The sequence below is a fragment of the Cyrtonyx montezumae genome, unplaced genomic scaffold (assembly GCF_038088225.1).
Source record: "Cyrtonyx montezumae isolate F1298 unplaced genomic scaffold, pur_monq_1.0 scaffold_12, whole genome shotgun sequence".
NCBI classification, from domain to species: domain Eukaryota; kingdom Metazoa; phylum Chordata; class Aves; order Galliformes; family Odontophoridae; genus Cyrtonyx; species Cyrtonyx montezumae.
Window position 1 is genome coordinate 18,215,059 of NW_027071848.1, and position 144,179 is coordinate 18,359,237.

General features: G+C 42.1%; 4 protein-coding genes, 2 long non-coding RNA genes and 2 other non-coding genes across 14 annotated transcripts in view; 2 read left to right on the forward strand and 6 right to left on the reverse strand.

Annotated features, from left to right (window-relative positions):
• Positions 1–847: 847 nt before the first annotated feature.
• On the reverse strand, positions 848–7,179 carry HMGB1 (high mobility group box 1). Its single transcript, XM_065730187.1, has 5 exons — positions 7,014–7,179; positions 4,910–5,072; positions 4,530–4,675; positions 3,398–3,572; positions 848–1,429 (listed from the first exon to the last, which is right to left on the reverse strand). Exons 2-5 carry the CDS (start codon positions 5,057–5,059, stop codon positions 1,253–1,255), a joined length of 648 nt encoding a protein of 215 aa, XP_065586259.1. The 5' UTR covers positions 5,060–5,072; positions 7,014–7,179; the 3' UTR covers positions 848–1,252.
• A 589-nt stretch (positions 7,180–7,768) lies between these two features.
• Positions 7,769–36,791, reverse strand: LOC136044726 (uncharacterized). 4 transcript variants are annotated; one of them, XR_010621847.1, is made up of 7 exons: positions 36,634–36,791; positions 34,028–34,156; positions 31,638–31,771; positions 24,498–24,579; positions 15,246–15,343; positions 9,861–9,934; positions 7,769–8,162 (listed from the first exon to the last, which is right to left on the reverse strand). It is a non-coding gene; the product is annotated as an uncharacterized LOC136044726 (long non-coding RNA). The 4 variants fall into 4 exon arrangements; XR_010621844.1 differs by lacking the exon at positions 7,769–8,162 and having other exon boundaries at positions 8,961–9,934; XR_010621845.1 differs by lacking the exons at positions 7,769–8,162; positions 34,028–34,156 and having other exon boundaries at positions 8,961–9,934.
• A 1,315-nt stretch (positions 36,792–38,106) lies between these two features.
• On the reverse strand, positions 38,107–50,039 carry LOC136044728 (uncharacterized). Its single transcript, XR_010621848.1, has 4 exons — positions 49,922–50,039; positions 44,153–44,261; positions 39,919–40,028; positions 38,107–38,177 (listed from the first exon to the last, which is right to left on the reverse strand). It is a non-coding gene; the product is annotated as an uncharacterized LOC136044728 (long non-coding RNA).
• Positions 50,040–50,176: 137 nt separating this feature from the next.
• USPL1 (ubiquitin specific peptidase like 1) lies at positions 50,177–64,889 on the forward strand. 3 transcript variants are annotated; one of them, XM_065730194.1, is made up of 9 exons: positions 50,212–50,254; positions 54,076–54,242; positions 54,790–54,918; positions 56,062–56,710; positions 58,864–58,950; positions 59,338–59,467; positions 60,792–60,917; positions 61,557–61,717; positions 62,901–64,889. In XM_065730194.1, exons 2-9 carry the CDS (start codon positions 54,147–54,149, stop codon positions 64,808–64,810), a joined length of 3,288 nt encoding a protein of 1,095 aa, XP_065586266.1. In that variant the 5' UTR covers positions 50,212–50,254; positions 54,076–54,146; the 3' UTR covers positions 64,811–64,889. The 3 variants fall into 3 exon arrangements, with proteins under 3 accessions (XP_065586267.1, XP_065586266.1, XP_065586265.1); XM_065730195.1 differs by lacking the exon at positions 54,076–54,242 and having other exon boundaries at positions 50,177–50,254; XM_065730193.1 differs by lacking the exon at positions 50,212–50,254 and having other exon boundaries at positions 53,686–54,242.
• A 2,901-nt stretch (positions 64,890–67,790) lies between these two features.
• TRNAV-AAC (transfer RNA valine (anticodon AAC)) lies at positions 67,791–67,863 on the reverse strand. The gene has a single exon. It is a non-coding gene; the product is annotated as a tRNA-Val (tRNA).
• A 193-nt stretch (positions 67,864–68,056) lies between these two features.
• TRNAN-GUU (transfer RNA asparagine (anticodon GUU)) lies at positions 68,057–68,130 on the reverse strand. Its single transcript has one exon. It is a non-coding gene; the product is annotated as a tRNA-Asn (tRNA).
• Positions 68,131–69,642: 1,512 nt separating this feature from the next.
• On the forward strand, positions 69,643–77,365 carry ALOX5AP (arachidonate 5-lipoxygenase activating protein). The gene is made up of 5 exons (XM_065730196.1): positions 69,643–69,753; positions 74,111–74,210; positions 75,294–75,364; positions 76,004–76,085; positions 76,829–77,365. The coding sequence occupies exons 1-5, from the start codon at positions 69,684–69,686 to the stop codon at positions 76,989–76,991; spliced, it is 486 nt and encodes a 161-aa protein (XP_065586268.1). The 5' UTR covers positions 69,643–69,683; the 3' UTR covers positions 76,992–77,365.
• A 52,688-nt stretch (positions 77,366–130,053) lies between these two features.
• HSPH1 (heat shock protein family H (Hsp110) member 1) overlaps positions 130,054–144,179 on the reverse strand; it is a 21,633-nt gene continuing 7,507 nt past the window's right edge. Inside the window, exons 6-18 of one of the 2 annotated variants that reach the window (XM_065730221.1) lie at positions 142,809–142,942; positions 142,092–142,336; positions 140,933–141,161; positions 139,994–140,100; positions 138,544–138,677; positions 136,254–136,459; positions 135,358–135,489; positions 134,483–134,620; positions 133,965–134,090; positions 132,883–132,990; positions 132,649–132,768; positions 131,423–131,584; positions 130,054–130,916 (exon numbers count right to left, since the gene is read on the reverse strand). In XM_065730221.1, the coding sequence (XP_065586293.1) occupies positions 130,716–130,916; positions 131,423–131,584; positions 132,649–132,768; positions 132,883–132,990; positions 133,965–134,090; positions 134,483–134,620; positions 135,358–135,489; positions 136,254–136,459; positions 138,544–138,677; positions 139,994–140,100; positions 140,933–141,161; positions 142,092–142,336; positions 142,809–142,942 (2,042 nt within the window). In that variant the 3' untranslated portion in view covers positions 130,054–130,715. The remainder of the gene's footprint in view (positions 130,917–131,422; positions 131,585–132,648; positions 132,769–132,882; positions 132,991–133,964; positions 134,091–134,482; positions 134,621–135,357; positions 135,490–136,253; positions 136,460–138,543; positions 138,678–139,993; positions 140,101–140,932; positions 141,162–142,091; positions 142,337–142,808; positions 142,943–144,179) is intronic. The other variant, XM_065730222.1, reaches the window with a different exon arrangement.

The window sequence follows — 144,179 nt, forward strand, 5'->3', positions numbered from 1 at the left end:
ACTAGAATTTCAAGAATACAAATATGAATTTACATAGATTTAACAAATAATAATGGTAACCATTTATAGAAATCTTAGAAAGAAAAATCATTTCTCGTGGGCCGTCCGCTACCAGGAGAACGTCACGGCACAGGGCCGTGGCCACCAGCACAGCACGCCCACCACAAACGACACGGCCGCCCCACGCTCCTCACTTCACACCTTTTAGGTACGTTCACCTCTCCCCGGTGCCCCGACACTCACAAATCCAACGCCCGTTACACGGTAACGGAGCCACACCTGCAAACCTCCCTACACCGGATGGACGTGCACACTCTTCCTACGGGTCCTTCCAGGACTAAATGTAACACCCCCTCCCTCCCCCCCTCCCCCCCCCCCATCCCCCAGGAGGATTTCATCTCTGTAAAGTTGAACTCTATACTTCTCAACTCTCCACGAATGGTGAACTCATGCAACTCGACATCATAGTGCACCTCACGAGCTCCTGAACAAGCAGCGGTCTGATGAGATTGGACTGGTTTGGTTCGGTTCCAGTTACGGAAGAAGATTCTTTCATCGCACGCCTATGTATTTCTTTTCTTACCCTATCATGAATACGCAGGGTATGGAGATCAAAGCTTTATCAGCTGGATATACGAAAGATGAAAACCGTAATATTCACGTGATCCCAAACGGGCATTCAATAAAGCAAAAGATGAGTTCCCCTCAAAAACAAAAACAAAACAAAAAGAAAAAGAACAGAAAAAGTATGACTTCCAAGGGCACCTAGTAAAAGGACAACAATACTAATAAAAAAAAAATTGTATTTACTTAGAAGCATTCAGAATGTCAACAAAACAGCCGCAACTTTCTTTTTCCTTTTTGCAATTACAGAGTGGTATTCAATTAACAGAACGACAATTACTTTTAGGATGCATCAGAGACAACCGAAGATGAGAAATGAACTACATCCCCGAATAGAACTAATTTGTGCTGTGCACCAACAAGAACCTGCTTTAAAACTCCCATGCCAATTTACAACCCCCACACTGTACCAGGCAAGGTTAGTGGCCATTGAAATACCACTGAGGACAGGGCTATCTAAAGACACATTCGGTAGTGTGTTAACTATACAAAAAAAGAGACACTGTACAGTTTAAAAACAAATCTTACACAGCCTTACATTTCTTTTTTTTTTTCTTTAAAAGGAGTGAGTTGTGTACAGGGGGGTTAAATGCTTTATAGACAAGAAAGAAATTGCTCTAAAAGAGACTTATTCATCGTCATCATCATCTTCCTCCTCCTCTTCTTCCTCTTCTTCATCCTCTTCGTCCTCCTCGTCTTCGTCCTCGTCTTCCTCTTCTTCCTTCTTCTTCTTGCTCTTCTCAGCCTTGGCAACTACTTTTTTGCCTGCGTCGACCTTTCCTTTGGCCCGGTACGCAGCGATATCCTTCGGAGGAGAAAAGCAGGAAGAATCTCTTAAAGTTTAACCACTCAAGAGCTCCGAGCAACTTCCAAATGACATTCCTGAAACCGGAGCTCGCGGGGCGCCTGCAGCGGGCAGGGCCAAGAGCTGCAGCTTCGGTTACAACAAGGTGAAGCGAGGCCCACGGCTACGAAAGCAAGGCACTGGGAACTGCTAGCACACAGACCTGTGTGCTGCCACTCACTGCTTAGCGCTGCGGGGGAATCGCTGCTGTCGGGCTGTTAATAAGGGGTCGGGAGAGCTGCTGCCTCGGAGCTGAGAGGCACAGCTGAACCTGTTTCCCTGTAAGGAAATGAAGCAGGGAGACCTCTGAAGGTCCCCCTCCAGCCCTATCTCCTATGTGGGCCAACAAAACGCACACACAAGCACTTACCTGAGGCACACAACGGTCCTTAGCCACCCAAAAAATGACAGGGTGTAGGTATTTGCACTGTTATGCCTCAGCAAAGGGCAACCACACTGACTTCTGCTCAACTGAAGTTTACAAAATAAAAGGTATAGGAACTTTGATTAAAGGGTAGACAGTGCCACCTTCTGCATGCAATAAATTTATTCCAGCGGTTTATAAAGCACAAAATTCAGTTCCTGTTATAGGAAGTCAAAACCGTACGTGGAAGACAAAGACAGAAAAGCAGTCAGACTCCCCAGCCTTAAGCCAAAATCCTAAGAAACCTAACAGAATTGGCCTATGGGACTCTCAAATCTATCAGCTGAAGGCAAACATGAGCGACACGGTGCAGACAGTCCAGTCTTCCACCATCCCCATCCCACCAACGTTACACTGCTGATCTCACACTCTTAAAACTCAGTACTGAATCTGTCAAAGGGACCACATCCACTCAGCAAAAGGCAATCTGTGAATACTGACAACCCTGCACCTTCAAAACCCATTTGTAAACATAAGAAACGAAGATACTGCTACAAAAGTAAAGGTGTCCTGGACTGAAGAGTCATGACTGCGTATCAAGTTTCTTTGGTGTTGTCACTGCTGGTGTAAAAAACACTCAGCATGCTGAGAGCTTGAAGCTGCATCAGAAGGACAGCACAGGAGGATTTTACACCTACAGCTCCTCTTCAGCAGGTGCCTGATGAGCTCTCACAGCACTCCCTTGTTCACTATCGTGCTACAATTCCAAAGAGGTTTTGCTGGCCAGCAGGAGATGCACCCAGCCTAAGGCCACGGCACACACATGGGCACATCCCTGTGTGATGCTGTATGTGACACACAGCAGCTTTCAGTGGGTGCTGACCCACCAGAAAACATCAGCACAGATGCTGGCAGCACGTCCCTTCCCACTTGGTTTCCTCACCTTTAGGATGGGGATCTGCCTCATGAATAAAGAACACACACAGCACTGCTGTGCACGTGCAACCGCTGCTCCCATGATTAGGGCAGGCTTTAGCTTGAATTATTCACTAAATTGTATGATATACTGCTTCATATGTATCATTAACTCTGATAATTACTAGAAAAGAGATGAACGCAATGTAGATAGAGGAAAAAAGACACCTGGCATCTTACAGGTGTCCTGACATCACCCCAAAAATTAACTAATAGCAGCTACGTATCTCTATCATTTTAACAGTCAGCAAAATAATATTCTCTAAAGCAAGAGAAAGGTTTAATTCTTTGCTGGTGTTACTTAATACTACAATCTTAACTCAGATGCTGCTGTGACCTATTGTTTTAATAACAATACAGACACAATGGTATCTATTAAACCATCACTGGTGGCCCTGAATTACAGATGAATGAGAAACATTCACCACAGTTCTGTGTAATAACAGTGTGCGATATGCCCCTCTGCGTGGCACTGTCCTACAAGTGTGACATCTGTCAGCAGGAGACCTGCAACACCAAATATCAGGGCACATGAGAGTGGAAACTGAGCTGTGTTCTCCCCAGAGCACCTCCATGAGTGTCAGCATTACCTTCTCATACTTCTCCTTCAGCTTAGCAGCCTTTTTTTCATAAGGCTGTTTATCATCTGCAGCGGTGTTGTTCCACATCTCTCCCAGTTTCTTTGCGACGTCCCCAATGGACAGGCCAGGATGTTCTCCTTTGATTTTTGGGCGAAACTCAGAGCAAAACAAGAAAAAAGCCGAACTGCAGACACACACGGGGAAGAAAAAAAAAAAGGTATTTTAATTTTAGACTTTAACCTAGTGTAATAAAAAGTTTCTTGACCTTATTTACTTTGGAACATCACCTAAAAGTGAAGCAAAGATTAATTGCAGCAGAAGGTATTAGAACTGCAACTACCTTGAAAAGTTAACACATACTTGTCTCCAATAGCGCTGCACATCTGGTCTCATTTTTGGTAGGACCCCCATAGGAGCCAATTTTATACACCATATGCAGAGTACGCTCTTAAGAGAACGACTGAATGGTAATGGGACAGCAAATGTTGTGTCAGAACTGTTCAAGGCATGAAAACAGCAGTGATTTGCTGTGAGAATTAGGATTTCTGGATGACAGCATCAGCCCCAGTAAAGACCTCCACACATCTTTCAGCATAAATGTGTTGGAAGTGGAGACACACACACACACAATGTATTCCTACAAAGCACTGGTGACTAGCACTAAGTTAATCTGAACTCAGCAGCCTTTATGTTCTGGCTGAAATTTTAACTCCCCAGGCTGGATTTGTGCACGATCATCCCTCTAACTTGTTTTGTGCACAGGGCTCTATGTTCAGATGGACTGCCAACTAAAATTCCTGCTCGAGCCAACAGGTGGTGAGAATGGCTAGAAGTATTTAACCACTGTTTTCCACCAGAATTATCCCTTTTTACAGATGTTGGAAGCATCAGTCGGAGCTGTGTTGTACATTTATGCATCTGCCTTCAGAGGCTGAGATCATTCCAACTTGAAGGGAACCAACCTGAAAACAAAAGCCTAATATTTGTCATTAAGTTTTCAGCCCATCTTAACACCACTGGCCAGGAAAATGAAGTTATCTTGCAATTCTGAAACTCCCCAACTTGGATAAAATGATCGTTTTATAGATTCTCTCCAGTGCAATAGCCCCGAACAATACAGCCTAAGCAGAAAACCACTTACGGAGGCCTCTTCGGTGCATTTGGATCCTTGAACTTCTTTTTTGTTTCCCCCTTGGGTGGTACATAATTTTTCATTTCTTTTTCATAACGAAGCTTGTCAGCCTTTGCCATATCTTCAAACTTCCCTTTCTCCTTAGAAGACATAGTCTGTAAGGCAATTAAAACAACACTAAGATCTGAAAGCACATGCGGGTCCATTCTAAAAATCTCAGCTGGGAGAGCTTAAGGTAAGGCAGGAACAAGACTGTTATTTGCCTCACAAGTCTATTTCCTATGTATCTATAAGCTGAACTTTCACAGAAGTAATTGCCAACTTTGAGTAGCACTTCACGCAAGGCAGCTGCTTAAGGCTTTGGGCTGTCTGTAAGCCATTATTCCTACCTTCCATCGTTCTGAGCACTTTTTTGAGAACTCTGAGAAGTTCACTGAAGCATCTGGATGTTTCTTCTTGTGCTCCTCCCGGCAGGTTTGCACAAAGAAGGCGTACGAAGACATTTTACCTCTCGGCTTCTTAGGATCACCTTTGCCCATTTTTGAGGATTTTCTGCAGCAAGGCAAGAAAGACACCTTTAAAACTTTTCCTTTCTACAAGCCAAGGCAGGAAGCCATGCCTTAGCATGATGAGCAAATGCACTGAATGAGACTTGTCAGAGCAGCGCTCCAAAGCTGTACAATGGGAAGAAGTTTCTCTTCAGGACTATCTACTGAGGGTTTGTACCAGTGAGGCAACTTGGCAAATATGACCAATCTCAAAATGCGCAGTTCTGGCCTCTGACAAACAAATACACCCCTTGCAAGCAGCCTGTAGTAAACGCTAGCGTCAGGGTAATGGGGACCGTGCTCCTGCTGATAGTTTATCAACCACTGGCATTCAGAGGAATGCCTTAGACTTAGAAGGGAGAGGGAAAAAGTATGAGAGCGTCCCGTCCTCTGGGTTACTACATCCTTCCTTCACACTGCCGCTGCCCTGTGCACCTTGGGGGCTTATTTGTGCGAGACAGGCGTTGTTTCACTGCGCCGCGCGTTACTGCTTTCCCATAGGCTCACACCCAGAAACACAGGCACGAAGCACACACCGCTGTCACCGAGGAAGGGACGTGAGTGAGGAGCGTGACACTTCCAGCAGCAGGGCCGGAGGGCACGAGAAACCTCGGGTGTGGGGAGTGCTTCTCCAGCGCGGCCTGCAGAAAGCTCACCAGCACGAACGGGCAAACCAAACCAAACCAAGCCACGCCAAGCCAAACCAAACCATAGCCACCCCACCGCGGGCCGCCCGTCCTGCCATGGAAGCGGCCGCGCTTCCTAACGCTGTGGCGGACAGACAGAAACAGACCGCCGTTGTGCGACTGCACACGTCCGGTGTGAAGTTCCTATCGCTAAACAAGAGGGCCGCGGCGCTCGGGCCCGGGCCGCGTTTAAAAGGCGCCTTCCCGCCATTTTGGCGGGGCCCGAGGGGCGTCCTCGGAGCGCGGCCGGGGCGGGGGGGGGGGGGGGGCGGGGAGAGGGCGCACAAAAAGAGATCCATTGCTTCCATTTTGTGCCGGGCGCCGCCGCGATGCGCACCCGCCCCCCCCCCACATACACACACGCGGGCCCTGCGCTATGGCCGCGGGAGCCCCGCGGAGCAGCGGCGGGGCCGGGCGGGAGGAGGAGGCGCGGAATGGCCGCTCCGCCGCCGCGCGCACAGAACATGGCTCCTTCCTCCCTTCCTTCCCTTTGTGTGAGCGCGCCCGTACCCTGGCGCACACGCTCAGCCATTGCAGCCGGGGGAAGACGAGCGCGGGGGGGGAAGGGGGGGAGGGAGGCGGATGGGTGCGGGAGGGGGAGGAGAAGGGGGGGGGGGGGGGGGGCGAGAGGCCGGCTGGCTTCCAGCTCCCGAGCCCCGGCAGAGCGAGCAGAGCCCCGCGGAGGACCCCCGCGGTCAGAGGGCCGAGTTTAAACCCCCCCGGGCCGCGGCTCCTCCCGGCGGGGCGAGCGGCGGCGGATGGAAAAAAAAAGTTCCCCCGAAGTGCGCCCCCGCCCGCCCGAGCTCCTCGCTGCTCCGCCGCCGCTCGCCTTGTTTTCTCGCTCGCGGCCGCCGTCAGCCATGTTACAGCCAGGCGGCTCCGGGGCGAGCTGCTCGCGGCCCGGCTGACGGCGCGGCACGGCACGGCACCCGCCTGCCCGCAGCAGCGATGGCTCCGGCGCGGCGCCTTAAGCCGCTTACGGCGGGCACGGCTCAGCACGGCACGGCGCGGCTTGGCGCAGCCCGCCCGCTCTCAGCCCGTGTCGTTCCGGCCCCCCGCCCGTTCTCCCCGCCGCCCCCGCCCCGGTCGAGGCTCGGCCGCCGGGAAGGGTCCCCCGGGCGCAGCCCCTCGCCTTTGTGTGCCGGCTCTCCCGGCCGCCGCTGCCCCGCGGCTCTGCGGCCCCTCGGCCGGGCGGCGGCGGCTGCGTGCCCGGCTGCGAGCGCGCCCGGCCGGCCCGGCGGCCCTCGGCGCTTACTCACCCGCGTCTGAGTCGGCACGCAGCCCTCGCTCGGCCCCCAGCCCCAGAGACGCCCGCCCGGCCGCTCGCCCCGGCCCCAGCGCTGCCTGGGTCCCTGTGTAGCCCAATGCACCGCAATGGCTGTGAGAGCGGGATCGATACGCAGCCTCCTCACACTCTCGGCGCTGGTAACATTACTCTCAACGCAGCCCCGTGCCCATTGGCTGCCGCCAAGCCAGCCGCCAAGCCGATTGGCCCGGGCGCTTCCATTGTCCTGACCAGAGAGCTCCGCCGATTGGGCGCGGCGCGGGACACGTCACTGAGGATTGAAAGGGCGCGCAAATATAAAAGTGAGTGGAGGGAGCCGGGCGGCGGCGGGATGTGCAGTTCTGAGGCGGCTGCTCGGCGCCAAGCCGCCGATCGGCAGCGCCGCGTTCTGCCGCCCGCCGCCACCGCCGGCCCCGCGCCCTCGGGACCGCCCCGCGGCCGCTCCGGGGGACCCCCGCACGCGGCCCCCGGGGGAGCGCGGAGCGGGACGCGGCCCCGCAGCAGGAGCACCTGCTGGCATCATTGCACGGCGCGAAACGCCCCGCGGCGGGAGCGGAGACCTTTCCCTAGCGCCGTGAGCAGTCCTGGCCGCAGTAACGGAACGAAATGAGCTGCACCGCCGAGGCCACGCTTCTTACCTCGCCGCCGCTGCTGCTGCTGCAGCCGGCAGCACAAGTTCAGCAGCACTGCTCCAGGGTCCACGCAGCCCTGTGAGTTTTGCAGCGTTCTGAATGCGAAAATACGACCGAGCCTTGCATCCCAGAGCCAACGCCTTGCACAGTTTGATGAACGGAAGGCCTTCAGAGAACGCTCAATTAACTGCTGCACATCAGCGTGACCAGTAACAAAGTTTAGGTATTAAACCGTATTAACCTGTGACAAAATAAACTAATTGATAAAGCCATTACCTCGTCCTCGGTCAGACTGCGACTAATGGCACTTGCTAGCAGGAATTAGGCACGGTGAAAGGGGACTCCTCTGAGGACGTATCTGAAGTTCCCAACAAAACCAACTCCTCAAATCCAAGAGTGACAGTGCAGTGCAAGCTTATCCGTTAGCACGCACTGCTTAATTCTTAGTGAGAGGGAGGCTTGGAGAAGAGCAGCCCGCTACTGTTAGGTTTCTGCAAATGGAAAGTGTACAAATACTGAGAAACTTTTAAAAAGCCCCAAACCCACATCTTAAAGTCATAATCGTAGTGGTTACCAGTGCAGCCAGGTCTGAAATCAACAAACTGGCATCCTCTGCTTCCTCTATTTCTGGATACAAATGTGATTAAAAAGGTTCCAACTCTGCTGCTATGAGCTCACTGCAGACACTTTTGTACTGGGATGGCTCAATTCTCTACTTGTTTGCATCTGCCAGGTGGACTGAAGCATTTTCATAGAATCATTTAGGTTGGGAAGATCATTCAGTCCAACTGCCCACCACCAGTATTGCCCACCGACCATGTCTCTCAGTGCCATATACCCACACTGCTTGAACACCTCCAGGGATGGTGACTCCACCACCTCCCTGAGCAGCCCGTTCACAGCCTCGCCACTCTTCCTGATAACTTTTTCCTAATATCCGACCTGAATGTAATTGTATCAGTAGAAGAACCTCGTTACAATTTACCTGAAGGGTCACCTGGCACAGCGGTCTCAAAGAATTAAGTCACACAAGAGGCTGTGGGAGGCTGACTTGGTTTTTCTACACACTTACAGTTTGATGATCCTCGGACAAACCTTAGTGCTCACTCTTCTTTAAGTGGGACACCGCAATAAACAACAAACTCCTAAAGTGAGCAGATCCCATAAGTGAGGCCTCAGATGCTGCTCTGTTAGGAGTTACTGGATCGGATGGAGTATAGCAACACTCTAAGCTTTGATCCACAGTGCTACACACCAGTTACTGGTCTCAGCATCACAATGACCTTTGCATTATATTAGATAACATGAAACTACAACTGCAGTTGTTTTCTCCACCATCTTACTTCTTTCAATATACTTTTACACACAGTGCTATTAAGTCCCACGGAAGCAATATAATGGCTCTGTGGAGGCCAAAATAGGTTCTTGTTTCGGAGGCTGGCAACACATGACATAAAATGCAGTAAGCTAAAGCTGTTCAGCCTCATACGATGTAAGCCATCTCCCAGTAAGCATTTGAACACATAGCAGGGCAACTTCATTGTCCAAGAAATACACACCAGGGCTTCTTCTAAGTGCTACCCAAACTTCTTACGCTTTTCCTCTGATAATTCTTCCACCCAAGAAAACTCAGATCTCTCCTCAGAGTCTTCCTAAGCAGGCGGGCCATCCGTGGCTGGGGAACAGGCTCCGCAGATGGCACACGCTTTTACGTGTCTTCTGACAGAACCTTTTAATTATTTTTCACCTTATCTCCTTAGTTAATCAGGAGTCCACAAACTTCTGTTCTGGAACCTGTGCCCGAGTCAGGTGATTCTGATTATTGCATCGCAGCTTCTTTCCTTCTGCAGCTGATGCTTCTTCTAGTGCACTGCTGGTGAGAAGGCAACAAGTTCCAAATCTTCTATCACAGTTATCAACTGTTTGTCAAGGAAGGGTGGTGCTTTATGGAAGTCAAAGATCCTTCCAAACAATTACCCTAATTCAAAAACTCGTTTGCAAATAAATGCTGATGGGCACATGAAGATAGCAGTCCTGATATCTGAAATCACATGTAAACACATCATCAGCAAGGAACACTCATGATTTTGTGTCCAAGGTTGTTTTCATTTTTGGCTAGTTTTTGTCTTTAAGCATAAAACTTTACACACAATACAGTGCAAAGAACTGTAAAAAGCGTAAACATTTACTTGGTCTGCTGTGCAATTGCTGCTAACTTTGCACATCCTGAACTTCTTTAAGGTTTCTTCTGTGCAAACATGACCTGCAGGGAAGGAATTAGAAGCATTTATTCTCAGCTGTTGTCTAAAACCAACAATATTTTACAGAGGTGAGCAATGAGGGGATTCTGCTAATGTGACGTGTTCCAATAAAGGTTTTTCTTCATCTCCACTATTCATATCCCAAGGCCTGTGCATGTTTCTGTATTCCAGTGGGCTTCTTCTGCTGCCCTTGACTATAGAAATATGAAGAATTTACTCATCAACTGCACTCCAGGTTTAAAAAAACAAAAAAAAACAAAAAAACCAGAAGTAGAACAAGTTTCTTCTCTTGTCCATGCTGTGCTGCTCCTCTTCCAGTACTTTATGAAGCACTCTTATGCCAACTCTTTTTAAATCAAAACCTGTTCTAAATTACATTCTACATAACAGATCACTTGGATAGCACGAGCCATCTCAGACTTCACGCAGAGAGGCCTTCACGTTCTAACATCACAACACAAACTCTCTGGAAAAAAAAGTAAGTCGCTGCACAGGAAGTTTCAAAATCCTTATTTAGTAATTTGGATGTTTTGCAAACTAGGGTGTACTTCAGGAAAAGTCACATGGATTGGAATAAGACCATGTTTTTATATTATATATCAATTTTCAAGTATTTTATTTCTTCACAATATCCCTTGTAGCTAGTTACTCGACAGCTAGTAGAAATATTTGCAAGGAGCCTACTGGTTCAACTGCTTCTCCATGCAAGGCAGGCTGAACTTGGATGGAAATATCAGCTATATACTCTTCACTGTTTTTCAAAACATCCTTTTTTTTTCCCTTTTCTTTAGAGTTAAGAGTGAGAATCGAGAGAAAGTCTTCTCCAAAAGCAGAATTATTCTTCCAAAGTGTGTTTCTAATTAATAACAGAAAAGTTCCTATCAAATGAAGGTGAAACAGATCTTTTATTTAGAGATACGCTCCCACTAAAAAATATCGTCCATGCAGATCATAACTTAAGACTTCTATCAAAGCCAAGCAATGATAAAGAATCCCAAGGAAAGGAACAGAGACCACAGAGACCTTGTGATTAACAGTAATCAAGAGACAGGTGCAGAGTGGGTATCTGCTTCCTCCCCAGCTCCCCACATGATTCTGTGAGACACTCTGATGAGACTCTTCCCAACAGAATGTTCAAGGAAGTCAAACTATGGAACAGGCCAGGCCTGAGAAAACTGCCCATCTGAGCTCTGTGGTTGGTGACAGAGGTGAGAAAAGGAACTTGCATCATCACCACGAGACAAAGGAACAGCACAGGATGGGGCAGCACGCTTCTCATGAGGTAAGAAGGTTACTGTGCTATGTCACCAGCTTCTCTGAGTTTTTGCATTCTGTGAGGAGCACTACCCCCCTACTGTGTTTCTGGCTCGAAGGCAAATGGATGCTTTGACAATAAGCAGATTCAGAATAATCAGTGGAACTTCTTGGATTGACAAAATGGAAGATTTTGTCTCTCTGTCCTTCCCACTAAGTAAGCAGATTCCACTTTCTTCAGCGTATATTACATTTACAATGGCATGACGACAACTAACGTGTTAGACAGATCCAAAGCCACAACTAGGCTATTTTTAATGAGATCTCAAAGCCTTTCTTGACAAAAATGCTACGTTATCAGCTCAAAATCAGAGCAGAACCTCTGCAAAGACAGGGCACTGAGCCACATGTACTTAACAATAGAGCTGCTGGGGTTTTAGACTCATTTTAGAGCACTTCTGGTCACACAGGAGAACTGGTTGTTAAGAATATGCTCAGAAAAAAGTACTACTCATATTTACCCTCTTCCTGAGGCTGCAGTGCCAGCTCCTATGCAACCTGTCTGAACATAATTCTCAGCTGCCTATTAAATGCAGACTTTATAACCATACTTTTTTTTTTTCTCCAGTGACTTATTTTAAATCTTCAAGAGAAACTTATTCCTTTAGCATTACTTCTGGAAGAGATTTCCATTCAAAGAAACGAGCCAATAGCATGTCTGTAAGTAGTAGTAATGCACGGAATGTGCTTCGATTTACCTTTCTGGCTGGATTTGTTCAGATTGCACAAAGTAATCTGCCTATGTTGCTGACTCTATTTTATTAGTGAGCATTATCTAGAGAACAGGGTTTCAGAAGGCCTTGTGTCCTTTCAACGTGGGTGAGTGGCTGGCTATTCTAGATGTGTGAGTAAGTGGTAACTGAGGAGAAGCAGCAGCCAAACAAAGTAACCTCAAAAGACGAAAGGAAAATGGTCTGGGAGAAGCAGCCAGGAAGCAGGGATGGGACTGGTACTGCTGCAGTGACTTCCCTAGCAGGCTTCATTTGAGGAAACAGCTGATTTTTGTTGACATGTGAGCCCTGCAGACAATGCCATCATTCCTAAAGCCGATCTTAAATCAGGGTCACTACTTACACAGCGTTCTCATCCATAGAATGGATAACATTTAAGCTCTGTAAGCTGTTTGAGGAATTAACAGATGCCAAGTATTTAAGAAAATATATTTCATAGCACAGCTCTATGCCTGCACTGTTCGCCTCACGGAGTAGGCAAAATGGATGAAGATTAGTTATAGACTTTTCTTCTGATAATTGTTATGCCACAGTGAAAAAACACATAGATAGCAATCATTTCACAATGACAATAACAGGAATTATAATGTGAATCCTTTAGCATCTTACTCCTTATGTATAAGCATTCAACTTCTTCAAGCACTTCTCTATGAAGCTTGCAGAGCAGTTTCAGATAGGTGGGGAACTGTATACAGCTCCTGCAGCAAAAGGAGTTCAAGAAATGTTCTTCCAGGACTGCACTATGTCTGAAATTGCTGACATGTTAAGATGTTTGCTTTTCTGAGAGCACAACATGCAATGCAACATCCACTTCTCTCTTCAACTCTCTGGAACCATTATATCAAATGTTCAGTTCCTTTCCAAAATCTCCAGGCCATTCGTGTGATTGCATACTCAAGTACGCAGACAAGGTAAAAGTTATCAGCTGCAGTGTTTGCTTCTGCTGAACCTAAGATGCTGCTGTCCACCATTACAGTCTCCTCTAAAGGTATCAGTACTCAGTCACCCTCAGTCCTGTTAAGAGGCACAGAAGCCTCTGATGCTGCCACTGCCACGGCACATCTACACCAGAACAGGTAGAATTCAACCAAGCCTATGGTGATGAAAAATAGTGGAAACCTCTTTCCTTCCTGTTTCATCTAGTCCAGAACACTCAAAAAGATACGTACCATTGCATCTGGGAATCTTTCAGACACCCTCAATACTACAAGCTAAATTGGAAAGGCTCCTTGAACCAGGGATAGCACTGGGACAGAGGTACTATTATCTCTTGTGTATGTTTTCTTAAAATGCACAACAAGCAAATGTAACTCTGACCTGTACTCTGGTCCTTTATACAGAACTCTATCCAGTATCTAAAACACAGGCTAAATCATCTATTCCTGAATATGCAGCAGGCACCTTAACACCAGCGCAGGCCCTGGGATCAGAAATCCTAGCAGTATTATCTGCCACAAGGCAGGAGAATAACGTGAATTTATGGGATGCTGATATCCAAATAAGACATGCAGTACATACAGGATCCAGCAATGTATATACACACACTGTGTACAAGTGGTTACAGGAACTGCCAGGGGAAACAAATATTAGCTTACAGCTTTAAAAAAAGGAAATTGCATAGTTTGGCAGGACAGTCTTGACCTTTGGCTGAATACAGCCAAATATATATGATTGTCACTGAGAAGTATCCATCTCTCCCTTGACAACACAATGCTCAAAAATGCAGTTTCTCATCTGTACAGAGAACTTTCCACGCCTCCAGCAACTTGCTACCTTCCTAATGAGGTATGGTGCTCAAGAGAGATTACAAGTACTACAAAATATCAAAAGAAGTCCTTACAGACAGAAAACCCTGGTGTTTGGTTACTGTTTTACTGGTGCTCTAAGGATTTAGAGTGACCAAACACCTATGGCACGCTCTGTTATATGGTGCATTACAGCTCTGCAGCACTACTCATTTTAGCATTTACTGAGTGAACATAAGCAAGCAGTCACGGATTACTAAAATCTTTCCTGGACTAACACTCACGAGTAGCACCTTTCTCTGGATACAACTACTAGGAGCATTAGGACAGTAAACTGTAGGTTCCACTTTGGGAATAACACTTCCTAAACTTTTTTTTCTTCCCGCAACTTTTCTCAAGTTGAGACTGTTTTAATAGAGAAAGGTGTATTTAAATGTGACAAAACTTACAGAATGAAAAAAGTACCACACAGATTCTCCTACTCACATGATAAGATTTTTGGAACAAAGTCTTTCAGGAGGTGTAACCATCCACCAACCTGGGCTGCTATACGCATTGTGGAGACTGTGCTGGATGCAGCCGAAAGACCCCTCCAAGCCCCACACAGCACCAGGGCTCAGCAGGGGACAACTTCTGCTCCAAGTTGTCTTGTGCTGCCAAAAGCCTTAGCATTGATTTTTTGGTGAACACAGAATTGTAGCATCTATTTAGATTACTACTTTCCTAGACCATTTGTCTTTCTACTCCTACTCATCTTTAATCCCTTTTCAGGAGTTCTACGGGCTTTTAAGTCTTCTGCATTATTAATATTTTCATTATTTACTGTGTTTCCACAAATTTTAGTTTCCTTGAAACAAATAAAATCCTTTATTAAATACACCTCAAATTTCACTGAGCGAATGCTGCCACAAATGAGAGGAACGCTCTTCTAGAAGTCAAAAAAAAAAAAAAAGCAAGACAGTTCTAAGACAAGATCAACACGGTGACCTCAAATTTGTGTGAGACACAACAGAGACAAACTTGCATTAAACTGCTCTACAGCACCATTTCAACATTCTTTGGTTCAACTTCATGCAAATCCAATGGTTTTCATGAGCGATAAGTGAGGATCTGGCAGCGTGGGTTCTCCCAGACACTGATACGTATACAAGGAAGGTCAAGGTGCTTTGACCACACAGGTATTAGACTAGGCTCCTTTAAGATAAATTTAACTCAACATTTTACTGAAGTATGAATAAAAATAAAAAAAGAAGAGCAATAGTAAAATGTTCGAGAACTTCTTTGAAGCTGAGGATTTTAATTGTTTGAAGTTTTATATGGCATAGTGGTGATTGCTTTTATAACAAAATTCTTGATGCTATCTTATTTCTTCTATTACAGCATAACATTTAGATTCATAGATTCATAGATACATTTGGTTGGAAGGGACCTACAACCATCCTCCTATCACCATCCCTACTCACTAAGCTACTAAATCATGTAACTGTTCCAGGGTTTCCAAATATAAGCACGTGACTACTCACAGAACTAAATGGGTGTAAGGGATACATATATTCACATCCGCTCATTTATTTCCAGTAGCCCAGGCAGTCTGTTACTCACAAAAGGTCTGCATTTGATCCTACAAAATTTTGAGAAAAAAAAACAACAAAAAACATGTTATCACGTTATCCACAGTACTTAAGGTTTGAGCTGTTATCCTTTTTTAAGATGTTTTTACTTTTCTTTATCTCCTTAAAATCCTCACCACAAACACTTTTGCAGCCTCTTTCGCACACTCTCTGAATCAACAGACCTCATGAAGTTTATGAAGCATTTCTATTTTTAATAAAACAATCCATCCTCTTCTGTTCAATAATGATACAACCAGATGTGCTGAAGTCATTAAAAGGGTATTTTCCTTGACCTTGAAAAATCATAGATTTCTGACCATACCAAATAGGAATAACTAGTGCAGTAACTGCTTCTATGTGACTACTGACCAGTAAAATACAATTTTATGTCTCTTCTTTTTAATAAAAAAATTAGAGCAGGAATGGAAAAGAGACACAAAAAAATAATCCAGAGATACGGAAAAAAAAATAATGAAAACCATACAAATGCTTTGCTTTAAGGAAAAAAAAAGTTTGAAAAATAATCTGATTACAGTGTAAAAGCACCTTCCTGGGGAGAAAATAGTGAGTGCTAAAGAGCTCTTTAATCTATCAGAGAAAGGCATAACAAGAATCAATGACTGGAAGCTGAAGGCAAACAAATGCAAATGGAAATAAGGTATGAAACGTTTTGCAGCAGGCGTGATTACCACTTGTATTATCCCAGTACCTGGTAGCTAAGTCATGGATCAGGGCTCCTTCACACTGGGTGCTTAAAAAAAAAAAAGAGAAAAAAAGAGAAAAGAAATCTAGAAAAGGAAAACAACCCCTGCCCATGAGATGAACTAACGTAATAAAATCAATCACAATATTATCCAATAGGATAGATAACGTTTTCAGAGCATGGTTTGAAGATACAATGTGCCAGGCCGAGATACCAGCTTAAGGTGTTCTGCCTTGCCAACTGATTTCCCACAACTTCACTACAGCAGAGAGAAAAAAATGATTCATTAAAAAGAGGTGTTAAAAGCAGGCCTTCCATTTTACCTTTACAACAAAATGCCAGTGGAACTGAGATAATTTTGCAAGTGTTCTGATTTTTAATGAATTTCAATGAATACCTTGACCAAAGTTTTCCTACCTATGTATCTCAGTATCAACTACAGTGCTGTTTACAGGACATTTGAATTTGCTGCTTTGCTTGTGGATTAAAGATTTATAAACCAGAGAAAAATATGCAAAAGCAAAGCATGAGGTTGCTTCATTCTGCTCACAGATAACCACTAGCCCAGTCATCAAATCTTTATGGATAAGGCAGAATATCAACTAAAATTAAAACCTTGCTCATGGCCCAGAAAAAAAATCACGCGCACACACACACACAAAATCAACCTTATCATCCTTATCAATTGTAGCCTAAAAGAAAAAGAGATTAACTTGTGTTTTCTGATACCACTTCTCTGCCAGCAGGGCCTACACACCAGCTGGGGTCGTTTACAAACACAGGAGGCCACTGTTGTTTGACTGGTTAGATTAAAGGGGAAAGCTGAGAGCAATACTTTTTCTATTATAAAAGTTATTTTCCACATATTTTTGAGATCAAGAATCACATGGATTGCCCTGAAACTCATCAGGGAGAAAACTGGGAAATTTGAGCAGTTCCTTCTCTTATTTTCTGTCAAAAGTAGCAGAAAACACCTTAGATTTCCACATATATATTTATATTTTAAATTGATGCTATTAGTAGTTTACAGCAACACACCAAACACTCCCAACATATACTGCACCATGAAGCCCCTAACGAGCTCATTTCTTGGGTTGGGAATGCTGAAGAGCAAACAAAAGCAAAGGGAAGCTCTCCACAGACAGCAGTCCCTAAGACTCACAGGCAAAGGTGTTTACTACCTGCAACTCTTTCTTCCCTTCCTCCCTGGCAGATCAGCCTCCTCCTCCTCCTCCTGGTTGATGCTCTGAATTTCACCGAGCTGAATATTCATGTTCAAATCCCAGACAGAGAAACAGTTACGACTATAAATAAAAGCATTCATTTTTTTCTCCTTCCTTTTTGAAAACATTCTTATGCAGCTCATTATAGCTGTAATTCGAAATAGCATTTCATGACAAAGTTCAAATACTTAATAGCTTTAATATTTGCCCTCATCTGCTCTGTTCAAGTTTTCCACAGGACCGTGGCTGCCCTGTGTGTGCAGGACACACGCTGCTCAGGAAATGAATCAGGGTTGTGCATCAAATTAGATTATTTATAGGTTCCTATATGTGTTTGCTCTACAACTTGTGCAGAGAAGACAGACAACTGCAGGAAGAGAGCAGCGGGTGTGTGGTTAAGGCAGTTGAATGCCACACAGGAACATTCAGTTCTCTCTGCCATAGGCTTCTGCAAAGAAGGAGCAACTCAGACCAAGCACCTTGGCTGACGGCCACCAACACCACGTTCCTCATTTTCTGAGAGTCCAAACTGAAACACCTTAGGCTTTGTATGTGGAAATAGGAAGGAATAGACTAGAATGGCAACTTTGGCGTTTGTGGAAGAAATGGAGCTGGAGGCATGAGGTTAAAGGGCAGGAGGACTCCAGTGATAACCCTCACTTTACTACTGATTGAATGGTTGTATTCTCCTTCATAAAGCAAGACAACAGTGCTTTTCTATTGATCTGGGAATATGCAAAACATTAAAGTTCTTAGACATAATTTTAATATGTCTACAAAAATAATTAAAGAGGAGGTATTCCTGATTCTCTATATACAGAGACAGAATTGGATATTTTCATCCACTAATTTTCCTACGTTGTTATACATCTGCTTTAAAAAGTCTATATGATATAAATACTAACGTGGGTAGAGACAGAGCATATCCATTTTAACCCCTCCAACTCCATTTGTGAAGTCCTTTCTAGTTTGTTCTGGGGCTATCTAAGTATCCTTAGTACTCAATGAGACTGACACAGTCATACGGACTAGGACAGGAACAGCAACCCATGTAGTTAGAAGACATTATCCAGTTCACATAAATAAATAAGTTTTCGCTCTCAACATTAGAGTATGACAAGTAACTGCATTCACAAAAATAGAAAAGCAACAGGACAGCTAGTAAAAGTTACTGCCTTTTCCTGCTTATTTTATTGGTCTGCATCACAGTGTATCATCATACTGAAAGCTTTTAGCAGTAGTAAGCTACTAAGAAAATAGCACATTGCAAAGTAAAATGAATGTATTTTACACCCAAAGAACAAAAAACAAATCTACCAACATCTTTAAATTGCCCTGAAGCAGTTAACTTCAGAATCTAAGCTCAAAGAAACACAGCTACTGAAAACACAGGTGATTATCTCCTCTATTTTAAGCAGGGATCCATTACATGTAAAAATGTAACACTAATCAGATCAATTAGCAGTTTTTGGTACATAACACAACAGAATATTGTAACCATGTCTGACAGTATCCAAATAATACTGTATATGAATGGTACTAAAGTAGATGTGCGTAAGTCTCAAAGACAATACCACTTTAAAGGCCAATTATAATGAATTAGAAGCAAGTAGACATGGAAATGAAACAAAAATTTACATTCAGGCCTAAAGTCAGTTCTTCAGAGCAGAAAGTTCCATGTTGCATTAACACAAGCAGGCCCCGTGGCTCTCAAGGCCCATTTGACCAGTGGCAGAATTAGGGCCTAAAAACACAAAAAAGAAAAAGGATGAATCAGGTGTCATGGCCCACAGCTATAATCAAAGAGACACCAAACTAGTCCAGGAATCTAATACACAATTTACATTTTTGCCACAACACGCTGCATTCAGCTACAGAACGTACACCAGGAGGTTTATATAGCATTACCTGAGAGCAGTTAATTTCCCTTCAGGCAAATATGAGTACTTGCAGTGCGTGTGCTCACCTCCTGTGTGCTGCTGATATTTTTATTAATATATAATTTATTTTATTATTTTAAATAAATGACTGTGCCATACAATCAATAACGGGGATATTTTTATATTAATCATCAACACCTCATTTCTAGGCATGCAGATTTTTAGCCCCTTAGTAATGTGGTGGCAAAAACCAAAATGAGGTAATCTTACCGTATTTTAAAACACCGTAAAACTGACAGAAAGTAATATTACTGCTATAAAAACACTCACTTTTGTGCCCATCTGAAGGCTGTGAGAAGTTCTAGCTTGGCAGTGAGTTAGATGAAGTCACTTTTCGTTCTGCCTAACGTACTAATAATAGCTTACATATAATATAATAATAGCATACGTCTAGTAGAGTATACAACTGACAATGAGAAAAGGTACTATCTCAGAAAAATACCTACTCTGTCATGTTTTCTCACACAAACATAATAGGAATAAGTAACAGCAGCAGTAAAGACACCATAGAAGTATCAGTTTTAGGATGGAACACCAGCACAGAACCATGGTCTATATTCTTGAATACCACATTGTCCTGAATTCAGTAACAGCACTCATCATCCAGCAGACAGGGAAAAGGTTCATGCATCCTCTCTACCTGTGACCATCTCATATGTGTCTGACAGCTCAAGTGGGTGTTGTGGTCTTTAGTCTGATTTGCACATTAATCAAGCCCATCAATATAATCATACCTTCACTGTTACCAACTCTATCTGATAGCCAGATTGACAGTATGGTTGTCCAGGAATATAATACTATTCTTTCCTTTAGTATAATAGAGTTATGCCTATAGAGATCTGCATGTAACTAGGCAAATTCAACATAAACATACCTTCTGTCCAAATAAAACATTCAGGAGAATCAGCTACTTCTGGTTATTTCTACATCTCCTAACAAGCTTAAGACAGAGCAAGACCCTCTCTATGAAATAAATTACAAAGTAAAAAAAATAAATAAATTCCAAGGTACATGAAGGTATAGAACTGAAATCAATTGAAAGAGGTGTTGATTTGTCTGTATCAGTGATGGAGAGATAAGGACTCATTCTTCCTATTAGGAAAAAATCTAAAAAAAAATACATTCACTACACATGTCAACATTACAACACCCATTTTGCTGACACCCAGTACTGACTTTGCTTGGACTGCTTACAGATGAGGAAACTGACACACACACAAGAGAGATGTGATTTCTGAAATCTGTGGGAAAGGCAATGTTTTTGTACCCTTTGTGTTAGCTCAGGATAGACATAAAAAAGCCTTTATTTCCATTTTAATGTTGAATTGATACTCGTATGTCACATACCTGTCACAAGTCTGTGTGTTATAAAGAACCTATAATGCCATATTTAGAATAGTGTCAAGATTACAGTTATTTTATTTCAAGACAGTTATCTATCTGGCTGGCCCTCAATAAGCACATGGGGGTACGGGGACATGGAGTTCTGCAGAAGGAAGCCTAACCTCCAGCCCTGTCTCTCCCCACACAGCTTCAGCATCCCACAGCTGGCACCCAGGCAGCACACACTGACTGTGCTGTTTGCCAGCTGATTTCTGGAAGACCAAGATGTGCACTCGCTCAAGAATTTGCACGTGACAGCCTTACCTGCCCACCACTGCTCCCTCTCTTAGTAACCCAAAATTACTGAAGGGCTATTAATATCAAATTCCTCTGCAAAGGGTCACAATTCTGAGTTAAGCAATTTTTCAGTTTAACTTCCTAGAGTATACTACATATTTTAATAGTTCAATCTGGACATCTGACAACTAGACACTTAAGACACTATTTCTTCTTGCTCTTGCAAAAACGTATTATCAGTTTGTATTTCCAAAGCTAGCAATCTGAAATGTAGTATCTATTCTAGAACAAAATACAACAACAAAAAGTAATCTCTATTTTGAGACAGGACTAGAAATGATTCTAATTCACATCCATATGCTACCAAACCCACTAGCTGAAAACTAGACAACTGCAGATGTTAATTCCTCTGCCCTCTCTCTGCTGTGCCATTTATCTGTGAGTTTAGGACATGTTGGAGGGGAACAAAAAAGATCATTGCAGTTGGTATAGGACCTGGCTATAAAGGCCTGAAGCAAACTGACAGCTTCCTCCTGCTGGGGAGAATTCTTGCATGATCAGGCAGGAGCAGAATAAGGAACTGAATCAATGAATTTCTGAAGCCTTACTGAACTCCTACTGAAGTGCTAGATATAGTTATTAGAGGACTTGACATAATAATTCAAATGTAAAGAAATTTCTGTACGTAGTGTTCATTATTACAATCAGACAAATTAAAAAGATCCAAGCCTCCACAGCAAATGCATGATACACCTTCTTATGCTGTTCATCCAATCGTGACATTGCAAAGAAACTACACAACTCAAGCACTGTTCTTGCTGGCAGGTGGACAATATTCTGAGCTACGTTATTTGGGAAGCAATCAGATGAGTGATGGACTCCAATCAATTAAAAATACAGTGATATCAGATAATAGCTCTTTAAGATTTTCATATGAATGGCTAGTGACATATATGCAGCTGCAGAGCTACTATATATATCACCCTGACATACAATGTCTCTTATGCATCATCTCAGGCCCCAAATTTTATCCACACCCCAAGATTCATACTCATAATTTGCAGATACTTTCAGCATAACATTTACGGGACAATACTTTTGTTAATTCTTTTAATCATCTAACATACTCAAACGGGTTATCATCATCACCACCATGTCTTGATTCGGCAGCATCTCTCTGTGCTTTTCAGAAATGCAGCTAGATCTCACCTGCATTCACACACAATGCTGCTACAAAGTCCCCGTTCTAAGTCAGTCACTTGGAGAAGTGCCTCCACAGCTCTCCTCAGCTTCTCTGTTATTTGTCTTCATTTTCAAGACCCTTCCTGGCTTATCACTACTGGACCTATCGCTCCTTAATCATCATCAGGAAGTCTGCTGTGGTATGTTTGTGTTTGAAGGTAGGCCAATTTTCATAAAACATAAAGCTGAAAAGATCATTAGATTACAGTGTTTAAATTGCTTATGTTGTGTTTGTCTACAACACTTTCCAAAACCATCCCATCTTTATTGGAAAAAAGACTTGGAGATGGTTCTTGTATCTCTTCCCTTCATATCTCCTATTTGCCAGCCAGTATCATGAGTCTAGATTCCAGCTCCTCTATTACCCACTTTATATTTTCAAACTTTTACGCTTTTTCCCATTTTACTTCAGGGAAACTCCCTTAAATTTCTGAAAATGTACTAGATAGCTTTTCTCCACTGCCTTCCCTGAGCAGTTGTTTGCAAGAAGGGAAGTTGTTTGCAATATACACCCCGCCTAATTTTAAGCATCTCGACAAATATCAGATGCAGGAGACAGATCTTCCCATCCAGTAAATGGAAAGACTTCTGTTAAGATCGATTTTGATGAAGGAATGTCTCATGTGTTCCAAACTGTCCTCCAAAGAAGTCTTTTTACAGCCTCTTTAAATAAACTGGGAAAAGCCTGCGGAGATCAACCTCTTGAGTTACGTACACTAAGAGGATGCCCTCAATTTCTAACATTTCCTTTCTCTTCTGTGTATATCTTGTTTTCAAGTGTATTATGTTTACACTACAAACTTTTAGGAATGTAGATATTCTTTTCAACCCAAGTTGGTGCGCTGCCTAGCACCACAAGAACTTCCACGCCCAATTAACATTCATTTATTTCACAATAATACAAAAGCAATCTTATAATACTATACAATATTGTATTAGTTATATGATCAGGTACTGTTTATCATATAGGTAGGCCATGTAGGAAATGCACAGCCATGCATCAACATAGTGATTTTCTAAATTCCTTAATGCTATCACAAAGAGCTGGAATGTGTTCACAGCTGACACCAGTTGACTTTCTCCCCACCCAGAATGACGGGCAAATCCCCAATACAAATCAAAGCAGTGAAAAAGAAGAGAGAATGAAATATGGGAGATGGGAAAAGATGGGAAGGTATATATGGATCTAGGATGCGTGCAGAACTTTTGGCAGAGAAATGGGGGTCGCTGGAACAGAGCATGGAAACTCTTGTCATGTGAGACACAGATGTTGTAAGCAATCTTCTGAAACAATTGATGAGAGAATGGTAAAATGTAGGTCTCAAAGACAAGAAATATAAGGAGACCCTTTGCGTATGCAGAGTTCATGTCTCACAATACATGCTTTTCCCTCTTAAACTTACTGCATTTTAAATATACCCTCCTAAAAATGAGATTTCAGTTACATAAAGAAGGTACTAAAGACCAAAATAAGGAAGCAAAACCTCTAGACACATCTTAAATGCTCTCATACTCCAAAAAGCATGTTTATTACTGGGAAAAAATAGAAACACTATGAAGAAGCAATGTGCTTCAGTAAGTTATAAGAGCAAAATAGGAGTCTTCCAGACAAACTTGGAAATCTAATCCCAGTGCAAACAATTAGCAAAAATCATACCAAGCATCATGTAAAAAAAAAATTGAACAGAACAATTAATATTGCTGATCTAGTTCTTGCTCTGTTCACCCAGATTACAGAAAAGTTCTTCTAAAGCCCAAAGTAGGTAAAGTATTCTCTCTAAGTGAGGAAGCAAGCAAACAAACAAAAAAATCCCCCCAGACACTGATAGTAACAGATCATTTTCATTACAACAATTTTTACTAATGGCAAAGAGTTAACTGTGAAATGCCTCAAAATAATGGTTTTGTTCTTCTGTTACAGCATCAATCATCTGGAAAGTGGCATGCGTGAGTAGTATGGTAATTAAGTTGCAGTTATTTAGGCTACTCAGAATCAAGGAAAACAATCTAACTAAAATGAACAAAAGGACCACAAAAATGCCAAATCAAATTGGAATGATGACAGATAACAAACACATACTAAAACAGAAAAAAAAAGAGAAAATCTGTTTTTATGGGGCTTCAAATTAAAATTGCAAGTGAAGGAAACTTTGTGATATGAAACTCAATTCAACATATTAGGCTAGAGAAATGCAACAGTTACCTACAAAATCCCCAGGTAAGTTGAGTTAACTCACAGTCTCACACTCTCTTATCAGGATGTGTGTTCAAACCGTCTGGCCAGGACAACTTGGGTGCAAAAAAATTCTGTCAGCTACTGAGGCTTAAGTACATGTCAGGAGTTGTTCTTTGTTAGCAGTAACAAGCGAGATTTTTCAGCAGATCCTTTAGGAGTCATCAACTGTGACAGGATAGTTTTGCCTCAGTATCTCACCACAAATCCGAGGCCAGGTTGCTCCCCACTGTTTTTCTTGTTTGGAATACAGGTCTGAAATGCATGTCTGCAGCCCTTCTTCCTATCGGGAAAAAAGAACAGCATATGAGTTACACTGCAACCCTGTTACCATCCTCCTGATGTTAGGGACACAAGCTCTTCTGCTGGCAAATGATCTGTGCTGTGGCACACAGATACTGCTGAGAATGGTGTCCTGGAAACCATGTCCTTCATTATCAGTATATACCATTTCTTTAACCCTATATTTTGGTTTTTCCTTATGGTTACATTTCCATCCATACTGCATTCACACCAATCTTAACAATTCTGTTACAAACCTCTGTATAATTTTCTTCTCATTAAACTGATCTGATGCAGCCCACTGCACAAAAGGCATGTCCCATACTTCTATCTCCTCCTTCCTTTGTTATGTGCTCCTCTGTTTTTCCTGCAACAACAACAGCAACCATCACTGGTAAGCCTGCCCAGAAAGCAAAACCAATAGAAAAATCAACCCTTTTTTGGTGAGACTGTTTTTTTTTTAACAGCATAGTTCCATGAACTGGATCAAGAGTAGAAGTGAGCGTCAGCTGCAAGGGAGGTAGTACGACTGCCTCCTTTTAATGCATGTTGTTCATTAGATCAATTAAGTTGTACTGTGAAAGAACATCAGATGCCTTGGCCTCAGGAAGGAACTAGGGCACCACTTCAGCAGGTTAGTGAAAATTTCTGCTCAATCAAACTAAAAATAACAAAAGAGGCTGCTTAGGCAATGGAAGGGAACAAGTAGAAAAGGTGTGATAGGAGTACAGAAATCAATCCTGTGACCTTACTAGAAAAAAACACACGAAGTACATGTCTTCCCTTCTCTGAAAGGATACGTGGAAAGTGGAATGAATTCAAAGGCGAACATTGGTAAGCACTGGGAACACATGAAAACACACTGGCAAGCTTAAGCTGAAAAGTGTTATGAGCAGCCATCATCAAGTAGCAAAACCTCCAGAGAGGTCCCATCAGATGCTGCCACGCTTGCTATCTTACAGTACAGGAAACATCCCAAGACGCTTCTGAGGTGTGGAAAATTCAGAGCTGACCAGAAGTGGTTTCCACATATGTAATTTATCCATGTTAATTATCACAGAGATTGATAGTTTATTAATACAAATGAAGTGTCCCTAACAGCAACAGTCAGCCTAAACAAGTTACTACACTAAGAAATCTGGACAAAAGGTATTTGGAGTTAACATCAACTGGCTCAATGGGATTTAGTTACTAAGAAATGGGAAACTGTATTATGGCTTACAGCAACGTGACAATTCCTGCATTAAGGAAATCAATTTTTAAAGAAAGGAATAGCAAGTTCATTCCATTCTTAACTTTTTATTCACAATATCAAAGTTTTCTATAGTTTACCTGTTATTAATAGCACTGTGAGATTTCTTCCACACTGGGAACATGAAGGGAAGACGTATTAAAAAAGTGGCCAGGGGTGGAATACGCAGGGGAATATGAAGAAGAGACTTACAGCAAAGTCAAAGCAGAGATGAGACTCTGTCATTTAATAAGTGGTTGAGTCAGGTAAATAGGGCAATAATAAATGGCTGAAGCAATCCACAGTGCAATAAAGGGAACAAATGAAGATTTAAGAAGACAATAATATAGATAGAAAGGAGAACCAGAAAGACAGCCTGGGAACTCTTTTTTGGAGGGAGAATGAAGCCAGTACGTGGATGACAGAAACTGAGAAATGTGAACAGATGCATGGACTTCGTGTAGTGAAGCTGTGGGTTCGAGATGACCTTACTGTCCACATAGACAGGAAAGCTGCCAGGCATAAAAGAAAGCCATCAGGTTGCAGAAAAGCAGTATATAATTTGCAAATCCAAAAGGCAACATACTTTTCATCTGTGTTTCGAAAGCAGACCATTCAACAGCAGGAAATCAGCATGTAACACTTAACCCCCCTTAACTTGCTCTGTTTTGCAAACCATGCAGGCTGTGAACTTCTCAGTAAAAGAATGGTTGCCAAATTAACAGCTTTTGCCTGTGATTATTTTAATGATGCACCCCATTGTCAAATAGCAGCCTCTTTCCAAAATGTAAGGGACATTTTGCTTTTCTAGCTAAAGCTATTACATGCTTGGAAGTATGTACTAAATACATGTAATTCAAAATACACCCCATTGAACATTTACCTGCAAAGCTGTTCCATGCCCTTTTCCCCTTTTAAAGAGAAGGAAGACAATTACAACAAAATAAACTCATTGGAAAAGAGGCATAAACTAACTTCACTTGGACTTGAAGGAATTTTTTGTTTAACATGTATATTTGCTCATTCCAGTATTACAAAAGCTATTTACGTGATAATAAAAGTTTTTGGATGGAATGAGGCATTTCTGAACTGAACTTCAGAACTAATGCAGTTTAAGGAGCCGTCAATTTGAGACAGGCACTACAGAAGGCAAGTGTCAGGTTATAAATCAGCTCCCACTCCATGTTAATTCCAGTTTAATGACCAGAACTCTTTTATTCTTAACATCTTGTTTTAAATATTGAACTAAGAGGATTCCATCAGGATGCACTGCAATAGCATCAGCACAGAGCAGTGCATACAGCATGGAGGCATCAAGTAGAAGTTATTTCACCATCAGCCAAGGTGTATTTTTAAACAAGAACATCTGGAACAGTATACATCATGGGAAGATCTAACCTGCTGCAGTAACACGAGGCTACCCTATGCACAAGCACAATTCAAACTCACAGGCAGCTCTTGGTCCAACAGGTTGATGACTAGAACAGGCTACACACTCCCTTCCCTCAGCACGACAGCTGTCAGCAGCCTGATGCTGCTCTGCTGATGGCACTGCTGGCTGGCCCAGGTCAACACTGCCTCTGGCATTGATGCAAGTGAGAGGAACCTGAGGCCACCTGAACATGCCTATGTACGCTGGGTGAGTGGCAGCACAGCGTACAGCCTTAGGTGGAAGTACTGCCTGCGATAAAAGGGCTTAATGGTTCAGCACAGAAAGGAGAAGGTCAGAACATTCAGCACCTGAAATCAACCTGTCTGCATTTCCACACAGCCCACACAGAGAGCCTCACATCACAGCCCCTCAGTGTAAGCACAGAGCTCTGCATCTTCAAGATGCAGTACTAGAAAAAAAGCAGCTCTGAAACAGGTGGAAAAGAGAACAGGCTCAAAAGGGCTAGGCTGCATCAAGGCTCCAGGATCTCTGCCTGTAAAGGAGGAGAAATCTCACCAAAATACAGATCCACTAACTGAGAGCACTACAGGCAGAGCAGCCTGGGTTCATGCTTACAGTTGTGGATGAAACAACAGCGTGGACATCTCTGGCATTCTGCTGCTACTTATGGTTACTGAAAGGTGAACGGGGCCTAACATGCTGACAGCGACACTGCCCACGGTGACTCCTGAACTGCACAAGTGGCAATTTGATGTATTTTCATTTTGATAGTCACTTCCTTGCCTATGCTTAAACACAACCTGAAGATCAAACAGCAGTGTACCGTTAAAGCTTTATTCCTCCCATACTCTCCAAGTAAGACATCCTTAATTGACCCAGGATGACTTGGCTTGGGGTGTAGGAATTTGAAACAGGACTGATATTGTTGCTTTTATTGTTTCCCAGTATATTCCATGGACGTTGTGGTGGCTTTTGTTGATAGCTGTGTGCCATTTCCATTAACACATTACAGCCTTGCACCACAAACCAGAAGAGGGATGGAGATCAGATCTGATCATGCTCCATCATCCTTGCACATAGCAAGCCTAGTTGAATAGGACCAATAAGTTAAAGGTACCTCACTTCACAATGTATTTATTCCATAATCTGTCTCAGTATTATCAAATCCATTGCTCTGTCACCCAGAGAACAGGCATGGAGCTGTGTATGCATTTTCAGTACACAAAACAACGGCAGCATTTCGTTAACACTGTTGTTTAACACCTGGAGAAACAAATAACCAACACAAAAATAACAACAACAAACAGCACACCATCACTACCAGCAGCACCCAAAGATTCAAAACAAAACAAAACAAAAAGTGCATGTTTTATTTAATACTCTCTACATCTGCATTTTGCAGTGGAGATACCAGAACACAGAGTAAGAGAGGTATAAGGAACACAGGACAGGAACTTCCAACTGTTTTTAGGCCTGCTCTGTGCAGTGTTCCAGTACAAAACTTTTGTAACACAGGTGATAATGCGTGGCATGTCAAAAGATGAGTCTGCTTTGTTTTTGACATTTTTGTTAAATAAGGAAAGATTGAGTTCAAGCAATCTGCAATTCAAGGAGAGCTAAGATAACCAGAGGCTAACTGGTTCACTATAATTCGTGTTTTCATGCTATCTGCTTGACAGAAACGCTTCTGAATCTGTCTAAATCATTACAAAAACAACGTGGCAATGCAAGTACTTCTGTAGTCTCTTATCAAATAGTTCAGAAATGAATACACTGAAACCATACTGGTTTACAAAACAAAAACACAGTTTCTCAGCACTAACTTCAACTCTGAAGACAGATGTTGCCAAGATACAACTTGGTAAAGCAACTGTGTGAAAAAAGTGCACTCAGGGTAAAACACAACTTTTTGAAATAAACTACGCTGAGGAAGTATTTGATAGCACATCTGTCTAATGTGCATGTAATTTCTCAAGGACTCAAACGCACATGAGCATCCTCCTCTGATATATAATGGCATCGTGTTTCACTGTGGGCCGCAGCAGTGAGGGCACGCCTTTTGGCTGCTGTGTTCATTTAGCTATGAGTCATTCTGTGTGGAAACAACATAACAGAAACATCCACAAATTAATGAATTGTGAAAGAACTGTAACATCTTCCCCCTCAAGCCTCCACCTACTAGTGGAAGCAGAGTGTCACAAATGAAGTTATTATCACTAAAATTATTTAGGAACGGAAGTATTAAGCACTAAATGCCAGTCAGCTCTTTCACAAGTCAATCACTTGTTGTAACTGATTTGAAGCAATACCACTCAGTACAGACACCTTATAAAAAAATAAGCAGAAAGAGACAGGTTATGTTCCAACCTCCATTTGTACAACTACTGCAACTACAGATAAGATACCTCTGACATGGAAACTGCAAAGTAGGTTTTCTTGATTGATTTCATCCTTCAGAATTTGAGGGGTTTTAAAACTGAGAAGGGTGCATCCCTCCATTTCTTCTTTCCCCCCCCCCTCCCTCTAGAATCTGGTTTAAAATACAAACAGCCCAAATAAATAACCAAGCATTTGCCATCCAAGGAAACAGAGTGGAGGATTCAGCCTGGCAGAACAAACTGGTGAGCAGCCTAACTTCTTCATCCCAAATTACTGCAATAGCCCAGAGAATCACAGCAGTTTAAAAAAACTACCTGATCTAAGCAGATATATCTAAGCTTATATTCACCCATCTAGCACACACATTTGTTCATCTCAGCTGAAGGAACCTAGTATGCCCCTCATATTAAAGCTGTTGGTTTGTGCTTTGTATTTTGGCACTGGAATGAGAACACAGCACTTGGTGGGCCATGTTCCACCCACCTAGAAAGTAAAAATGAGAAGCTGAGTGCTGCAGAAAGGGATATTACATAGACAGATATTACTGTTAGTCAATCTCAAACCAAACTAATTTCAAATGGATCACATTAAAACGTTTTCTGAAGAGACTGAAGTGTTTGTACCATGTCTTTTGGAATATCATCTCTGTCCACACACCTTTCAGGAGCCCAGCTAGCAGGTATTCTCCCTACTTCTCCTCTCACTGTATCTACGTGAATATACTGTTTTAATTAATGTTGCATTGTGCATAACTGCATGTTATGCAGTACAATCGAGCTGACACTTCTACCCTACCTGTACACATTGCAGTTTTGCACCTCTCCTCAGGTGCCCATATGAGGTACCCTTGTTAGTACAATGCACCCGAGCTGGAGGCTAATGGCTCTGACAGGCACACAGCAGACCAAATGCTGTTACCTCTCTCATACATTAACACTGTCCATTCAATTAATAGCTAATCTGCTTATCTCAACTCAGGAACCATCACAGTTTTCAAAATGACATGTTCTTGAGGTCTGTAAAACCGTAATTTCACTGAAAAGCAGCATGCTGCTAAAAAGTTACCTCAGCTCTGGAACTAGTTTATTTAAAATGAGTTTGGTTCTTGTACAGCACAACGTATACATACCCAGGACCTCAAAATGTCTTGAAGAACCATGTAAGAACTGCCAGCTGTTATCAGAACAGTTCCATTACAGCAACAGCCACCAGTGAGACTCAAAGAGCAGGAAGAAAAACAGGCACAGATTCTTTCTGAATTTTAAGAATCGGTATATACATCACTAAGAACATAACTGGTTTTAGTGGAAATAAGAATTTTTTTTTTTGAGGAGTTGCTGGCCTAAGCTATTTTAAAGACTAAAGTAAAAAGAACCGCTTTTATGATACTGGACTCTGGTTACAGTAAAATTTTCACTGGTGTTTTTCTACTTCAGCTTTTTAATTGTACACATTATTTAAATTGTGTGAAGCTTCCAGCAAAGTAGTACCAGTACAGTAATGTAACAAGCTACTGTTGTACTTTTCTTTAATCTACACAAGGATTAAAAGCCTTCAGCTATGATTAATTTGTAAAAAAAAATAAAAAAAGTTTTGTGTCTTCCACAAAATTGGGTATTTCCTTACAGTGCCTGTTACAACAGTTGCACGCGTAGTGATAAAACATGCCACCAGAGGTCAATTATAACATTTAGTCTATGTATAATAATAAGTATCTGTGTCATTTGTTTGTTCAATGACACTTCAAAAATATCCAGTTGTAAATATTCAGAGAAACAAGCTCAGAAGCAGTGAGCCATAAATAGCCACTAATTCATACTTAAAAAACCTTGTTCTTCTCAAAACTTATGTTGTCACATTCAAGAAGTCGCTGCTTAGCAAAATTGTGTACATTTTCAGACTTCACAGTGCTGCACAATATACAGCAATCCTCCAACTTATCACATTGTTGAAAACACATTTTCATTGAGCAATAGGACAAGTTTTCAGACAGATATAAACACATTTTGCAGAAAACCGACACTTATTACTTCATAATGTATATGCAGATTCTTACCAAAATGCCACTGTTTCTGAAGATGCCATATCCTTAAGATGTCCACTCACATCTGTCATTAATTCTGTGCTTGCTTTGCACTGAAGCTTCAGAACAGATTTCAGACAATCAACCTACACCTACCAAAATGGTTTCTAGAAAGCAAATTTAAGAGCTGTGAAACATGGAAAGCAAACAAAAAAATTGCCAACAACTGCATGTACAATGCAAACATAGTCAACATAACATCCATTCTGAAATGTTTACCATACATAGTATGTTGGACTGTAATAAAATGAAGTTTCATAATTTTTTTTTCTGAATAAAAGAACGTATAGATGTTTCAATATCTGTTCTTTATACCTCTACTTCACCTACAGAAAATCTGTAGGACCAAAGCTTCCCTTAGCCCATTAAATCTCATACAAATCATCTCATCTCATTAAGGGTACTCATTTGCCTTCAAATGATTCCTTACAAAAAGCAGGACAAGGAAATTTTATTCTAAATCATATCTGAAGCCTTATGAAAACTGAAGTTCCATTTTGTCAGACATCACACAAACATAGGACAGTTAAAAGTCCCCAGTTAAAACAAACAAAAAAGCAAAAAAAAACCCAAACAAAACAGAACAGAAAAAACACCACACAAAAAACCCACAACCAATCAACCAACCAACCAACAAAAAAAATCAACCAAACAAAAAAGTTTAAAAATCATTAAGGACAGATAGGGGAAGAAAAGCACACAGAGTAAACAGGATTGAAGCAGAAGTAGAGGCAGAAAGAGAGTGGAACAGTCAATGAACATAGGACAGAGAACAGCTAGTTAAGCTCAGTGAATGTTCTCTGCATGGTCAAAGGTCTCTCAGGCTTTTGGCTCTTTCTGTTCCTGTCTCTGACTCACATCCATTCTTTACTGCTTCCAGTTTTAGAGCAGAAAGGTTACACACATTCTCAGACTTCTCTCCATAATGAATTTCCCCTCCTTTTAATATGGGAATCAGGATTACCCCCTCATCTACAGCTTTAAAACAGGAATCATCTGGATCAGTTCGTCATTATCTTTACAGAACATGTGCATGCAGATCATCCTTATTTGCAAGTGATCCAAGTTCAGATATTCTGACTTCAATTATCTTTCTGGGGTAATACATATTGGACAAGCTTCATTTGCACATCAGAAAAGCAAGACAAGACACTGATCTATAAAACAGCAGTGAAAGTTTGGTCAGGATACATAAAACATTTTGTTCCATACCAAACAACAGAGAGTGAAGCTAGGCTTCAGAGGGCCAGCTAATCTGGTATGCATAACCAGATGGCAAATTCTAACCATTCACATTAAACTGTACTTGTTCCAGTAAAAACTGAGTAGACTAATAGGGTCGTTTCAGAGATGAAGATGCATTGTTACTATCAAACCACTCATCATCTATGTTTTCTAGAATATAAACACATGTGCATGACAGGCAAGTTTGCCACAAAGACAAACCAAACCTATGAAACTAAAGGGTGCAACTTTTTATGGAGCTCTGTGGAACAGAGCAAAGGAACTAGAATGAAGACATCTTCTTCTGGTATAAGTTCTCACTCAAGTAGTTCATAGAGGCATAGCAACTGCAATATAATTAAAAACATTTTCTGGAATTGGGCCAGCCATCCTAGGTTGTTCTCTTCTATTTGGAAATAAGCAACCAATATATAGTTTTATATTGATACAGCTCTATTCACACAAGGTGGAGAGAAGACTGCTGATTTAATTATGCCAATACAGATAAAGTAGAAAAATATCTGATAGAGAACTCGAGCAGAGTACATTTGCCTATTGCAAGATAGCTACGATATTCCCAGTGCAGGCAAAGCTTTAGAGTACTAATTCTTAACATAAAAAATAATCCCTGCTGTGTAATTCCCAGAACATCATCAACCTTTGAAATGTTAATGGAATTACTAGATACAAAACACACTTTGAATTTCTGCCAGATTCTGTCAAGTTCAGCTGACAAGAGTGTTCTGTATGCCACTAAGGTGCCACTATTCTTTGCATAATACTTTTCTATGTTTAAGTAACTTTTTTTTTTTTTTTAAGTAAATGCTGCAATACTTTTGAATTTTGGTACAAACACTGGATCCTGACTAAGCATGCGCTCTGGTTTGAAAAATACACATAAAGCAATTGCTCCTCCTCAGCCAGACCACAGCATTGGAAATGATCACTGTTATCTCTGCCTGCCAATGACAGCAACAGGCAGCAGATAGTCAACAAAATCCATTTAGTTCAGTCACACAATACTATTCCCATAGCTGTCTAATTTTTTTGGTTGTTTTAAGCAGCATCTGCAAATTCAGGCTATGCTATGAAAACAAAGAAAGAGTCCTTTTGCTTCTAAAGGAGCAAAGTTTAGTTACTTCCAACGAGCATTTCTTAAAAGGAGAAAATAGCAGGGTCTCATTTATTTATTAGTTTTACACACACATTACCCTTAAGTCTCTAAGAATTGGATCTCCCAGATGACTGAGTTAAAAGACCAGAATCACCTGATAACAAAACACATTTTCCTGCTTATATTTGATTTGTATTACAGTAACTTCCAAAGCAGACTCAAGATAAATGTAGATATGCAGGACAGAAATTCAATGGTTTATTCAAGCTTAAGTTACAATGTCAAGTCTAAAAAATTTACCTAATATTTCCATAAACTAGGAAAACTGTATAAAGCATGAAGGGATGTTTTTGTCTCCCTGTCTCACTCACACTTAAAGAGAAACCCCCTATCTCCCAGAAATATTTTGATAAAGAGAAATACCTACAGTATAGCCTCTGCTTACCAAAGATGAGCAGTACGTGCTTAGTTAAGAGTGAGAACATCTAGCACATCTTAGCACATGGAAAGTAGTTATAGTGATAGTTATATCAGATACAAGAAAAGTTATCAAATGTTGTATTTTAATAATGTAAACTTGTTCTAACCTTAGAGATCAAACTGTTACAAACAGAAGTTCCTAAAACCTTTTGTTTGATAGCTGACCAACCTCAGCAAGAAAAACAAGTTGAAAATAAAATTAAACTCTTCTTGCAATTGTAGAAACCTATCCTAAGTACACGAGAAGTGCATCACTCCTCCAGAAAATCTTATTAAACAAGTAAGACTTTTCTATACAGACAATTAGCTCATTACAAATAGTTAACAGAGCACTTTAAAGACCTAACAGTAGTCTACTGTACATTGGGACTGCAATTTTCCAGTGCAATGAAGTTTTGGAACAGAGAAACTTCATTAAAATATTTACTTATATAAAGCATCTCAAAGGGTGTGACACTGTAAGTTACTACTTTTAAATCAGCTACACTGCTCATTTTGACATCTGAATATTTCTTCAAACTACGGGTAAAAATTTCCAACAGACTTCTGGAAAAAAATGATATATAAATATACATACTTTTCCTGTAGATGGCAAAGCTTTTTCCTCCAAAATTCCTCAGCCAAGTTTCTCTTTCCAATCCTCAGAGTTCCTTTTTCATTGTTATTTAGGTGAGATTAATCTTCAATATATACTGAATTCAATATTATAGATGATATTCTACTAAATAAAATATGACTAGGAAATTCACATTGCTACTGGCCCCATACTGTGCCCCTGTGGCTATCAGATGCTACTATTAATTGGCCTTTGTTGGTAAACAAGGTTGCTAGGTAATAAAATATATGACCAACATCTCCAGAATTAAATGGCCCAGTGAGAAGTTGGTCCACAGCAAATTGCCATAAAAGACAGTTTCTCTAAAAACAGGATGAAGGAGAAAGCAGTAGCAGAAACAGATCAGGCTCTGGAAAGAACAGTTTCACTTGACTTTTAGGAGAAATTATAGATGTTTCAAGGCAGACAAAGCTTAAAGAATCATGAATATCTTCACTGACAAACTAGAGAGTAAATAAATTCCAGCAAAAATCATGAAAAGAAGTGGCAGAACTTAGCAAAAAAGATGTTTCTAACCATGGTCATTAACAAACCAAAGCACAGGGGATTTCATCCATCTACAAAGTGAAATACATTGCCTGTGAATTTAAGAGTGTCTTCATCTGAAGAACAAGGCCTTTCAAGGCATCTGGAGTCTCAGTGCCAGGTCTCTGCTGTACCTATAGTGCTGCACAGGATAAAATCAAGTCACTGACTATCCCCTCCCTGGAGTGCTGATCAAAGTCCTCATTTGATGCTAAGTACGGTGTTTCTATCATGGAAGATGACAGAAACATTCCATAACTTGGTCTGTAACCCAAGAAAACGTATAGTCTTCCTGACCTACAGTATACTCCTCTCTAGTTCTTTCTCACTGCTGTACTTCAACCTCTACTATTTTTGAAAGAAACATGGTACTTCAGACTAACTGCATAGGGCCACAGGGTATTGTTAAACCAAGCAATCAGCCATGCTTACTGCCTAACACATACAATTAACCATTCTATAGCCGGATAATGAAGTTCTTTTTTCAAGACAATATGCAGTCTTCATACCCTCTTCTTGATGAGCACACCAGGAATGACATGTCCTCATCTGAAGATCCTGAAACTCTCATAGTCAGACTTCAGACAAGGCAGAAGTCTCCTTCTGTGAAAACTTAACCATCCAGCTCAATATGACAACATTAACATGGTGAGATCCAAGAGGAGAGTATTTAAGATGGATGCTGATGATCAGGACACCTTCCTGGGCCTGTTCTTAAAAGCATGTCATAATGCTGAGAACACAAACCTTCACAGTGTGTTGTGTGGTATCCAATATTGTTGTCATCAGGCAACTTACCTCAGGGCTTAACATCAGATCTCACAGCCAGTGACTTCTCTATCATTAGCACACTAAGTTAGAAGTATAGTATGTAAGCTATATATATGACTTGCCTGCATAACTCCTTCTGTGCCCAACAGTGATGTATAAGTACCATAGAATACCTTTGTTCCACTTCCCTTGGAAAACAATTAGCTCCCTCTCCCCTTTCTCAGAGCAACTTCTCTTACCTTGGTCTTGAGGCTCGCGATCCAAGAACATCACTCAAATTAAATATTTTTAAAAGGTAACAAATGTATTTCTTTGGTCCATTATAAATTCTTCTTCTTAAAACATTCTTCTTTTTTATTCTTGATTTCAAAAGTCATATCCTTTAAAGCATCTTTCTGTTTCTGAAGAAAGTAAGGAAGTCTATAACTGAAATTGGGTAAATCTTAAATTAACAAATCCCCAAAGCATTAATGATTTAAATGATTTAATGACTTAAAAAACACAACATGTTTAAAAAAATGTTTTCTCCAACAAGAACGTTTCTTGCTTTATTTTCTACCAATTATAGAATCATTTTCAATTTCTCCTTTGCCCAGCCCCTGCCATCCCACCCCAAAACAGAGAGCACAAGAAAACTCAGGATGATAAGCTAGGACTGATTCCTGGAGATGATGGTAACAGTTCATGTTCCCACAGCACACTCTGTTCCTCTCCAAGTTTCCTGCCTCCACTAATGCAGTAGCAGCACCTGCTTCACTACTGTACAAGAGTGGAAATAAAAGTAAAGTAGCACCAATTCCAGCTGACTTTAAAGCTCTGGTTACAAACTAGGTTGGGCTGTTGGAAATCAAACAACTGAGCTACCCGGAGAAAGCAGAGACCAGCAGGAGCAGGAAACAAATCAAGTTAATTCCATGATCTGAACAGAGCCCCTAACAGTTATTCCAATAGAGAAGCTGTTACTTCTAAATTACACATGCATTACCAAGACACCTCTGCCTTTGCAAAATGGAAATTGCAGTAGTGGAACTAGAATCTCACTCTCGGCTACGTGTTGGAAAACAAGATAAAATCACTGCAAGTGGGCCTAGAAATTCATGTTCCATGGTGGTAAAGAAGATCTCTTTAGAAACAGTACTTCTGAATCATTAAATAATTGTATAGTGCTCTGGCTAGAACTAACACACCTCTCACAGGTATAAGCAAATCTATTTTAAATGTAAGAGGAAAATCTTTATACACTCTTTGCTTCCTAATGATCATAATTTTAAAAAGAAGAAACCTTTAAGATCCTCCTCCAAAGAAGTTATTTACCTGAACTGTAGCCTGGGAGTCCACAGCAGTCAGTCTGTTCTGAGATTCTCATCCCACTGAATGTCAAAGCCCCAGTATTTCAAGGATGGGATCTCAAAATTACTTAGTGATGACTTAACTTTGTCTCACTAAAGATAAATCAACCTTTATTCCCACTCAGGTCAGCTCACTGATTTCAGGGAAAACACATTTAGAAAGCAGAGCTGTATACTTTCAGAAATTCCACCCATGTGATAAAAAGAAAAAAACAAAAAAAAAAAAACAGGCAGAAACTGATATAAACCATTTAAGACTTCATGATGCATAACAAGTCAAGTATTTTTGTATATTTGCATTCATTACAACTTATTGAAATTACTTTTAACTGCTTCCTGAAATAACACTCTGAAATGCCTTAACTTCTTACTCTTTGGGTGCAGCATTCTGTTTAGTCTTCGAAGAATAAACAGTTCTGTCCCAGTACAGGAGGCTATGCAAAGAACAGTAACAGTTCTGTTCAATGATTCAGAGGAAAGATAAACTTATTTCTCCGAATATCTGTGTTTTAGACACATAAGCATTATTACAGAATAATGCTGAACTTGGTTTAGGCTTTACTTTTGTTCCACCTTGCTTTCTGCAGTACTACGTTCAATAACAGTTTAGCTTCATGTACAGCCAGCATCTATTCTCGCCTATACAAAAACCTAGCAAGCTTAAGAATATTGTTCATTGCACATACAAAAACTAAAAGTCAGGTGCATCATTTCCCTGTTTTTTTTTTTTTTAGCATTAAAAAAAATACTTTGAAAATGATGCATAGCTCATTTCATTCATATTACAAAGCAAAATCATAAATTTCATAGTCTCCAAAGTGATTTTTTTTCTTTTTTGATTCAATCAAAATGCATTTCAACTTTTTAGAACTTCACTGAAACAGAAATCTAACTTTCACTGGTGCTGATCATATCTGGAGTACCTTACTAAGAGTTCAAAAGCTTTTCTTAATTAGATCCTGATGTTTAATTATCCATTCCATTTATTTAAAACAGTATCTTCACAGTGTAAGTATGAGACTAAAACAAAAGCTTACACTAAAAGCACTGCTCTTTTTTTACTGCACTGAAGTTCTGAGGAAGAAGCACTGTCCCACGATGACACTGATAAGTACAGTTAAATATGTGCATAAAAACATGCAGAACACAATTCTGTTTCTGGACCCAAAATATGACAGTACTAGATTTAAACAAATCAGCACTTCTTGTTCAGTGGACTTTTAGCAAGACAAATGGTATTTTAGTGCTCTCAGATAATGCGTCTATATATATATATAAAGAAACATTTTTATCTATACAAGAGATCCAGTAACTTAGTATCAAAGCAGACAAGTGTCATGAAAATGGTCTAGATTTGGTTGCACCGCTGACAAGCCTGACAAACTGCACTATGACTTTCTGATGAGCAGTGGTTTGGTTTTCTTTGCCAATTCTCTCTTGTTTGACTAATGGTTGGAAGACCAAGCCTATAGACAGCTAAACCCTGCAGGCCTGCAGTAAGAACACAGGAAAATAAATTCAAGTATGTATTTAAATATTTATTTATGATTATTTTATTATTCTACTGCTAACACCTTTTACTGGAGCTACACTGCCAGCATCTCCCATACAGAGTACAGCTGTAAAGGAGCTCTACTGTGAAGTCATTATTATGTTATTAAAATAATTGGATGTCTAGAAAAAACAAACAAACAGAAAACACCCACAATATGCAGCAATCGTTCATCTAAAATTAAATCCCAAGCCAACGTTACCATGTCAAAATTTAAGGATCCATTTTAGCTAATTATTAACACTTACATCCATAACCACAACCATGGCTCTGCAAAATAATTCAGAATATAAAGATGCGCATAAGAAAACTCTGAAAAAGAACTCATAGCAGAAAGGAATCGTGTCATTACAACCACCACAATCTCCGTCCTCACAAACTACTCCAGAGATCAGGAATTACCTCAAAATAATTTTCAAGACAAAAACTTCCCTCTACACATCTCGTAGGCATGCATGCTACAGCAGGTGCCTTTGCATTTCAGGATACCTCATGTGTCAAATGACCAATGCAAAAGGCCAATGCAAAAGGCAGACAGGCTCTGACATGGCAATGCATGGATGTTAATTTAAATGAAATGCCAGCGTGTCTCCACTTCAAAATAGCACAGAGAAAACACTTACCTGAACTTGGCAAGGCACCTCTTAGCTGCATCAACACTATAGCACAAATGAGGACTCTTCCTTGTAAATACATTAGCTTTCTTCAGATCATTACTCCGTGGCACAGGCTCCTCCAAATGGCAGAATGAATGTATTGCCCTTATTGAGCATTTAGAGATAACCCGAAAAAATACAGCAGTATTATTTTAATTATGTAAGCTGCAAAGACTTCACTTATTTGCTGAGAACTTGTTTTTTAACAACAGCATTTAAAGACACACAGAGGATATGTAAACACATTGATTGATAAAGTAAGCATCAATGGCTTTTGAAGTGAAACCAGATGGACAATTCATTTCAGCAGGGATGACACGAGGTAAGGAAATTTCCTTCAAAGCTACTAAGAAGAATCATTAAAAAAACTTTTAAAGCTGCTTCTTTCACAGTGGGCACTTCTTAAAAGATATTCTCACCTGGGAGCTTAAGTGTATTTTTGCAACATTTACTTGTAATTTAGAAATCTCTTCAAGTAGTTCAGTTATTCCTTCCACTGAGTTATTCTGTAACTGCAAATACTGAATGACATCTACCACTATTATGCTAATACATCTTTCCTTAGAAGACTGTCCTCAAGTTCCTCTCAACTTCCTCTAATTTTACCAAATGTATATACTATCTTACTTTGGATGCTCCTTTAAAGACAAAATTAATCACTTCTACTGTAAACTCTTGAGGCATAATTTGATGAACCCCAATTTTGGTTAGAAGTGCCAAACAGATGACCTTCCTGGTGCTTATCTGTTCAGACAGGTGAGGTGAATGCTTTTTAATGTGCCTACCTAGGTTCCACCTGACCCTTTGCAACTTCTAAGTCCACTACCTGATATCAGTTTTGTGAAAGAGCAAGCAAAAATGCTTTTACTGCTTTGTAAGTGTTCAGAGATGTCAGAAATCCAAGTGCTGGTCAGGTGAACAGAAAAGACAGAGACACAGACTGCCCAAACTGACTAACGGCTGTAGCATGTACCCACATTATTAGAACACCAATACAGACATAATTGAAACAGCTCATAAACACCCCAGCAGCAGCCAGTACCTCTAAGGTACATGGCTTTGTAGGAAACTAGGCTCTATTAGACAATATGCTCACAGAACTGCTTGACTCTATTCAAGTATTTCAGAATTTATATCTAATAGCTTGGCATTAAAATGTGATTCTTTGGTCTGCAAACTTCAGATCCACACAGTTTAGAAGCACAGCACATACACCAATTGACAACTCCCTGTCTTCCAGCACAGCATCACCTCCTAAGCAGTCATTCTTAGCAGCACATCCTAAAGAACCATGGGAGGAATTGCATCTGGTCCTTAGGGATCTTGAGCACTTTATTTGAGCAGTCTTTTGGTTCTCTAATTCAATAATCAGATAATGTCCCATCTATATTGCCTGAAAAGAACAGAATGTTCACAACATTCTTTGTGGCAAAGAGTAACATAAAGAAATCACTCAGCTCTTTCACAGCACCTTTTATTCTTTTTAATTGGTTTCTATAGGTCTGTTGAGTCCTTAATACACTACTTTCATCAGCTGACACTTTAGACCTTTTCTTTTTTAATAAAAACTTACAAGCAACCAAGTATATATAATATATTTGGAAGGGACAACATCTGTTTATAAAAATATTTCCAGTCACATGCATGAGCAAATGATTTGGCCTTTTGCAAGGAGTCATTTTGAGACTTCCTCACTTAATCACCAACTTTTTAGATAAAGGGTAGTAAGATGTGGCACTGAGGGATGTGCTTTGGTGGGTATGGTCAACAGTGATGGGTCAACAGTTGGACTGGATGATCTTAGTGGTCTTTTCTAATCTTGCTTCTATGATTAAAATCATTGATTTACAATACTAAATGGAAACTGATAAAGACGTATCAATACATATACATTTTATTCAAACACAGGAAGGAAATCTGTGTGAGTTCCCCATGCACCTTAATGAAAAGGATCACACTACTGTTAGTCAAAACACAATTTCTTAAATAATGGAAAAGGAACTCATTCAGCACACATTGTTTGTTCAACTCAACCAGCTGTGGCAACACCTACATATATTCAGAATGTACACACTATAATCTCATGGAGTATTGTTTGATGGTTTTTGAATATAAGAATTCCTTGTCACGTGCAGAGTCCTTGCTTTGGAAGTTTTTGGGGCCTTAAACCTTTCTCTCTGACCTGCACCGATGCCTTTGTACAACAGCAGTGCCAGCAGTACCTGAAATAGTCAGAGTCAACTTGCAGCTATTCAACACAGTTCAGCTGCAAATAAAAGCACTGCATGTGCTGGCACTATACTCTGACTAGTTCCAGAACCACAACCAAATCAATTGTATGCTAATAATATAAAACTATATACAAGGAATTCTATGATATACACAGAAAGGCATGGTGTTTTGTTTTGTTTTGTTTTTTTAAAGCTCAGGTCAAATTTCTATCTCCATGCTACAGTGTGACAGAGTAAGTTAAACCAATGGCAACAGTTAGCTAGGGCTTAGTGTATTTAATTAATACGTTGTCTTATAAATGAAATATCTATTTGCACAATACAAGTGTGATGATCATAAAATTCTCACTGCAACTGACCTCAGAGGCCATCTAGTTGAACTTCCTGCTCAAAGCAGCATTAAAATATGAATAGTCATTAATGACAGGTCGTACTCTTGACCTTACAGACCACTAATCACATGTAATCCTTAATGAAATGCATTCAACTGCCTTCGAGGGCATTACTTATCTGAAGAAGGATTTGTAAGACCAGCTATTTGCCACACTTTGTTTCTAACTGTGGTGTATTGGAATACCTCCCAGCTAAGCCTGTGAACATCAACACACTTCCATTTAACATTAAACATCTTGTAAGCAGGAACTGTTTTGAGAGCAATTTTGTAACTGAGCTTGCTGTACACATGTAGATGTTGCTTTACAAGAATAGGATCTAGTGAGGTAGGGGTGATAAACTAATAAGTGAGGCAGGAAGCATAGAACTGGGTTCTGCCTTCAGGAATTGTCACTGGTTGAGGAACACAAGATAGAAAAATTAACACCACTGGCACCAACAGTCCCCCACCATCCATACCAGCAATGAAACTCCAGTACAATAAATTTGGGAATCTCTGCTTTAGTACCATGGTTTTGGTTTTTTCCTCTATTTTTACTACAATAAGAATCTCCATTTTGGATTTGTATTCCATTTCATAACTTTTTTTTTTTATGCAAAAAGATGTGATTTCATATAACATAGCAGTGCAATTAAAAAAATAGAAAAGAAAAAACAAGAACAACAACAAAACAAACAACAACAAAGAGACAATTTAAATGTAAAAAGTTTAAATATTTTATAAAGCACGGTACTCCAACAAGAAAATTACAAAGGAAATATATTAATTCAGTAATGCTCCTCTGTTCTGAAACATGAAATACGGTAGAAGTTTATTGACATTGTACACTAATACATGGATTCTGCCAAGCTAATTAAACAGGAAAAAAAACCTTCATATTTTAAGATTTTAAGTATTTATATTAGCAGGTAATAAACAACTTCAGATATTAACACAACTTAATTAAAATTAAGTTTATATAATGGAAGAAAACTGAAGATTTTTCTTTGGTTCAGTTATTAGGATTTCATGGTAACTTTTGTTGACAGTAGACACAGCTGAAAACCATAAACATGCTCTTTAAATGGTAACAACCACAAGAAAAAGAGCAGTGGGATGCACAAAAGAGAAAGACTGGCTGCAGACTGTAGCAGCTTTGATAACCTTATTCTTGTGCCTATTTGAAAGGCATTTTTGAATGTCAGTGTTTTAAGAAATACAATGACAACCTTTTAAATTATTATAAAATGGAACTTAACACTTTTATAGCATTACTCATATGCCTTCCCAAACCTGTTGTTAATAACCACTGTTGCATGTTATATTGCATCCATCTGACCTGATCCACTAATTCTTAAAGTAGAAGGCACTCCAAGAAACCTAGTTTACTTTTACATACCCACAAAAAAAGTTAAATTCACATCTTGCCAATAAACTTTCCTGCCAGCATACCAGTGCATTAACCACACAATTAAGAAAGGGAGTTGCTTGAAAAAATGCAGGTAGGAATCTCCTACAAGACTTTAAAGCACCTGTGGCATCAAGTAAAATCTGGCAACCTTTGTACAGCAGAACACAAATCAGACTGAGCACTGACCTGGACTGGGAGTTCTGACACAGGAAAGGAGCTGCAGCACTGACTCCACACGTGAGGGGCACCGGTCACCAAACAGCAAGAGACAGGCATCAAGCAAGCAATTCTAAAGCTGAAAATGAGAGATAGGACACATCTGCCAAGTGAGAGAACATCTTCAACAGCAAAATTCCCACCTCGGATATCTTCATATTTCTGTCAAAAAAAAAAAATTTTTTTCTGATTAAGAAAGATGAACAACTGATTCTACTAAATATTGAAAGTTCCCTTTTAATGCCAAATTATATTGCTCTTCTATTTCAGAAAGTAAAAATCACTCAAGAATACCTGTTTAAACAAAAACAACTGCATCTGCATGTTGGTGGTAGTCCTGTGTATTATTAGACAGGAAGCTTGCAGCCTGAATACCACCACCAACTGTCCTGGCACCTAGAGGGGAAAAGGAACAAATGAGGAGGAGATGCTTTTGTGATATCACATGAAGACATATCTGTGCAAACATTGCTAGATGCTGCTGCCACATAAAGAGCAGATTAGTAGATGGTTGCTTCTGAGTTTTGGCCAAAATGCAAAACCACTTTCTTGACCATTTTGACTAGAGAACAAAACAATAGTTTTGAAAGTCGGTTATGTTGTATTTTACACATAGGACAACATCAGTATAAAGATGACATCAGGACACCTCAAGAACTTCCGTGTTAGCACACCATGGATTAGATGAAAATCAGCACTTTGGTTAATATCATTTCTGTTAACAGGAAGAAGCACTGTCAGGCTGAAAAGGAAAATTATAGCAACCTCCTTCTGTACTAAAGGCAAAGGTAGAAATTACACTTTATGTAGAACAGTTATTGAACATTAGTAAAGCTTTAGAACATATCATCCCTAATTTCCAAGAGTAAAGAAAAGCTGACAGATTTAGAAGGAAGAGAATCAAACTGAGAGAGTGGCGGTCATGGCTCTGTACCTGGATGGAGATCAGTGATGAGGGGTGCTCCCCAGGGATCAGTGCTGGGACCAATGCTCTTTAATATGTTGGTCAGTGACACTGACAGTGGGACTGCGTGCACCCTCAGCAAATTTGCTGATGACACCAAGCTGTGGGGTGTGGTCACGCTCAAGGGATGGGATGCCACCCAGAAGGACCTAGACAGGTTGAGCAGTGGTCCCAGGTGAACCTCATAAGGTTCAACCAATTTAAGTGTTACGTCTCACACCTGCGTTGCAGCAACCCATTATCAGTACAGGCTGCAGGATGGAAGGACAGAGCATAGCCATGCCAGAAAGGGTCTGAGGGAAACTGGTGGATGGTAAGCTGGACATGAGCCAGCAATGGAAAGCCAATCATACCCTGGGCTGCATCCAAAGCTGCGTGGCCAGCAGGAAGAGGGAGTGATCCTGCCCCTCTACTCTGTGAGGCCAGGCCTTACCTGGAGCACTGTATCCACATGTGGAGTCCTCAGTACAGGAGAGACGTGGAGCTGTTGGAGCACATCCAGAGGCCAGAGGAGGATCGCTAAAATGACCCAAGGGATGGAACACCTCCCTATGAGGACAGGCTGAGAGAGCTGGGGCTGCTCAGCCTGGAGAAGGCTCCAGGGAGACCTGAGAGCAGCCTTTCAGTATCTAAAGGGGGGTAGTAACAAAGCGGACAGGCTTTGTAGCAGGGCTTGTTGTGATAAGAAAAGGGGAAATGGTTTCAAGCTTAAAGAGGGAAGATTCGGGTTAAATAAAAGGAAAAATTATTTTAGAGTGAGAGTGGTGATGCACTGGCACAGGTTGTCCAGAGATGTGGGTGCACTGTTCCTGGAGACTTTCAAGACCAGGCTGGATCAGGCTCTTAGCAACCATCTATCTGTGGTGACCCCGTTCACTGCAGGGGAGTTGGACTAGATGACTCTTCAGAGTCCTTTCCAACTCTAAGAATTCTATGATTCTATGACATGTAATTAGACCCAATTAGGCCAGCAAGTTGCAACACATGAGATTGAGAGGGGTGATAAATACATACCATCAAAAACGAGGTGGTAACTTATAGTTACACCTGGAAGTTTAACTTCTGCTATTTCAGGCACCATGGGGAAAAAAAAAGTATTGAAAGTAACAGATTTTTTTTTCTTCTCCCTCATCTCTGTCCCACCTTCAAGCAGCAGAAGAACTAAGAGTTAAAGAAAAAAGCAACCAGTTTGGGAATTAATCTATTTATTTATTTGAGAAAGATGATGGTCCTCAGGCTTAAAGCGTTTGGGTTTTGAGGGTGAAGAACCCTATGCACTATAGCAACCAGTGTAACAAAACTCAATTAGATGTGGCCTCTAAGCACCACCACGAAACAAAAACAGATAAGTAAGTACTCTGTCCAGCACTTCATAAAGACAGACTGTTTTCAGTTTAATTAACCCCACCTAAAGGAATTCAGATTCATTAGCTGTTTCTAAATAAACACTACGCCTAGTGCTAGATTTTTAAGCTTAAACCTCAAGAAAACCTACAATCCAAAAACGAGGAGACAATTCAAACTTGGGAAAGGCTTTGCTTACAGCCAGATGTGAGTTCACACACAATTAGCCCCAGCAAGTTTAAAATAAAACTTCCAAGACACGTGCAACTCTGAGAAATCAAGAAAGCATACAGTTGTTGACAACTCAAGAAAGATGAGACAGGAAAACTATTTTTAATTCCTTGAGAATAAGCTTTCCATGCTTATTCATTGATTTCCCTTTTACCAACACAGAGAGAATAGAAGCAACAGAAACTATCATCATCCCCATTTGCCTTCAGTAAAACACCACCTTCAGATGCTATTGCTGAGAAGCACTGCTTTCAAAACTCATGAATCACCACCCTCCTGATACAACACCTTGGAATTCTGTCACAATCCAACCATTTAAAAATGCTATTACGACTAAGAGAAATGACACCTTAGAAATCTCAGACTTTTGCGCAGAAGAACAGAAAACCAATACAAAACCTGAACTCAGGGGAAATGGTGACTCAAATAAAAGCTGCCTTTAGGAGAGACATCTGTTAAACACACACACACACAAAAACAACAGTATGAGACCAGAAACCAAGACATCTTGTTTGGACAGGAAATGTTATGTATTTTTTTATTCATTTCAGAACACTTTGCTTACCTAAACTTTTTGTACTATTATTTTGAACGTCTTTAAACCAACACAACCCCAAACTTCCACACAATTTTTGGAGTCCCTGCTGTTATAAACAAGCTAACCAAGATCTTCGTGCTTAACAAAACCCAGTTTTGTTTGGACTGTTATTATATTACCTGACGTTGGTTCCAAGTCAATTCCTTACAGCAGCATTAAAACATTTTTTCTACTTAATGCTGACTAGCACTAGGAGTAGCAGTACAACCCCACTGAGCACTGTGTTCAATTTCAGACCCCTTGCCCAGAGAAGGGCAACTAAAGTGGTGAGGATTCTGGAGCACATGGGTCAGGAGCAGCTGAGGGAGCTGGGATTGTTCAATCTGGAGAAGAGGAGGCTCAGGGGAGACCTTATAGCTCTATAACTACCTGAAGGGATGCTGCAGTGAGCTGGGGGTCAGCTTCTTCTCTCATGTAACTAGGATGAGAGGAAATGGCCTCAAGTTGTGCCAGGGGAGATTCCATCTGGATGTTAGGAAATACTACTGTTCTGAAAGAGTGGTGAGGCACTGGAACAGGCTGCCCAGGGAGGTGATGGAGTCACTGACCTTACAGGTGTTCAAGGAATATTTAGACATTGTGTTGAAGAACATGATTTAATGAGAACTACTGGTGACAGGTGGATGTCTGGACGGGATGACACTGCACGTCTGTTGCAACCTTGGTGATTCTATGATTCTAAGATGTGGACACATAACCAAACTGTCCAGGTAACATCCTACAGACAGCAGTCACAATTAGAAAACATCACTGGCTTGATGATGTCAAAGCTACAATGCATCAGGGATATACTCCTGAAAGCAATTCAGTTCTGAAAATCACAAAGCTAACGAATTTTGATTATTGCTCCATATCATGTTAGAGTCTGAAACCTACAGGCCATAGGACAGGGAAATAAAGTCAAAGAGCAGAATGAAAACTAAAAAAAAAAAGTTTTAGTTTTAAAAGCTTAAGTTGTTCAATTTAAGACAGCTTCTCTCTCCGCTACAGAATGAAGATGCTCCTGTTAAGGATTAGAAAGAGCTGCAGATGGAAAAAAATAATTAAAAAACAAACAAAAGCAAACAAACAAACAAACAAAAAAAACCCAAAACACCAGTAACTCAGAGCAGCAAACAGACTTCTCCTCTTTATCAAGGTTACACACTGTAGTGGGGAAACAATATAGAATTTATTTTCTTGAAGGTCAGGGGAAAAAAAAAGTCAAAAGAATATCTTACAGGAGGTTTCCACCACAGAGAGAAGGATTTAAACAGGCCAGCATGTGACCAGATGAACCTCACGCTTTGGCTATGGACTTGATAGCAAAGACAGTTTCTCAGCTACAATACCAGAATGTACCAGGTAAGGGATGCTGCATGTACGTATCAACATCAGAAACACTAGCAGCAATGCAAGAATCTAACTTGTGAACTTGAAGTTAGTCATGAAATGCAAGGTTTACAATTGCAGTAATCTTGACTTTTTAATACACAAAAACTCAAAATTCACTCTCAAAATTGCAATCATCAGGACTGTAAAATTTCCCCACTATATATATAATAATATTAACCATGTATTTAAGCACTAAACAGGGAAAAAAGAGGTAGACATAGTTCATGAATGACTCCGTCATTCTTACATTTTCAAAAAGTCATTTCATACATTTAAATTTTATTTCTGTTTGGTTTTGGTAAAAGAAGAGAGCCACGCAAACACACCCTGAAGGATAAAACCTTTCAAGCAGTTTTCAGTTGGCACCTCCCACTCCACATCCAGTTTCTCAGGAACCATCAGCCTTGCAGTGACAATGTGGTTAGAAGCAAGCAGCTGATGGGTATGTAATTTGCATGTGAAAATATTTTTAGAGGACACACATGAACGGCACATGTTCTCAGCCTGAGTACAATCTGCTGTCTATACACCCACAGTATTATTTCCCCAACGTTCAAAGACATTTTCCAGGTAATTATTCCATTCACTCTTTTGAAATCACAACGCATATCAAACCTTAACACTCCGAATTGTATTCAGAATTTCTACTCTTCCCACGTTAACTAGAACCAGTGAAGATGGAAAGGAATGAAACCAGAAATAAGCCACGTGCTCATTGTGCATTGTTAGTTAATTAAAACTAACCCAAATTTAGTCAGACCGACACAACATAGAGACAGCATTTGAAGAAACAGCAAGTCCAACTAGATCCCAGCCATTACCAGTCCACATCTGGAACATCCAAACCAAGTCCTGCTGACTCTCAGCTTTGCATCATGCAGTAACTATTACTCCAGCACTGCTTTGTTCAGGCTGAACGAAGTTCTATTGCACTGCGAGCTGAAAACCTCTGCTCCTTTTCTCTGCCAACACATAAATTCTTCCCCACGCACATGGGAAATTCCCTCGTTGTACACAAAAACTCAGCTCTGGATGCTTTCCTCGGCCCAAGCTTGCCTTGATTTGACTTGGATGTCAGGGAGGAACAGAAATGAACACCGGAAAATTACTCTGCGGCACTTCACAGCGCGTACAAAATACCCGAGGAAGAAGTGGATTTATCAGGTATTAAATTTACCAGGGGAACAAAAACAAATGAACAACAGCAACACATGGAACAAGAGCTTACGTTCGGTGGGAGCTCAGAACAAAACAGCAGATTCCAGTCACCCTGGGCAAGTGGAAACCTCAGGTACCGCGAAAACGAGCTCACAAATTGGCACCGAAATTCACAGAGAGCATACATTAGTTTTCACGCAGCCAAAACACGCCCGCCCGCAGCGGCGCTCCGCACTCCCCCCTCCCGCCGGCCCTGCCCACCGCGAGCGGGGAGGAGCGGGAAGAAGGGAGGGGGGAGGAGTGAGTACCTCCGCCGCTCGCCGCGCTGCTCTCGCCCGCCCGTGGGCTGCCGGGAGCGGCATGGCGGCCGGAAGCTGCGCACGTCCCGGGCTGGAGGCGGGCGGTGAGTGGCGGTGCGCGGCGGGCCTGTGGGGCCGTGGGGGAGGCGGCGGTGATGCGGCGGCCTTGCGCGCTCCTAAATGCCGACTTAGTATTTCATGTCAGTAGCTGCGCGCTCGGGGCGAGTGTTTCTTTTGTTTGGGGAGCGCTGGCTGAGAGCGGGGCTGGGCGGGCGCCTGCGCCCACACGTGTGTGTGTGTGTAGGCACGTGTTCAAGCGTGTGCCCCCTGCACCGTCTTCCCGCGTTGATGTGATGATTAACGGCGTATATTCTTTCTCCTGCAGCGCTGGATGCGGACTAGCACTCGGGCGGTCGGGCCTGGCCTCCCCGAGGCAGCCGAGCACCCTTGGGTGCTGAGGAGAGGCCCCGTCCCAACCGTCTGTGCCACCCCAGGCCGTGCTGTGACCTCAGTCGCCTCCTCCTTCCCCTCGCAGGGCTCGGTGATGAGGCTCAGCCCCTCCTTGTACCCCATCAAAGCATTTGCTAGGAGTCTGGCTAGAGGAAAAACTTCAGCAATTGCACTGCAGGCTGATTTGTTTTGCAGTGTCGTCAGTTTTTGTCCTTCTGTAGTCTGAGTTAGGCTTTTCTGCAGGAAGGACGTGTCTGTGTCCCCATGCTCAGCCCTTGTGACACCAACGAGTCCTGTTGGTGCTGTGCTTACCACGCTGCTTTGTGGTCAGCATCACCTTTTATTTTTTCTAATGTTGTGATTGGAATATTCATAGTTAGCATCTCAGGTAAAGAAAACCGACTTATGTAACAAACAACTACAACTAACACCTCAGGCAATGTGTGTGACTTTTTTTCCCATGGACTTCAGTTTATTTTCCTCCTCTTTCTTCAGTGCTTTCTTGATGCAAGAGAGAAGGTGGTGGCTTGCAGGAGATTCATTTTATGTGTCCCTTTAACCTTCAAAGCACTGACATTTCCTCTGTAATATAGTCACTGTTCTGTCACCTGCAGTTTGTAACTTGATGTTTTGTTTTGTTGTACTGTTTCACCAGGTATAGCCCCTGCTTTCAAGGTCCCTTTTGTTGTAGAAATCCCTGACTTACCTTTTCCATGTTCTCTTCCTTCTGCTCTATTACCTCCACAGCTCACCAGATCTTCCCATTAGGTGAACCTAATGCATTAGAGCAGTAGGGAAAACTCGTGTTTAGCAGAATTTCTTGCTGTTTTGTGCTCAGTTGGGTCGCAGAAAGGCTGGTCAGAGTGTGAGCTGACAGAGAACATGACAGAGGGGAAAAGCTGAGGAAAGAGAGGTGTCCCTATGCGCAACACTGAGCCATTAGGCCAGCTTAGCTGTCCAAGGAGCCATAACATTACCTGATTATCACACCACAACCACAGCACATTTTGAGTTATGCTTACGAAGTACCCAGGATAAAAGTAGAGTAACAATTTTAAAGCAACCCAGCGGGCTTGAAAGAACTTTTCTGTCTTAATGCATCGCTGCAGTGGGTTGTTTCAGTGCATGGTGCTGCAGTCTGGCAATAGCTGTTTTCCATGGCAGCTGCTGATCTGATACCCAACTTTATATGGCTGTACACAGGCTGCTGGTAGCTTGCTGCAATGTTACAAATGCTGGCATACAGACAGGCTGTTTGGTACCATTCTGCACATCTAGGACCAGCAGACCACTGTTATCTCCTCTATTTTTTGTTTTTTTTTTTTTGCATGTGTCTGAAATAAAAGGCAAATTAATTATTCTGTCAGTGTTTATTCTGTTCATCAGTGCAGTCAATGGGGTAGGCTCCAGTGGCACAGTACTGCTGTGGGGTAATTATCGCTGGGGAGACATTGTACGTCTCAAAACAGTACCTACACTTTAAATAAGGGGAGCAGAAATAACAGGGAATGTAAAGAAGGAATAAACAAGGGGAAGAAAGCATGCATTCTTTTTGAGAGGGATGGCAAAAACAATGACTTGCAAAGAAACAAATACTGTTTATAAAATCAAGGCATGCTTAGAAAGGAGTGACCTTTCAGTTAGTGTTTTTGAGTGTGTGAAGATGATTTGTACTTACGTGGTGAGAAACTGCCTGAGTTCCAGGCATGGGATCTGTGTATTTTATTTAGTCTAGAGACCTGCAACTGCTTCAGGCAAAGAACTTGAACAAAAGTCTTCTGAACAAGTTAGAGATGTTTTCTTATTAGTGATGATATGGAGCATACAGTTAGCGTTTATTTTAGTGCACTTGATACCAGCACGACTTCGTTTGTTCTATAAAGAAATAGAATTCCCATCTGGACTAAATATATAATAGAGAGTTGGGAGACTGAGATAGCGCTATTGCTGCTGTGTGAGCAACAAACTGGAGTGCTTAGCTTTCATTTGTATTCCATTAAACTTGTGCACTCAGAGCCTAATCAGTTAATGTTTGCCTGCAGCAAGCTCAGGACTGCCTTGTTTTTAGACCATTAAGCCATGCCTGTAAACTAATGGTGATATCTTAAGGCATGTGTGGGTTGATGCTTCTGTCCTCACCTTTTACTGTAGCCTCTGATTTTATAAATCTTGGTACACTGTCTCTACATAGTGCTGAACACACTGGAAGTGTCAGTAGGATGTGCTGTCTTCTCATTTTGACCCCTTCAACTGGTCATAGGGGATTGATTTGAAATGAGTTACTATGTTTTGCATGCTGCATTTTTTGTTACAAATACTGTTGACTGTTAACATCCCGTCCAGTTCTGTAGAGTCTCTCCTTGCCCATTATTAAGGGTGATTTGGAATTGAACTGCTATTTACAGCTATCCAAGACTATCCTTTTCCAATGGGAACTGTAATCAGAATCAGTTCTGTAGTGTGAAAAAGAGTTGAAGGGTCATCATGCTGTCAGATAGAGTGTTGGTCAGTAGAAATAATGAAGAAGAAGTTATGGCTCAAAGGAAGATAGTAACCTTGATGATTTTGCTGTTAAACTTATCTGTCTTCCTCCTGAATTTTGAAACATTGATTGTAGTTATTCTTCCATTTGAAGTCAGCAGTGACAGGATTGGGGCCCTGTAGTTTTAAACCCATTTCTATGGATGATTCAGGTTGTGAACATCAGTGCCAGTGAGGGAACGGTCTTTAACAGGCTTAAGGAGCAGATTTCTGATGTGCACTTTGTACTTAACTCTTCCTCCACAAATGTGCATGTGTATGATAGGTGAGAAAGGCAAAAATTGGCTCTGAATTCAAGAAATCATACAAAATGGGGCCTGTGATGTCAGTTGTAAAATATGCAATAGATTCTGCAGAAGGGCTTGTATTTACTAGTGAGTCTGCATTGTTAAAATGATGGGAGAAGGTTCTGAGTGGTGACAGTAACAGCAGGATGCCCCTTTGTAGTTGGCAACGTTTACATGTACAGGTTAAACACTGATTTTACTTTTCTGAAAACTGCTGAAGTGGTGTTTGGGCTTCTAATCAGTTCTTTTTTTTTTTCCTCTATAACTGTGAGATCTCATTGTAGCCATTTTTTTTCAGGAAATTAATTTTGTCTGAGAGTTAGAATATAGTAAGTTGAGATGCTTGGGCGAGGTGTCTCTGTCTCTGCTCCAGTACAGACACTTGGCAAATAAGTGAGACCTTGAGCTTGCAGACTGTGGATAACTTTGTAAATTCATGGCCTAATAAAGCTGTTAGATCTTGGATGTGACTTGAAGTTTTGAGTTCATTATACATGCTAGAAAATAAGTATTTTGAGTCAAGAAAACACTCTTCTGATGTCATTACTGCAGTTAATATGGGCTGCGTCATTGTTGGTGTGTTTTTTTTCCCCCCAAAATTTAACTGAATTTTTCTTTAATTGTTGTATTCACTTCTTATTTTTCAGGAGTCTTTGAAAAATCCTTAGTGATCATGACTTTGTTACAAGTGAGATAAATTAGCCAGTGGCTCAGAGGGATGGATACCCAGAAGACTACAAATGGTTTGCGAGTGATTGGACAAGGGACTGGTATAGGGAAATCGACACTCCACATGGTGGGGTATTTGGGAAAAGTCAGTTGAAACTTATTTTACATCTGTGCAAAGTTCATATTTTTCTCTGTTTTGAGAGATTTTTAATTGGTCTTATTTTAACAAAAAAAAATTCCAAAATTATTTTCCACGGAAATCTATAACAATGGCGAAAGATTATTCTAAATAGATCTGTGTCTGAACTTTTTACTGGTGCTGTTTTTATGACTGTGCATTTCTATGTTAATTACTTCATATTCCAAAGGTCTGAGCATGTGTACCTTGGCAATAAGTGTCCTTTGGTTTAGCATGAGTAGAATGAAGTGTGGCATAGCTGTATTGTCAGAGATACTTTACTAGAGATTTGAATGCTTAAATCAAAAGTTAAATTTGTGTAGTTTGTTCTACACTATGACTGTATGTCTTAATTACAAGGACAAAATCCTAGTCTACTTTATTTTTAAATACCACGTTAGGTGTTACATGCTTAGAAGCTACTCATTGCTTTTTATTCTCTGTGCATATGTATGTCTTAATTTGGGTCACTATATGAAAAAAGGTAAGTTTATGCAACTTTTTCTTTTTTTAGAGCCATACTCCTGTGGAAAGAGCTTCACCTGACTATTGTCCAGTCTGCAAAGAGAAAGGCCAGGTTCAAGTTTTACGGACTTACCGCATCAATTTTCAAGAGTCCATTTATCTTTGTGAAAACCCTCAGGTATTACTCTTAATTAACAGTTTTGTTTGCTAATGTAGAGGCCTTTGCCATTAACAATTAAACATCTTTATGTTCAAGAGTTGATTGGTAGTAAGCAAACTTGAAATAGGATCCCTTTGATTTTATATTCTGAGTGATGTTTGCTTGTAGTATAGACAAAAACATAGCAAACCTCTATACAAGTGGTGGTTGGGCACAGCTAGCTATTCTAAGGAGTAAAAACAGCAGATTAAAAGGAATAAGGTAGAGTTTGTTGACATAACAACAGGACACAAGTGATACTAAATAAATCTTTGTATGAACCAGAATATGAAGCCAAAATTTGGGGATGCATTTATAAGTTCATAAGTTCATAAGTTCATAAGTTCATAAGGTTGGAAAGGACCTATAAGATGTTTTACTCACAAAACTACAAGTCTCCAATTCTCCTCTGTTAAAGTAATGCAGGTAGGTTTGTATAGTAATTACAGTTTCTTTAAATGGTTTTTCCATGTTAAGTTTGGCTTTAGCTAGATTCCTAGGCTTCTTAATATTTGAGTGGTGATCTGCTGCCTCTCCCTTCAGCTGTGTGGGGAAGGAGGGTATTGCAAAGTCGTGTATTCTACTAATTTAAGGGCACCATTCTACAAGGGATAGATGTCTTCAAGCTGCATCCCCCATCCCTCACCCTACTTTTAAATAATCATGGTTGGATTGAAAATGGGAAACAGTGTGTTTGACCATATATTCCCAGTTGCAGAACAGCATATTTGTACGTGACCCTACCAATGCACGGTGTAATGTATCAGGCTAAGTTGAATACACCCTGCAATACTTGTAATCTCACAAGCAAGAGTTAATAATACCAAATATGTACCCTACTGGAATAGATTTTACAGAATGAAAGAACTCTCTTTAGCAAAGTTTCTTTCTGAGACTGGAAGTCACTACTCATAGCTGCACTTCACAATTGTCTGTAAGGCAGTAGTTGGATAAAAATGCTCAATCTCTCTTGCGTACATTGATTTTATGTATTGATTTAATTAAAGTATCATTTTATGCAAGTCCTACATTCAATCTGAAGTTATCATTGTAGTTACTTTAGCTCTTGTTCACCTGAACTTACTTTCTAGATTTCATTGTAACTTTTCTTCTTTTCTGTAGTGCATCTACCCGCTTGGTTATAAGCCATTTAACAGCATAATTATTTCTGCTGATTCAGAAAATCTTCAAACTCCATCTAATGATAAGAAAAGGAAATTGTGTGATACCAGTGACCTTTCTCCCATCGAATCAAATCCAAAACAAGCAAGAACTAATCTTGTGGTCAGCGTTGAGCAGACTGTTAATACAGGCCCTGTTGTCAAAAACTGTGGTAATAGCTTTTGTATCCCTCAGTCAAGTGTATGTGATGTGTTACAAAATGGGCAGCAAAAATCTAATAATGAGGAATCCGTCAATCAGAAAGTGGATTTTGAAACAACCACCAACACCAATGGCCATCAAGAAAGTCCTCCTAATTTTAGCTCCAGAACACAGCTCTTGTCAAACTCTAGTCACAGCTCAACAACAGCTGAAATGTTGCTCAGAGACAATAACTGTTCCACGAATAACACAGATTTATGTCTTCAATGGAGAAACAAATATAATCTTTGTTGGTTAGATTGTGTTTTGTCTGCACTGGTACACTTAGAAGCATTAAAATTTGCTCTAGTAGAAGAAGGTGATGAAAAATGTTTACTCCAAAGGCTCTTGACAAAATATAATCAAGCAGCTGTTCTTCTGAATACCTGTAAAAGGAGTAAGGTAAAAGGTGAGTGCATTCAGCTTTTTCATATTTAGATTGATCTGGTACAAATATTTGGAATTCCATACAATGTACTTAAATATGCCTCCTTTCTATTTCAAGATCACAAACAAATCAGGTACAATTCACTACTTTGAATTTGCAGAGTTGTGTGCTTTGTCTCACAGATTCCTGGTAACCCCTGCAATTGTTTTCCTGGGATAAATGTGTGTACTTTGAAAGTAGATATCAAATACAAAGCATCTCTTGATTTTTTTTTTTGTCATAACTGAAGTAGAAAAGTTAATTATGTGATTGAGCAGTAGTTTGTTTCCTTACTCTCTGCTGGTTACAGTATTTTTCTAATCTTGAAAATTAAGATCATTTTGGATGTGGTTTATGTCATTGTATAATGAACAGTTGCCTTATCACATCAAGAAATACTCAAGCTGGGAACATATGTTCTTCTCTGGCTGCAGCTGTGTTCATTGAAGAAATGCTTCCCCTGGGGTCTGCTAGCTGTGCTTCCTAACCTGTCTCAGTCAGAATTAGTCAAAGGTTTTTACCTGGTTTATACTATCTGGAAAGATTTAGTAAGTGCTCAAATATGCAACTTAATAGATTTGAGAGTAGTAACCTCTAAGCACAGGGACAGTGGTGAGCAGCTGGGGGCAAACTTTCAGGTAGCACAGCTGCAGTTAGAGGAGGATGTGTCACTGCAGTCTGATAGTTTGTCCTTTGATCACTTTGCATACAGTGGATTCAGTTTAAGACCCTTAAACTAAGATTTATTTTTCCTAGTCCTTTGGCGTGGACCCAATGGAGTCATAAGTCTGAACTTATAAGGAATCAGCCTTCAGAGAATTACTGCAGACCTTTGGCTAGCCACTACCTTTCATGAATTTCTTTTGCAGTAGATCTTGCAGGACAAGTGCACGTTTCAATATGACAGAATATAGTACTGGGACAATGCTAGATAACTTAAAGGATATCATATCTTTACTGGAAGGTATAGTGGATATATAAAAAAGGGTTTAATCCACCCTGTGGCAGAGAAAACAGTACTTTATAGAGGCAATCAATAAATGAAATCCTAAGAAATTCTCTAGTAGTTTGTATATTCTATTTGCCAGAAAGTCTGTTTGATTTGGGGAATTGCAGATGTTACCTGGAAGCCCCCTACTGTCGCAGCACCCAAGATGTTATTCTTTCCCCTCTGTTGTGCTACTGCTGTGTTTGCAGAGGAACTCTGGTAAGGAAGAACCCTGAAGTGGGTGGTGTGCTAGCTTGCTTCCCTTAGAACAGCTGCTGGTGTTTGAAACAAATGTTTCATTTCCAGGAAATACTGCAAAAGAAATTGGCTCATTTTGGCAGGAATGGGAAGAGGATTGGATGAAGAGTGTTACTGTAGAGAACAGCTGTAGTATTTTGTTCTTCCATCTAATTTTTCAGTGTTTTTTGCATATGGCTGTGTTTTGAAACAATCAAAAGCAAGCGAGATGGAAGAAAATGGTTTTTTACCTTTCTGTATACATCAATTTTTAAAGTAAGAAACAGTCTAAGTCCTGTTCTAAGTCCTTTCCCTATAGTTGATGCAAGTTACTATCTTGATTGTGCAGTATAAACTTTCTTGTGCTTAATGTACAAATGTAGACATTTTAAGTTGCAAATACATACTTAGATATATATATGCAATTTTAAAAATAAATATTTTTAATGTTGAAAAGGCTGACTTAGGAATTCAGTATTTAGCACTTAAATGTTTTTTAAATTTAAATTATGAATTATATGATGTCATTACAGATGTGTAAGCAAATCTTTGTGCTTTTGGTCTTGGAGTTTAGATTTTAAAATCTACCCTTAATCTCTGAATCTCTATGGTTTGTAATGTTTGACTACATTAATCTCACACGTTGTTACTGTCTTGCTATGAGTACACACTCTTGGTGAGAATTTGAGTCAGATGAAGTTACTTTGGGTTATCATTTAAGTTCTATAAACCAGTCTAGTTTTCTGATCAATTAATATTGGGCAGTGACTATTGTGCTGACAGTTTTAGGCAAGTGTAGATCAGTGTGAAAGAGCTGCATGTAATGAGCACTTGTTAGGGTTACATGTGTGTGAAAGGTTTGGAGATGTTGCACATAAATACGTAAAAGCATGTGTATTTTTTTCTACAGATGTTCTTCCTAAAGCAGAATTGCTGCTCAATGAAATAAGGAACCAAATTTTTATACAGCTTCAGCCACAACTTAAGTGTGAATTGGGTAAGTAATCAGTGCAGCACCTCAGTATTTATTTTCAGGAAACTGGACATCTAAAGACTTTTAGTGTGTCAGTTCATAAAAATGCATCTGTATATATGCATGCAAGACATCCTGCAAGTCATGCATTTGTTAGCTTGTGACATACACACTTTACTGTGTGATGTTTTGTCCCTCACTGTTTTTGAGAGTATATTCATGTTTTTATAACTTCACTGCATTCCCGAAACTGTCGTTGCAAACAGTCTGGTAACATGGATCAATCCCTTTGCTGTGAGCTTGAGAGGGATGCCCTGAATTGCAATCGTTGCAGTAAACTTAACTTCCTTTTTGAAGTACTGAAATCTGATTTCAAATTCAGTGACTGTTTTTTCTGCCCTGTCTTTGAAGGTAAGGAGGAAAGTCCAGTGTTTGCACTCCCTCTGCTCTTAAAACGGGATCAACAAGCTGAGAAACTCTTCTTACATTCATTTTCATGGAAGTTTGAATGCACATGCTGTGGCTACAAATACCTGGACCGGTCAGATTTTTTATAAATGTCTTGTCTTTAGCTGTCCTACTGTAGTTCTGTATCTGCATGTGAAAAATGACTTTTCTTCACATCTCCAGGTTTTGTTCTTTGGGAACAGGTTGCCCAGAGAGGCTGTGGAAGCTCCATCCCTGGAGGCATTCAAGGCCAGGCTGGATGTGGCTCTGGGCAGCCTGCTCTGGTGGTTGGTGACCCTGTCCACAGCAGGGAGTGTAGAAACTAAATGAACTTTAAGGTTATTTTAACCTAGATCATTCTATGATTCTGAGTTTCTGGGTGAATTTTTATGTGAACTGCTTCTTCAGTTTAGCGTCTGCAAATAGTTTACTGCTGCATAATGTCTTAGGAAACCACAGTATTCTTAATTAATAAATAATAGGTAACTGCAAGTGCCTGGCCATGCTCAATCTATGTTGCTGTTCTAAAGAATATGTGCTTAGCACGCTTTTGCTATTGAATGATATCTGTCATGTTCATTTGGATTGAAAAGAATCAGAGATCTGCTCAGGTAATTAAAAGTGTTTTAAAATGGTGTTACAGGCATTTTTTGAGTATTGATGTAATTCATGTAGCTGTGGGTCACTTAGGCTTAGAGTCCAGAGAAAGGGACCTCACCTTTATGAGACCACTCATTTTATTTGAAAAACGCCTGCTGATTTCCACTATCTTGAGTTCATACAATAAGCTTCTAGGTCCACAGGTGAGATGAAATTAATTACATCTGTTAGCCAGGTAAAATGTGTAGTTCTGGTTGATAACGTGTGTCCAAGTTGCACGCTTTTTTTAAGTTGAAAAATCTGGGTGAATATGGAGGAAGTCCTTTCTGTGGTTAAAGAAGAAACTACATTATTTAACAACCCATACTTTTTATTTTAGTACAGTATAAACCTCTTTGTAATCTTTGCTCTGAATATGCTTGTTTTTTTGGTTGGTTGTCATTTTATAAAAGTATAAAAAAGTCATTGTATAATGTGCATTGTGAGACTTTGTAGCAGCTAGTGAATTAAGCAGATCCTGGTTAAGCAGTTCCTTGCCTTGAAAAGGAAACAGAGATAACATGCTAAGGGAGAAGGAACCAATAATGCTCAGCTCAAGGCTGTAGAGCTGCTGAGAGCAAATGGTGATGTTTGGCAGAACTGAATTCAGTGCTGATCCGGATAGAGTGCAGTCACAGAGGAGTTGATGCAAATGGCATGAATATGAATAAAATTCAGCTTTGTTGTAACAGTTCTGCAACCTTTTCCCCTTGTTAATTGTGAATATTTCTTGTTTTCTGGTTGTCAAATTGTCTTACTCTGTGTACATGTATGTCCAGATGCAGGAAAACACTAACAACGTTCCCAAGTGTACTCCCAGATTGGCGTCCACTTAATGCTGTTCATGTTGCTCCATGCAATAACTGCAGTGATAGATCTCAAAGAAGACAGATGATTTTGGAAAAGTAAGTTTCAATATGTAAACTTGAAAATAAAATGGATAAACTTCTGAGATTTCATGTATTGAACATAGTATCGCTTTCAAAAAAACGAACTGTTGTCCTGGGTTTACAGAGATGAAAAGCTTGAAACTCTGATAAGTACTTCTTTAGGTATTAGATAATTCTTAAGTACTGAAAGTACAAATGGTTTTTAATAAACACACTGACTAGCACGTACATTAGAGCTAGGTGGTACTTTCTACTAAGTAAATTTCAACAACTGACAGCCAGTCTCAGTGTTTCCACAGCTTTTGGTGCTGGTGAATGAAACTATTTTCACCTGTTTACTTGGTTGCCTTGAGAACAGTGTCCTTTTGTACCATGAGTATAATGCAATTGTCTTCTGTCTTTTCTCACCTTTTCCCCACACCCTGAGTCCAGTACATATTTTCTTGTTCCTTTTTCTTTCCCCTTTTCTGTACCAAAATGGAACATCCAGTTGGAGTACTCTTTTTCCTTGAGTGCAGTACAGTCATAACAGTCCTGCATAGAAGCAGAATAGTAAGGGCAGCACTCTCGAGAGGCCTTGTATGTAGATTTTCATTAGGAATTTTTGTCACTATCTTGTTGTAACAAACTGTTTCTTTATTGTCTCTTTATTAGAGTACCCTCAGTATTAATGTTACATTTCATAGAAGGCTTGCCACATAACAACCTGAAGAGTTACTCGTTTCAATTTGAGGAAGACATCTACCAAATAACATCTGTTATTCAGTACAAAATGCATAAGAAGCACTTCATAGCCTGGTCGTTGAATCCTGATGGTAAGAAACATTAGGTCTGTAACAGTACTTCGAGTTCTACATCGAACAGTGTTCCGTGGGTTATTAGATAGTCTTAACTGTCCACATACAGTAACAAGGATTTATTTTGTGTGCACCCTAAACTTGTAGGAACTTCGTCATTTAGGGTGAAGATTTAGTTTTGGTTTAGCTGACTTTTTCAGCAGTGTTCTGTCCTCAAGGGACAAAGTTATTTGTGTGGAGTCATTTTCTTTCAAAACTTCATAAAAGTTAGAAATAAAATAATAATTTTTAAAAATTATTAAAAACTAGCAGTCTAAGCATGGCTGTTGGACAGATAATATTGATTATTTTGAAGCCAGTTATTGTCCTTTCTTGACTGGAAATGGGACCTATGGAACTAATAGCATTAATAAAGTTAGTATTCATTTCTGAACTTTGCTGCTCCTGAGCAGTGGGAGGCACAAATTCATGTTGGCAACATTGCTAGTGGTATGATGGTTGTACCATTGGCAGCAGCAGAGCTTCATCTGAGAGGAACTCCATAATTACAGGCAGTGAAAAGTTGGCATTCTGATTTTTTTTGTGCTTCAGTAGAGGGAGTGGGGTGCTGTCTTATCAATTGTTTTGATGGCTTGAAAATTGTTTAAGTCATACTGACTGAGTTTAAGAAGAAAAAGAAAGAGGAAGCAGCTGGTAAGGAAGCACTTAGTAAGAAATATCCTGAGCATCATATGTATGTGGTCTGTATCTATTTTAAAATGTTTAAAGCTCTGAAGTACTTGATGAATAATTTGCAGATGATGAGGCAAATTCTTAAATTGAGCAGTTTCTCTTAAACCCCCATGCCTACCATCCAAGGAATGAAAAGTTCTACCAAGAAACTTAATTAAGAGGTGGTTCTTTGCTCAGATGTGTGCAGGTATTTCCAGCCAAGATGTCAGCCTTATTATCTGAGACAAAAAACCTCAGCTTTGTTTTTCAGTAGACCTTCTCTGACCTGTAATAATACTACTGCAAATTCTGCTTGGGGTGATCTTTTTACAGTGGAAACCTGCCAGTTTTTCTCTGATATAATAAAAAACTACGGAAAAAAATTAATTGCTGCATGTCAGATTAATAAAATTGCTTGACAAGTGTCAGAGGATAGCAACTTCAATTTTAAAAGCCTCAGTCACTGCACTGGTTGTTATTTATTTTTCAGGAACTTGGCTTGAATGTGATGATTTAAAGGGTCCGTACTGCAGGAGACATACAAGATTTGAAGTTCCTCCGACAGAGATTCATATTGTCATCTGGGAAAAGAAAATATCCCATTTGCCAGAAGAACAGAATTCACAGTGTCAGAATAAAAGTGTTGAGGATTCTACTGTTAATAATGTGCAGTTAAATTCTACGGTGTTGCACCATGGTTTTGATAATGCTGTAGTCAAAATACTTGCAGAAGATCACAAAGAAGATTCTCTGAGAATTCCAGATAAGAAACAGCAGCGGGTAGCTGAGGGTGAAAGTGTACATTGTGGTTTAGAAAATCTTGTATGTGATGATCTTGTAACTCAGATGCTTGAAGAAACTCCACTTGACTCAGAGAGTAAATCACTGGCCAGCAGAGAGATGGTGGAAAATAACCTTATTGTTGAAATGGGCTCACAGGAAAAGCAGGAATCAGCTTTTTCACCTAATGCTCTCTGTACAGGGGAGTTCACGGAGTTAACTGGAACTGATCTCACTATGAGTGATAAAGGCATGCTATCTGAAAATGCCAGCATTTGCTTATCTCTACAAGAGTTGAACCCACCAAGTATCACTCCTCCTGTACCCAAAAAACATGACCCCAGCCCGTCTGACTCGTTACTTGCTCAAAGCATGGATGATAGAGCTAACTTACTTAATGGAGAACACGGTTTAAGTTCAGGACAACAGATAACTTGTAAATTGCCACCAGTAGAGAGAACTGCACAGAAGTCGCCTGACTTGAAAGGTGCAAGCAAAATTGCAGTTCATTCTCAGCTTGCAAGTTCTTCTGCTGATAATAATTCCTCTCAGCCTTCAGACAAAGACCAGAAAAGAGGATTTGTGGGAAGCTGGGTGAAAAAACTGTTAAGCAAGAATACTTCTTTTCTGCCTTCGAGTGCCTTGGTTCCCAAGAGTGAGAGAAGCTGCAAAACTCCCTCAATGCAAAAATTAAGTGACACATGGTTGCCAGTTAAAGGAGCAAGTAACTTTGGTGGGTTTCAAGGCAGAGGTGAATGCAAAACATCTCAGACCCTCACATCAGCGCTTCCTCGGAGTAATAATGCTCATGGCTTATCAAATTTCAAAGGATTTTCTCAAGGTGCTTGTCTTCCCCAGAATCATAGTGCTGTGGAAGGCCCAACTTGGAATAAGTCAAGCAATACGCTGCGTACCTCTGCTAAAACAACTCAGGTCCATCCACCTGGCCATAATTCTGTGACAGCAGAGCAGTCGGATAGCGACAAAACAAGAAAGCTTCGCCTAAAACTGTTAAAAAAGCTTAATGCTAAGAAGAAGAAGTTGGCTTCACTGGACAGGCTAGCAGTGGAACAGGCTAAGCATGGAAAACCCATTGCTAGGGATGTAAGCCCCCCTTCACAGGCTGAATCTCGTAATGACAGTGAATTACTACAGAGCTTTTTAAGGGAGCTGCAGTATCACCTCGATGCTGCAGATAATTCGTCTGAACTGAGTGTGAGCTCAGGATGCAGATGCACTAGCTATAACAGTAATGATGAAATCCTGGCAGAATTACTGTCCCCTGCTTCAACTGTTGCTTCCTCAGAGGTTCCAAGAAGTGAAGATGAGTGTATGTATATGGAAATGGTAAATAGCAGCAGTGCTGCAGCACCAGAGCCTGCTGAGAAGACCTGTGTGTCACATGCAGATGCAACAAGTGAAGACCGCAGTTATTACAGCCCTGTAAAGGACAGTAATTATGAACATACCGTGAGCAAATCCAGTGTGAAAAGATTTGGCTTTGAGAGTCCCACAAGGGAAGATATCCTTGAAGACCTGTTCTCTGTTTCAGCACCAGCCACCATGGTGGGTGACATAGATGTACCTCATTTTGATGAAACGTTGTTTGAAACTTGGTAAATATTGGTGGTTTGGGGTTTTTTTTTCAACATTATGTATATTTTGAAACAAATGACTATTAAATTATATTTTATAACTAGTTTAATTGCACCCTGGCTGTACTTGAACGATTTCCACTGCAGTTTTAAGAAAAACTTTATTGTAGCAGACGCAGTGCTTTAATGCATTTTATTTTTCTGAGAAGCAGTTATTTTAGAAGATGTAATTGTGCATTCAAATATAGCTCCCGTGAGTCTTAATTTTTGCTGCTTTTAATATGGAAAACGTACCCATCTTCTTTTGGGTTTCAAAAATTACAGACTTCAGTATCCTGGATGTTGTAATGGTGTGAGAAGTACTTGGGTAGCACAGATCTGTTTTTCAGGATCACCCAACTCCTGAAATCATTTTGTCCAGCATTTAGGGGAAAAAAAATATATCCACTGTTATGTAATCATGGATTTTTGTCCCCTTTGTTACAACGATCGTATGCAACACTCAACTGGAAGGGTGATAACTCTGCTCTGAACTTTAGAGAATCACTGTTGTGTAAGCTCCCCTTCCCTGGATCCAGAGGAAGAGTGCTACAAAGTACTAGTTCTTCCCCTTAAAGGTAGGGCACCTGCTGAGCTTTCATCCTGGGTAACTGAAAATATAGTTGGACTGAATATTATTTGGAGCCAGGTCATTTGCTCCAAGTAAAATAACTAACATTTAGGCCAGAGTTTGCGGTGCTGAGGATACCAAATATAACTTACACATTGCTGTGAATTTGCTAATTAATTGTGAGGATGGAAGTGTAAACTAGCACTTGGTGCTGCTGTCCCTAGGGCAGCACCCCCCAGTCTGTGTACAAGAGAATGGCAAGGAGAGGCGAGGTCTATAGGAAGGAAGTAGTGGAGAACGTGGAGAGACAGCAGTGAGTATGCAGAGAGAGAACACCTGGTGGTGTTTCTGGATCTGCAGATGGCTGTCATTTTGCTAGGTGGGAGTCTCTGAAATCCTGGGTACAGAGGGGAGGGCACTATATGCTCAATTGGATTAACTGTGTGCTTTTCCAGTACCTGCAGTAGTGAGCATTTCATCAGCAAGTCTTTGTCTCAGCCACTCCTAGAGGTACCCTGCATTTTTTCCTTTAGATCCTGAATTTAAAATGCAAATCCTGTCTTATCTCCAAATAGATGTGTTTTGAACATCATTACAGAGCATAGTTACAGATGTAAATGGTCTTCGATAGCTTGAACCAGGTTCATTTCAAGAGTGATTGGGAATGTCAGTGGCACTGAATGCACCTTTACAAGTTGTTTCTGTTGTAATTCCATACGTGTTTATTGAGCTGGCACTTCAGACGAGTAAAGGTTTCATTCTTGGAGTACCACTCCTTGTAAAGAAGTGGAACTCCTTTGTTTTAGATATTGTAACTGGTACGTTGCAATAAAAAAATCAGTGGGTTCTGAATGTAAAATACTGCTGTACTGCTGGTGAAATGTTTGTTGGTCTGTTTGCTTTGTAAAAAATAATAAATTGTTGACCAAAATTAGAGCTTGACTTAGCAGTAAATAATCCTTGAGGGGTAATAGGATTTTCCTGGGGAGTTTTCCAACCCGTGGTTGTGCAAACCACTGCAGAGCAGCGTCTCACTACCACTAATTGCTTGTTGCAAAGGTTTCTCTAAGCAATGGGGAACTGCTTCCAGCATAGAGACTGTCTGCAGCTCCTTGCAGCAGTGACATGGGAGCTCCCTCCCTGCTCGCTCAGGACACGACAGCCCCGGTGAGGACTGAAGCTGTTCTGGGGTTGGCATGGTACGTAATGTGTTGCCCTACATGAAGAACAGACCCCACTTCAATGGGATTTAGGAGATGGAGGTGGTAAAAGAAGATGAGACAGCCCCGGTGTAAGGGGTGTGATGAGGTTAATAGCAAGGGAAGAGGGTATGGGGCACATCTGCTCTGCATGTGAGCCTAGGTAGAAGAAAATACGCAGTCCCCACTGCCAACATGTCTGCACACTGCTGTCTGGAGTCCTTGGTATGCTGCTGCGTGCAGTGCACTGTGGGTGCAAACACATGTAAGAGCTCCAGCAGCAAATAAATAGCACTGGAGACTGAAATATGGAACTACATGTTCACTGGTGCAAGTTTTGCTTCTCTTTTTTTTTTTTTTTTTCCCTGAAAGATGTTGCTGTGCACTTTGTTGGTTTATTTCCATAAATATTTTACTGCAGCTGATCCCATGCAAGTGAGGATTCAGCTGTGCTTAAATGAAAACTTGACCAAAGACAGGGTGTGGAATTTGGTGGTCACTTCTTGTTTGAGACTAGATCTAAAACGTGGCCTGCACGATCCGCTTTGTGTCATTAAGAAAAGCAAAATCTTAGTTTTCTGTCAGATTTTTAGCCTCTGCTCCCTTCCCCCACCCCATACGCAGAATTCCTGTGGGAGCACTGCTGTACACATTTCACTCAGTGCTGCTTACAAACCCGATTTTAGCCTTGATGTTTTTCATCGGCTGCTGTTATTAATTCTTCATCCAGCACTGTTTTTTGGCGTCAACAGTTATTCCCTCCCTGACACTGCACCGATCCTGCCTCGTCTCTTCCTTTTGCAGAGCTGGTTTACATCAGTGAATTTGCCCTTGAAGGGGAGCGCTTGCGTCCTGGGCACAGCTCCTGAGCGCCTGCAGTGCCGACATCCCCCAGGGCCCCGCTGGGGGCCGAGGAGCTTACAGTCTAAGTATAGGTGTAAGGCACCGGGACAGGCTAACGCGATTACGCGCTGCAGTGGCCGCGCAGTGCCAAGATGTGGGCTGTTTCGGTTGTGGCTCCTGCAGGCTGTCCTTTCAGTTAGAGAGGGGAAAAATAACGTTGTGTGAAAGGAACCTACTCTTAGCAGCAAAGAGCTCTGCATTCTGCTTTCACAGCCGCGGCTTTATAGAATGAAGTGGGAAAATGGACGTTGACAGCAACCAGAGGGAGGGGAGGGAAGGAGAGAAAAATATGGTGTTTCCGCCCGGTTTCGAACCGGGGACCTTTCGCGTGTTAGGCGAACGTGATAACCACTACACTACGGAAACTGCCGACGGTAGGGTTTCTCCCGGAGCTCATCTTCAGGGTAGCCCCTGAGTGACTGCCTCTAATTCTTTACAATTTCTTCTGGCTACAGAAGGGGCGAAAAGAGAGCAGCTCCCGCCGCCATAAAACTCGGGACAGACCGCAGCTGGTCCCCACACGGAGGAAAAGGATCGCAGCAATATAAAACAACGTCCCCGTCCCTGGGTGGGCTCGAACCACCAACCTTTCGGTTAACAGCCGAACGCGCTAACCGATTGCGCCACAGAGACCCGCTGTGGAACGCTTTCCGCCAGCTCCTGCTGGTCGCTGTGGTGTCCGTGTTCCCGCGCACTCGAAGTGTTTTTGTTATTGTTTCTTTTTAATCTAAAGATACTAATTTGCTTTTTTTTAATCTGAAGGATTTAGGAACATTCATTCTCCTTCACATTTTTTCCTGCTTTATCTCTACTGTTTCTGTGACCTTTTACATGCAGAGAGGGAAACAGCGGGAGTGGCGAGGTGGGGTTCAGGCTCTTCTCTCAGCAATAGGATGAGAGGGAACAGCCTTAAGTTGCACGAGGGGAGGTTCTGGTTGGATATTAGGGAAAATTTATTCTCCAAAAGAGTGGTAACGCGCTGGCACAGGCTGCCCAAGCTGGTGGCAGATTCACTGTCCCTGAAAATGTTCAAATACTGTGTAGATGTGGCACAGATGGATGTGGTAGCGGGCATGGGGAGCAGAGCAGCGAAGAAAAGCAATGAAACTAAGAGAGAAATTGGCCAGGGAGAGTGGGATGGGGCGAAAGAACAGCTAACTGCCATAGGCTTGGGCGGGATGGGTTGGAAAGCTACTAGCTCCTACTATTTTATTTCATTTTTTGCATTATGGTAATGTAAAGCTTAATGTTAAACGCCATCCTTGAGCACAAACTTACCAGGAGTAAAAATATCACCACCCCAAACTAAGTCGGATGTTGCTACTCACACAGAGGTGTCCACACTGTGCTGTCCACCAGAAACCAGTCTCTTCCTGCTCGCAGGCCTTGCTCATCACCTCCTTCCACCAACATATTTCTGTATATTTGCTGGTACCCAAGTTACCTGATATCTGTTACTGCAGGTGACAACAGATTGCATGATAGAGGCTGAGTAAAGCCACAGCTGTAGGTAAAGTTCCCATATGAATGTGGTCGAAAGGGAGCAGATGGGTTCTGCCTGGAAGGACACATGCACTTCCATGAGGCTTTTCAGCTGCCTGATAGACTCATAGTCTCATAGATGATAGAATGGTTGGAAGGGACCTTAAAGCCCATCCTGTTCCTCCCACCACCTCGGGCTGCCCAGGGCCCCACCCAGCCTGGCCTTGAGCATCTGTAGAGATGGGTACCCACAGCTCCTCTGGGCAGATTGTGCCAGGGCCTCTCTATCTTAAGAAGACACCTGCAGCCTGTGCTCCCCTGAAACCTCCTCCCTGGGATGGACGCTGGGGCAGGAGATGCCACAGTAACTCTTTTCATTTGGGCTCTAAAGTAATAAAGTAATAATCATAAGTTGCAATCTGACAGGCTGAACCTGTAAAGCTGAGTGCTGGCAGCTGCCACAGTCTTCCAGCAGAAGCCTTCTCCCATGTTTCCCTGGTCTTCACCTGTAACTAAGAGGTTGCAATGAGGGACGCCGTGTGCCGTGGCTGTGCTGTGCTGGCAGGCACCCAAGCATGGTGCTGCTGTGTTTCCACAGCATGTTATGATCTGAGATAAGACAGACCCTCACTTCCTCCTTCTGTGCTCACAGGGCTAGAGCTGCTGCTGCAGCTGCACTGTCTGCCCCACTGCCCGCTCACAAAATGGACCAGGAGACCCTGGGGAGCATTGTCCTGCTCGCCATTGTCACCTTGATCAGCGTCATCCAGAACGGTGAGGCAGAAATCTGGGTCCATGGGAGGGGAGGACAAACCAGACTCTGGCTGTGAGTGTGTGCGTGTGCAGGCATCCCTTTGGCTTTCGGAATGCTCTCAGCGCTCTGCCTGGCGTGTGGTTGTTTCTATGGCTTCTCAGCCCTGCTGTGTTAGTCATATATATGTCAGCTAATGAAAGGGGTGATGTGCTGGAGCTGATGGGGGCAATGTGCACTTAGATCCAATAGCAGGGACCGTGGCTAAAGCCACAGTGCTGCTCTTTGGCCGAATCCCTGTGGGCTGCAAGGCAGCAGCAAGGGCTTGGTGCTCTGCACAGAGCCAGGTGAAGGCAGAAACATGGCACTGACCACTCTGAGAAGTGTGTCTGGGCGATGTGGGGGCATGCAGCTGTCCAGGTCCTATAGCCTGACAAGTCCGCATTATTTGCAGTCACAAGAATGCTGAGCACTTTCTGCAATGGGGACGTTTCATTTTTTTGCTCTTATTCAGACTCCCACCCTCGGTACTATTCCTCAGAGTCTTTTAAAACTGCAAGTATCTCTTTTGCACAACTCTGTTTTTAACTTGATCATTCTTCTTCAACTGTACTTAACCATTCTAGCAGAAAATGCTTCCCAGCATTCAGACAAGGGAGTGGGTTTAGCTCTGCATGCACTGTGTTGCCTAGGCTCAAGAAACTTGGTGAGTGAGTGGCAGAAATGCTTGAAATCCCAGTGAGTGCAGAACTCATGGTTCATGCCTGAAAATGGACTGTGCTGCAGAGAGGGGAAGTGGTGAGGCTCAGCCACAGGGCAGCAAAGTGTGAAGATGGGTGAAATTCTGAGGCTGGCACGAACTGCTGCCCTATTCAGCTTGGTGCTTGCTACTGGCAAATGCAAAGCACACAATGTAGTAGGATGGAGTGGACTGGGATCAGAGCACAATAACCTCTCCCCTCCACCCTCCTCTACCTTCTCCCTTGGGTAGCACAGGGAATGAAGCTGTGGTCAGTCCACAATGCCTTTCTCTGCCACTCCGTCATGGTCACTCTCTGTTCCTGCTCCATATGGAGTCCCTCCCATAGATGCCGTCCTTCCCAAACTGATCCCACTTGAGCTTCCCTCAGGCTGCAGCTCTCCAACAGGGCTCAGTACCACACAGCCCACCCTTCAGGACCTGTTCCTACCACTGATTGCTCTCCACAGGCTGCAGCTCCATCCCAGGGCCTCATCCTGCAGCCCCCCACTACCAAATCCTAGCCATGTAAACCAAATACACTCTGAAACTCAGGCACTTGCCTTCCATCCTGACACGCACATTGATTTTGTGGACATCCCTCTGTGAAATCACTGACACCACTGCTGTGGGCCAGCTGTGTTGCAGAGGGCTCTGCGTGCCAAGCACATGCCCTCAGCTATGATTTCCAAGCTTGCATCACTTGATTTCCTTCTCCCAAGCTTTCTGTCTTGAAAGCCACGATACACATACTGTATATTATGCATACTGTATGTCACATATACAGCAATTAGGGAAGTAAAAATGCTTGTCAAAGGACAATAGTTGTACTAAACTCCTGCTCTGGCTCAGTGAGGCATCTGCTGACTGTCTTTAACTTGGAGAGAGAGTACAATGTAAATTTGGGTTTGTATGCTTGTCTGCACCTGGTGCAGGGTTATAAAGCAGTTCTGGTGAATGCTGCTGTTCCAAAGCTGGATGCAGGCTGTGCTGCTGGCTGTCCATCTGACATCACCTCACTTGCACTGGGAATCTCCACATCCTGCAGAGTGACTGAGCAGCTGGGCACTGCTTAGTCACGCACAGTTTGGTGTTATTCTTGCATCACTGCAGTGTTGCAATCAAGCAGCCTTCAGGGCAAACTGAGCAGATCAGGACAGAGGAAATGATGTGAAGTGAAAGGAAGGGGCAGCCCTACATGCCTGCCAGCACACGCTTGGCTGGAGCACACAGTTCAGTTTGTATCGACTCATGAAACAACCAGACTTCCTCCACTGTCATGGCCACACCTGGAGCCAGTTCATGGGATTGGCCCACTGAAAATAGGCCTGAAACCAGAAGTGCATTATCTCCATCTGGATCATCTCTCTATGGCCCTTGCTGCATTCTCCTGAGTGCCAGACTGCAGTGGATCAGGTTCAGAGCAGCTGAAGAAGCCCTGGAGCCGTGCAGCATTGCTCCCAGGTGCAGCTGAGCCTAGTTAAACCCTTGTCCCCCTCCCCTCCTTTGCACCTCCTTGCTCTGCTCACCCATTTACACCAGGCTGCAAAACCACATCCTTGACTCAAGGTTTGGAGGAAAAGAGTAAGAAATACCACTATGGTGTTGCAAGCTACTCATTACAGTAGTGTCTCCTTTCCCCAGTGTCATCCTAACAGAGGGTCAGCGCTGCTGTGCTGTCTGCCCAAACCCATGGCATGGGCCACCACCGGATGGCACCTGCTAGCTCTGCTCTGCTCTTTTGCAGAACTCAAGGGGACGTACCTCCTGGGCTGCCCTTTGTGGTGGCTCCTCTCGTGCTGGTAGATTGACCTCCATAGGTGCTTCTCTTCTGTTTCTCTCTGCAATCCATTATAAGGGAAGTAAAATACCTATCTCCTCAACGCTCCTCAGTGTTCCCAAAACAAGATGAGACAAAGCCTGCTCTCACCCATGGTGCAGGTGTTCATGATAAACCTCCCTTTTTCTTCAAACTAATGGTGTGTCCTTTGACCAAGGATCTAACCAGGTCACGTCAGAGATTATGAGTGCTTCAAGAACTCATGCCTGGATTTCCATGGCCAGATCCTTGCCCAGGAGACCCAGAAACCTCGGGGTCTACACAGCCATGACTCTGGAGGCTATGTGCCAGGAGTGTCACCATCAGCTCCTTCAAGTTCTTGTGCTAAATGGCCAGCACCACATTGGACACAGTTGGGTTTAACCCAGTGGCTCTGGCATCACAGAACTCTCTGCAGCAGCTCACTGGCATCTGGGAAGTGGCAGAACCTACAATAGCAGAGAGAATCATAGAATCATTAAAGGTGGAAAAGACCTCTAAGATCAAATAGTCCAACTCTCAGCTGATCCCCACCATGCCCCTCAGAGCCACATTCACACAGTTCTTGAACATCTCCAGGGACAGTGGCTCCTCCACCTCCCTGGTCAGCCTGCTCCAGTGCCTCACCACTATTTCTGAGAAGAAATTTTAGCCTGAGGGAGATATTTAAAGCTTACACTTGTCTTTCTCCAAAGGCTGTGTCATCTTTTAAGGATCTTGTGTGCATGCTAAGAGGAAAGAATGTGCTACGTATCCCAGTGAGCTCATCCAGTCCAAGGCCTGCAGGAAGTGGTTTACCATTACAGTAGCTTTACACAGGACAAAAACATGCTGTCCAACCTCTGGAGGTATGTTAACAACCCAAAGGTTGAGTTAGCACACGAGTGAGGACCCCAGCAGCTCCTGGTGACTGAGCTGCTGGATGGTGGCAGCTCTGGGCCTTCAGATTCCAGGGATGCAGCCCTGCATTTTATCAAGTTATCCTTTTGCTACAATAATATTATGTGGTTGAGTTTTTTTTTCTTTCTTTTCTTCTGATGTGTTGTCTTTGGTATACATCTTGGGCTAATATTCCAAACCATAGGGGGATTTGGGTGCGCTGAGATTGGGTGCATGATGATACAATGGCTGTAGCTTGTAGACTGTCAGAGCTCTGCCAGGTGCATTTAGACACATGATTGATGGTTTCTGTTTTAGTGTAATTAGACAAAATGTGTTTGTCAAGCACACAGTACATTATCTTGCAGTGTTGCGTTTTTGCAGCAGCTAACATCCTGACATGACACCATTGCTTAAAAGTAGGAAACAAACCATGGGTACACAGCATCAGTCATTGGTACTAGGTTTGCAATGAGCTTTTCCAGGAAATGAATACATCCTGTTGGATGTACTTGTTTTCGCAAAAGGGTGTCACTGACAGAGCAGAAAATCTCTTTTCTCCCTGCTGTCAGAGAGTCAGGACGAGTTCTAGCAACTCTGAACAGCAGGTTTTTCTCACTGGAGCACAAACATGCAGCACTGGGTTGTGCATCTGCAGCAGGGGGGGATTTAACCACGCTCAGAGGTGGATGCTGCTGACAGCGACACTTGGATGTGTGGGGATGTCAGGGTGACACCATGCCTGGCCCTTGCGTGGGGGGTTGGGTTACACCACGTTGACAGAGAGAATGTGATGGCCACCCTGCACCTCCACACATCTGCACACTCTGCTGCTGCCCAGGCATACACGTGGATGCTTGCACTTCTGAAATATCTCCAAATTACATTCCGGATCAAACAGCTTGTGGTTTGTTTGTTTGTTTGTTTCTTTCTTTCTTTACAGCTTTTTTTGCTAGCAAATTGGAGCATGAGAGTAAACACTGCAATGGCAAAGGAATCCACCGGCCAGGCTCCTCTGCCTTTGAACGCGTCTACACTGCCAAGTGAGTAGGAAGAGCTGGTGAGGCAAGCCTGGGCTCACCACCCTGTTCCTTACAGCTTAATCCAAACCCCTAAGGGATCCGAAGTTGTGCTCCAAGGCTTTGCTCTGCAATCCCATTGCTATGTGAGCTGTGGCAGAGTTTAGACCTGCAGCTCTCAAGTGCCTTTGTTGCTGAGCACAGGACGTGAAGACCTGATGTCTTTTATGTCCTGTATTTGGGATCCACCTCCCCCAGTAGCACCTGCAACTGGAAGTGTGGCATGGGCACAGCCAGCATCCCACACACACTGCAGCTCCAGGGGGAAGCGATGCTGACTTGAGAGGTGGTGGCAGAGCTCTGAACAAATCCTGTCTCTCTGCTTCCCCACCACATTCAGTGCACCTTGTCTTCGACATCCCTTCAGAGGGAGCAGAGGGGAAAATTAATTCCAACCCAGAAGAGAAAAGAACATAAAATACTTTTTATTACCCGTGAAGTACTGGCAATACACTCAAAAAGGCAGATGACAGCAAAACACTGCCCTTCACAGGTGTGTGACCTCTGCAAGAGAACTTCTCCCCCTGGAAGTGCATTCCAGGCTGAAGGAGGGAGTCAGAAATTATTCCTCTGTACGTGCAAGGAGACAGGTTAACCTTTCCAGACACTCCTTTTTGCTGTGCAGTTCTCCTTTTGCTGGCTTCATTCAGCTCACAATGCCCATTGCTTGATTAATATGACCTAAGCACAAGGATTTCCTAAGTCAACAAAGCACACAGCTCTGTTATACATGCTAGAGGAAGAAAATGCACTTCCCAGCCACTGGGCTTACTTGTGGTTTCTTTCTTAGCGGGAAGAACAAAGTGCCCATTCTCTGCACGAGGCAGCAGGTAGGCAAATCCTGGGTGAGGCAGCGATCATGCTGGGGCATGGGCACATGAGGAGTCACTTCCCTGGCTGCTGCCCACGCAGCATCCCCGTGCCTGCATGTGGCCATTGTGGAGCCTGCACAGGCCAAATCCACCCTACAGTTACTCACGGGTGAAAGAAAATGATTTTCTTTCAATTTTCCCTGTGTTCTGATTTCTCTCATATTTTCCTTCCTAGCCAAAACTGTGGGCATACATATCCTACGTTTCTCGCTGTGCTTTGGTGCGCTGGGCTTCTCTGCAGCCAAGGTAACACTTGTTTTCACTCCTCTTCATGACTTTAATCAAGGGATGGAGAGTGCTTTGGTACTTCAGGCTCTTCCCATAAAGATGTTATGGGCAAGATCCCAACTATTCCCATAAAAGAATTATGGGCAAGATCCAATTGAATGGAGACATTCAAGGTCAGGCTGGACCAGGCTCTGAGCAACCTGATCTAGCTGTAGGTGTTCCTACTCATTGCAGGGGCCTTTAAAGGTCCCTCCTAACACAAATGATTCTATGACTTTATGGAGTCAGGGAAGGCAGGTGCATGAAAGTGGTATTGCCACCCACCTGGAGCTGATGCCATACACTGAGCATCTACCTTCTCTTCTTAGTGGATCCTTGCAATACAATTGGACAAAGATAAGTCAGGAGCATGACTGCTCTTTTCCTAGGGCTTGTGTGCTCTTTCTGGAAAGGAGGAGTTTCATCACCAGGCAAAGAGATGTGGAGAAAGCTGATGTACTCCTTCCTGAGTTTCAGTGGGACCAGGTGCATGTTTTGTGTGGGTGAGGAATGAATTACACTCGAAAAGTCCTCAGAAAAAGGAGAGTGGGGTAATACATGTGAGGGTCCTAAGCATATGTTTGTAATAAGCATATGTTTCTTCTACACTTTGTGCAGCACCTGCCGCCTTCGCTGGCCTGATGTACTTGTTAGTGAGGCAGAAGTATTTTGTGGGCTACCTTGGGGAGAGGACCCAGAGGTAAGGCTTTGCAGAGCATCTTCACAGACACTGCAGTGTTTCAGAACCATAGAACAGCTGGGGTGGGATTGCACCTCTGGAGGTCACCTGGTCTGATCCCTGCTCCTGCAGGAACACCCAGAGCAGGATGCCCACAGCAACGCCCAGGCAGCTTTGGAAGATCTCCAAGGAGGAGGCTTCACAGCCTCTGGGTAGCCTGTGCCAGTGCTCTGTCATCTTCACAAAAGAGCTTCTGGTGTTCAGAAAGAACCTCCTGTGTGCCAGTTTGTGCTCGTGACCTCTGGTCCTCACTCTGAGCACCTCTTTTCCAGGCTGAGCAGTCCCAGATCTCTCAGCCTCTCCTCACAGGAGATGCACTCATCCCTCACTACCTTTGTCAATACATACATACATGTGTTTGTGTTAGCATTTGCACAACATCCTCCTCTCATCTTAATAAAGCTAGTTATGCATGTGAGGAACAAAACCATCCCACAGACGTTGATAGCTGTGAAAACATACAGGTCCCTCTGAAGAAACATCCTGCACCGAGGTCAGGAGATGAATCCAGGCCCAAGCTATTCAGAACATTTCCAGTGATATCTGAAAGCTTGCAGTGGGCCAAGCAGAAGAGAGGGAATTTCTTCCTCTGTGCCAATCCCTGGAATGCATCTGCTGGTCTCTGTCAGAGGCTAGAGATTGAGGGCTCCTCAGGTAAGGTGACCCCAATAACGAATTGCCCTCCTCTCTTCCTGTCTCCCCAGCACTCCTGGGTACTTGTTTGGGAAGCGTATCATTTTGTTCCTGTTCCTCATGTCTGTGGCCGGGATACTCAACTACTATCTCATCTACTTCTTTGGAAGTGACTTCGAAATTCACATAAAGACAATAACCAGTGCCATCTCACCGCTGCTTCTCATTCCCTAGCTCCCCGCAGTGCCCAGGGGTCAGCCTGCTTCACATATCAATATCCAGAAGCAGCTATAATTCAGCTGTTTAAGAAATAAACCTATAACCCTTTCAAATTGCTGTAAATCTAATGCTCAGTGGGCTTTGTAGTTTGATTTAACCTTGCTTTTTCCTTCAGGAAAAAAGATTTATTGTGAGCACTCAGCATGCTCAAGGAACGGTAACAACTTCCAGTTAATTCATCAGAGTTTTTTCATTAAACTGCATCTTGAAAGCCAGTTGCGTGACTGTAAGGGAGATTTTATGCTTTCATTGTAAGTATTTTCCTTAGCACTTGTGATGAAAGCCAGGAGCCTCTAAGCCTCATCCCTGAAGGATGTGCAGCCATGACCATGTCCATCACTCTGCATCCATCTGCCCAAGCAAATGCACAGGGCAGCCTTTTCTCCCACGCTTTCCCTTGCATTTGTTGGTGATTGAGTGCAGGACAGCAGGCTGGCCCCTGTCTGGTTTTCCTTGATCAATATTCATGTGTGTAATCCTCCTAGCACTGATCTCATCCATACCTTGGCCTGGCTGTCCTCCCAGAGCTGTGGAAAGGGGCCTTGCATCAATGAGGATCTGGTAAATTGACAGGAAGATTGGTTTTGTTTCGCTTTGCTTAATAAAACAGCCTGAAAGGGTGAATCCATTTGCTCCCATCTTCATTGTGCACCATTGACGTGATGCAGGCAAGTGGCACAGCCCCACCACCTGTGGGAGCTACTCTGAGGGACATGTTTTTAACATCTCTCTCCCTATTAGCAAGCTCAATTAGCAGCCTTCATCACTAACAACGCGCCTGAGCACGCCCAAGCCAAGGAGCAGCCTGCTGAGAGAAGAAAGCTACGATGGGCAGACAGCCCAGCACAACCTTTGTAAGCATTGCTACCATAAGAGTGCTTAAGCTCTTAAACCCATCCGATTACCACATGCAGGATGGGTAAAGCTGCATGCCATGACTCCTTTCAGAGGGACAGAGTCACAGCTGCATGAGAAGAGAGTTTGTAGAACTGCACTCAAAAGAGAGAAGCCTGCCTGCGTGCCATGGCTTCATGACACGTTTCTCTGCTGCCTTCTCTCTCTGGCAACCACTAGTTCTTAGTGATGGCTCACTACCCCCCCTGGCCACCATGGGGCCACCAAATGATGGCAGCTCCTCAGGAGGAGATGATGGACAGCTTCTCACGTCCTGGAGTGACAGAATTCACCTGCACTCTGGGAGTGGCAAAGGATCACATGGCACAGCTTTTACACAGTTCAGAGGAGGAGATGCTCTCAGGGCCTCCACCAGCATTGCAGGTCCTGTTTTCCCGCCAGTCTGATGTCTCTGAGCTCTGAAGCCTGGCCGTAGAATTCAGTCGTGGAATCCATGACCCAAGGTGGAAGGGACCCACAAAGACCATTGAGTCCAACCCCTGTCTCCACACAGCACCACTCAAAATCCAATCCCTATGTCTTGAAAGCACTGCCCAAATGTTCCCTCAGCTTTGGCAGCTTGGGGCCGTGCCCACTGCCCTCTTGTGCAAACCCTTTCCCTAACCTTTCCCTAAAAGCCTCTTGGCTCTGGAGGCCAACACTTGGCAACAAAACTGGTGAGGGGCCTGGAGCACAAGTCTTATGAGGAGCGGCTGAGGGAGCTGGGATTGTTTAGTCTGGAGAAGAGGAGGCTCAGAGGAGACCTTATAGCACTCTACCACTTCCTGAAGGGGGGTTGTGGTGAGGAGGGGGTAGGCCTCTTCTCCCTGATAAGTAATGACAGGACGAGAGGGAATGGCCACAAGTTGCGCCAGGGAAGATTTAGATTAGACCTCAGGAAGCATTTCTTTTCTGAAAGAGTGGTCAGGCACTGGAATGGCCTGCCTAGGGAGGTGGTTGAGGCACCATCCCTAGCGCTGTTCAAGAAGCGTTTAGATGAGGTGCTTAAGGACTTAATTTAGTAGTTGGGTAGAGATAGTGATAGGAGGATGGTTGGACTAGATGATCTTATAGGTCCTTTCCAACCTTATGAACTTATGAACTTATGAACTTATGAACTCGCTGCAGGTGGCTCTCCCAACACTGTGCAAGTGCCTTTCAGGTCTCACCAGACGTGTGAAGATCCCCTGTTCTCCTTTTTGTCCTCTGCATCAAAGAGCAGCCCACTTGAGCTCCTTCTGCCAGCTCCTGCTAGCATGGGAAGCAATTCTCCACCAGCCTTCTGATTCTTTTCACTTGCACTGAAGGGTAAAGAATTATTTGAATGACTCTTTGGGATCAGATAATCCATCCCAGCACTCTCAGGCTTCTCTGATGAGTCAAAGGCTGGTTTATACACCTGTATGAAGGTGAGATCACTCAGGCCTGGCCATCTTTGGAAAGAGCTGAGTTCAGCCCATCTTCTGCTGTGCTAATTTATGAGTATTTTGCAAGAATTTCACCTACTTAATTCCTCAAAACTTTTCTGATAACAAAAGAAATGAAAATGTAGGCAAAATCCATTTTCCATCTGCCTATAAGTGGAAATGATGATAGTCACAGACAAACAGGTGGTGCATAAACTGATCACTATGTAAATTTTCCATGAATGTCACACTCTGTTTTCCAGGCTGCAGGCAAGGCTTGTGGTTACATTTGCCTTTTTACTCTTTCTATGAAAAAGAAAAGGCAACACAAGTGTTACTTAGTTTTTCCTCACTGTGTTACACAATGCCAGTTTTTGTTTTCTGCATGTAAAACCACCCTGATCTGGGCAGTGCAGTCACCACCACTTTGCATATCAGAAAGCTGCAAGCATAGATCCCTGTGCACAAACACATACGCTACTGTAAAAGACATGCAGACACATACTAGGATCATATACACATGAACCTAAAAGGACCTTCTGAGTTGCACTGGACACAGAGACAAGGCTGTTGGCAGAGCCTTGTGATGGCTCCTGTTCAGGGCTAGCCTGCAAGCAGCTGGGCCAGCACCTGTGCTTGGTACAGGACCAGAGAAGAAACCAAGGCTCTGTGCAAACATCTGTTGCTTTCCCATCCTGCTGACTGTGCTGTTCTTCTAACTGTCCCCAGCTCCTTGTGATGGAGTGCCATGACCACACTGCCTGACCATCTATACTCCAGATAAACACATGAATGCACTTTGCATGTGTCTACATACACAAGCACAGTGTGTTTTCCTTACTGTATCTATATACAAATATATATTAGCTGCTGATTCATATGAATGCTAAGTTATCAGGAAGGCAGGGAGGGAAGCACTTGGGCACCAGCCTTCTCCCAGCTTGCAGACTGTATGCATCAGAGATAAGGAGGCTGCTGGAAGCTGGGCTATGGCAGAATGCATTTTAGCTGCTGACAAAGCTCCAGAGCGCACACACTATTCCTGCCACAGAAGCACATCTTCCATACAGCACTACAACCCTCTAGTGGAAACTTGGTCCTCTCGACATGAAGGTGCTTCTGGTGCCAGATGATCTGCTTCTTGGAGCCTGACAGTGATGAAACAGCACCCATAGCTCTCAACAGATGCCTTTCTACTACTGAATGCTATTTTTTATTATTCTGACACATCAGAGCACTGATTCTGAAGCACAACTCATCCTGTCTGTCGCAAAGCAAAAAGTCCTGTTCATTGTTGAGTGCAGAGAAGCAGATAAAATCCATGTAGGAGAAGAAATCCTTGCCTGCCACCTACAAGAATTTCCAACATTTCTCAGATTCTCAACTTCCCAGAAAGGATGCATTTGGTCTGTGTCATGTCTGTGCCAAATTTCTGAACACCTTATTGGAGGTCAAGTCATTTCAGCCAGACCAAATGGGATAAGCACGCCCATGGAGAAGCTGCAGATCCTGCAGAGTATGGTGAAGGCCCTGCAGATAATGCTCTGACACCTGTGAGGGGGGAAAGACCTTCGAGGCTATGACATTTTTGAGGGGAATGTGGGGAGCTTCACCATTCTTTTGGAGGCTTCTGTCCCAAGAATCATTGGTGAGATGCCAGACAACAAGGGACAAGCTCCCTGCACAGGAAGCTGCTTTTGCCCTTTAGCAGGGAAATAACTAACTTATTAGTTAGTTATTTGTGAGTAAACAGCCAGTAAGTATTCGTGTTGGTAGATCTGTCTGTTGAGAAAACATAAGAGCTGATCTGGCTGAAAACCACCTTTATTGGGTTATTTATAATCCAGCTCAGATCCAGTCTTTCACAGCTACAGTGCTACAGCCACGACGCCCCACTGACTGGGAAGACAGGGACCCCACAGAATACTCATAAGGTTTATCCTTCATCCACTTTAAATGACATCCTTTTTTTTTTTTTTGCCTTCAGACACTCCTGCATGTGTGAAATTTCCTTTCCCTTACTCATGCTAAAAGTCACTAAGCCCTCATCCCACTTCTCGCACCTCACCTAGTCCATAGGATTCACATAGCATCCCATTCATCACAGAAAATATGTTTGTGCCTGGTTTCTGCCAACCTTTTCCTGCTGCTGTATGAGACCTCTGACAGCACCAAACCTACACAAGGTATACAAGCAACAAGGCTAACAAGTGGAAAATAGCAGCAGGAAACTGTCTGGGCATGCTACAGGCACCAGAACCCTGTGAATCATTGCTTACCCCACCCACTGACAGTTTAATGGCTCCTGGACTGATGTATTGCAGAAAAGTACTTCTATTTCCCAAGCAGGGTCTCAACTTTGTGATTATTATTTTTTTTTCCATAGCAGCAGGATATATCCCTTCTGATGAAGCTTAGCTGGCAACAGCAAAGTCCGAGTTCCAGTTTGCAGAGGTTGCTAATGAAACATCAGATCCCTGGCAAATAGCTGAGCTCTTCCCATCCCCACACACGTCACACTGCCTTGAAAACAGTGTTTCATTGAAAGGGAGAACTGAAAAGCAGGAAGGTAGATAAACAGTGATGCCTTGTTAGCAGAAAGGGCTCGCAGTGGTGGGGAAACACCCTAAGTAAGATAAACATTTCACACATGCCCACCAAACCCTTCTCTTCACCTCTTCTTCTCAAGAGGTGTCACCAAAGTGCTTGTCCCACAGGAGTTCCCACTTCCCTGTGGGACTTTCCTGAACCTGGCCTTTCCTGGCCTTACCACAATTGCACCCCAGGGTACTCATTGCCAGTGTTTCCCTGTAAAACCTCTTTTCAAGAGACTGCCCCATCCTTTGTTGTTTTGAGGGGCTCACATCATGCCTTGCTCAGTGGTGGGCTTCTCCATCAGTCCAGACCACTGCCTGCCTCCCAAACCCCAGGTAGCAGTTCCTGGTTTCCCTAAGACATGTGTGGTCTAGCAAGCAAGCAGCCAGCCAGCCAGTGTCCTAATTGGAAACAGCACAAACTCGCCTAGGCTGCATTCCTGGCATTTACCAGGCACTGGGCACAAGGCGGGACGTGAAGATGCTCACCCATGCAGCTGTGGGCTGTCTTGACCTACTGCCACTACACAATGCGTCAATGGCCTTGGGGTATGCCAGAGGAGGCTGTGAAACCTGGTACTGGACACCAAAGAGCAGAGCCTGGTTCTAACCTCCTTGCCCATTCCATAAGGTATTTATGGATACTGAGATCTCCCTGAGCCTCCTCTTCTCCAAGCTGAGCAGAACTAGCTTTCTCGTCCTCTCCTCACAGAGGAAATGGTCCAGGCCCTTCAGCATCTTGGTGTCCCTTCACTGGGCTCTCTCCAGTTACTCCATGACTCTCTTGGACTGGGGTCCAGGTGTGGCCCCTCCCTCAAATGACAGAAGACTACCTACTTTCGTGGGTTGCAGCAACCCTCAGGGAGAGTCTGTCAGATGCCAACACTGTTGCACAACGAATTGCAGAATGTGTCCTCTCCTGTGTCTGGGAGTTGGGTTGGACTTCTTGTGGCTCAGACTACCTAGAATCACAGAGTTGCAGGGATTGGAAGAGATATCTGGAGATTACCCAGTCCAATGCCCTGCTAAAGTAGGTTCAGCAGGAAAGCATCCAGGTGAGGTTTGAACATCTCCAGAGAAGTAGACTCCACCTCACTGTTCCAAGTGCTTTGTCACTCTCAAAGTAAAACAGTTCCTTTTCATGTTCAAATGGAACTTCCTGTGTTCCAATCTGTGCTCACTGTCCTGTCACTGGGCACCACCAAAAGGAGCCTGGCCCTATCCACTTGTCTCCTGACCTTTAGATATTTATAAGCATTGATAAGACCCCCTCTCAGCCTTCCCTTCCCCAGGCTGAACAGCCCCGAGTCTCTCAGCCTATCATCATGAGGGAGGTGTTCTAGGCCCCTCATCATCTTTGTGGCCCTCAACTTGACTATTTCTAGGAGTTCCCTGTCTTGTTTGAACTGGGAGGCCCAGAACTGGACACAGTACTCTACATGTGACCTCATCAGGGCAGAGGAGACCTCCCTCGATCTGCTGGCCATGCTCTTCTTAATACACCCCAGGATTCCATTGGTCTTCTTGGCTACAACAGCACACCGCTGGCTCACAGCTAACCTGCTGTCCATTAGAATGTCCAGGTCCTTCTCCACAGAGCTCCTTTCCAACAGGTCAACTGCTAACTGGTACTGAGGCGGGTGGTGCACCTGGATGGTGTTTGGGTAGTTAAAGAGCTGGAGATGAAATTGGTGGAGTAATTCTGTGCAATTCTTTTGTCAAATGATTCAGCAAGTGACTACAATATAGCAAGTGACTACTATACTTTATCAGTATAGCATGGACAATTTCACAAAGAAAGTGCAGGAAATATTAGTCCACAGTCTCAAGACCATAGCTGGGCAGAACATGCTTGCACCCTCTGCAATCCACCACACACACACTTCAAAACAGCGGCTGTGAACAGTGGTCACCAGCTCCCAGCATTGTTCTCTCGTTGCTACATCCTTCACAACACAGAAAGTGGATCCCACACAGGTGCTCATTAACATCCCCATCCTGAAGTCCCATCTCCACTGCTACTGCATGATACTTCCAGGGCTCAGCATCCTTTGGCAGGTGTCAAGTGCTCAGGATTGTGTCTAAGTTCTGTTCCAGTCATGACAGTGTTCTTTATCATTGCTGTCTGGGTGGGACTTTCCAACCCAGATGGCAAATGTTAACTAGCTTTTTCCTATGCTTGATTACTGTACCATTTTTTATACTAACAAGGGCTCTAAAGTTCATTGCTGGTCCCAGTTCTTGGGCTTTCATTATAAATACAAGTAGAAATTTGTGAGAGGTACTCTTAACATAGCCCTACTGCAAGTTGTGGAATAGCCCTGTGGAAACCATGCAAAGGTGCACCACTCATTCATGGTATTCACTGTCAGTGTGATTAAAACTGAAATGGGACTTGATCTCTATACCAGGAGACCCTACTAATTACACTGTGGGCGTTATTGCTTCACCAGGTACAGTGGCAGCCTCAAGTACAACAGCCTTGGGGCTGAGGTAGGATAAGCTGTGACTGGCTGCCTTGCACACTCCTTTTCTGCCTCAGCACATCTTATATCACTTAGGCCAATGCTTTTCCAACAGGTCTCAGGATTTAGTGCTGTTGGTATTTGATCAGGCAGATCCCTGAGGAACCATTTGGATAGTGGAGGATATGAGTGCAGAATATGAAGGGACCACCTGGGTCATTAAACCCCGTCCCCTGTCGTCCCTGGCAACCATATAATAGACATTTAATCCAGAAAAGTTCAGCTACCTCTATTCCTCCTCCCCTGTGTGGCTGGAGCCTGTAACTTAATATTAAAGCCGTCACCGAAAGCACATTTCTTGCAGCAAAAAGGCAGCACTCCCAGAAAATGGAAATTCTCTTGTGTCTTTGGTCATAATATATCGTCAGGAATAACACCGCTTCCAGCAATAGCATTTCACACAGCCAGACTTGACATCTCCCCACTTTCTCAGCCATTTTAGAGATTTATAACTAATAATTACAAAGCTGGATAAATAATTAGACTCTGAGGCTTTGTCTTAGCTTTTTTTTTCTTATAAATAAATCCCTTATTCACAAGCTATATTAAAACACCTGTCAGCAGTATAATGTGGATTTCATATTGGTGACTTGCTTACTTCCTGCCTGGGTACATTGATTTTATTTCCATTATCCATAATATTTTATTCATGTAATTATCAGGACTGTCTTCCATCAGAAATACATCTGCTCTGCGTGTACAGGTGTTCACCAGTGTCCGTAGTGATATACTGAGGATGGTTCACATACAGAAGCACACCCACACCGTTACAGAGGCCAAGCATAAGGCAGAAACCCGCTATGAAATGGTGGGGCCATCTTGTGTTAAAGCTGATCTCCACGTGAATGCTGAGATTAGGAGGAGGTGTGGCAGAGGAAGCTGAGATGTGGCAGCCACATTGTCCCACTGCAGAAGCACTGTGAGGGAACAGCAGTGGCTCCTGGCAACAGCCTTCAACTCTGCAGAGGAACTGTTGGATAATGTCTTAAAGTACCCTTAGGAGGTCCTTGTAAGAAGAGGAAGATTAGAAAAGGCAGAGAAAGGTATTGCAGCACTGAGCTCTCATGGGATCTACTCCTATCTGGTATGCTTTTAGTATCTTTAATGCATCCACCCTTTGTATGCACAAAAGCAGGTGCCCAACCACTTAAAGCCAAGGACAGGCAAGTATGTATCAGGTTAGATTTATGGAAGAACAAGGATTTTCAGCACAGAAAAGAGATGAGCACATCATCTTGCATCAAATAAAGGGCGATTCATTAGGGGGAGGATATGGGAAGCTCTGGGGAGCTGCAGTATTAACATGCACTGCAACAACAGCAATCTATAGGAACTTATTCTCTCAGAACCATGTTCTTTCCCCACTGGGTCCAGGCCTTACAATAGGAGCCATGGGCATGTTGCAAACTCACAAGTAGCAATTCTGCATGAACACCCCCAAAAGTGGAAGGACTGAAGAGATCCCTGAGGACTTTTCAAAACTCCCACTCAATGCTGTATTTTTTAGAGGTATCTTTGCTTTTGTCTTTTGCAAGACAGCAGTGGTGAGCCATCCACTCCCCAACAGCCACAGCAGGGTAGCAATAGGTGGCAAACTGCTGAACTAGGATAGGAGTTGGATAGGATGATAGGATTGTTTCAAAAAATATGCTGGTCATTGCATTTCTCAGAAAAACCTCCAGTAACCACCAAGTGCTCTTCAAGGGGTGTTTTTATTTCCTTGACATGTTGCATTTTAGTTCCAGCTATTACCCTGTGAAAAGACCCAGAAAACTGCTGCCCTTAACAGAATAATCTGTCCCAATCTCAATTTCATTCTTTTTTTTTTTTTTTTTTTTTGTTGTTGTTGTTGTTTTGCTTTGTTTGGTTTTTCACTTCCTAAACCAAAGCCCTAGGGTAACATTGCTCTAAGAGCACCCAGACACTGCAGTCCTGTCCCTTGCACTCATCTTTCCTCCTAAAATGGCAGATTCACGGTACACCAGTAAAAAAGACAAAGTACTCTTTTACATTATTAGTTGTTCTTGTGGGTCAATCTCCCTTGGTATGTAAATGGGAATTATAAGAATAGTACTGACGTATGTTTATCATAATTTTTCACATGGTTAATTAGAAATTTCTGACTGGGATCCATGCAGTCAGATGTTGGAGGAGCATGGTGAGAGCAGACAAGCTCTTCTCTGATGATAACTGTGTGACTGAGAGACTGGAGCATACGTCACACAGGGCTGCTGGGTCTGAAATCAGGGAATTCCACTGCACAGTCTACATGGAATTAATTGCTAAGCCATGCTCTCTTCAGGATGCGATGGAACTAGAGAAAGGGCAGAAATGGACAACTAAAATGATAAAACATTTTAAGGTAAGGAAAAGCTAAAAATGCTTTGGAGAGAAGAGTTGGAGAGGAGGTTATGACCAACATTTGCAAAATCATGAAGGCGGTGGATGAAATGAATGAAGAACTGTTATTCATCATATGCCACGTATTATAGGTGGAGCATGATGGAAGTAGTAGATTGGGTTAAGGTGGATAAAAGGGCTTCTCCACACAGCAGGGTAGTGAACATCTGCCATTTTTTTAAAACAAGAAAGTTGTGAAGGAAAGAGAACACAAGGAAAAAGACACTCTCATGGGCAACATGAGTGTCTACAACATATGCTAAATGAAACACACAGGGATGCTTCACCTACCAGTCTCGATACACACTGGATGGTGTGCAAAACTGAATGAAGCCATGGCCCAAAAATTAAGCAGTGGGGCAGCTGAGAATGGTCAGGGTCCAGTATCTCCTCTTTGTCATCATATCTGATGTGTATGCCTCTATTCTATATTCATCAACAGTTTTTCAGTAAGCCTTGTAAGTGTTCATCTACTTAGCTTATTATAAGAACACATCCTCAACCTATAATTATTGCACAAAAAGTAAAATAAGAATTAAGTATGATGAGCTGTGATTTACAAGAATGAGTAAGCCAATGTTTAATCTAGCCAACTAATTTTCCTTCAAACGTCTGGTGAAAGCCATAGGCATTCTTCCAGCACGTGACTCTTTCTTCAGAATCTCCTATGATTTGAACAAGAATTCAACTGGGCTCATAAACTGCTGGGGTAATTAGCTCTTTTCCACCTGGTTTCCACCCATTCTGCAAAGATCCCAGCAAAACTGAAAAGCATTTCCTAAAATTGCAAAATGTGTTGCAGCCACAGTGGAAGCGCTTCTGCAATGACCAACCAACACGGCTGCACTGCAGGAGGAATTTGACCCTTAGATGCAGTGGGACTGGAGTACTGCGAGGAGCAGTGACTGTCGGGTCACATATGGGTATGAATTCTTCAACTTATGTCAATGGGAGCCATGAGGAAATGTCTGGAGAAATCATTTTCCATACAACCCAGGAAAGAAATCTGGAAACCACAATGCCCCGATCTCTTGAACAAATCCAAACTTTGGAAACCTTACCTGAGACATGTTTTTAACTACACATTTTATGGCTTCTCCATTTCCAGTGACAGGGCCCAGAAACATCCCAAAGTACTTCCCACACCTTTTCAATATGCTCTGTAGCTATTTCTGAACCTTGTAAGACATTTTACTGGGGGTAAGCAACCAAGCAGGCTGAATGTAGCTGTGCTCCAAAAACGGAATTTGGCAGAGCACAGGGTGAGGAAATGTGAACATGGAGTGGACCAGAGTGCATTGCAGTACAGCTGGGATGTTCAATGTTGGGGATCTGGGATGTTCAACACTGGGGCTGTTTAATGTTTGACACCTAATACCTAAATCATTTTGGACACAGGTGATAGAGGGTTCAGTTTTATTTTCCATGGAAGCCTTTCACTCTCAAAATGTTTGGAGCATGTAGATTTGCTTAAACAACCTGTGGAGAAAGCTGAAGGGAGAGATTACTCTCAGGACTGCCTAATCTGTAGGATTTAGCTGATTTGTAGCAGGGCTTCAGGCAGTAAACAGGAATTCTGAGCTCATCTAGGCTGAGAGGGCAGAGAGGAAAGAATACTGCTACTTACAGCCTTTAGGGAGACCTTGGAACAGCTGTTTTATGGGCTGCTCCAAAACTGGTGCAGGTTCAAGTTGTGGCAGCACTGACAGTCTTGATGATGCATGCAGGAGGAGGTAGCACCACAAACTGCTGGGGCTGGCCCTGCAGAAAGGGAAATATGTGTTGACCCACAGTCAGAGTTTCGGTATCCGAAGGGTGGCTGGCAAGAGCTCATGTGGGTGGCTGGTAAGGTTCTTGGAGGCCACAGAAAGATCCTCAAGGGCACCATTCTGCAGAGCCCAGGTCAGGTTTGCACATCACATGGGACCATCTCCTGTGGGGGAAAATATGTATTTAAAAACAGGGAAATGTGGATTCAGAGATGTGTGCTGAGAAGTGCTATGTTAAAGTGTCACATTTAGAGAAGCAATGGCGACAGAGTGAAGAGTCTGTAGGTGGGAACACCCACAGACATAGTCTGCAATAGGTTTTTTGAGGTCTAGATACTATGCCACATCTCATTTACATGCTTTCTGTAAGCATATCCTTGTTTACTGTGCAGTAAAGATATTGGCATTTATTATCTAACAGTTACATTCAAAGATTTACAAACATTAATCTAGAGCTTTAAATTCACATCACATTTTCTGAAAACATAGAATTTTAGCCAGCACTCCAGCAAGCAGCTTAAGCTGGTATGCAGCACGGCAACAATGCAATGTAATAATGCAGCCTTATCGTTTTGTGACCCTCTCTCCATTTTCAAAACACGATCATATCAGACTTGCATTGCAAAGTATCCTTTTTCATTAGATCTGCACCTTAGATGCCAACAGTCCTTAAAGACTCTTCCTGTTCCCCATGTGATTTTAACCAACAGATGGCAGCAGCCCTATTGCTAACGGCACAACAGCTGCGATTTTTGTTCTCATCAAGGCGCATTGCTTCCCAGATGCTTGGGATTCACCCATGAGCCTATGGTCAGAAGGGCACCAGAAGAGTCTCAATAACAGAGCAAGTGGCCACGAAACACAAAGTATCTCCATCTGAACTTGTCCAGCTGAGCTCTTCATTGCGTTCTTGGGGTCACGGTGGTTTAAAAGAGGTGACAGGTGCCCCACAAAGCAGAGACAATGCCACAGCCCCACTGGCTGGAGGCAGCTGGCATTCAGCATCACCAGCATTCTAATCATTAATTTTTGGTGCATGAATTATGTGTGTTTTATAAAACTCATTTGTTTACACACAGTGTCCATCCTGCTTGCCAAACAGCACTTGGCAACAAGTGCATGTAGGTGGTCCTCATGATGACACACCACCAGCACTGCTCACCATTCGTGGCTCCTTGCCACTTGTCCTCAAGGGGATGTGGCTATTCACAGAAAGCCACAGGCTTTTCCCTCCTCAAAACCACTTGAAACTCAGTCTCCCCACAGAAAAGCTTTCTCCTCATCCAGCACTTACATTTTACACTCATTTTATGCTTAAGCTGGCCGTGAGCATTGATGGTGTAAAATTCGTTTTTTCCTGCAGATATCCAATAGACACTTCATGCATCTCATACACCTTCTGCTGCACATGCAACGTGCAGTCCCAAGGCTAGACAGAACCAGCCAAAAACTTCTTTGGATGATCACACCACACTGGAGAAGGAAATAATACAATCTGCCTGACCTTAGCCAAACTTGGAGCTGATGGAGAGAGTTAAATATTCCTGATGCTTTGGTCAGTCACTGTTATACACAAGTTTTTGGGTGCCTCACACTGGTGATGCAAGGGGACGCAAGGGGAAGGATGAGGAAGAGGTACTTGAGAAGGGCTCACTGCCTCCTCTGCACCAAATGACTGGAACTGGTGATGAGTGGTGGCCTTGTGACTATGCATCTGTCACCCATACAGTATGGTTTCCTTAGTGTGAAGAGTGTAGCAAAAAAAAAAAATCTATAAAGAATAAGGCCAGTGTCCTGTAGGAGGGTATGTAACTGAGAAGTGCTGAATCTAACTAGCGCTAAAGTGATGGAAGATGCATCTTCTGTGCTTGATGGAATTCCTTGCCAAATCTCTGCTCCCTCTTCTTTTCTGCTGAAAGATACCTTAGGGAAAGGTTCAAATAAATCCTTGGAGGTAAGGAGAGGTGTTTGCTCTCCATTCTCAAGCACTGACTGAGCCAACTTTACTCAAATTTTGCAAATCCCTTCCTTTCTGCAGAACCTCAGCATTAATGATGGAAGTTATAGAAAATTACATTAAATAGCTGAAAGCAAAGCAGAATGGAAGCAAGTAACTTTTTAATTAAGCTACCTTGCTGTAATAGTTGCTACTCTACTGAAATAACTGAGTAAAAAATTTCTTCAAAAGTCTCATGTTTACAGGCCCTGGTCCTCATGAGAGCTTCAACCACCCCAGTGTCTGCTGGATGGGGAGCACAGCAGGGCTTCAGCAGTCCACGAAGTTTCTGGGGTACATTCTTGGTAGCCCCTGGACATAAACGATTGAGGAGGTGTGCTAGATGAGGGGAGATGTGCTGCTGGACCTCAGAATTAAAATAAGGAAGAAATAGTCAGGCACATAGAGGTCAGAGGTAGTCCTGGTTCTGTTGGCAATGATGGATCAATACTCTCCCTCCCTTCCTCCCTTCCTCCCTTCCTCCCTTCCTCCCTTCCTCCCTTCCTTACTTCCTTACTTCCTTCCTCCCACCCTCCCTTCCTCCCACTCTCCCTTCCTTTCTCTCTCTCTCTCTTTCTCTTTCTCTTTCTCTTTCTCTTTCTCTTTCTCTTTCTCTTTCTCTTTCTCTTTCTCTTTCTCTTTCTCTTTCTCTTTCTCTTTCTCTTTCTCTTTCTCTTTCTCTTTCTCTTTCTCTTTCTCTTTCTCTTTCTCTTTCTCTTTCTCTTTCTCTTTCTCTTTCTCTTTCTCTTTCTCTTTCTCTCTCTCTCTCTCTCTCTCTCTCTTTCTCTCTCTCTCTCTCACTCTCTCTCTCTCTCTCTCTCTCTCTCTTTCATCTCTAAGAGTGATAGAATTTGGAACAAGTTGCTCAGAGAAGTTGTGGGGTCTCCATCCTTGGTGGTACTCAAAACCAGTCAGCCATAGACATTGTCCTGCAGTGGCTGAGCCTGCTTTAGCAAGCACATTGAACTAGATGATTTCCAGAAGTTCCTTCCAACCAATACTCTTTAAATAACTTAAAAGCATACTTTTCCTGAAGTGAGAGTTGAGGCCAAGAAATTACACAGAAAGATGAATCAGTGAGATCTTATGATTTTAGATGGGTTTTTTTAGTAATTTGATTGTTCCTTAAGTTAATCATGTGATTAGGTCTTATTGATGACTTTATTTTTCAGAAAATGAAAGCCTGCTGAATTCCAATCCATGCAAAAATCAGCACTGCCAATATCCCAGGCACCAGACTAATAACCTTCCTCCTGCACTACCTTCCAGGCCAAACGAGATGTATTAGGCATTTTAATTGAATATAGGCAGACATTTTGGAAAGCATATAGAAAATGACCTAAGCCACAATTAGCTCAGTAGGTCTGGTTTTTGTGGGGGCTTTCTTACACTCTTGATCACACTGCATACATTACTGTGTCTCTGCACATCACTTCAGGCTGACAAGAATACAGAAGCACATGCACAGTTGCACTGTCCTTGTCCCTCTGGTCTCATCTCTGATCTGTGTCCCTGTGGTATGCCAGGAACCATGCTAGCGTGCATCCCAAGCACACTGGGGCCCTTTTGACTCTGCTGTGCATAAATACATTAACTTGCTGTCCTCCATCTCATTTATGTGATCTCCAGGGAACATTATCAATGCTTGCCCCAGGAGAGGACAGAGAAGAGGAAGCTCACCCTGCCAGCCCTCGCCCAAGGGTCAGTGCAGCTGCAAGCCCTGCTCTCAGGAGAGCAGCACTCAGTGCCCCTTGGAAGGAGGGAGGTAAGGACAGGCACGGCTGTGTTGTTCACAAATAGAAAGGAGCTGAGAGGAGGGGGCTGCAGCCACAGTGCTTAGAGAAGGCTACATGTATGCTAGAAGACGTTTCATTTGCTTCTGCTCTTTTGAGGAAAAAAAAAAAGAAATAAAGCAAAGTAAATCAAAATAAACATTCTGGCTTCTACAAGTTCACTGAAAAGCAGCCCAGCTGTAATGGCAACAAATCATACACAGTGCATTGCTCATTTTTCCTTCCGTAGGTTAACCAGAGAAGGTCATAGCAATCATGTTTAATAAAAGAAGTCTTGCCTTATTTTCTGGCTCTGGCTCTGAGCTATTGGCCTGCAAGTATTGCTTTCAAAATCATTCCCCAGTTATTCTGTGTCTTTTCTGCTCATCATTCCTTGAGGCATTTGCAGCCAAGTAGATTATTTCTCTTTTTTCTTTAAGAAAAAAAAAAAAAAAGAATTTATTAATTTAGCTCAGATTTCAACCAGCACACATTATAAGTCTCCACAGATTGTATATTATCATGGGAATTTAGAATACACAGTAATTGAAATATATTACATTCAAGTAAAATCTCAGGAGGGCAGTTTCAAATGATGGTTTAATTCTCCTGCATTTTTAAAAGTCTGTGAATGTTATGAAAATGTCACCGAGAGACTCTCCCTACACTGATGAACTGGTTTACTGTTTTCTCCTAACAGCACCTCGTATTTTTCCTTTGACAGCCACCTCCAAGTACTTGGCTTAGTTATCAGCAGATACTTCGAGCAGTCTGCGTTGTGAAGATTGTTGGTGCTTTGTGACTTGCCACATTTTGGTGACTGCTGAGCCACGCTACTTGTGGCCACATCCACAGTCTGAGGGCAGCCACACTCACCACACACTGTGCACAGCCACGTGCACTCTGCAGATCAGCTTCAGGATGTCCCACCATCACCTTCTCAGGATAGGACCAGGCTCTGATTTGTCATCCAGACGTCCCAATTTTCAGCTCCTCTTCACCAGGGCTGCCAGCAGCCCTTACAGTGAGTTAAGCAAGTGCCACCAAGCCTGCAGAGCCCTGTTAGTGTGCAGAGAAGATGACTCACACAGACACAACTGTCACTGCCACCCACCTCAGGAACGGAGAGCTGTGGTGCTGGAAAGCTTGCAACTTGTCATAGAATCAGTACCCACAGGGAGTGAGCAGTCATCCTGTGATGTGCCACCTCCATGGGACCCCCCAGAGACTACCTGCTCATCCATGAGCCCCAACTGTAAGTGAAACCCCCTTGGGGCAGCTTGGGGTAGGATGCTAGCCATCAGGATAGGGAACCACACAAATGTCCCCCAAGCCGATGCTTTTCTACAACTGCCCTGATGGGAATGCCCCCACCATGAGCTGAAGGACAGAAACCTGGAGCCCTACACCTTCTCCTTACTCCAGCTCTAATAACCAGCACAGGTTCTGCAGGGAGCCAGGGCCCTCCCACCTGTCAGCGCTCTATCAGTGCCTGTCAATGCCTTGCCTTCCTCAATATTTCTCAGTCTACAGCAACCTGAAGACTGGGGAACTTCTGCTTCTCCTCTCCCAGTCCCAATTAAATGTAAAATAAATTATTATTATTTCAAGTCGGCTGTGTGCAGCTAAGACCTGGGTGCTGTTGCTTCCTTAGAGCCTTTGGGGGTATCTTCCAGCAATAAGTAGAGAATCCTTGATGTGTCTGCTCTTGCATTTCTCCAACCAAAGTTGTCTAGATCCCATGGACATTCCCCTCACTTGGCAGGTTGCTGTGGGAACCACACAAGCAAGTCAGCAGTGCCTTTGTTCTGATCTGAAGGATCAAGTGCAAGGTACTCCACCTGGGCAGGGGCATTCCAAGGCACAAATACAGGTTGGGCAGAGAATGGCTCGAGAGCAGTCCTGAGGTGAAAGATTTGAGGGTGTCAGTTGATGAAAGACTCAGTATGATCTGTCAATGTGTGCATGCAGCCCAGAAGCACAACTGTGTCCTGGGCTGCATCAAGAGAAGTGTGACCAGCAGGCTGAGGAATGTGATTCTGCCTCTCTGCAGAATAAGACCCGACCTGGAGTACTGCACCTAGTTCTGGGGCACCCAGCACAAGAAGGACATGGAGATGTTGGAGTGGGTCCAGAGGAGGGCCACAACGATGATCAGGGGGCTGGAACACTTCCCCTACAAAGACAGGCTGAGGGAATTGGGCTTGTTCAGCCTGCAGAAGTCTGTGAAGAGACATTGCATCCTTCCAGTATTTAAAAAGGGATTATAAACAGGAGGACAATCAACTTTTTACTTGGGTAGATAGTGATAGAACAAGGGAGAATGTTTTTAAGCTCAAGGGGGGAAGGTTTAGACTGGATGTCAGGGGGAAGTTCTTCACAGAGAGAGTGCTGAGGTGCTGGAACAGGCTGTCAGAGAGGCTATGGATGCCCCATCCCTGGAGGTGTTCAAGACCAGACTGGATGGAGCCCTAGGCAACCTGGTCTAGTACAAGATCTGGAGGTTGGTGGCCCTGCCTGTGGCAGGAGGTTGGAACTTGATGATCCTTAGGGTCCCGTCCAACCCAAGGCATTCTACAATTCTATGATGATTCTATGATACTGTGAGGGTGGTGAGACACTGGAACAGACTGCCCTGAGAGGCTGTGGATGCCCCCACCCCCGAGGAGGTCAAGGTCAGGCTGAATGGGACCTTGAGAAACCCGGTCAAGAGGGAGAAACCTTGACTATAGCAGGGGGCAGGAACTAGATGATCTTACAGGTCACTTCCAACCCAAATCATTCTGTGATGTTATGATACTATTATTGCTAACACAGAAGTCAAAACTGTTTTATCTCTGAAATCCTAGCACCTTCTACAAGATGTCAAGCAAAGTGATAGAGCACGAACTGCTTCAAGTTTCTGAGAGTCTGACTATTCACACAGACAATTACACCCATATTAGAAGGTAATGGCATCTTATAGCTAATTATTTTTTGATACTATGAAGCACGGTTATTCTGCTCTGAACCGTAATAGAACAGCTGAAGTCACCATCTCCTATACCTCTGACTTCTTAGTAATAGTCTGGAGCAAAAATGCTAAAAATACTTAGGCATTTATTTTCCCAGATCTGCAAGCCATCAGAATATTTTTTTTTTACCAGACAGTGGTTTCTAAAGTAGGGAGGATAGATGGGAACAAAAAATAACTCTGAACTGATTAATCTGAATTAGAGGGGATTAATGAACATGAGGAATTTTATGAGTAATAGTTTCACTAATTCCAAAAGGACAAGTTTGGACAAAGCAAGGAATGTTACTTAACAATTTAAAGAATTAATTTGTTTGTGAAAAGGGCTGAGAATATCTGTTCTATAAAGATACAGAAAATATACTCATTAACTATGCTAATTATGTGCACTAAGCAGAGGGGGAAGGTCTTCAAGATCAACTGGACGACCATTTATCATTTAAAATAATATGAGAAACAAGGACAGAGTCTACTTAGAATGAAAGGATGATATGATCAACAGAGCACGTCATCTCTTGTTGGCTAAGTAGTATTGCCAAACATCAAACTGAATTAGAAAGTGAACTGCAAAGTAACAAAAACATGGCTAATGTCTATTAGAGCGAAGGAGGCTTTTTGCAGGGGGTACAGGGTAAAGAGCAGAGATTACCTAGGTGAAGCCCTTGCAACTAACACCTTTTACAAACCCATGCTGAGACATTATCTGGAATACAGTGTACAATTCCTTTACATCATCTTTGGGGAACAAGTGGAACAAGTAGAAAGCATAATTGTCAATGAGATAAGAGTTTTTCTAAACAGGAAGCTGGCTCCAAAATAGTCTTGGCTGGAAATGAAGGCTTCTAGCTCAGAGAAGAGTGACTCTGAATCAGGTTTTCAGAAAAGGTAGCAAAACAAGCAGGTTGAGTCATTTCAAATCTGGCCACAGCAAGATATGAAGTCCTTTTTAGTTCCCAAACCTGACAATCTCTTTGACCAGTGACACATTTGTGAGAGTTTGTTATGGATGAGATCGGGTGTATCCAGGTTGGCCAGAAGATAAAGTGCTATGTTTTCAGCACCTCCCAAATGCTCAGTATCTCATTCACTCTTTAGCTGACTTTACTAGGCACAGAATGCAGCACTGTAAGACTGTTGGATGATGCTATGCTGTGTGAGTATTTCAGGAGAAAAAGAATCATGGAATCATAGAATCCTTCAGGTTGGAAAAGGCCTCCAAGATTGTCCAGTCCAGCCATCCACTTCCCACCAATACTTCCCCAGTAAACCATGTCCCTCAGTACAACATCTAAATGTTTCTTGAGCACCTCCAGGGATGGTGACTCCACCACCTCTCCGGGCAGCCTATTCCAGCACCTGACCACTCTATTGGAGAAGAAGATTTTTCCAATATCCAACCTGAACATTCCCCTGAACCTGCAACTTGAGGCCATTCCCTCTTGTCCTGTCACTACTTAATGGGGAGAAGAAGCCAAGCCCTCACCACATCCTCCTTTCAGGCAGTTATAGAGAGCAATAAGGTCTTCTTCCCTTATCCTTCTCCAAATGAAACAATCTCAGAAGAGAAATGATGGGGTGGAACTGAAATGGCAGAGCCAAGGTATGGGTGACAGGGAACAGGCCAATCTGAGAAGACCTAAACAACCCAGTGAAAATGGCATCCCTTGTCTAAGTTCTTCATGGACATACGGTAGTTCTCTGTGCTGCTATGTATTAAGCAGCTGAGATTCATGCCTCTAAGCCTGGAGAAATTTGAAAGAACTCCGTGATCATTTATTTATTAACAGAGTTATCTTCAAACAGGATAATCACCAAATTATCAGAGAACCTGGCAAAGACCCAGTGAAGACAAGAGGACAACAGAAGACCAGTAACTACAAATATTTTCAGAATACTCGTAAAAGAGACTTTTCCATACACAACATATGTTTGTTGCCTGAAAACCTAGAGCACAGGCTGCAATAGCCCAAATGTTATCATCAACACAAATGAATATATACTAACACACTGTAAGAAGGTTCAGCACCAATAAAAGAAACAGTATATTCTCTCTTAAATGCTTTTACCTCATGTCAGGTTGAGCTACTATTTCTAGTATCATAGCTCAGTGGGTAGAACAAAAATCTTCAACTCATTAAAGAAATGCAAATGGAATCACTTACTATTCCTAGTACCACATGAATACCAACGATTATAAAGGTGGACTCTTGAAATGGCAGAAACCATTGCTTTCATCTGATGAATTTCATAGGACAGCTCTTAGCTGCACTAATTTCTGAGTTCACAGTTTTCCAACATCCATGTACCCTAAACACCAATTTTCCTCTTTTCAGCTCATATTTTCTGAATTGCTCTCAATAGAGTATTTGCAGTTCTGTGAAGCTGAAGCCATTTTGTTCACTGTTGAAGGAAATACCTGTTGTGCTTCCTTTGCATTGCTTATTACCCATGTAACTGAGGAAGAAAGGAAAAGTGGAAGCAGAGTCTTGCCTCAGCACCTAGGCTGCATCCTGGATATTCATAGTGCAAAGGTGCTGCAGAACAGCCAGTCCCACACAAAAAGTGCCTCGCATTTTCCTGTTCCCCATGAGACTGCCTAGCTCCCTGGACCATGGATCAGCTCCTGCAACCATGGACCAGCTCCTTGGGCCATGTGGGCACCAGAGCCAGGAATGCTGTTGCCTTCTCCTGGCACCAGGACTATAGTTCTCTCTGCCATCCTTGATAAATGCATCTCCATAGAGATTACAACTCCATGCCCAGGAGGACACATCTGATCCTGATTAAGAGTAAATACTAAGTTTCCCTTCCCTTAGATTAGCCTAAGCACATTAGGGTATTTATTCTGATTTTATGCTTCATCCCATCTTCTTATGCATTGTGGAAGGGCAAGAAATGCCTTTTCTGCTCTGCAATTACAATGTATGACTGCAAAACAAATCAATTGTGAGATGTGGAAGGGTGGGTGGACACCATGTCTACACTTTGTGCCGTATGGCTACAGGAGTTTCATTCATTGCTAGGCCTTCTAAAACCAGACTACAATTCTATGCTGCTATGAAGTAATGCTTCTCATTAGGAAGGGCATTTCACTGTACAAAACTATAACAGAATAGTGAAGTCCTTCATTCTTCATCTGCATGTATCGTAAACCCCTTAAAAGTCAGCCGGTTTTGGAAATAAAATTTTTAGTTGCTTTATATTAGAAAGAAAAAGCTATTAAGGAAAAGATTTTAAGCATATTTTTGCTACATGAATGGTCTGACAAAGTTGGTTGCTGCTCAGAAACTTCTTTCTAAAATGTTTAATGTGAATTCTTGATGATATTGTTTTACTTCTATCACATATGCACCATCCGTAAGATCTGAGTCATTTTCAAAGGAAACAAGAGGGTCTCCATGGTGACAAACTCCTGTGGTCTGAAAAAATGTGACATTTTCTCCATTTTCTCCATTTCCTAACATTTTTATTTGATGACTTTTTTTTTTTTTTCCAAATCTGGGTTTACAATGATAAATACCTCTTCTCACAAGTAACAGCAATAGGATGAGCGGGAATGGCCTCAAGCTGCACCAGGAGAGGTTCAGTTTGGATTTAAGAAAAAACTTCTCAGAAAGAGTAGTCAGGCACTTGCACAGACTGCCCAGGGAGGTGGTAGAGTCACTGTCCCTGGAGGTGTTCAAGAAACATTTAGATGTGGCTCTGAGGGACGTGGTTAGTGAGCAATACTGGTGGTAGGTGGATGGTTAGACCGGATGATCTTAGAGGTCTCTTCCAACCTCAAGGATTCTATGATTCTATGAAAAGCATGTTCTCTAATATTCAGCATCTGCAAAAGGTTATCATCATTTTCCCTTGTAGTGAATACTCTCTGGGATGGGACTGTTGGCACGCACTGCTGTAGACTCATCTCATGCACACAAGGACTACCATAGCTGGAGAACATGAATCTTTTATTTTTCTCTTATGAAAAAATTAACTCAGAAACATCTCTCTCACCCACACTACCAAGCTTCAGTTTGCAGCATGCTGTGTGTTTATATAGCCTTACTTTTATTGTAAAACCATCAGGTCAGAGCAGTATGAAAGTATTCACTTCTTGTCCGCTGGTGGCCCCAAAAGGCTGTTGAACAACAATTTGCTGGTTTCCTGTCCAAACAGCTTCTCCTTGCTGCTATATCAGCCATAACCACAAGGGAGTATTTATGGCTGTCCGAAACCGCTGACCCCATGTCTAATGGCATACATGTAAGCTCAGGAATAAATTCACACAGCTGAATTACTTTACTGGCTGAAAATGCCCTTCCAACAGTGAATGATGACTGTTCCCAAGTAAGGCTGCTCTGAAGGAGGGTGTTGGAAAGTCCCACAGACCCAAAAAAATGCCAGTAATGTTCAGACTGAGAGATCACCATGTAGAAGTCTGTACGACCATCAGAAGAATTGGAGCATTTCTCCCAAGGGCCACCCATTCATTTCTGGTGACGAAATACGTGCTGCTCTCCTTCATATCACTGGACATTGTAAAAGACAGAATATCCCTTCAAATTAGGAGGGAAAAATGCCCTCTCATACTTCACACAGACTTGGAAACATTCTGTCTCAAAAATACCACAGCCTGCAACAGCGCTTTTTGAACAGACTCAACTTGTATTACATAGGCTAAGTGATTCCAGCAGCCACCCTGCTGTCTGTATGTCTTAGAGTCTGTGCACATAAAGCAATTTGGGTTTTGGAGGATGATGTGATGCAAATGTTTGGCAGAGAGGCTCCAGTTGGGTTTTGTTCTTCCACTCACAGTGGTCCTGTTCAGGCTCTCCAAACAGGAGCCAACCAAACCTTCGTAACTTCTCATTGCTCCCACAAAAACCAACAGAAGACCCACTTATATTACTGCTTCTTGTAACTATTCCAGATCACGCTTTTCTCAGAAAACCGCTTTTTTTTTCCAGTGTCTGTAATTAAGATGATGCTGTACATGTTCCCTTAAGAAAATAACCTCTAATCTTACGTTCTGTTTTATAACAGAATATTTATATTTGTTCAACCAGGTAGCTCCTGTTTTATAGAGGATTTTTACTGAAAGAAAAAAAAAAGCAAGGACAAATGAATAATAGGATAATTATTTTAAACTTCAACTTCTGGAAAATAAAAGTCTGGAATGAATAAAAACTTTGCAAATGTGAAAATGAGTAACAGATAAAATGCATTTGTCAAAGACATTCTGTCGAATTTACTCACATCTCTTCTGGGCGATAGGCCTTGTAAGGAGGGGGAGAGAAACAGAAGTTATGTGTCTGGAATTTAGTGAGCTTTCAGCTGACTTGTGCGATGTTTTCTTTGGCAAAGTAGGGAAACACACAGTAAATGAACTTATAACTGCAAGGTGCAAAACTAATTAAGTTGTATACCAGACTGTAATTGCCAAAGATTAACTCATCCAATGAGTGTGTATATTGGCAGGAGTACTTCAGCCACTCATCCTTCCCTGGGCTATCATGCACTGCCATCAGCAGCCCCAAAACAGCATGAGGAAGCCACCTGGCAAACCTGCCTGGAGCAAAATCCCAGGAGCAAGAGTGGGCAGGCAGAGGCAGATGGGCAACCCAAACCAGTTCTGGAGAGCAGAGTGATGGTCTAAATGGAACTGGTGACATTTGCTGGATAACTGTGACAAGGTATAAACTGAAGCCAGAAATACCCCTTTGGGCAAAAGGAGGCTAAGGGAAAAGCTGGCTCAACAGCAGGTTTCCACGGGTTTTAATGGATCCCAAGCTCAAGGTGCAACAGCAATGGCCTCGTTTGGTGAAAACAGGCTCATTGCTTGCTGAGATTTCAGACCACAGACTACAGATATTGCAGAAAATGTCTGACAGGTGCCTGCCATGTATGGAATTACTGCTGATCCTAGCACCTCTGCAGACCTTCCCTAGGGTAGTTCAGCTCTTCTGCTTATAGTGTTTTTTTTCCTGCTTATGTATACACTAGCTTCTATTTACTCTTTTCCCCCATTATTTCTAAGCACAGACAGGGACAAGTAATCCTGCCTTTCTTCTGTCACAGAATCACAAACATCAGAACTTACATCCAAATACATGGAATATCTGTGCAAAACAGAGAACAAGACCGTGAGATTCTCAGTGTATCCACACATCAAGTCTTGCTGACTTGTGATACAGTTTAACTGCAAACTCAACTTTTTGCTGATCTAATAGGAATCTACATTAAAACTCTGGGCACCAAAAAGCAGAAGCATTAAAGAAATAAAAGATGCAGAGACAAGAAAGGTTTTAACCTTCTGCATATGTATTGAAAGCATCACTACTGTCCTGTCCTTCCCTTCAGGGATTTTAACTCTAGTAACTTCATTCACAGAATGTTTGGGATCACATAATGTGAAATGGAAAAGCCTTGGTTCTTCCTTTCCCTCTTTGTAACATCAGATCTGATCACACTGTGTCAGCGTTTTACCCCTAAAAGAGGCAGAGTGAGAAAAGAGACCAGCCTTTCTGTCATGCTTAAAGCATTTATGTTCATTATGGACCAAAGGAAAAAAAGGGAGGCATCCAGGCAAGCAGAATGCATTATAGAGTACTGAGAAATTGTAAGTCATGGGATGTATGATCCAGCATCACTCAACTCTCTCATTTCCAAGTGGCAGAGATCTAAAAATTGCCCACTTTCGTATCATTTACTGAGGATTAACAAAAAGATCCATTCTCTCTCACACAGTGTTCCCTCGAGTTTCTAATTGATGTGGTTTTGCTATTGTGGTCCTTTTCTGCTTCCAGAAATGTCCCTGAAAAATGTCAGTCTTCCCCAGAAGCTGGTTAATCATGCTCAGTTTACTATGAAATGATTGTTTTTCCCTTTTAATGGCTTATCTTGCAAATCAGAGATTGGCTCATCTATCTGAGCTCATGCTTTCTTGCACATTAAGAACAGTGCAGAAGGGAGTTAAATTTTGCCCACAGTTATTGCAGGCAGTCACAGTTTTCCAGCTTATCTGTGAATAGTGTCCCTGGAATCCCATTATCTTGAGTAGTAGAGATTAGGCTGAATTAAGCAGCTATTTGCCACCAGTGATATAGAATAGAAACAAGCTCCTCCTCAAACATTTACTGAATTTGCAGACCTAATACATAGTATTAACAACTTTCCAGCACAGCCAGGTTTCAGGGTTTCAATGAAGCATGCGTTTTCTTGACTACATTTACGGAGTACACATGCTTTCAAAAAGTGCAGTGTTGAGGGCAACAGAAGCAGACCAGTTTGTCCAAAAGCATTCTGTTTCCTCTCATCCCACCACTTTCTTTAATGGTAAATTAATTACAATGTCTACTCACTGTAAGACCCAACAGTCTGTACGGCAATCCTTCTGGTTGCACTCCAAGCCCCTGCCAGCCTGCCCAAGGCTTTCTGAAATTAGTTACTACATGCTCTGTGGCCAGACATGCTCAGTAGCTCAATTAATCTAACAGACATGTTAAACTGAAGTACGTGAGCATGAACGATTTGACTTCCCAAGAAAAGCACTTGCAAATAAGTGTAACAGTCACTTAGTTCTCCTGGACATAAAATTCTCCAATTTTTTATCATACGTGGAAAAACTCAAATGCCTTCTTAGTGTCAAATGCTACCCCTAGTTAGCAGGGCATGGGAAACCTCTGTTGCTGGGGATGTCATGTGGAAGGGAAGAAACATCCTGGAAGACCCCAAGGTAGTGGAAGATCGTAAGCTGCGAGACCCATGTCTCTGTAAGATGGTGCCTGCGAAAGCTCAGAAAGCTCCTTCCCAAATTAATTTCACTTACTTTTAAAGGCCACTAATTGTTGTGAACACTGATGTTTTCTTTGGCACTGGGAAGCAGAGGATCACACATGAGGTCTTACTGGAGCTGGCTGTGGGCCATGTGGTCTCACTGAGCAACTAAAATACCTAGATAGTGCATTCAGTGCCATGTGTACAATTACCTCATCTTCCTACCAGCTTGTAATCTTGAGACTTTCCTACAACAAAATCTCTGTTCTGTCTTCTGAACACAACCAAATAGCAGCAATTCTTTAAAAGAAGTGTTAGGCTGCCTAAGAATAGTGTTAGTGTTGTGGCATTGCTTTCATGCTGAGAAATCAACCGACACCTTTCCAAATACACATAAATCACCTTTAAATATTTCTTAATCATTTGGATTCATGCCCCGATCTGCTGAAGTCAACAGCATTAAATGGGGCTGTCTATGTAGCTGAACTCAGCAAAGAGAGAGAGAGCTGAGGGAGACTGGGAAGAAAACAAGAAACCTGAACAGTATTCACAGGCACTGCAGCACACAATGGCACACAGACACCTCCAGCAGAAAGCCTTCAGAAAAAAAAACAACAACAACAACAATAACAACAACAAAACACAGAATTCTAGACATTAAAAAAAATATCTTGAGGTTTTACCAGTAGAGGGAAACAGAGCACCTTGGCTGTGACCTGCTCAGAGATGCAAGACTTGCTGACACCTAGTTTCACTTTTGATGATGATATTGGGTTTCCCTTCTATGCCTTCTCCCAGTGGTATTTCAGTACAATCCCTTGCTTCCCACAGCATTACCAAAGGAGATGAAGTCCCAGCCCACCCCACCCTCTGCAGCTCAGGGCCCTTTCAGCATCTTGCTGCCCTGCTTGCCTCTTCCCAAAAATGAGACAGTGTTTGCCTTTGGCATACAAACGAAACCCAGAGTCTGTGAAGTTAAGTTGCTAAATCTCCACTGAAGCTTTTAAATACAAGTATCTCAGTCTTCAGAGCTGTTGCATACCTGTGACAATGAAATAATCAGGCCCGTAAAGATGCCCATCTGCACTTGCATTTGGCATCGGGATCCTGTCTGGCTGGCTGGAGTTGGTTTTGGGATTGATTTGTATTCCTCACTGCATTAAGAAATATCTAAGCACTCTAATAGGAAAATTTTAAATGCAGCATTTGCTCACTTTTCAGACTCCTTTCTCAGAGTAATGACTGTGGTATACACATACACACACATACACACACAAAAAAAGCCTGCATTTTGTATGGTACAAACAGAATGACAACCCCTTGAAAGCAATAAGATCACAATGTTTCTAAGCAAAAATGAAATCCTTGATATCCCAGGACAGAGCATACATCTGGATGGAAAATTATGTGATTAGAGAGATTTTCTACTCATGCAATTTTCTACCCTGTGCACAGCCTCCACATAGAATCCCAGATTTTTCCTGTCTGTCCCAAGTCCTGCAGTGCTGCTTTGATTTTCCAGAAATGATGCATTAACAGTGGTAAAGGTGGGAAGTTGGCAAGCTCCTTTAAGTCTACCTTCATTAGTCCAGCTGATGTATAGGATGACACCAGGCCCATGGCCAACAACAAGTAATGATTTTTTAACAGACTTAATTTCCTAAAATTATAAAATAGGAGTGAATAATGAGCCTGTCACCCAAGTCAGGGACTTGAGGTGAGGTGCTGCTGTCGGCAAAGACTTGCTAGGATGCAACAAACAGGTACCAGTATGGAGCAAGGGGTGATAGTGATGTACCCCCAGGCCTGAAGAGCCTTCCTGGATCCCACAGCTCTGAGAACTCCTTGAACAAACCCCAAAATGTGACCCATGCTCTTCACATACAAATTCAACAGCTCATATTTTAAGTTTGGCTAACCACATGCTCGCAGCATATAGTAAGCAAAAAGTGTTAAGTTATAGGTGGTGGAGTTTTCACAGTTTCATTTTTCCCAATGAGTAGCACCGTGACCATTAGCATTATCATCTTCTCGAAGGAATCAATACTCCATTACGGTCAAAAGCTATTAAAAAAAAAAAAAAAGTACTTATTTATAAGGTTATCACTGCTTAGATTAGATCAGTAGGCAAACCTGATTTTTCTGAGAATTGAGGTTATTTGGGAGTTGACATTGAATTCTTGCAAAACGAGTCTTACAAACCACTGAAACCAGGACAGCCTGAAAGTGCTCCACAGGAAATGTGTATTTTTTCAGGTGGATTCTTCTATGCTCGTCAGTAAAACACGTACCCGTAGCAGCACATCTTTATTTTATGGGCAACAGTCTTTACTTTTCTTCTTTCATGTAAACTACACTGTTAGCCAAATAACTGCTTATCATGAAAACTTTGTATATGGTTGGAAAAATGCAGAGCAAATGATACATAACATTATCAGCATCATTTGTTTTGAAGTGAGAGCATACAAATGGTAATTTTAAAATCCATATTTCTGTAAGTTTTCTCTGTGTTTTTGTTCAGTTGGTTTTTAATACACGACTTTGCAGGTGTGATAAAAATTGTCACAAGGTTTATTCAGTGTGAACTACGCAAGTAAAATGCCACAGGTTGAATTATATTAAATTGCCTCAGGTACCAAACATTTTCTTATTATTGTTACATTAAATGGTAACAGGATTGCTTACATGACTCATTTTTGCATTTTCTTTTTTTAGAGAGAGGAGTTAAAAAATAAATTGTTCTTATGTTATAGTTATTTTCTTTCATCTCTTCTTTCCTTCCTTCCTTCTTTCTTTCTTTTCTTTTTTTCCTTACGTTTTTCCTGCCCCTCTCTCTGTGCTGGTGAGGCCTCACCTGGAGTACTGTGTCCACATGTGGTGTACTCAGTAGAGGAGAGATATGGAGCTGTTGGAGTGCATCCAGAGGAGCACCACAAAAATGATCCAAGGGATGGAACACCTCTTCTATGAGGACAGGCTGAGAGCTGGGGCTGTTCAGCCTGGACAAGAGAAGGCTCTGAGGTAATTCGGATAATTCAGAAAGAATTGTATCCTTAAGTGTTACCCTAAATGTCTCCATTTCTGTGTGACTTTTGTGTGATGGAAGATTTATAGAAGAGAAATGTAATATCAGCCAACAGCAGTACTAATGATGCTTTGTTTACTAAGGTTGCAATAATCTCCAGCCACTGGTGAGCCTGAAAACTGTGGACAAACCATCCTAAGTAGATCACTGGCATTCTCTACAAACATCAAAATGAAAAATGATGGAATAAATAGTTAGTATTTTCTGTTCTGCCAATTTTCTACTTGTATTTCAAACTCTTTTGAGCAAAAATAAAGAGCTCAGTTGGTGTGAACGGCTCCTTTAAGAACATGCCATGTAGATCATTCGGGTACGGTGAAGTGTTTCCTTATAACATTATTTTTCTTAGCTGCTAAGTTGTCATAAATACTGTCTACTTGATCTGAAGTCACACTTGATCTGAGCACACTTTTTTTGCCAGATATTTTCCCCATGTTCTTAAGATTCAGGTGAACAGTAACTCAGTTCCTCGGAAATCCAAATGAATTGCAAAAATACACTTCACATTTCACTTACCTGATTTACATTCTGAGAGGCTGTTTGTTGGAGGATGTACTTTCCTAGGGAAATAGGCTTCTACACAAAGGTACCTTGCAATGGCCTAGTGAAGCCTGTCTTTCTGTCTGACATCGTTGCAAATGTTTTCATACTTTGAGTGCTTTTGCCTTGTAAATTATTCAGGTGGAAATATTATGCTGCATAAGATCACACTGAAGAGCCAGGGAATGAAGAGTACTGCACAAGGATGAAAGGAAAGTATGCATAAGAGATTCTGTATCTAGTCTTCTCTTTTTCACAAAACATCAAATCTGTATAAATTTCTGATGTCTACAGAAAAGAAATTCTTTGCTTGAAGCAGACCACTCTCCTCACCCTGCTATGCCATTGAAGCATTGTAGCAACAGGCAAATGCAGCTCCTGGCAGGTGCTTTTGTGGTTTTATGCTATTTGGTTCACTTCATGATACTAAGAAGATTAATATTGGATCAACTTTCTGCTCTCTTATTTTGATCTTAAAGTGACTTCACGAAGGTGCACAGACTGATATTTAAATCTACTCGCTGGGGTGATACTTCAGTGCCAAGGTCAGAATGATGGCATTTTTCAACCTGACAATAAATAACGATCAAGATTTTTGCACTTCCTGCCCTTGAATTTAGTTCATCCATTCTGAAGTGAACATTAACATCTCCCTTTTGGGTACTTATGAAAATATTTTCTACAATTTCTCAAGAACTAGGCTTAAAGCCATGGGTTGAACAACTGGAATCCCTCTAGAGCACTTGCATTCCTTTTCCACAAACACTGGACTTGTGGGGAAGTATCTACGGGATGTCATAACAGTGCCCCATCTCTCTTGTAAAGCTCTTTCAATGAATGTAATGAATAACAAAAATTACACTAACTCCCCAAAAATCCACTAACTCCAATGGCTGTAAACTGCTCGTTTTCTTTTGCAACTTGTTTTCCCTTGAATACATCTATGGGTTAGAGCTAGCTTTTTTTTTTTTTTGGCTGAGAGGAGTCAGGGATACAAGAGATGCATGTCCTCCATCAGCCATGTCCTGCAGCCCAGGGTCAGACATGCTGAGCCCCACACAGGATTTGCTCCATGTGGGGCTGTGCCATACCCACCTGCCTGCATGGGAAATGTGCATATCCATGCTTTTGTTGACAAGAAACCAAGTTGTGACAGGCTTGTAGCACAGTGCATGGATTGGAGAGAATGCTGCATTGACCAGACCATAGCAGCCATAAAAGTGACACAAAAAGGCTTTCTTGAAGGGCAGCTGTGTAGATAAGAACTGAGGACCTCTTGGAGGTACCATCAACAAGGAAAAATTCAGGATACTAACAGCAACTTGTCACCTGAACAGATAAAAATAGTTTGGAAAACAGAAAATATCCTCAGAAAATAGGAGTTATCAACTCCTATTGGATGTTCTACCTGTAATAGAGGAAAACAGTGATGGGAAGTTAAAATTTTCTCTGAGAGAACAGGAAGCATCTTCTATAGGTTACCTCAGGAGGAAAATAGATATTATCAGCATTTCTTTGCTACTATAAAAATGACTCATATTCCATCCAAAATTGAGCCTTTTTCTCTGAGAACTTCCTGTACTGCACAATTTTTTCCCCTAGTGAGGACAGCCATCTGGCCCTGAGCTCCATCTTCAAGATAAGACTTTGTTATCCGATTGGTCCCACTCTTGGGCTCATTTCTGTGGTCAGACCCCATTGACCCTTTTCTGAGGTCCGTCAGACATCACTCCTGGGACTTTTTGATAGCACTTGGTACCTGCAGCATTTTTGGAAATAAATAATAAAATAATATATATATATAAATTATATATCTAATATATTTAAATATATATACACATGAATATAAGTAAACATTCTTGAGTATATTTGCTACTTTACTACTGCTAAGACGGTAATAACCTATAATAATGAGAGAGAGGAAAGGGAGAATGAGATTTGCATTCCTGGTAGTAATTCATGTCAGCTTGATGCTTACTTGATGCTTACTTGCTTTATTAATCTTAGATATATTTGGTAGTTGGAATTCATAATAATCTGTGATAGAGAAATCTGAGAAATAGAGCCTAGGTGTCCTTGCGCAGCTTACAAGCTCCCTGTTGTAATCTGTACGGAAGCTGAGTAATTCTTTAGGTCATGACACCCCAAGATGTCCACACCTGGATGAGAATCTGTCTCTTCTTCCCCTTCATGTGGTTGACTGCCTTAGCAAGTGGCAGCAGCCAGACCCGGTGGCCAACATGTTCAGCTGCTGACAGCAGACACTTCTCCTTTTCCCTTTGCTGTCTGTAACTTCATCCTCCATGGTAATAAAGAAGCAGAGCAAGGCATGCATCCCTGCTTTCCTGCCCTGTTTTATCTTGTGAGCTCTTTGTGCCACTTAAGACAACACAGTAAAGCACTCTATTATTGCAGATAAAATACGACCGCCTGATACCACTCCATCTCAGTCACAGCAGTCCCTGGTAACTTTCTGTGGATGTGACACAAATTAAAGTCCTGAAAAGAGCTTAGGACTAAAGGATTTTTGGCCTGCTTGCAGCTTTGTGAATGTATTTCATGCTACCAGCTCAACATGGCAGTCATGTGCAGCATTCCCTACTCCCTCCCCCACTGCTGGGGTGTTAGGAGAAATAATTCTCTCTCTGTGGCTGCGAAAGATAACACAAAAATCTCAGGAACACATGAACCAGACACTCCCCCACTATCTCCAGCCCACATTCACTGACACTGTGCTGCCAGCAACCTGCAGTACACCTGCCATATGGATCACCACCCCATTGCTCCATTTCCTAAGGATGTTCACAGGCATGATTTACAAGAGGCAGGGATTGTTAGTGTTCTGCCCATTGTCACCTATGCCCAAGCATGTACCGGTGACGTTTTCATTTTTTTCTGCATGCTGGGCCCTGGAAGAAACAAGCTGTTTTCTGATTATAGGGATCTGAGCTACATGCATATTATTCTCTGTTACAAAATCAGTTTGATTACTAACATTCTGGAAATCGCAGACTCCTCTTCTGGCAAAACCAATTCTTTTCTGTAATCTCACAGCATGAGCATGGCTGTCAACTGACTATGACTTTCCCAGGATTGCATTTTATCATTTCGTACTACAGTTTTCTTCCTCCCCTAAATCAGCTTTTATCTGTCTTTCTCACAGATGTAGCCGGGGTGCATGCTGGAAAGCCCCAGCAAGGGCATCAGTCTGTTGCTCACAGTATTAATTATGTTCATGTTAGCAACGACTGCTGTGACATGCAGGGGCCCTGACTCTGGACCAAGTTCCCACTGAGCTTGCTATTCCACATGCCCAGAAAGTGATAAGCTACACTGTAGGAGCTTACAGCTAAAGTGCATGTGATAGGTATATGGGAAACACATGAATATAAGGATTATATGTAATATGGTAACGGTGGAAATACAAATAAGACAACTCTAGTGAAAATGGCAGTGTGCTCTTGACATGTGAGCAGCCTAACATTTTAGGTTAAGCTTTTTCAAGTGGTCAGGATTGTAGGTGGAGAGATAATATTGCTTTGTAGAGGTGTGCAATGTGATACATTTGGATTTATTGACCTTTATTTATTTTTATGTGTGTGCCTGTACTGTGTGCTGTGCTAAAGAGTGAAAAGAAGAGCATGAAAGGATCTCCACAGGTGGTACAGGGAATTTGAAACCCTATGGGAAGGACAGCAAAGAGGAGGTAGTCAGTTGAAGAGAGCTGGTATCTAAGTAAAAGCTGCAGGATAATATTTAATAAAATCTAATCTGAAGGTTCAAAAGACCCGTGGAGCATTCACAGATGGTCCAGCAGAGGGTTGCCAAGGTAGTCAGGGTGTACAGTATGCAGCCTAGGAGGAGAGTTGGGTTACTGGAGAAGAGGAGGCTAAGGGCCAAGCTACCAGTGCCTAAGGCGGCCTACCACAGCCTGAAGGGCTGCTGTAAAGACCTTAGAACCAAACTCTTCTTGGTAATGGCAGGTAACAAAAGCAGAGACAACAACCAGGAGTTGTGGCCTGTGACTCTGGGTGGAACATAAAAAGTTCACTGGGAGAGCAGTGCAACACCAGTGCAGCTCTCCAGAGAGGGGAATCCCCATCCAGGAGTGCTTGGTAACCCTCCTGCTTTGAGCAAGAGGTTGGCCCAGAGGTCTCTACCAGCCAGTGTGTCTAAAACTGCAGTCATGTCCTAGTTTTCTATCTCTCATATCTCTAGTACTGAATAAATGAAGTGTAGGGACTGGTTGCACGGACAAGGGACACAGTCTCCTACCTCCCCCACTTTGGACTTGTTTCTTCTGGAGCAGGCTGGATGCTTATCTGCCACATAGCACTGGGCCCCATGTGTCACCTGGGCCCCATACAATGCCTCTAAATCATAAGATGTGGTTACTGTTTGTGGAAGATTTTTGCAGTTCAAACTGTATGCAGAAACATGAAGGCAGTATTACAGCACATAGTGCTGTAGATTGGCAAAGGGGTATGTGAGGCTACATGAGAGCCTGCTAAGATGGTGCTGAAGGATTGTATAGGAAAATAGGAGATAAAGTTCTGTCATGTCCATGGTCCCTTTTGGAAATGGTCTTCCTTTGGTCTATCCATTAAGCCATCTCCAGGCATCTCCAGGAAAAGATCTGGTTGCAGTTGTACAGACCAGAGCCAGGAAGGAGCTGGTGGTAGAGCAGAGGGGGTCATCTGAGAGTTTTTATGCTGGAGCTCCCTCTGCCCTTCTGGAAAGGCATAGTATTTTAAACATGCCCTAAGTATCTTTCCTTACCCATCTGAAGGGCTCTGGCACCACCAGTGACATCTCTTCTGGTTGGTGAAGGAGGCAGGACACCTTCTTAGGGCATAGGAGGAGGCAAGATGGCTCTCCATTACTTTCTGGAGAGGCACTGGAGGAGAGGAGTATGAGCCAGGCAAAAACATATCTGAGTGTCTATGAAATTCAAACTTCAAACAGCCCTAGCTCCTGGCTCTGCAACAGGCAGATCTGCCCTGGCAGAGAACCCAAACCTTCCACCTTCATTCTGTCATGAACCAAAGTCTGCTGCTCAGAAGAGTTGTTTCCAGACACCTGCCTGTGCCAGCTAGGCCACGAGCCAACAGTGAACCTATGGAGCTGAGAGAAAACTCTTTCTTCTGACTGAGATTTGCCTCCGAGGAATGGAGGAGAAAATACAAGTGTGTGTGGGTGGCAGGTAACACTTTTAGATGGAGAACTGGGATGCTAAAGTCTACAGGATTGCCTGAAGAAAAGCTTACAGGATGAGCAAGCTCTGGCAGCAGCTACAGACAGACAGGTGTAGGATAAACACTGGATTGAATTAACCAGTGGAAATCTCTATCCATGAATGTGGGCTGATTTGTCTTCTGAGCAGAGCTAGGACTGTGTGAGGACACAAGAAGAATAGAGGGGAATGACAATACTTAGGGCTGTGAGGCACCTGAGCATGCATGGTGCAAGTAACAGATTTCTGTGTCTGATTGCTCTGAATAAAGAAATAACTCTCCTATCAACCAGGTGCTTCTTATTCCCTTTCAGGAAAGCAGGGTGAGAGAGGAAGGAGAGAGATAGCAGATATTGGTATTCAGGAACACAGTGAGAATTTTAATGTGTGCCTGCAAGTCAGGTGGCAAAACTCAATATAAATGCTAAGCATTGCACGCTCTTATGATGATGATTGCATAAATATGCATTGTGGCTGCTGGCGTGTGGAGTCTGTCTGATCATCCCTGTGCTTTGCCACAGTCTGGATGTACAAGAAAGAGCTGTCAGGAGCCAGACAGAGACTCCCTCAGCAAGAGAAGCGGCCAAGGCTGGGATGGCTGGAATATGACATTTCAACAGAACTAAAGTCACATGGCTGAGATATCTCAGTGCAGGGGAGATTCCTCTCCCTCCTCATGCAGTGGGAAATGAGAACCTGTAGAATCCTCTTCCTTCCCCATGGTGGAGGGGAAGAAGGACTGGGCAGGACTGGGCAGGACTGGGAAAGTCAGCTGGAGGTTCCACCTACAGAAGGTGTGGCTGGAGCTGATGGAGATGGGCTCTTCAGAGATGTCTGTACAGCTCTACTGGGGCTGCTCCTCAGAGTAGAAAGGTTCAAAACAGACTTGCATCTGTTTCTTCCACTTTCCTCAACAGCCTTCCCAAAGCCTTCCTTTGCTCAACACAAGTGTGTGGCCAGTCCATTGGCTGCCCACACAGCTCTTGTAGGACCTGCCCAGAATCCAGGTCACCCAGTCAGCCCTGGCTCTGTGCTGGTTGTACTGTGCCAATAGTATGACAACACTGATCTGAATTCATCCTTGGACAATACTATCCAGAATAAGTACTGATAAGAAAGTGCTGCTTTTTCCTTTGCTTACCAGCACAGCCTGTTCTTGATCATTACTGCTCAAGGAGCATTATCAATGCAGTAAATTACTGACGAATGCAGCTCTGTGGAAATGCAAAACTGTCATTCTGCTGAATAAATAATGGTACTTGGAGCAATTGCAGCAAACACCACATCTCCCTGAGCCGAACAAAGGGAGGGGAAAAACAGTCAGATGCACTTCCCCTGGATGACTGCAGAGGCACAGAAATACCTTGCTTCTCAAGGACCATATTAGATTTTACTGGGGACCGCATACAATTTAAGGAACGCAGAAAGTTCCCATCAGATATTGGAATCCTCAGCTTGCAATGTGAAGACAGGTGGGTTAGAAAGAGGATGCTCCCTTCAAGATTAGTGTTGAATCCTCATCATCCTCAGTAGGCACATGAAAGATTTTCATTCAGGCGGCAGGTATAGATGGGGCCTCCGTTTGATTAAGAAAACAATCTGATAGGAAAAGGCGAGAAGTGTCTGCTAATTGATGCAAAACTCCCCCTTCTAGAAGCTTGCAGACCGGGCACCTAAATAATTCATTGCACAGCATTACTGCCCGTGTGACTGAATAGTGCTGTGGGTGATGCTTTTTATTTTTTAACACCTGCTTTCTTTGCAAAGCTGAGCAACAAAAGACTCTGGAACACCTTCAGAGACTGAATTCTGCATTCCAGGTACGACTTTGTCAGGGACATTTATTTTTTTTCTCACTGTGGCACTGATCAGAAAGATGTATGCTTGTATCACACATAAAAATGGACAGAATCACATGTTGATTGGAGAGAAACACTGGAGCAGGAATAACTTTTTGCATGCGTTATGCATTGTGTTTCTATTTAATAGTTCTATTTGGCATATTCTTCTCAGTGAGCATTGTATCTGGTCAGCTTGGAGTGCAATTTAAGGTTTATTTAAGGCTTATATGATACCAGTACTTTACTGACTCTGCAATGTGCATGTTTTGTTGATGCCTTGGACTGGCGGGCTCTAACAGCATCCTCAGAGCACGTTCTGAGCACAGGCAGCTCAGGCAAAACAGGAGGGTTGTTCTGGAGTCCTCAGACTCAGTCATGGAAACAAACGTCCAAAGAGAGCCAACCCCAACATTCCCAGTGACTGGGTGCATTAGGCAGGACTGGCTTAAGCAGCGCAAGAGGCTCCAGTCTGTGCTGCTCCAGTCTTCCTTCACCAGAGGGATGCCCGCAGCTGATCCAGGTCGAGGGGGAGGAATGGAAGCTTTCTCAAGAGTGCTTGTCCAGCCTATGGATGCTGATGCTCTTTGCTGATTATAGACTGACTCTTTATCAGTATGATTCCTGCTGTCTGGAGGAAAACAGCTTAGGAAGAGGGAAGGAAACAGGAGCTATACTCAAAGATTGGAATTTCCAGCTTCTTCAATAATGGGGAAGGAGGCAGTAGCTGTCAAAATGGAAAGATCTTTTCTGCTGGAGGAGGAAAGCTGGTGCCCACAGAGAAGGGGAGGTAGCTGTAGGCTGGGCAGCTTGTGCAGGGGGGGATGTGGCACAGCAGAACAAGCAGTGCTATTTCTTTCCTCGGCCCCCAAGGTGTTTGTAGTTAGGCAAAGTCTTCACTTGCTGCTATGGGACTGGGGGCTGGAGTCACAGTACTGGGAGCTGCTTGTTGGGGCTGTGGGTGTGGGGGAAGGAGTGATGTATCTGCTTCTATTCCTGGCTGTGCTCCAGCTTGGGATGGACCAGCACAGCCCCACAGGGCTGCTCCTGCTTCGTCTGCCTTCAGCGCTGCTGGGATGAATCCCATGTGCACCCTCAACATGTGGTGACTTTGAAAGGAGGCCAAGACTTGTGGCCTCACAGGGCTCATACTGAGAGCTCCCTGGATGGATTTGCTTAGGTTCCACTGTGCTACATTGGATCATAAAGGTGATTGCTGCCTTAGTTTCTGCACAATCCATTGCCCAGGCAGACAGCAAACAGCGCTATCCACCCTCACCCTCTGCCATCCTTCCCTGTTCAGACGTGCTCCCAAACACATTACTCCTCCTGTCTAGACCAGTAACTGGATGACAAGCACATATTAAAACGATTTGACAGCCAAAATCTTGATCCCCCTGGTCTGAGTGTTTTTCAGATACACTGTCTCTATCAGAGAGGTGTGACGGAGGTCTCCGTCCTGGACATGAATAGAGGGTCAGTTTTGGGTAGCCAAAAAAACTGTCCCACAGTTATCTTTGTACACACCAGATCCAAAATTTAACCAGATCCCTTGCATTTTTAAAGCAGTTTGCCTTCTTTGTATAGACTTCTCACCAGCTGCAAACTATGTTTGTCTCCACAATAGCTATATTTCTAAGGAGCCTGAAATTACCATAATTTGTTTCCCAGTACAGAGAAAGCCCTGGGTTTATTTCCTAGCTTTTGTTTTCCTTCATTATTTAACAGCAAAGATGCCATTGTATCCAGATGACTGAACAGTAGCCAAGCAGATTTGCATTTTATTAAGTAGTATAGTCAGGCTGCAAACAGCACTAGAGATTAAACGCAGTTGTCACAATTTCTCCAAGTCAGGTGACAGGATCTATCCCAAAGTGCCAATGCAAAGCTGAATTTCTTGACTGCTGGAATAATGAACTCAGCATGGATTTAAGAAAATCATTATAAATCTAGATAAAATTGTCCAGAACTGTAGGCTCACATTAACATACTTATTAATAAATGATCTTTATACTTATTAATAAATGATCTTTAAGCAAACCAAATGGAATCTTTTTTAGTAATGTTGTGTTTCTTCTACCATCAGGAGCTGGAAAGTAAGGGCTGTAAATCAATGGGTGTAGTGAAGCTTAAGCAGATAATGAAGAAGTACATGGATTCACATAGCGCAGTATGTGAACAGTCTTAAAATGCCTGAAAAGCAAGAGCAGAGTCTCTTAAAGCCTGGCTCTGCTCTATGGATCTAATCCTACGGGCAGGAGAGATGTTTAATGACCTCTGTGCTGTAGAAGCCAGTAAATTTCTCCAGAAATCCTGCATAATGACATTCAAAAAGATGTACAATGAAAAGGCTATAATTTAAGCATATTGTTTATGCTCATAGTGGTCACTTGCTTGTGACTGCAGAAAGATGGAGGGAAGGCTGTTTGCTTTGAGTGAATACAGTAGGATCATAGGATACTTGAAAAGAGAATTGAATAATATTTGAGCCACATTCATTTTTGCTTTGTCATGAAGGGTTTGGCACTTTTATGTAAAATGAACTCATAACTGGATTAATCTGATCTGTGTTTGATAAAAAACAAAAAGCATTATTCCTGGAAGTTCTGATTTGTGCCCAGAAACCAGTACAGAAACCAAGAGTGGTAGACATCATTATTTCCAGCCAAGTAAAAAACTGTTGTGAAAATCATATCTTCTGATGCTTTTACTCTTCATCTGTCTCAAAGTCCTTTCAGACACACTTTTCAGAGTCAAGAACAAACTGAAAGACATTTAATGAAAATAGACCATGTTGTGGCAGGAGGAAAGCAGGGAGATGGCTTTTGGGGATCTTTTAATTTCTTTTTCTCTAATCTGGAGAACTTAGTCAACCAGGAAGAGGAGTAAGAACCACAGCTTTAGAAATTCATCAGTGGGATTTAAGTATATTATACTGAGGCAGTATTAAATGAGAAAACTACATAGGTCTATGTTAATACACTTGATTCCAACAATCAGACTTTGTTGAAGGCAAGAAACAAAGGTCAGCCCCACTAGCAAGAAAAGACATTGTGGAATAATTGATTTGTCTGAGTTACATGGGATGAGCACAATGACTCTTAATTTTCCATATGTTAAATAGAATGCATTTTATACTATGCTCAGCCTATTGGAGGTCTCATAATGCTTGCCTTTAATCTTAGCAAGGTTCTGTAAACACTTGCTGAGCTCAGGCTTGGCTTCAGCACCTTGTCATTCTGTGGAGCACAGGGATGGCATCAACCTCTCTTGCTGTTTAGAAGACCATCAAGAAGTCCAGCCTCTTACTTTGATCCTGCAATGGTAAACACTGCTGAGCGTGGCTGCTCTTGTTAACTAGTCCCACTTCTGTATCAGCACACCATCCTCCCACTTTTCTGTGTCACTATTCACACCATTGCACTTCTCTGGCCTTGACAGAAATTAATAGACTTATGTCATACTTCTTTCACAATCACCCACTATAAAACTGTATCATTAAAAACTTACTCTATTTCTTTTTGTGATAATCTTGATTTTAATTAGCTGCAGATTTAGTCTGTAGAAGAGAAGGATGAATGTGGTCAAGCTTTGGAACAAGATGCTCAGGGAAATAGTAGATCCCCAATCCCTGTCAGTATTTAAGAGACATGTAGATGTGGCACAAAGGGACATGATTTAGTGATGGGATCAGTAAGCCAGATTGGCAGTTGGACTTGATGATCTTGAAGGTCTTTTCTAATGTAAACAATTCTATGATTCCATTTTATGATATGCTTAGGCGCTCATTTATTTTGAAGATGGACATAAACGGTAGTATGGGGATGCATTTGGGTGAGTGAACCTGAAAGGCAGCTAATGCTTGTTGAGAATCCATTCCAAAATATCTGGTATCCAGAAATGCTCACTGCAACTGATTGACTGCACATCTTACATCACTCATTTATCCTGTGAGTGATTATGGGAGGAAATGTGTTACATCTCCTAGAGAATGACAATTTGTTTTGATTTCAGAATAATACAGAAGCATCTTTCAACTAAGGCATACATACATATGTACACATTACACACTGTGTGGAGGTGTGTCAAACTCAAGATAAATTACTAGTCTGGTGAAGTGGTGAAGCCCCCAGTCTCTGGTGCCAGCTACACCATCCCAGGGAAAACAACTAGGGATAGGTTTAATCCTGCTCCTTTTCACCTTAAAAGTAGAGCGGGACCCATTGTGATAAAATATCCCTGTTAACCACTGAGTATCATACCAAACAGACTGCTGTTGCAACAAAATATTTATACTACTAATTTTGTTAAAACAAACATACACTTTTGTGCACCTTTTGTAATTAACAAGTCATTGTTCATGTTTCACAGTTTACTGCCGGGTACTACAAAGATATACCATAAGTACCTACAAAGGACTGTACATTTTAAGTGGTAGTATTGCAAACAAAAGCAATTAAGCTTTTCGGAAGCTTAACATTATTTATTTGTAAACAGGAATAAAGGTGATATCTTTGCAAAACAGAACGTTAGCTAAGGGGGATGATAAATCAATAGAGCTTGCAATACATGTCATTGTGGAGCTATACTGAAGGGGGTGTTTCAGCAGATACTTTAATGAGGCTGGGTTTTGTTGACAGATAGGGTCTAGCTGTACTTAATGATGCTTTTGATGACCTGAATGCTGCCATGAACATCAGAACATTGACTTGTCAATCATTGAACATCATGATCTGATGTTCAGCAATCATTGATCAACAGTCATGATCAACAGTCATTGAACTCATGATCTGAGTAAGGCCACCCCAAAGGCAGTTCAAGCCCTTCTCCTTCCAGTGTTGATGTGGGGCCACACTTGAACGGCACATGTGTAACTCCCAGCAGCCCACAGGTGTGGGCCTCACAGTAAATTGACCATGCATGGAATAGTTTGTGTATTGCTCTGAAGGCTAGGACTGGCCCTGTTGGCTGTTTGAAGACCAATGGTTCTAATGTATTTCTTTGTTTTATTGGTATTCTGGATTCTGCCTTTGCAAATTGCTGAGCAGCTCTGTGGAGCTGGTGTGTGTTACCAGCTCTCACTGCTGTAATCGCTGGTCCTTTGATAATGAGTATCTAGAACATGAATTGGCCATCTGCTAAACACTGCCCCATTATATCTGTGCCAAATCCTTGCATCGTTATTTGTCCAAACCTGCCTTTGAGGGAAAAAATGAGTTTTCCTGCAAAATACTTCTTGGCTGTTTCTTTTATTTTTATGGCTGTGTCAATATTTGGCTTACGTCCTCTGCAGGAGAACTCCCAATGTAAGCATCTGTGTTTCAAATGCAGTGCAGAAACAGGTGAAAAGGTCTTTTGTGTTGCTCAGACATAATGCTAATAACATTCTTGTGAACTAGCTTTCTTCTTTTTTTCCTGTACTGTTGGCATGCTAAGTGATGCTCATTGAACAGTCCAGCCCTGGTGAGGACTATTGTTGCATTGGTTTATTTGTGTTTGCCCTAAAACTGGAAGCATAACAGCTGCAGAGACATGCAACCATATGAAAAATTTCCCTTCTCCTCTTCACAAAGAGCCCAGCATATGGTGCTTACTGTCTGTGCATGCTTCTTCGAGAAACCCTATGGCAGCTCCTGTCCAGCTCAACTTGTTCCTTCACTACCCACTGGCTTATTTATGCTAGTCACCAGAAGGGAGCTATAACGCTCTCAGTTACTTGTCACTTTTCAGAGAGCTGAAGGAGTGGACTTTGGAGCAAAACACGTCCCACGGTGTTGAGAGCTTTAGGATTTCAAATCCCTCTGCTTTTGACTGTTTTCATGGACCGTTTTCACAAAATGCTGCTTTGCTGCTATCATAATCATTTGGGTTATTTTCTTTAAAATTGGAAGGTGGGAGGAGGAGAGGGAGTTTTATCATCTCCATGGACAAGTTTCAAAATGCAGCTTGCAGGAGCAGACTGTATGAGACAACTTATGCCTCCTGTAAGAGGTTGCCGAGGCCCAGGGGAGTCTGTACAAACTGCCGTGATTCGTGGTGTGTGCTTATGGGAGGGGTGCTTGAGACCTCTTCAGTCTGAAAGAAAAAGGTGGTAAGTGTACCAGAAAAGTACCTTGCTGAGCCTTTCTCAGCACCAGTGAAGAAGTGCTACCCATCGTAGAATCACAGAATAATCCAGGTTGGACACCTAGCTGTGCTGTACTGTCAATCAGTGCAAAATACTTTGGAGGCAGATTCTCAACAAGCTTTAGCTGTCTTTCATGTTTGCTCAGCATCAGTGGCTGGGATGCATTCCAGTACTACCATTGATATCTAAGTTCAAGTTGAATGAACACCCAAGCATATCACAGAATCATGGAATCATAGCATATTTTAGATTGGAGAAAGATCTTCGAGGTCAGGTCCAACCATCAACCTGACTAACTGAGTCCCACCTCTAAGCCATGCCTCTTAGTGCCACGTCCACACAGCTCTTAAATACCTCCAGGGATAGGAACTCCACCCCTGCCCTGCACAGCCTGCTCCAATGCTTGACCGCACCCTCCACAAAGAAATTCTTCTTGATGGTCAATACATACCTCCCATGGAGCAACTGGAGACCATTTCTTTGAGTTCTATTACTTGTCACCTGAGAAAAGAAACCAACCAACACCCCTCCTCACACCCTCCTTCTGGAAGGTTGGTGGAGAACTTCTGAAGAAGCATTTTAGGGCTCTGTTCAGATTGGTCACTGTCTCTTCAGGGACCCAGGTTTCACTTAAAGAGACAAAGAACAAAGTTTCTTGCACCACTGGGGAGATCAGTGCTCAGGCACCTCCTGCTCCCCTGGAGAGCTCAGCGGGTGCAGGTCCTCTTGAGGGACAACCTGGAAAGTGATGTCCTAGTTTGCTGCAGAACCTCATTTGCTACTCTGTTTTCCCAGAGTATGGAAACAGCTACCTAAAGCTGAAATCTGCCAAGGGGTCATCTTGAGGGCACTGCTCTCTCTTCTGTTGTGACTTTTTATAACTGGGAAGTGAGTGGAGATTGAGTTATACAGGTAAAAAATAAAAACAAAATATATTCCTGAGCTGCATGTCATTTGAGAAGCAGGAATGTGGGCAGGAGCGCTGAGGATGAAAGGCTCTGTCACACTTTTACACTATTCATGCCCATTGAAAGAGATTAACTTGTTCTTATTTATTCATCTCTGTGATTCCTTTCAACAGACACAAAAACAGAATAGAAAATAGCTCTGGAGACTGCATCTTCATGTGAGCACATCTTTTATTAAATCTCATTCTCTCATTCTTTGTAGTGGAATTATTATGACTCCATTAGAGCAGTGATTTCCACCTCCAGCCATGACTCGACAGCTTTAGTAATAGGTAACAATTTTGCTGATCTTTAAAACCAGCAGGAACTTTGTTCAAGATAATATGCATCCGATTCACTCTCCCAGTTTCCAGGCCTGCAGCCATTCCAGGTTGCTGCGGCTCCAGCAGCAGCAGTGGCAGTAGCCTGAAGTTTAACATGTCCTTTGATGGTGGGAGCAGCTGCAGTATTCATTTTGTGTGTGTGTGTGTGCTTTATTTATATATTTATTTATTTTGCTGTTTGAAGGATTACACAGTGCAAGCATGGCTAGGTTTTCTACAGGGGAGAAGGGGATTGCTGAGACACATCCATGCTGTTTTAAAAGTGGCATTTGCATTGTTGTACCAGACTGGTTTCCTGACTGCTCTGGCAGCTAACCCATGCTAGAAGGGTTGCGAGGAACTTGTGCTGCTCAGTGCCATGCTCCTGTCAGCCAGGCCTGCATCCTCGGCTGTTCTCCAGCCACTTTATTACTTTCTGACTGCATGCTGGCACTGGAAACTTAGAGAAATCACAGAAATATAGGTGCTTTTTTTCTGAGGCTGCCAACTGGTTCTTTTTATCTCACTGGAAATTATGTAAGATAAAAATCTCTGACTAATTAATAACTATATGATTTGTTCACACGTGGGTGGTGTGAATCAAATGGTTTTCTAAATGACTTAGATGTGTACATCTAGGCTTGGGCTGAGGAACCAGATAATTCCTCTAATAAACAATCTGCAAGAAAAAAACCTTGTGTATTCATTTTGCTTTCTTCGCTGGGTCTGGGGCCATGGTGCAGGCACAGCTCTCGTTGGTGACAGTGAGAAGTGCTCAGCAGCTCCATGGCCCCATTTCAGCAAAGCACAAGCAGCTGCTAAACACTGAGCTCAGTGGGAGACATGCAAATATGCTCCCTTGCTTTGAAGGATTGAAGACATAGAAAGGTTTTTAAAATCTCCTTTGCTCTCAGGGAAGTCAATGGCAGAGCTCCTATCGATTTCAAGGAGAGGAAAACCCTTCTGAGGGTAAGTAAATGAGTACAGTTCACCTCTACAGAGATCAGTGCTCTCACAAGTTTGAGATGAGAAATGCTGAGTGTCTCTATCATCACATATGAGCTCTGTGGCAATTTGCCATGGAGTGCTTTGTCAACAACCCAGACCTTCCACCTGTCTCCATCTGCCCCCAAGAGCAGAGCATGAGGAGTCACATCTCCTTCAGGTCACCTTGGGTTTCCATAGTGACTCTTTGAATACAACTGTCTTATCAATCAGAGCCTCTGTAACTTTCAGATGCAACTATAAAATCTCCTCTAGTTTCTATAGCAACCATCTTTAAACCCTTATATTTGCTTTCTCTTGTCTTAGCTGAATTGTTGGAAATAGAGCGAATTAACTGCTGGTGCAATATTTCTTACATTCTTTTCCCTTAAGCTATCCTATACTGTCAGCCAGAACAACACGATGAGGCTATAGTCCTTTTGTTTTACTTACCAAGGGATCCTCTTTGCTGCCTAAGCAGAATACCACATCTTTTAAATCATCATTTTCATAAGGAGTGTGAAAACTTGAAACCTGGAGAGTCTTTCCCTTCCAGTTCCAGCCCCCATGTCATTCTGTTCCCATGCACTCAGAACAAGTCATGCTGCTTTGTTATCCTAAATTGCTCCTCATGATGATACGGCAGAGCAGTAAGCTCAGCACAACGTACAGTCATCGCTTAACTGCAGTGCTGAGAGTTAGTCAAATATTATTATCTATATGGTATGAAGAGTGTGCACAAGGTTAATGGCCCATCTACACTGCAGACCCAATAAATGTCTAAAAGGTTATTATTTTCCAGCCTAAATGTGGTAACTGCAGACAAAGCTGCTATCACACTGTCTGTGGTTTCATCCAGCAGACAGCAGCAGACATAAAGTTATCTGAAATAGCTGACACTGGCACAAAGACACGTACCACCTTCCTTCATCGTCTGACTATAGCAATGCACCACTTTTCAGTCTCAGAAGCTTTATTTTTTCTGGGAAGATCATAAGCTTAATCCAAGGTTATACAATTAGTAATAGATGATCGCTCTGCTCTGAATCTCTGGTGCAGGGTTTCTGGAATCCTCTCAGCACCACAGATTGCAGGCACCCTTGTAACCTGTACACCTTCCAGGATACTTAAGAAGGTAGAAAAAGGAACCTGAACTCCTGTGGTGCTGGTTTCAGAAGCTGCCTGTTCACGGACCTGGACTGCCTGCTGTGGTTGTCCCTGTCTGAACAGGGGCTGCACAGGGGCATGCTGTGCACTGCACCCACCCTGTGCCATAGGTGGGAGCAGCTCATAAGCATCTGTAAGCAGGAATGGGGCTGTGCTAGGGTGGCACTTCCAGCATCCCACCGGAACATCGTTTATTCTCTCCTGTTGGTTTTTGATGCCCTCTTCTCTGTCAGATATTTATATGTCTCAAACATCTTCCAGGCAGCTCGTGCCGAGAACACAGTTTTGTTTGTGCTGCTCCCTTTCTCACTGAACTGTGCCCGCCAAGAGCCCACTGTGGGCTTTCCCTGGGGTAAATGGCTCCAGTAGCAATGAAGCTGGAGCCACAGCTCCAGCACAGTCATGGGGCAGATCCTGCAGATGAGGTGCTGGGTGTCCTCTCCTGTGACCCCCACTAGTGTTTGGGGCAACCCAAGCAGCTGTGCACCCACCCGGATGCTGGACATTCAGACCCACATTCATCTAATAGGGCTTTAAGTACAAAAGCCCACTCAAACTTGTCCTCTGGCCCCTGTAACACTGTTGAAGTATCCGAGATCTCAGTGATGGTGACTTTTCCACGTTATTCCACAGCAAGAAAAGAGCAGGAAGATGGGGACAGAAAGTTAGAGCTTCTTTCCAGACTCCTTATTTTCTACGTCTTATTTTTCTCTTTTTAAAGGCAATTAAACAGTGGGTTTTTGAAATAAGAAAAGCAGCTATCCAAGCTCACTAGTGCTCCTGGAGAGGTAGCAATCAACTGACTTTTAATAGCAGTGGAAACAGGTGCAATTCTTAGTGTATCTGTTATACCTTGGCAGGTGCTACTGCTGAAGCAAAGAGCTCAGGGTTTCAGGATGGAGACAGGAGGCTCAGATGGACACCTGAAGACATGAGCACAACAACAGGTATGCCCTAGAGGCAGGTAAGCAGTTTGCTAATGTCTGGAAGAAAGAGTAGAAAGCATCTAGATTATATAATATTGAGTCTTCCCCTGCACTGCCTGAGCCTTGTCCCAGAGTTTGATGCACCTGGTGGGAGTTCACACTGCAGGGAGCCATGCTTTCTGTGGGAAGGTTCCCTGAGACATCCCTGAAGGATTAGTCAGACTCACATGCCTCACGAATAAATGGGTACTGCAACTTCTGGAAGAAGAACAAAAGTAAAGCTGAGCAGAGCTGCAGCAGTGGCCCAGGGAGCTGCCTGCATGGCTGAGCAGGCCCAGGCCACCCATGAGGAGCACTGGCAGGAGGGGAGTGGCTGAGAAGGGTCTGCCCACCAAGTTCCCCTTGTTAATCCTCTGGACACCTGCCAAGGATGAGGTTGTAGGAGGGTCCCTGCCCCTCACTGTAATACCAAGGACAATCTGTCCTGGCTCTCACAAGGACAAGAGAAAAGGCGAACGGCCATCCTGCTCATGGTGGGGTGCTGCAACAATCTTGAGACATTGCCCAGATCTGAGCCATTGTGTTGCCTGAAAACAGATCTCACTGGATCAAAGATATCACTTGGCTGGTATCTATCTCCTTGCTTTCACACATACGTGTGTGCAAACCAGACCTGTCTCTGAAAAATCAGGTTATCTATGTCAGTGCTCGCTACATCATGGACAACACACCCATGCTGGGTGCAGGACAGCATCTCACACAGCTCAGAGCCTGTTGCACTATGTATGGGAACAAGTGATGCACTGAAACAGGCTGCTCAGGGTTGTGGTGGAACCAGAAAATTATTTCCACATCATCCTTCTGGGAAAAGTGGCCATATCTGAACATCTGAACTAAGTGTGTGTAAACACTACCTCTAAGATTGGAGAAGTATGTTGATAAATCAAATATAACCTGAGCAGTCACATGTTCCTTTAGGTATAGGGGGGCTGGTGGGTGGGACAAAATAATAAATATGCACCTTTGTGAATAGAAAGATTGCATGTAATTGGGATGATCTGCACAAAATTATACTGCTTTAAATGAAACTCTGAACTCAGTATTTTGATACCCGTGAAGAATAAAACAGAAGTAATTTTGCCACCACAGGAATGCACTGTTTGGACTTGAAACCAACAATGATTCCCAGGCTTCCCTTCTGAGCCCTGGGAAGTACCAGCAGGCATCTTCCCCACAGAAGAGGCTGTCATCATAAAGCACTCATTTGCTGAGAACAAACATATTGGCTTCAATAAACTGGAAAATGTTGGGAACGGGACTGAATTGGAAAGAAAAAGTTTATTAATGAGCTTCTGGCCACTCTGGGATGCCTCTTCAGCCTGCTTTCTTTCTAAAAGAAAATGAAAACATAGTTCATTTTATCTAAACTCGGTCATAAAAGTCAGAAGCCTATTTACTGGTTGTAAAGTTCCTTGCTCAGGAATGTTACATATGTGCAAGGACAGTGAGGACAAAGCTCCAGCCATGCCCAAACCAGCCCAGCCTCATGTCTGCCTCTCTGGTCCAGGACACACAGATGTGTTCCATCACACTCCACAAGCACTGCCCTCTTGGCAGAGCAATCCACTCAAGGCTGCATTTCAGACACATTATTTAATGAGAGGAAGTTATAGCACAACAGATAAATACTTAATGGATGAGATTTTTGAGTTGTGGTGCTAGTTGGGAAAATACCCCAGCTTTCCACAATCTTCGTGAAAGGGACATCAGAAAAATGCTGTTGGCATTGTGATTCATTTTTCAGCAGGTTTTTGCTGCCTCTGGAGCCCATGCAGCAGGGCCCAATCTGGGAGCTTGCCTTCTGGTCCTGTCATACAGTGGTACACAAGGAGAGAAGAAAAGCATTTTCTTTGCCACAGACATGCTTCCCCTCTTCAGGTTTCTCAGACATCTGTATGATGTGTATGATGCAATTTACATCCACTTCAACAGCCTGTAGATATGCTATGGGTGACTTCCCACACAAACTGAGGCACTCTGTTCATACATGCCAGAGCAAACACAGTAAGAGAAAGTAAGGATTTTAGGAGAAAATAAGGACTTAAGCACAGTTCTGCTCCTGATTTGTAGCTGTATATTAAAAAAAAAATCCAATCAAAACCCCCTCCTCCTCCCCATGTTATCTCTTCTCTCCTCTTGTACATTCTCATCAATTCATCCTTGGTCGTGCAGTAGTTTCTTGTCAGCACAACGAAGTTAGTCCCTGTGTAGCATTTCAAGTAAAACAATTTAATGGCCCATTGGCTTAATGCTGACAAACCTACCTGGGACGCAGCAGGAGGTGAGGACTGAGCGAAATCTCAGTATTATCTTGTGTCACTGGGACCCTTCCCTTTTAGGGCAGGCTACTTCTCAACATGGTAAATAGCTCAAACTCAACATGAAAACTATTTTAGTGCTTTGTGGCATTAAAATGTTCCTGATGCAGGGACGTTAAGCTTCAGTTGCTGGGTTCTGTGTCTGATCCTGCAGAAAGCGCTGCCTCTTTGCAATGGCACTAAAGGAAATAAGATTTAATCTGTGCATCAGATTAAATAATATAGATCTGTCCTCTCTATCGCTGCAGATAAGTCCTTGGCTGGCACAAAGTCATAAGCAGTCTTCCATAGTGCAATTTTTGTTGTGTGAATATCCACAAAGCACACAGGCCAACAAACAGCTGCTTTTCAAGGGAAGCATGATTAAGTTGAATTATCAGCTCTACTCACTGCTATCACCCAGGTCACACTGGAAGTGGTTACTTCTCAAATCTTAAGAGCTGCCAGTGCTGATGCCATTTTCACTCTAGAGTCATCCAGCCACATCTGGTCCTACCTGGTTCAGCTCCTCAGCATCAGTCAGATACCACACACACTCCCAGCCCCTCCATAGAGTAGGATTACTTTCCAAACATCACTTTGGAGAATCCCTCCTCCCTGTCCACCGTTTCTCTGCAGGTCAGTCCCAAGAGGAGTGTGCTTGTGTTCTGAGGCCCATATTTAAAGCCACCCACCACAGCTGGCTGTGTGGGACAGCAGGTATAAGATATAGGCAGCATAAAACCGTGGTGCTATCACAGGGTTCCCAGCAGAGCCTGGGCACCTACCCACCGCTCTGCCTCTGCCGCAGTAACATTAGAGGTGACGTGAACACAGAGGTTGCTGTTCTGCAGGATGGATTTTGTTGAATCCCAAAGGATTCCTTCTAAACTTTCTCATAAGAACCCTACTCATCTGAGAAGGAAGAATATGGTCTATCCACACTTCAAATTGACTCCCTTCACCAGAAGGACTAGACACCAGATCTTAAGGCATCTCGAAGCAAGATGTTTTCCTCCAGGGAGCTTCAGCCAGCCAGGCTGAACACTCCAGCTCTCTACAGAATGCAGAAAATAACATTTCACTGAGGAAAGACCCCCAATTAAGTGTTAAAATGCATCACTTGAACTTGTAGCCAGTCTATACATTGTTAGCTCATTAACACATGCTAGATCAAACCTTTGAGTGCATATACAATAGGTTAAAAAAAAAAGAGGCAACAGAAGGATAAGAACTAGCGAGAATAATGTTATCAAAGCTCTTAGTGGATTTGAATACTTATCCTGCCTGCAATCAGATTAACGTAGGCAATTAAGGGCATACTTATATACTTAACTAAAGTTAATAATGACCCAATAAGGCAGGCTAAGTGCTTTGAGTGTTTTTTCCCTTTCCATTCTTAAACCATTTTAGAGCAGATCTAACGTTCTTCTCTGTGTTGCACACAGATTTCTAGGGAAGAAATAGAAGTTTACGTTATTCAGACATTTCTAGCATCTCAACAAGAAGAAAATTCCCAAAAGAAGTGGCATTATCAAGCTATATTCTAGACTATCTCAAAGAATACATTGAATACCATCAGTAATGCCAGAAGAGTAAGAATAGTTAACGATTTTGTATAATAGGAAATTTTAGGGAACAGTTTTGTAAGTAAACATGACAAGGCATACACTATCCAAAACCCTTCTGTACAGAAATCAAGTTTTCTTCCTTCAGATGGAAGAAAAAAAAAAGATTCAGACCTCTATGCAATCACTGCCAGATAAGGCCAATAAATCACAGTGCCAATAAGATTAACCGGATCAGCTATATCTACTCCCTGCAAGGCTGAGTGTTGTTTTAGTACACTGCAGCATGAAGGAAATCAAACACTCTCTCCTCCCTGGTGCTGATGCTGAGATGAAAGAGGAAACAAGTGCCTTTCACATGTGTCTGGTGAAAGATAAATTAGAAAGCAAGAAATTCACTAAATTAGGGGAAGGGAAAAGAAGAATATTTGAGTCACTAATTTCTGCCTTTTTTCTCTCCTCAGACTAAAGCAGAAACAGCAAGTATTTAAATAAGCCATTTAATCATTAGGGATCAACTGCTATTAGCTGCTATGAAACATGTTCCAGAAATCTGTGAAAAAACACGTTTGTCTGTTCTCAGTACAGACTCCTTTTATGAAGGTTCATTAAAAGAAAAATAGAGCAGTACCTTCTCTAGAGGTAACAAAATGCATGATAATTCACTCCAGGGCCAGCAAAGCTGCTTTTTGTAGATCCAGGACTAGATATTCTGACAGAATTCTATTTAAAATGTCTTCACAAAGCATTTCTCTGATCAGGCTGTTTCCTGCTGTGGCATCCTACTGGTTTTGCAATGAAAGTTCTGGTATCTTAATGCTGCCAGAGCAACACTTTCCATTTCAACAAGAAATAAACTAGCAAGCAGGAGCCCGTTAACCCTTGATGCTACCATTACACTGGTATCAGCAGCACACTTCATCTTCCACACTTAAAACTGGGTTTTGAGATCTGACTACATTTTTGTTTAGTAAAAACGATGGGGAAAAACCTAAGCATTCTCAGTGCTACCTACTGTACACAATTGTCCAGTGGATCCTTGTAGTTATGGAACATGCAGCTAAGAGAAGGCTGTTAACAAGGACCTGCATTTTGATAGTGCAGTTGCTTATTACCCGTGCTGAAAATTGGTCACTACCAGCTGAAGCTGCAGTATCACACATGTCCCTGGCTGTGAGAAGTCCTAGGGTCCTGCTAACAGTCCTCACTATAAGAAAAACACTAGACATGGGCAAGATTGGTTGGCTTTAAAAAGTACCAGTCATGTCCTGTACTTGTATTCCCCCTTCAGCAGCTCCAATGGAAGAACCGGCTGCCTCCTTCCTTCCTCTTATATTTTGCAGATAAAATGCTCCAGCTTCACAAGCTTTAGTTTTAGAAAAGTCTAACTACTCTTTAGTGACACTGCTCTATGACTCTATGAGCATCCAGTGTGGAGATCTATGCTCCAATACATCAGTACAGGTAGCAGCTTTCACAAGATGATTCCAGAAATAAAACCTCTCACCTCCTAACTTCAGGTACCTGATTTCCTGGGACAGTTGTTTTCAACCCCCTGCAAAGCTGTTCCTAAAAGTCATAGAACCATTTAGGCTGGAAAAGACCTTCAAGATCATCGAGTCCAATGTCAAAATGACCTCACAAGTGCAGTCACTAAGCCATGCCCTAAGTGTTACCATCTTTTTATAATTTGTGCAGGAATAGTCACAGCCTTCATTATCTGCCACCAATAGTGGAAAGGACAACACATCACAAGCACCAAAATAACAGCTAAATCCCACAAGTCAGGAAATACCAGTAAAATGAACTTTATTTTAAAGCCCATTAAAAGGCTTCACAATTAACACTAACAGAAATAGCAATTCCTTCATTTTATGCACCCCACATGAAAAATGTATTGTTTAGCAAGAGACGAAACGTAAGCGTTTCTGCATGCTACTAACACATTCCACCATCTTATCTGATAAATGCTTTGGACTGCAATAATCAAAAACCTTAGAACAGAAAAATGTATTCTGCAAAGTCCTTACAAACGGGACAGACACCGACTTTTACTGACATACCCAATCAGATGTCCAGATGAAAGAAAACTACCTTGGCATCTACAAATGCCTACGAAGGTTTCAAATACAACCTCTTGAAGGAGCAGTATATTTCAGAGCAAGTGCTTCTCTTCATCTTTAGTGATGCAAATGGTTAAATACTGCACAGAAGCTTAGTATGAACTCACAATTCCACAGGAATCTGAAAGTTACCAAGGCAATTTTCCTTTTAGGATAGTCATGACCAACACTATTACTATTCTTCCCTCCCGTAACACAACATATTCCAGACAAGTTTTAAGAAAAAATATAAATAGTTCCCAAAACAATGCATTCTCAATCCTGTGATCACATATGACAGCAAAAATATCTTCTGTCATGGGATGAAATAACTTGCTGCAAGTGCTGTGGCTTAGTCCAAGTCCATGTTAACAGTGTTTTGATCACCTGGATGACATTCACCATTTTGCTGAGGCATGTCTGCACTTTTCTCATCCTCTCCCATGTCTTCAGTTTTATAATCACCCTGTTCACTTAATGGGTTTTCTTCCTTCGGAGAGTCAACTTTTGGTTTTGGTTGTGTCACAATGGGCTCACAGATGTTGTTCAACTCCTAAAAGAGAGAGGGGAAAAAGATGTGGTCATAATATGTATGCTAAGGACAGATTAACTTCACTAGTGGGAAGGGTCCTGCACCTAAAACCTTGTTTCAAACTGGTTTCTTCATTTCCTGAGTCCAAAGTGATGAGTAAATACTGTATTCTGAAATGAACCGATTTACTTTTTGAAGTTCTGTAAGCAAAGATATTTTTAATTTAATAAGTGGCTGCAGGGTTTTCCCTTAAGACTATTCGGTACCTTCCAATAACAACTCCAATTGTTCTTCAGTATTAAGGTGACTGAAAGACATGTAAAATATCAATAGTTCCACAGAATTGTAAATAGCATAGCACAGCTCCTCTGCTTTCTGTGGAACCTCATTTAGTTTACCTTTTCTAACCACCTTTTAAGAGGTATTAGAAAACTAAGATGAAATATGAAAAGGAAGAGCTTAGAGTAGAAGCTAAACAAACAAAAGCCAGACAACAGCCTCTAAAATTCACTTCTTATGGTACTTACCTGAAGCTTTGCCTTAATTTCAAAGGAACGCACAGCTGGATCCTGATCCAAGCTCTTCTTTGCCTGTGCACTCACAGCATTGTTCATCCACTCTACCACTTCACTCACACACTTCTCTACTTTCATCATTTCCATTTCGTCAATATGGATGTATTTTTCATCCTGTACAAATACATGTTTTGCAAAAGTTAATAAAGCCAAGTCTAGCAGCATCAAGTTACTGTGACAGGAATATCCCAATTATTTACAATCTATCATCACCTTCACTGATTTTCAAAATAAACAGGCAAAATCTGAATCTGTTACAGCAAGAGATGAGAGGTAATGCAGAAATTCTGTCCAGTATTTCAAAAGGAAAGCCAGTTCACAGAGGGAATACAGACTTCACAAAGAAGTCACAGAATAATATGACATACTGAACAAGGCTGCTTATAACAGCTCTCAAGCTTAGGAGCATTCCTTTTGATGCCACAGAACCAGTTACAAAATTAACTGTTACCAGAAGAACCTACACTACAACATGACCTGTGACTTAAGCTGAGAATTCAAAAGATGGATTCAGTGTACTTAAAAATACTGCACTCGGTGATATTCGTTATTTCAAGAGTGTAATAGTATTGAGTAATTTCAAATCCTAATATATTCTAATACATAGTTACAAATACATAAGTATTTCAGTCACGAGCCTCAAATCTCAAACTGAGTAATTTTGCATGTTTTGAGCTGCCCTATTAGAACTCTTAAGCAGATATTGAAGGACTAAGTTTTTCAAAGGTAGGCATGCTTATCTAGAAAGTCATCTTTGAACAACAGTGCCAAAAATGAAGCATGTAAATAAAAGCAATGGAAGCTTCAGTTTACCCAAGTAGATTTTACAGTAAAGCTTCTCATTGCTGCACAACATCCAGTTCTGGTAGCAGGAACAGAAGAAGAGCAACCTCCAAACAAGTCAGATCAGCTTTTAAAAGGTCAAGAATTTGACCGCAGTCTGACTGTCTTCCTCTTTGTGAAAGTGCCTTTTTTTGGCTTGAAAACATCCTAAAGTATCAAACAACTGAAGATACAATGCAGGGTGTGAGGTTTGTTGAATACTAGGAAACATCTGTGGTGTTAAAATTTGTGACCTATGCAACAGTAGTGTGACTCAAATATGGAACCTCCACCAGCTGTGGTGGGCTTCAATTAAAGCCTATGTGGTACTAAACAAAAAGTTCGAGGCCACTTACTTTATTCCTGAATTCCCCAGCTATTGCAGCGTAAAACTGGAGCCTGTGTCCCAGTTCTTCTAATAGCTTTGGTCGCTCCTCTGCTTCTTGATACCGCATTTCAATTGGAGTACCTAATTTCTAGAAATGCATAACACACAGGAATTGCTTTGTCATTAACATTCACCAACATCATTTCTTGTGGTATTTTGGAAAGTTGACATTTTGTGTTGTTTTGCACTCTAACAGACCTACCTTCAAATCCTCTAGTTTGTCTACGTACACCTGCTTAGCTTCATCCTCACCCTCTTCATACAGCCAGCCTTCTGTCTCTGTTAGGAGTGCAGAGAAGCCTTGCAGATCCTATGTGTTGATATAATTCAACATGTCAAACATCAAAATATGCAACAATTGATTGTGCTTCTCTTGCAGTAATAGGATACTGGTAAATACAAGTGTTCATTAAGTAAGCTAAGAATTTCTGTTAAGCTAACATTTCTGTTGCAGCTTTCACCTAATTAAGTCAATTAAATCACATCATATTTTAACTGGGAAACATGCATCTATTGTAACATTGGCAGCATTAACAGCTACTTGCCTGGATCAAGACCAATGCTTTTAATTCATGTTTTAATTCATGTTTTCAGTTATGAATACAACTGTTTTCCCTTTATTCACCACCTTTATTTAGAAGCCAGGCAAGATTTTGTTGCAAAGGGAGTCAAGTCCTCAAGGATATGCACTACTTGCTAAACCTGAGAACTATAGTTCTACACTAGTCTGTCATAAGCTGAAGATAGGCTGAAGTAACTGGGCTTGTTCAGCCTGGAAAAGAGAAGGCTGTGGGGGAGACCTCTTTGCAGCCTTCCTGTATTTAAAGGAAGTTTTTAACCTGTGGGAAATCAGCTTTTTACACAGGTAGATTGTAACAGGAAGATCTGACATCTAATATAAACTCCCCTCCCTTTAATTTAAAAACATTTCCTTTTGCTCTGTTTTTTTAATTCTTTTAAACTGAGTGGTGAGGTGCTGGCACAAGCTGCCCAGAGAGGTTGTGGATGCCCCATCCCTAAAGGTATTTAAGGCCAGGTTGGATGAAGCCCTGGGCAGCCTGATCTAGTGGTGCTTGATCTAGTGGCTGGCAACTCTTCCTATGGCACAGGGATTGAAACTTGATGATCCCTGAGACCCCTTCCCAACCAAAGCTGTTCTATGATCATACAAATGAACTAAGATCTATAGCCGTTTCCACAACATGTATACGATGAGAAAGTGTAATTAAAGAATACAAAATAGTTATCAGTGTTTTCAGGGAAGTTCCTGAAACTATAACCTACCTTTTCACAAACAAATTTCTCATATGGTCCAGACAATTTGTCCCTGAACTCATACACATATTCTTCCACTGCATTCTTTGCATCATTTCTTTCTTTTTCCAGTTTGTCTTGCATAATCATCTTACCCTGTGTGATCACGTAAAACATTTTAAGTAAATACTTATGTTCAATCAGTTCCATAAAGCACAGCTACTACACAGAGGCAATGTGAGCTAAAGCTTCTGGCATTCTCAAAGCTACCGAGTAGACTTACCTGAGGAAATGGTATGCCATCTTTTAGATTGCAACAGCTTGAACAGACCTGCTATCTTTGTTATTCTACGGATTAGTGCTCTGATCCTATTGTTACAAACAGCACTTATTAGCATTATCAGTTATGGAAGTTGGAGCGCTGTAAGCTCACTGAATTAGTTGAGACTATGCTCTAGGTTTATACAGAAGAGCACAGGTTGCTCTGAAAAGCAGAGCAATTGCTAACAACTGCAATCAAGAAAGCAGTCCGAACCACACTAACTCACCTCTGTTTCAATGTACATATTGAGGAGATCTTTTCCTAACTGCCAAACCAAGTTAGCTTCAATAGGCAGTTCCACATTCTTCACTTTTATCTTGGGTTTTTTAGCTTCTGGAGGCTGATCACCTTTCTTCTCACTTGTCTAAGTTGGAGAGAAGAAAAATAAGATTATATACCTGACTGACAAATTAACACCATGATAGAAACATCCATTGGGAATGAATGAAGATTGTGTTCTTGGAGAAATTTCAAAGCATACCTGCAAGGCACTTGAGCTTTCGAGGAAGTCTGCCTGCTAACCTAGTCTTCCTACAGTATTTCATAGACAGTGCTGAGCAACAGGAAGGACATTTCCCAGATTTATCACCTATCTGCAGATTTTCCAGAAGCACCCATCTACAGCTTAGCACTTCACTGGTCATGCTGATAGCAGCAAGATTTTAATCTAAAACGTTTTTCATCTTACACAGAACAAACTAGTAGCAATATCATGCAGGCACATATTCTTCACATCAATTATCTCCCCTTTGGTTTACGAATTCCCGATTCAAGCTTCTCTCAGCAAACCTAATAACTTTGGCCTCTAACTGTTGCTAAATAGATTGGAAATATCTGCTTTCCAAACAAATTAGCTGTACAACGTCATGTAGAGACAGGCAAGTGGCAGAGACTTGCATCTTGCAGGAATTCTGCAGAATTTTTATGAAAATCACCACAAGATATACAGATTATTTTTGACAATTAAAACTAAAAAAAAGCTATAAAAGTAGAAAAAAGGGTTTTGAGTACCAAGTTGTTCACTTTTTTTCCTGGAATATTACAATTTTAAATGCCACCATTAGAGTATAACATTTTCAACAGAGTTAAAGGGTCACTCACTTTCTTGACATCTGGGATTTTGTTTTCTTCAGAGGGAGGTTCTGATGAAGGGGGAGACTGTGACGTTTGCTGACCATCAGTTTGTACCTGGGACTGTGTTCCAGCCTCACTGTTCTCTTGCTGGTTATTTTTCTGAAATGAAAGCCCAGGCACAAAGGATGTAGAAGGCATGTGCACTGGAATTTATTCAAAGTTATAGGGCACCACTTCTGACACACAGTGTACCAAGTGCCCTACAAAGCATTCTGTGCACACGCAAATGCACACGCTTTAACTAACAGAGACTACGTGCAAGTTCAGAAGAACTTTGTGAAAATGCTACCAGTGCCAGGCTGGCAGCACGATGCTCACGTGTGTGCATTCTACCACCTTCTTTTACAAAAAGTGGCTTTTAATTTATTGAGTCATAGCTTTTTTTTTTTCCTTTTCAAAAAAAATTAACACAAAGTCCACCACAACAGTGCTGTATTCCCCATTGCTCCCCTTCCCTTCCATGCTGTAGAAAGTGATTAAATGTTCTCCCTTTCATAAGGTTTCAAAACTTTTTTAACACAGAGCTTTAGGCACAATTCTTTTTCAGACTGAGCACAGAGGACTACCAATCTAAATCCAGTTCTTACATGGAACACTGGTAACTATGACAATGGTAAGCAATCCCACCCTCAAGGAACCCACCTGCTGCCATGCAACATGTTGCTTGATAATTCATTTGGAAATCCACAGTTTTTCAAGATGGCACCATATTTTCTTTTTCTTATAAACAGATCTTACTAACGACTGTGCACACCTCAAAATTAACCTCATTTTGCTTCCTCAGAAGGTACTTCTCTTCCCAAGTATGTACCAGGAGAACAGGTTCATCAGTAAAGATATTCACACAAGAAATGCTAACTCACATCACTAGAATGTTCAGCTGGCATCTGGTCTTGAGTTTCCAATTCAGTCTCAACACCAACATCTTCACTATCTTCACTTTTAACTGGCTCTACCATGGATGCAGTGGACACGCTGAAAATGCCATGAGTATTGACACGGACTTTCACTTTCACTTTAGACTTCTCTCCATCTTTCTGAGCTGCCACATTCTGGATAACATACCTACCTGAAGTTAAAAGAACCTGTATTGACTGAATGTAATAGACTAGGTAACATTACAGGACAAGAAAAATACTTCCTTCTTTCCACAGAAGACACTTCCCAAATGTTTGACCCCACCAATAATATGTGTCAGTTGATTGATTCCCAAACTAAGTGAATACTGTGAAAAACAAAAAGCATTATTGTTCTATCAATCTCACCTTCTAAATAATAAGGGAGAATGTTGATTTTTCATTGGAAGGCAGATTCTCCTGTCACTAGTAATACAGAATCAACACAAAAAGTAAAAAAAGCTTAGTCTCCCTTTGCTTGTGCTATCTGTGATACTATAATGGGATGAACAAAAACTGGAAGACTTTGCCTAATGTACATGCCTTTTTAGTTGTCCAATATGGGAACAGTATTTCTAGAAGCATAATAAAATAATAATGCATTTTTGCCTTTCAGCTTCTAACATCCATATAACGCCTGCCATTACCTTTTACTCTAGAGAGAGCGTATAAAAAGTGAGATTTCTAATACTCATCTAAGAGCAGGTATATTTTCCTGTCCACTGCACAGTACATCACCAAAACAGTGTCCTGGGGATTACTCTACTTCATTGATACTCATGGGCTGGATATGCACATGCTCACATGCACCACTTCATCAGTAGATCTCATCTTCCTGCATATAAGCTTTTATCAGCTTACTTTACAGGCCAAAGAATATAATCCCCTACTATGTAAATCCAATAATACTGAAGCTGTGACCTGTCCTCTTTCAGTAGTCTCATCAGAACTACTGAATCACTCGTAAGAGCTACTAACCACTCTGCTCTGAGCTAAGACTTAACTGTTGAGTAAGCTGAAGCCAATCAGACTTTCAAAATCCATGTTCAGTTCGCTGTATAGAAAGAAGTTAACTATCTCATTTGTTAAAGCCATAGAAATGTAACTGGCACAAATTGCACTAGTGGCCTTTAAAGGCCAAGTTAACATGAAAGGAAGTCTGCTGTTTCTGTGACTACAAAATATTGTGCTGGTTTCTAAGAAATGGAATTTGATCTTTGTGACTCACTATGAACCAACCACAGAATTTGCTTCAACACAGGGAAAATTAACTGATTTTTCCTGTTGGGAAAACAGGTACAGGTGAATTCATAATACACAATATAGCAGCTGAAGTATAAATCAGATTGCCATGATTTAGACCTATGTATTCTCCCAGACATTTCAAGAATATTTATAAAGTTCATCTTTAACACTGCAATTCCAGTGTACTATTATCCAAGTACACTGTTAACCAACAGAACAGTTTTACTATGAAATACCTAACCAGTCAATAGCTCAAGGGCAAGAAAAAAAATACAGAAAAATAATTTTCTTAGTAAGAGAAATTTTTAGTAAAGAGATTTGTCATTGCTTCTACCAGCCTAAAAATATTGAGGCTCAAGTGCAGTAATTGTTGAGATCTCAAACAAAACCAAGCAGTTATTTGACAGTTTTGTAAAAACTCCCAGTTTGATCTTACCAGGAAAACATCTTTTTCTAACTGCATTATAAACAAAAGACTGACAATGTTTTAATTTGTCAAAAAAAAGAGTAAAAACATGCTCTTGCTGCCAACGCAATTCAAATCAACACCTTAGCCTTGAAGCTGCTGCTATTTAGTGCTGAGGAAATTCTGCTGAAGGCAGTCTTACACCACATCCAGGAAGAACAGGAAAATGCAATGCTCAGTAACTCAAGCTTTATTCTGTGGTTTCAGTGCTCATGTTTAATCCATACTTATGTATTCTATATACAGGAGATTTTTTCAAGTACTCAAAAGGATGCTTTAGTTGAAAAGAAAACATGTTAAAGTTTTTACAATGATACTCTCATTCTAGTCCTGGGTGTACTGTCACAGTTCCCTTCACGTCATCATTGGATGAAACAGCTTTTGAAGCTAATCAAATCTGGATTTTGTCCATCCATGGAACAAGACAGCTGTTAATAACTGAGCTCTCCAGAGATCAAAAACTACAAAAATATTTATATATTATTACAGAATTTAAGACCAAAACTGACAATGTTAGACAGCAACAATTCCAGGAAAATTACTTACCAATTTTTGACTCTGGATATGGGACTCCATTAGGATCAGAATAAAAAGCCTCTAACTCAAATGGACCCTTCCTATAGAAGGTAAGAACCTTGGAGAAAGGTGCTGCATGATTTCTGCTGAATACCTCATGAACCCTAAAATCAGAAGAAAATTAAGAGATTATCTGAGGTGAAAGACTGATTTAGTATCAGAAACCTTCAGAAAAACATCACTATGCTTTGACATATTTGCCCTCTTGAAAAATTCAGACACCTCACAACCATACAGCAAAGAAAACAATTACTGTTGTGTACTGTAATAAACAAGAATCCTATTTCACTAGTTTTGAGTTTCAGAAGAGAAGAAGTTCAGGTGTAGGCAGTAATTTGGTGACAGAACATCAGTAGACTTCCAGCATTTGTTTTTCTTTCAAAGTTTAGGGCTATTGTTGAGTCTGGAATAGTGTAACTGAAATCAGGATTTGCACTCTTCCTCACTTAGCCTCAAAAAGCAAATTACAGCCCCACTAATAGCTTAACTCACTTACTTTCTGTGGCTCATCTGCCAACCCTGACACCTGATTATCTTTCATTCCTTTATATGACAAAGACAGGCAGCTTTAATTAGGTTCTTTGTCTAAGTTCTGTTTACTGCTACATACCTGTCTGATTCTAAATTCTAACTGTGTTTTTTTTTAAATCTCCTAAATATAGAAAGATCTCATCTACAACTTAAGTGTGACAAAACAAGAGCTTTCACCTACAACATGAATCCATAGTTTGCTCTTGGAAGCCAGTGAGGGAACAAACAAGTAGGTTCTGCATCTCCACAAGATTAAAGAAAAAGCAGAATTACAAAGAGCTTGTGGGGAAAAAAAAAGATAGAAAGTCCCTTTAACACTCTGGGCTCCCCAAAATTTGATTTCAAACATTTCAATATCCCAGACATGCGTATCACCATTAATAACAAAGGTCAGAGTCTTGAGATACTGCAATTGCAAGGAATTGCTCTTAAGAAGCCATAAGAGTTAAATCCTTGCTTCTGTTTCCAGCCAAACAGTATCCATGCAAGCTCACAATGTTTACATAGTGCATGATGTTCCTACTGAAACAAGAATCTGGGTAGGTGTTAACAAAAGCTTGCAATAGAAAAGTCAAAGAGGTACTGTTATCCAGTTTTTCCTAGTTCACTTTACATTTCAAGACCTAACAAACAGGTGAGAGTAATAAAAGACATTAGTTGGCAGCTCAAATTTATCTTTCAAAATTATTATTTTTTACATACAAGGGTAAATATGACTAAAATTTAACACATGCCTTTTCAACAGAAACCCACTATAAACCCCCTCTGGTACACGATCTACAGACTTTCTGCATCAGAATGCTAAGATCCCACTTTAAATGCAACCCAGAACATAGACCTTGAATGGAAAGGTCAAAAGCTTCATAGAACAGCAGTTTGAGCTACCTACCCTTCAGTGTCCTCTGCTTCTGTGTTCCACAACAGAGAGATAGGGAATGGTGTAGCATCTGTCACAGAGAATTCTCTCACTTTAAAAGCTGGAGAAAGAATTGCACACTAGAAGAAAAAACAGACACTGCAGTTGTGTAACTACTCTGCTACCTTGCCCTAAGAAACTTAAACATCTGTAGACAAGAAAATGAGAACTGTGGTGACTGTACTAGGTGAATTGCTTGACTTCAAAGGAATGTAGTAACTAACTATATAGATGTGTTCATACTGTCACATAGCAGCACTTTCAGCATTATTCTTACTGCAGCTTGTGAAAAAGGTAGTAGTCTAAAAGAGTGGAAGTGTAAAGAACAGAAGCTCTGCATTACTTAGCCTCAAAAGAAGTCTTTACTTTGCATGTCCTGCTCCTTTCCCTGCAGACAACTGACTGGCAGTAATGGAAAGCAATTGGTGAAATAGGGTAAAGAAAAGTAAGTCAAATAAAAGAACGAGTAAAGCAGAAAAGAAGACAATGAACGGTTTGCCTGTAAAATACAGTTCATTATAATCTGTAAAAATAACTTATGGATAGCAAGGAGGAAGAGAATAGAACAGTCAGTATCATACCGATATTCAAATCATATTTGATACCAGAAAATGCGTTATCTGTAGTGTTTTGGGCTCTGCATAGATAATTCTTGCACACTTCATTGATAAAAACCTCTCAGCTTGTCAGTGTCTAATGAATTTCTCTCATTAAAGACTTTGGTCTTCTGAAGAGAAGATCTGGCTGCTTATAGAACACACCCAACAGTTGAATTTAAACTACTGCACCATGAAAGGATCTTATTAGAAGACTCAGTGAACACATGTTCCTTTGCATGCCTTTAAGGAACCACCTCAGCCATTTCTCATGAAATGTAACTTTTCAGTTTTTCAAGTGCTGCCAGTACAGTACCTGCAGAGCACAGCCTCTAGCTATGGCTTCATCTGCATTCAGTGTTGTACTGACATCTTTGCCAAAGAATTTAGCAATCTTTTCTTTAACAGCAGGAATGCGGGTTGCTCCTCCAACAATCTCTACAGCAGTCACATCTTCCACTTTCAGTTGTGTTTGTTCCATTAACAAAAGCAGAGGCATCTCTATCCTTTGTAGCAGGTCAGCACACAATTCTTCAAATTGAGACCTAAGGAAAGAAGTGCTGTCAACCAAACCATGCCCATTCTACAGCAAAGATTTCCTGCTTTTTTTTTTTTAATTTCTGAACTGATTTTGACCAGGTTTGTTAACTACGCTGCAAAAAGCCTTAAAGCTAAGTCCCTCTGAGTAGGCTGAATTGACAGCTGTAGACAAGGCAGTACATGAACAGCTGCATACAGATTTTCCTATGCTGCTATCAGGGTAGTACAGTAAGATAAAGGTACTGCTTGGGCAGGTGTTCTGCATTTGCCTCTCGGCACAGGTTACAGATAAGAGTAGAGAAATCACTCATACTGCCTTTACAAAGAAGTTACTTTATACCGGTGTCCTAAATAATGGGGAAAAAAAAACCAACCAACCACACAACCCACTCCCTGGACAGTAGTTAAAGGACTGACTACAAATGAAGCTGTGCCTGTGAGTGCATGCAAGAAACTTCATTGACATTCCAGGCATAAACAAGTCACCCCCAAGGGTACCACTTTTGTCCTTCATTTCTTTCCTAATACCCATGGTTCAGTAAGAGCAGGAGGAGAAAAAAAAAAGAAAACCTGAATGGTTGCTATCTTAAGAGCAATAGGGTATTTAGGTTACCTAAAATATGCTACAGACCTAAATATATGCAAGCCAGCCTCCCTGCCCTGCTTTACAGCCATCAACTCATGATTTTAAAACTGTGCCATTCCACAGAAAAAAATACAAGCTTCCTATACATAAATTATTACACTGAAACACTGCTCTGGTAGCTGAGCATTATATCTCAGCCTTAGTTATTCCAGCACTTAGAAATGCTACAGCTATTCAGAACTTGCACTTAAATTTAGCACAGTTAAGATTCTATTGAAATGGAAATAAACACTTGGCTATGCAGTTGCTTGGGGGGCCATATATCTTAAATACCTCCCATAGTGCTCACCTGTTCATTTTTCCAGATACATCAGTATCGTTCATGAAACACTCAATGTTCAGGGGAATGTCTGTGCTATTTGAACTCATTAATTTCTTCAGCTTCTCACACTCCTGATACAGACGAAGAAGAGCTCGAACTTTTGATTTTGGATCCAGTTTGTACTTTGCTTTTATTTCTGCACAAAAGTAGTCTACTAACTTTCCATCAAAGTTCCTTCCACCTAGGAAAGGGTCAAATGCTGTGCCCAGTACCTGGTTGGGAAGAACATAATTATTCAGTCTAACCCTCAACAGAAACCAGATAGAACAGAAGTCATCCAATACTGGCAAGCCTTTGTTCCAAAAAAAAAAAAAAAGTGGGGACAAGGCAGTCTAAGTTTCTATGCACAGCTTAAGTATTTAAATCAACCACATCTGTAAAAACTGCTTTCCACTTTTACAGTGGAAATAAGTCTAAGTAAGTGACAATCCTAAGCCTTCACAAATTTAATTCATCCACTTAACTTTGATGACAATAGTACATCTTGGTACACAGTATTGGTGCACTGCAAAGCAATCTCCAGCCTTTATCTAAAACCATACAAATGATGGATTCTAAAAAATCTTTACCTTCCATCCTTTTGCCACTTTCTACGTCTTAGATTATTTCAGAATTTTAAAACAAGACAGATTTATAGAATAGTTTAGTGTCTCAAAGCCTTTTAAATTCAATTAATCTTACTACCTTTAGTTTACTCTTGTTGAACGCGCAGGCAGATACTTGAAATGCAGAATGCCCCATATCAACAAATACAACTATTCGTGGCTTCTCTTCAGGAGCTGGAAGATCTTGTTTATAAATTCCATAATTCAGAGCCACTGCATAAACAAATATCACATATCAGTGTAATCTCTAACAGATCTCCACTTGTGCATTGCCATACTAAGCTATAGGATCAAGAGCAGCCAGACAAAAACACCTTTGCCAGGTCTTACCACACAGAAGCTTTATTCCATTAATACATCATAGGATCTGAGTAGCAAAAAAACCTTCCTCGGTCACGCATATGCTCTATCCCTAAATGTCTAACCATGTAAAACTAGGAGCCAATGACCCTGTTCTAAGTACTAATCTGTTTTGATCAGTTTCTTAACAGTTCACCTTTTAGCTTCTCACAGTAATCAAGGATGCATTATTTGAATTTACAAAAGAATATCTCCCAGGCATGAAGATTACATTTGAAAACACTATGAATGGTCCAAAGAGGCTATAAAATGGAAGAAATTCAGTCTATGCACATTATTGGGCAAAGACAGATTGCAAAGAGTAGAACAGAAGCTAGTGTGGCATGTAAGCACATGGTGATCATGTCAAAAGACAGAATATTAAAAGCTTTGCCGCAGAACTCTGGATATATAGCAGTGTCACAGCTAGGCAGGAGATTGATGCAATAACTGAAAAAATGAACAGAGTTTCATCTACACAGTTACTTGGAAAGGCAACGATTTTGACACAAGATGGAATGCACATGACCATTCATTGGCACATGATGAAGAAATCCCAATGGCCAGATTATCAGGTAAGAGAATTACAGCATTAGTGAAGGTGGTAATGAAGACAGGAAGCACATGCTCTCCAAGAGCAACATTTTATAGTCACACTGACAGCCTCACATTAGGAAGAAGGGACTGGCTTCCCCAGTCACAACAAATTTGAACTATCTAGAACAACAACAGCCTGGATTCCCACTGATAAGGGAGTTGAGATGTATGGATTCTAGTATCTAGTACAGTTCCCCTACAGCTGGTACTCATCACTGTGGATTCTTTAGGGGTCTTAAAAAATCTCCAGCACCAGCATTCATTAATGACTCCCACAGCTCAGCCATTGCTAAGTGCTTAATTTAAAAGAACAAATAAAAAACCCCACCTCTTATTACATGGAATATATTGAATTGCTATAACCTTGAGACCTAAGCTAATGTACAATGTATTTTTCAGCATGTCAAACGAGCTTCCTTTGTTTCCAAGCCAGGTTTTATGAGTAGGACTTCAATAAAACACAACAGACTTTGTCCTTCATTAGAAAAAATAGGACAAACTTTATTTTCTGCTC

Bases quoted from the DNA above. Each gene is read 5' to 3' on its own strand.
- HMGB1 (XM_065730187.1), bottom strand. From the start codon at position 5,059: ATGGGCAAAGGTGATCCTAAGAAGCCGAGAGGTAAAATGTCTTCGTAC. The intron at 4,676-4,909 runs GTAGGAATAATG...ATTGCCTTACAG, and splicing joins AGTGCTCAGAACGATGGAAG to ACTATGTCTTCTAAGGAGAA. The intron at 1,430-3,397 runs GTAATGCTGACA...TCTCCTCCGAAG, and splicing joins TGAAGGAGAAGTATGAGAAG to GATATCGCTGCGTACCGGGC.
- USPL1 (XM_065730194.1), top strand. From the start codon at position 54,147: ATGGATACCCAGAAGACTACAAATGGTTTGCGAGTGATTGGACAAGGG. The intron at 58,951-59,337 runs GTAAGTAATCAG...CTGTCTTTGAAG, and splicing joins ACAACTTAAGTGTGAATTGG to GTAAGGAGGAAAGTCCAGTG. The intron at 60,918-61,556 runs GTAAGTTTCAAT...TCTCTTTATTAG, and splicing joins AGACAGATGATTTTGGAAAA to AGTACCCTCAGTATTAATGT.
- ALOX5AP (XM_065730196.1), top strand. From the start codon at position 69,684: ATGGACCAGGAGACCCTGGGGAGCATTGTCCTGCTCGCCATTGTCACC. The intron at 69,754-74,110 runs GTGAGGCAGAAA...CTTTCTTTACAG, and splicing joins GATCAGCGTCATCCAGAACG to CTTTTTTTGCTAGCAAATTG. The intron at 76,086-76,828 runs GTAAGGCTTTGC...CTGTCTCCCCAG, and splicing joins CTTGGGGAGAGGACCCAGAG to CACTCCTGGGTACTTGTTTG.